Source organism: Strix uralensis, chromosome 5 (assembly GCF_047716275.1).
Source record: "Strix uralensis isolate ZFMK-TIS-50842 chromosome 5, bStrUra1, whole genome shotgun sequence".
NCBI lineage: Eukaryota > Metazoa > Chordata > Aves > Strigiformes > Strigidae > Strix > Strix uralensis.
The window spans coordinates 81,858,086-82,000,453 of record NC_133976.1 but is presented as its reverse complement, the minus strand read 5'-3'; the positions used below and the strand labels follow the sequence as shown (position 1 = coordinate 82,000,453).

The window sequence follows — 142,368 nt, the reverse complement described above, 5'->3', positions numbered from 1 at the left end:
CCTGTACTTTATGCCACTTCCAAGTGTGTTACCAGCAAGACATCCACACTCCCTGTTGCTTTACCAGTCTACCTACTTGTCTGCTTAGGTCACACCCATTCCTCTTATAAACCCCTACACATCAGTGCGCTCCTGTGCTTTTCTAGCCAGCCTTCCACTTACGTACCACTGGGCCTTCACCCTCTGTGCACTGACCCTAGTGTCATCCCTCAAACAGGGTTCATTACCTGGTGTGCAAAAGCCAGTCTTACACAGAGCCGAGATACCAGTTTATTCCATATTTGCGCAAAGACGGGTGCTAGGTGGTAATTCCACAAAGCTAGCACACCACACAAAAGAACTTCAAGGTATTTATAACTTCAGACTGCATGATCAGGTATTTGCTATAATGACAATTGGTGGTTAGTTACTTATCACTTCTATCTCTCATTGGTTAGTAGCATGCCTCGTCTCGATTTAAAGTTACAGTGGGTTTTAATTTTTCTGCACACCCTCAAAGGGTGAGGGTCTTTATTCAGGCAGGGGTCTTTGAAGCAGCAGGCTTGATTTTTACTACTGTAATGAGGATGGTTTTCCAAAGGACACTCTAATCTCTAATTAAACTGATTTACAGTAAACAATTTTTAACAAGCCTCCAAGTTCCAGGACGTTTCTCTTCTTCAAGGACAGTAGTTCCTGACTAGAAGTTCCTTACTAATTACTGTGGACGATTAAAGAACAGACTGACCTAACTGATGCATCCTATTTGTCCTCGTATTTGATGAGAAATGTGTATGGACAATAATATGTCCTTGTGTTTGATGAGAAACATTGGTACGGACTACACTAGGACCTACCGCCCACCTTGTTTCTCCTCCCCTCACACCCCACCCAGCTCACGCCTCCCTCCTCACCCCTCTTACACCTTGCTCCCTCCTCCCCACCTCACACCTTGCCCCTCTCCCTCTTTCACAAAGATGGGCTGTCACGTGGAGGTGCTCTTTCTGCGCTACATCTCAGCCTGGGACCTGGACCCGGGCCGCTGCTACCGTATCACCTGGTTCACCTCCTGGAGCCCCTGTTACGACTGTGCCCGGCACGTGGCCGACTTCCTGCGCGCCTACCCCAACCTAACCCTCCGCATCTTCACGGCCCGCCTCTACTTCTGCGAGGACCGAAAGGCAGAGCCTGAGGGGCTGAGGCGCCTGCACAAGGCAGGGGCTCAAATTGCCATCATGACCTTCAAAGGTGAGATATGCAGGCAAGAAAGGAATGACAGAAAGTTATGGGAGGAGGGTTAGGGAAACCCAGGAGGATGGGAGAAGCTAGGACAAGGAGCCAGAGAAGATGATGGCAGGATGTGATGATTTAGTGATCATAGAAGAGGTCAGTGTCCTCTCTAGGGCAGTCTTGAGCACTCTGTAACTCCCCTGTGCCTTGCACAGATTATTTCTACTGCTGGAACACGTTTGTGGAGAACAGGGAAAAGACATTCGAAGCCTGGGAAGGGCTGCATGAAAACTCTGTCCATCTGTCCAGGAAACTTCGACGGATACTCCTGGTGAGACCCAATTCTTCTCTCTCCAGTGCCTCTTCCCCTCAGCTTCTTCCTCTATTCCTCGTATAGTTCCTCTCTGCTCTTTCTGCCCATCCCTGTCATCTGCCATTTCATTCATTCCTGTGTCTTCACCTTTCACATCCCTCATGACTCTCTCCTCCAGCTTCCTTCATATCTCCTCATTCTCTTCCTCTTCTTCCACCTCTCATCCCATCTCCTGCCATTCCTTCCTCCTTCCCCATCTTCATAGGTGCCTGCTCACTTGACAACTAACCTACCATTTACATTTTGTCCTGCAGCCACTGTATGAAGTAGATGATTTACGAGATGCCTTTAAAACTCTGGGACTTTGATGTGAAAGTCATCAGCAATCAGAAGACTTCACAAACAGTTGTTCTTTGATTTCCAACTCTCTTCCTTACAACAGATCTTTCTCTTCTTCCCTCTCTACATCTCTCTTCCTTACAGCCCTGTGTCTAGAGATAAGACTATCCTTATTTTTTTCATTTCCAAGGAGAATTAGGCTGATCTTCTGAAGACACATTCCCCAGACTCACACCTCATCCATTGCTAGTTGGTAACATCCAGGACTGCAGTGACATTGCCAGAGAGCGATTTGCCCTCCGTCAGTCCCTGCAGAGCTAATTCAGGTGGTCCACTAAATGGAGTTCTGGGTTTAGCCTTGCCCAGGTGGGAGCAGACAGCCTGCAAAGTTGTTTGCAATGGTGTTCTCACTGGCACCGCACAGACCTGCACATTTCATGAGGGCTTTGGGGAGCATGTCTCTCGGCTCTTAGAACTGCACTACACTGAGATGCTCTGTGTCCTTCACTATGAAATGGTTTATTTGTCCTTCTGGATGTGGGTATGAAGTTGAAAACCATCACCATTTAGGTAGTATAGCCTATGTTCTAACAGCAAAATTGGCCAGTTATTGGAAAGCTTGACTGAGAGTATTGAAGTGAGTCTTGGACAGCCCAGCTAGCTTAGCTCGGAAACCTCACTTGAAGCCAGCAGGTCTTCTAAGTGCCTCCTACCCAGAAATGAGGGAGGTTCAGTAGCTATGGGTCCAGGTTTTGTGCCCTAGGACACGTTGAAACTAGACAATAAAAGCCTAAAATGTAAGCAGAAGACTTGCTGGCCAACATTTTCCAGTGTGAGCTGCAATTCTAGGTGTCCAACAAAACATTTCCCATGAAGAAGTAGGTCACTCAACTCTTATTAACTATGCTGAGAGCTGTGGCAGCTCAGGGTCAGTACTGATTGGTGTGTGGACTTCCCATCCAGCCAGGAAAAGAGACACCAAGGCACTTCACCTCTGCAATGTTTCTCCAGCACACATCTACTGGAAAACACAGTGCATTTCCACATTGTATTGTCCCGCTGACTTAATTTCTCATTCATGTAGGTTAAGGCTGTGCCATTTTAGATAGTGCTTTGGCATCTACATCAGTCACCATCTGTTTCTTCATATACCTGAGGGAGGAGCACCACAGTGCTCACTACTGGAGTACTTTTCATCCACTGAGCATTTCCTCCTAGATCAGACCTGCAGTATGCTCCCTCCCTAGCCAAATGTCTCTGTTGGAGGTACCTTAACAGTTCCACAGTCTTCTGCTTTTTCAGGCCTTTTACTGCCCATAATATGGCCAGATATGGCTAGTTGGTGACTGGACTGAGAGCTGACCAGAAAAAACACCCGGCATGAGAAAAGCTATGCAGCCTGTAGATAGATATCTTTACAGAAGATATCTGGGGGCAAAATCAAAGCATCCTCCTGCCTGGCAGTCACTGTGTTTCCACTGGGGGACCCCATTAGTACCTGATCTTGTGGACACAGTCTTTACCAAGTTGAAGACATGGGTTCATAGTGCGTGCCTACTCACCACCACCTTCCCACTACCCAAGTTACAGATAGATTCTCCTCTGCATTCTAACCTCTTGAGGCTTTGCCAAGGCTAAATGTGTCCCACATTCTAGGGGTGCTCTGTCATTTCCTTCATGATGGTTGGGAGTTCTCTGCTCCATCCTGTTCCTCTTTATGGCTAAGGCTGGAGGCTCCTGTGTTACTCCTCAAAACACCTCCCCTGGTGATAGACCAGCCACAGGAGGACAGCAGAGAGCCCTGCTCCCACAGTGACTCCTCCTGCTAGGAGAGGTCACAACTGGGTGCATCGAAAGCTTCCTACAACTTCAGGCTCCTGAGACACTCAGCTTGAGGCATTTCGTCTAGGAATAGCACTGAGAGTTCTTTGCAAAGCATTAATTTGCAAGCATGGTGTTGTATATTTGTTTGATATGGTGGATATTATTTATATAAATAAAGGTCTTGCAAATGAGCATCTGGTTTTGCCACTGTTTTGGTACCATGTGGGTGAGGGAAGTAGAAGTTGACACAGAGGTCTGACATGCCATCTATCCTTTCTGATTTCTGGAGAGATGACCTGGCACTATCCTATTAAACTGTCTTTATCCTTTTCACTTATAACTTTGAAATTGTTGACAGTGCCACCCAGCAGATCAAGGCAAATAAAGTATTCAGGCAGTAGATACTTTGGAAATACTATCAAAAATCTGTGATGTAAATGCTAAAGTTGTTCAAGATGCTTCCTTCATTGATTGCAAGCCTATTGTCCCCATTCATGACCCGTAATTAACCAAAGTGGACACAGAAGTGCTGAGTCAACATATTTCACAAAACAAGAAGAGAAGCAGAGACAGAAAAAGGATGTCTGTCTTCCAATTTTTTGGTATTGACCTGTACAACACCATTGTCCTTCTCAGTGAAATTGTTGGTGAGCTACTAGAAAAAGTAACATTTTCTAAAAAAGCAGTTGAGATACTCGCTTTTGCTCAAATGCTGACAAACATTGAGTTGAAGATACTTGTTGAAACATGACAGTTGGTGACATTATACAATGGGAGAATAAATGCAATGAGTAAATGCAAAGAAACATGCATTGCATTCAGAATACTTCCTAAGTTGCTTCTTCTGAGTTTAAAACAGATTAAATTCAGAGTGGACTGTTTAGCTAGTCTATGTGATTTAGCTACAAGAGTTTAGCTCTACTGTTACAGAGATTCTTTTAACTTTTTTCTGTTCTCAAATACCAATTCATATTATTTGTTACAAGGTGTTCTTTGAATTGGCATTATTAATTCATTCAACCTCAAATGCATTAGATGTCTCTGCCAAGAATAACTCCCTGGAGGATGACTGTTATGTAGTAACATTACTTTTTCAACCTAAGGTATTTTTTACTTGCTTTGTAGACTGTGTATATAGGGAGCATTTCACTACTGCTTGTATACTCTAGAGTACCACTTACACTTACAGCCTATCCCTTACGGAGATAGTGCCTGTGCTATTCTAGGTGTCTCCTTCCTTTATATGCACCTGGGAAAAGACTAACTCCTCAAGGGAACTGTGGTGAATATACCTCAGGCCCCATTGCCTGAGCTGTGGGAAATGGGGGCCTGGGATTCCTGGGAGAGTGTTTCCTCACGAGACTGTGGGGAACAGCCAGAGCAGGGGCCTATGGCTCTAGGTGAAAACCCCCCGTCTCACTTGGTCCAACATCCCACGGTTTGCAGTGCTGAACAAGGCACAAGCACATCTGAATAGCTTCTGCCTCAGTTCTTGCTTTCCATGAGCTTGTCCTCCTCCCCGTTCTCTTGTTACTCGCACCCTAAAGACTACGGCCGCCATTAATGACAGGATACAAAAGATTTCCCAGCAAATCTGTCACAAACATGAGCTTTTGCCAAGCCTGCCCCCATGACTGGGTGTGTAATGTTCTGGGTGCTTTTTTTGCATGCCCAAGCTGTGTTACAGTAAGCACACCTTCACAAGGCTCAGGGGGCTGCTGAAAAACCATCCTGCCCACAGGCTGGAGGTAGCTCCTTCATCCTCACTGAACCTCATCCTGCGTGTCTCTGCACACAGGCACCTGCGTGACCTTTTGGCAATCAGACCCTCGGGACGCATCCAGTCTTATGACAACTGGCATGTGCTTTATCACCCCAGGGGCTGGGATACAGAGACCTCCCCCTCAGTGAAATCTCCAACTCTGCAGCAGAGTGAGGTACAGGATCGGTCTTTGATGATGGAGGAAACAGGATAAACAGGGGATGGGATGGTTATTGGTACAGTGTGGAAAACCAGACATGGCTGCCATCTCCTGGTGCACGGGGGCGGGTCTGGCACCCTTTGCAAGGGTGTTGACTGGAGGGATGTTGTTCCTCACTGCAAACGGCTCCCAGAATCCGGCTCTCGACAACCCCCAGAACATGCCCATTGAAGAGCAGGACACTGACATCATTCCCACAGCTGCACACAGCATTACTCCAGGTCAGTACACAGCGTCCTTGGACATCACACTGCACTAATAAGAAACAGATTACCATTAAACAATGCAAAGACACGCTCCAGGCCCTTGCAAATACAAGGGGGATTTTCAAAGCATGCCTCCCCCCCTCCCCGCTTGCTCTCTCTCCCTTTCCCACATGCTGGTACTTGGAAACCAGGACAGAAAGGGACTTCAGGGTCATGGAGTCCAGACCCTGTTACTTGCCCCTTCAGGGGCTTTTAGCCTAGATGTATTTGTCCTCTAGCTTGACTAGTTTTATTCTCCACCCCTGGTGCTGACCCTTTGGTGTTTCTATGAGCAGAAATTTCATTATTTAATCACATATGTGTTAAATACTGGCAATGATGGAAATCAGATTTGGTTTGCAGAAGAAACATGGAGTGGTTTGGCACAGAAGAGACCATTTGTTCTGACAACGCCAGCAGTGATAAGCAGAGCCTCTGAAGGGGAAGGAGAAAGTGGGTTGCTGCAAGAGCAGCAGTCAGAGCAGAGGCAGAGGCGCCAAATTGTGGCAAGTATTTTGAAGGCTGCCTTTGGCTTTTAAATTTCTCATACACTTTTGTGAGAGGAAGGTTTCCCTTCAGGCTTCCAAACCCGCATCAGATATAGCTAAAACACCACTGTTGTTGCTGCTGTTGTCATTAATATTATTAAGCATACCAGCTGAAGGACTGATGTGACTTTTGAAGGTGTGGGGCTGATATTTGAGAGAGGTAATCTTCCTGCCTGCAAGGGGCCTGTCTCCTCACATGGGTGAGTGCACCCAAGTTCCAGGGCAGGGAGGATGTTGATGTCTCCATGCTATAACCCTGTTATTAAATGACAGTTAAGACCTATCCTACTCTACAAGCTGGAACAATTTTTTTACCAGTCCAGAAGGACAGAAGAAGATGAGAGTAGACCAGCTCTCTCCTGTGGTTACCTCTATAGGCTAGCAGTATGGTAGAACTATATCTAGTCCCTTACACACCAGTAGGAACACAGCAGATTGCAAGTTCACTTTGGCAGCTAAAACTGGTGTAAAAATCTTCACTGGGCTGAACTGGAACTGGCAAGCTTCCAAATGGACCACAGAAAGTTTGTCCTCCCACCTTCAATGGGAAAGGGCTGAGCCTTCCCTGAAGAATCATGCATGCTGGCTAATTCATAAAAATGAGTATGTGCACTTCAGTTAATCCAGGCACTTCTGTGCAGCTGAATGACTTGGTAATGCCCAGAGCTGACATCAGTGGTAGCAGAACTGTGACCCATGACAGGGGTGGGGATGCCAGAGACTTCTGCCTCATTACGCCCCGGTGCTCAGCTGTACCAAGAGACTATACCCATCCAGATGTGACTGGGGGTTGCGGGAGCACCAGCCTGTGACAGTGTTCACTTCAGAGTCCAGGCTCCACTAGGAGAATGGCACCATCTCTCACGCTGCCTTGTCCAATATTTCAGCTTTATGAGGTGACCTCTTGCTCCCTTAGAAATAGTCCTACACATTACAGGACCATCACCACTGCAAATTTCTTGCCTAATGGACTCGGATTTTTGCTAAGCAAATGGACACATCTCTGGTTCACCCTTCTGACCCAGAGTCACTTGTGCTGGGGCAGGGCCACAGGATCCTGATCACACTCCAGCTGGAGTTGTTACAGCCTCCATAAAATGCTGTCTCTGCTTTCAGCTGTCTCCAAGATCCTGCTTCATTTCCTCTCCCAGAACAGCAGTGTAGCCGCTTATGCTTCAGAAAGGGCTGTTGAATACTCAGAAACCACATTTGGCCTAGGAGGAACTGAAGAGAGCTGGAGCCTAAGAGTGTGTCAGACGAGAAGTATTACATCTTCTTACTTTGTTCTTCTTCTCTAGTATTTTATTATGGAAATACATTCCTAGTATTACACTTTCAGGAACACATTGTTGCTGTGTTTCTCTTTTGGGACTTCTAGCAAGACTGATTAGTCCTTCTGAGAATGAGGAACAAACAAGAAGTTGGACAGAAAACCAGGTAATTACAGGAGACAACAAATGAAAACATTTGTTTTGCGAGTAAGAGTCATAGAGTCAATACTATAAGTGTGGGGAGCTGAAAAGGGACATAAACCAGCACATCCCTGTGCAGGCACCCACTGCTTCCTGAAGAGCCAGTGGACACATGCCAATATTACTTTGAGATAAGACGATGGAAGAGGAACAGGCCCAACAGCTTCCAGGACCTGTGTCCAAAACTCATCAGGTTGCATACCCATCTCATATTCTTTCTAGTGTCGACCTACTGTTATTAATCCACACGGCATCCCTCACAACCTGAAGAGAATCACACCTACCACACCACCTGAGAGAAGCTGCACTGGATAATGCTGCAGACACCCATGTTAAATGAAATTGAAGAGCCTGGTGGGATCTCATTTTCTTCCTCCTTCATTGATCATTTTGTCCTCTGTTGTTCTGCTGTATATCCTGAATACTCCCTTGCTTTTCTCCCTTGGCGACCAGCCCACTCTCATCCAAGGCTCTCTGGCCTGGGCCTAAACAGTTGAGTATTATCTGAAGTTCAAAGCAAGAATAGGGTACCTCTTGGTGTGCCAGGAATAACCCCTCTGTCCTGCAGTCAAGGCACCGTCCTCTACCTTGCCTGCAGGAAATCTATTTCATGGCAATAGTTCACTGAGATGAGCCTTGGACTGTCAGGAACAAAGTTGGAGGATTCACAGCAGGGTCTGTACTCACCCTCAGATGATACTGCAGGAAAAAGCAATTAATTTGGAGCAGATCACCATGTTGCTGATTAAGATCAACTTTGGGCTGGTATATTCCTTACTGGACTACTGGTCCTATCTGATGTAGAACCACGTGGTTGACACAGCCCTCGCTTCTGGACCGTCTAATCCCCTTCACCTAGTAATACTTACAGAAGGCTCCTGTTCTTTCTTGGGTCTTCTCAAACAAATTCTCACCCATCAACCCACCTTCCCCTCCTAATTCAAGTTCACGTCTTGTTTAATGCCCAGGCAATGACATCACCCTACTCCAAAGATCTGGGCCATCCAACTGGCTGTCTTCCTCCAGAGACTTGGAGTTTTAGGTACACTGAGCTCTGACGTTTCCAAGGTCAAAGTTTGACTGCATATTTATTCTAAGGCACAGAACATAGTGACACCTGACAGCATTTTTAGATTATTTCATGTGAACTAGCAATGTGTCACCAATTTCCACACTGCTATGGGTAAAGCCTTCTCTGTGCTATGCTAAGCTGTGAGCAAGATTCTATGATGCTTACGTATTTCTGACAAGAGATCTTCAGGTCTCGTAGGTTTTCTTAAATCTTAGGGTTTCCATTTTGTTCTGGCCATGGACACTACATATTGTTGTATAGTTTGTGCTGTTGTACTTTCTAGATTCTCAGATGGTACTCAGCTAACTTCTGTAGCATAATAAAGTTTCAAATCAAGCCAGAAATGAAGGTGTTTGAAGATATATGTTGATTAGGCTCAAATTGAGTTGCCACATTCCACAGCAGACCAGTAACTTACAAGTTCTGTTGCTGAATGTTTATGGATCCTGGTGTACTCAACTACATGTTGATCAAGTGATTAGATCTCTCCTTAAGGAAGCAAAGAGTTAACACTAGAATGGCCAGAAGGAAGGCACGTGACATCCAGCCTGAGGTCCTGGACAGGGGGACAAAAGGTTTAGCCATGCTATACATTGCCTGGAGTAGTTTTACTTGGTTAATGTAGGAGACACTCCCCAGCCAGCTGCACTCATCTTTAGATACTCTGTCAGACAGCAGGGGCTGGAGCTGCTTCCTCAGCCTGCAGGTTTTCTGGCTGTCTTTATTGTCTGCTAAACATCTGGAAACTTGGCCTGGACAAACGATGCTATAAGCTTTAATCAACTAGAAGAGATAGGCATGGTTCCCATCAGCCCCTGCCTTATTCTTCAAATAGTGGTTTCCGCCTGCATGTTGCAGATCCCAGCAGCAGAACATTCCCCAGTCAGATCACACAGCGGGCCTCCTGCTTGGAGGGGTTGGGAACCATCAAACACGAAGCTCCCAACATGATTCATTCAGATGTTTTGCATTATTTGCAGTTCAAAGTGAAAACTGCTGAAAAGCCCAACACACCTGTATCTTCTTTTTGCCTTCTGCCTGTGGAGATAGCTCAGACCTTTCAATATCTCCTACCATACCATTCCACTCAGTGTTTACAGCTGGAAAAGCAGACTTTTTACTGTGTGCCCCCAATTAGCAATGAACAGCTGGGACTCCAGAGTGTGGAATTACAACGGAAGGATGTGCGCCCAGGAACTGAACAAGAAAAGCAAAGTCTCCACAGAGTTGACATTTTCCCTTTTATTCTGTTGTTTCTGCAGTCATAAAAATAGGGAGAATAAAACCTTAAAATGAAGTGATATAATCCTTAGTAATAAAAGCAGTAATCTAATAATAATATTACATAAAAACTATAAAAGCATGAAGTATTTTTCTGAAATATATGTAGCCATAAAAGTGATCTTCATAAAAAATTCTCAAAACCAGAATGCATTGCTCTTATTACTTCTTTGGAACAGATCAGATCATGAAAGATGTTACTCGCTGGCCTCTCAAGAGGGTACTCACAGGATCTGACTGCAGAATCAGCAGACATGGAAGTTCTGATCCTGGAGCACGGTCTTCATCCCCACTGGACTCTCAGGAAAGAGAGTCTTGTAAAAACCCAGAGCACTGTGTCCTGGATGCCCAGCTGCATCATCCAAGCTTCCTGATGGTTTCTCATGTACTCCTTCTGCTGTGTCTGATACTTAGCAATGCCCAGTCAGCAATAAGAGCCTTCTCTGGTGGCAGGATGAAGCTCATAGTTCAAGGCTGCAGTAGAAAAGATTGCCAGGGACTGGCTTTTCAGGTCTTGTAAATAACGTTATGATGCACAAATGCTTAAAACCGTGCTGCTGATGCCTGTTAGTATTCAGTTTTCCCGCAATGGAGGAAGACCCTAGCAGGAAGAAAGAAACATGAACATTAAAAATTAGATACCAAAAGCTTAAGTTATCTATTCAATGTGATCCAGAGTTTGAAAATACAGCATCTAGTCCAAGAAATCACTCTGATCCACCTTCAGCATGTTAGATAGTCTCCCCTGGGACATAGCTTTCCAGACAACAGGGTGGCATCTTGGAATTTACTGTGCCATGCAAACCCCTCCTAGAAAGACACTCAGGAACAAAAGCATTTAAAAGGTGGCAGATTACAAGCTGAATCCGGGGGAAGTGGAGCTAGATCCTGGGGAAAGGCAGAACTTTGGGGGTTAGAAAGGCCCTCTAGAGGTCTCTAGATCAACAACATGTTTGCAGCATAGCTAACCCCAAAGCTAGATCTGGCAGCTCAGAGGAAAGTTCTCGGTGTCTCCAGGCATGGGGGTCTGAGAGCCTCTCTGGGCACCCGTTCCAGTACAGCACCACTGTCAGGGGAGACTTTTTCCTTCTGTCCAGTTGGGATTTCCCAAATGCCTGTTGCCTCATTTTCCCTCTGTGTGGCTTTGAGGAGAGGCTGGCTCTGTCTTTGCTGCCTTTACATAGTGGAAAACTGCAGTTAGAGCCCACTTAGCTTTCTTTTCTTTAGGTCTAACAAAGCCAGTTCTCTCAGCCTCTCCCTGTAGACCAAGTACTCCAGGCTCCTGACCACTGCAGGGGTACTCCACCAAACCCTTTCCAGTCCCTCAGTGTCCTTCTTATGCCAGGCAGGCCAGGACTTGACACAACAGTCTGTATTTCTCTGGAGCATGTGCCTGGAACTCACTCTCCTCATTACAACTCTGCATAATTAATGCAATGGGGCTGGGTGTTCATAAGGGCTGAGCACATAGGCCTTCCCCTTCCTTCTGTGGAGGGTTGATGATTAGTCAGATCTACTGATAATGGGCCCTATTCGCCTTCATTTTAGGGGAGGCTTGAGTGTGGCTGAGACAGCAAAGACTCAGCATGAGTGTCCCAGTGCAAGCTTCCTAGCCACTGTGACTCTGCAGTAGTCAACAAGATTGCCAGGGGCACAGGGAAGAATAGGTCTTTGTTAGCTGGCTTTTTAAAACCAAGACCTAAAGGGCATATTCTTGCACTGCTGCCCAGGGAACTGTGCTGAGTTGGCTGTGGTTTGTCAGTACTCACAGACATTTAGCAGACAGCTCTGTTCAGCCCCCTGGTAGCACCGCTCTATGCATTTGATTGTGCGTAAGCTGCCATATTATTTAATCATCATCTCAGACATTAGGAGACTTGGGAAGGCTGAAAGCCAAGGGAAAAATATCTCCTGAACACTTACATTGCATTAACTACTTTGTTAGATCAGCTGACTGACTGGATAATGCCACTGACTGTGTATCCTGTCACCTGAACGTCTTATTCAGACATTAGAAAGGTCAGGTCCTGTGGTATTAAAAGACCTATGTAAAGTTTGGGGTCAAATGAAATCTAATGCGTACCTTTTCCTCAGTCAGAAATAAAACTAGGCATTTATAGCATCCTACAAACAGGTTAGTTTTTCTCCTTCTAGTCTGTCTGTATTATGTAGTTCTGTGCACCCCTTCCTCTATCTCCTGCCGTCCATTCTGCTAGCCCCCATTCTACATATGGGGACCAGTTCAAGCAAGAACTGGCCTGCCCCACAAAGGGTGGCTGAGCCAGGAAGTGAACTCCAGTCCTGTTCTTCTCTCCTGTTCAGTAGACCACCTTCTCTTTCTCATATAGCAGGATATCAGGCCGTAGAAATAACTTCTGCAGTTGTATGGATGGCAAGAAACAGGGAATTCAGGTCTCAGTCATATGATACTCATATGTGTAAGCTCTGCTGACCCTGATAGTGAATCCACCCATCTGGGCTTTTGAACTTAACTAAAACCAGTGGCCCTGTCCTGAGAGGCAAAAAGAGTGTACTTGAACCATGTTTACACAGCTGAAGGAGCTTTTGGGACCAAATAGCTCCAGTAAGCTGCGAGATAATGAACTTGTAGCTGATCCATGTAAAGGGTTGAAATGATTTACCCTTTCCTTAGTAAAAAAACCTGAGAGTATTGCTAAATCTCTTCTCTACTCCTGGCCACAAAAGCACAATGTAGCAGCATAGTCCCTGGCAATTTCTTGCCCGCTTGGCCCTCTGTTCATGCAGCATTGAGCCCATGCTTATTTTTCCTAATATCATTTCTGCTAACACCATTTCCAGGATCCTCCAAACCTCCTTTTCCTAGGCTTTTGCATTACTTTTCACTCTTAGTGTTTTCTTTAAGTGCCTACTAACTGAAAGGATATGAAAGAGCTCCACACAATTCAGAAAGATGTATGAAGCGAAGCTCCAGGGCCAATAATCATCTTCTCCATGTTGATACGCAACAAATCTTTTCCAGCAGTAACTGTAATCTGAGAAGAGAGATATCCAGTCACTCTTGATGAAAGGCATGCCCAGTTATTTCTGCATTAATATGTTAGTGAGTCACTTATTTCTCAGTAAGACAACGGTAAAGGGCAGGAGAAAGATATTCATCTGAGGGTATTCATGCAGGGGACCAACAATGACTTGCATCTACACAAATAAGTTAGTGGAAAGGGGAACCAAAACTCCTCAAATAGAAATATGTCTAAAAAGGGGAATTGCCAGAGAGAGAGATCACTACAGTGGCTTGGGTAACCCCTATCACCGGTAGCACATCAGGGCATAAAGCCAGAGCACGTTGGCCAAGGGAGAAGGAATCAGTGAGTGGTAGGCTCCTTCTTTGGGAGAGACTGAAAAGGGAAGTGGCACATGCAATCAGGGCTGTTCAGGCATACCTTTTGGCAGCCTTGTGCTTGATCTCAGCAGCATTGGTTAAGACAATAAACTCGTTGCTTCAATCATGAATCTGACTTATCTTGATGGTCAGGGAAAACATGGAGTGAACACCCTAACATTTAGCAGTTTCATATTGATCTTAGTGTTGATAGGATGGCCAGAGCTTCTGTCAATGCTCTGGTGGTGTAATCCCAGAGACAGGTTCCCCAACATAAACAATGTCCTTCAAGTTTACATTTGACCTGGTAGGTTTTGTAGCTGTACACTCTGGTAGTAAGTATCCAGACAGGTATGTGAGATTCATATCTTCAAATGTACATTCCTTCCTTTGAACTGCTTGTCTGTTTTGAGCCAGCAATGAATATGAGCCAGCAATATACGTTCGCAGCCCAGAAAGCCAACTGTATCCTGAGCTACGTCAAGAGCAGTGTGGCCAGCAGTCCAAGGGAGGGGATTCTCCCACTCTACTCCGCTCTAATGAGACCCCCCCTGAGTGCTGTGTCCAGCTCTGGGGCCTCCAACATCAGAAGGACATGGACCTGCTTGAGCGGGTCCAGAGGAGGCAACAAAGATGATCAGGGGCTGGAGCACCTCCCTTATGAGGACAGGCTGAGAGAGTTGGGGTTGTTCAGCCTGGAGAAGAGAAGGCTCTGGGAGACCTTATAGCAGCCTTCCAGTACTTAAAGGGGCTACAGGAAAAGCTGGGGGGGGACTCTTTATCAGGGAGTGTAGGGATAGGATGAGGGGTAACAATTTAAAACTGAAAGAGGGTAGATTTAGATTAGATATAAGGAAGAAATTCTTTACTGTGAGGGTGGTTGAGGCACTGGAACATGTTGCCCAGAGAAGCTGTGGCTGCCCCCTCCCTGGAAGGGTTCAAGGCCAGGTTGGACAGGGCTTTGGGCAACCTGGTCTAGTGGAAGGTGTCCCTGCCCATGGCAGGGGAGTGGGAACTAGATGATCTTTAAGATCCCTTCCAAACCAAACCATTCTGTGATTCTATGATTTTTACAGCCAAATGTCATCAGGCAAGCAAGACATACATGCAAAAAGACAGACATGCAAGAAATGTTCTCTGTAATGCATCATCTGAAAGTCTCCTTTAGATATGTGTCCTTCTCTTCCCCAGCTATCAAGTGAAACCAATTACTTGCTGCAGCTGGTAAGCTGATCTGCATACATATGCTAGGAGGGACAGGTTCTATCTTATGCTCAGGATTATTCACTGTATATAAAGGAAGTGTGGATGGTTACAGAAAGACATAACTCTCCTTGTTCAGATTTAACAAGAGGAAATGACCATGCTGGTCCTGCTGCTGTATGGGACTGGGGAAGAAATAAGGCAGAAGAGTGGCATTTTTGCACTCACTAGTCCTCCCCAATGCCAGTCATCACCGCTATTACAAAACACAACTGCTGAGAGTGCACATGATCCCAGACCTTTCAATTCACACCTAGACAAACCAAAGAGTAGTTGGGTTACCTGAAAGATTCATGATACGTATAATGACTCCATTTGTTGACAGGCTCCTGAGACCTTGCCGGTTACGGATATCCAAGTGCCTGAACAGCTTGGCTGCGTATATTTCCAAGGTCACATTGGGATGTACCCTCAGGAACTCCAGAATTCTTCTGGAGCATTTCCCACAGGGTGTAGTAGATAGGACCCAGGTGATGGAGCAAGACGCTGATGGCATGGCCTTGAAACAATTTTCCAAGAAGTTGACTTCAGCATGTTGGGTAGAATTGTTTGAGCACCAGTTCCTCCAGGTGGTACCTTTGCTCCACCTGATTTCATACAGCAGGTACACCACCTTTGGATGTTTGTCAGGCAAATAATTTCTTTTGAAGTCATTTGGCTGTATCTTCCACCTGCGACAAAAGTACCAGCAGTACTATGATCCCAACACTTCAATGATATTTGGTCCCATTGTGCATTGCCTGCTCTCAACATCAGCCAAGCCTCCCACTCTCAGCCTTTCCCATCACAAATGAGCAGCTTGAAGAAAGTTGCGATCTAACGATCTAAATCTGGAATTTGTTGAAGGCTCCAGAATTATTCCTCTAGAGTGGCCCTGGTGAAGCACGCAAAGCACCTCCTTGAGAGGTGCTGGGAGGGTAAGCAACAGCATCACCACTCTGAGATCAGCACTGATCAAAGCAGCAAGAGAACTGGAAAGGAAAATAGGGGAAAAGGATGGTAAGAAAACAAAGCACAAAGCTTCTTAACTTTGCCCATCTCTGGAAATTGCCATGGGGCCCAGGCAGCACACAGTGGTAGAACTCTTACCTTTGGTTGCTCTCTCTGGGTGCAGGACCTATATAGAAAAGATTTGTGAGTCATTGGGGATAGGAGATCAGAAAACAAAATTTCCTCTACACCTACTGTCCTGGCTCCTTTCAGACAATACACTCCCTGCCAAATCTCTTTTATCTAAAACGGCTTAATAAGTAGTCCCATCACAGCAGGATAGCCACTCTGGGATGCAGAACTCATAGATTTCTACCTGGGAGCTAAACTTGATGGTTGTTTAAACTATGCTGTACATGAACCCTTGCTCACTTTAACACATTAGGGTTGGCTGTGATCTCGCTCAAGTTTAACTTCGCTGATTTCAGCAGTACTGCACCTGCTTTTCCCTGACCAATTGAAGAGCAGAATCAAATCTCTTCTCCCTTTGTATTTTCTAAACCCCTTCTACTAGGCAAAACTTGAGCTGTTTTCCTGTTGGTACTCATAATGTCAGTCTAGACAAAAACATTTTCACACCCAATGGTTCTTTCTTTTCTTAGTATGAAACCATTTCAAAAGCTGAAAAAATATAAGGAAAATGCCAAGGAAAAAATATCAGTGCAGAAAGGAGGGTGATTTCTGACGAACACATACCTATGGGGTGGCACCACAGACCTGCCTGATTATGTATATTTTGTCTCTCGTGGTAGCAAATAAGTTTGACCCTATGACTCATTGATCCCTTCCCAGCTGACAGTCTAGATGAAGACACTTGCAGGTGAACAAGGCTAGTTATTTCTTTTGTAAAAGTCCATCCATAACAAACTTAAGGATTTAAGAGCCCTCATTTTATTGAAGAAAAGAATTAATTTACTTAGAATTAAGATTCTAAAGCCACAATTTTCCATATCTCTTAGCTCTTTAAGATAAGGAATTATGAAATATACACAGTGAAATTACATTTCAGCAAAAATAAAATAGTTTTCCATATCAACAGAGACCCATTCAGCTCTTTACACAGCCTTATTGCACTGATTCCTTCAGAGGCATTTCCTAGTTGTTGATTGCATCGAAAACAAAACAGGTGAAAAGATAAGTCAACAAATTTTCTCCATTCTTAATTGCCTTTGAGATCTCTTCCTACATTAAGAGGTCTTTTGGAATTTGAATACTTCCTGCCTAATGCCACATCACGGTTAAGAAAATTATATTAATATTTTGAAGCTGGACCTAATCTTCAAGGTACAGTAATGCATTCAAAGAGATGACACACACCAATCCACAAGTGTCTCCTGTGTATCTTCACATGCCGACATATGCATTTGTCTGTACTCACCAGTTCCTTACAACCACAGTAAACATCTACACTGAATATGGAGAAATAGACCTGCTTTTCACATATGTGTACTTACCTCTATCAGTGACAGCAGCCATGGATATTTCTGGATTTGTCTGTCGCCTCTTGGGTGATAGGTGTCCCTTTATTGATGGATGTTCCTTTATTAGTCTTACAGTTGTTTCAGTTTCGATTCCCGAAGACTGAAATTTAGACGTTAGTAATGTTACCCAGCTGAATATTTCTTCATGGTGACTTGTTCTTATGCAAATAAGCTACCTCACTGGATGAAACTGAAAGCAAATTCCTGGCAGCAAAAGACTGCAAAAGAGGGTGAGTCCCATGCAGAAGTGGATCTAGAGGTGTAGATAAGGTTGCCTGCCAGACGCTGGAATTAACAGAAGAGCCATTTTTTTGCAGTGCAAAACAGAAATGATATCTCTTTATTACCACTAGTCCCAGAATAGAAAAGCAACTCTTCTCTTGTCAACCCAACGCACCAAGAGAGAAAGAGCATCTACACAAATGGCATCAAGTCATAGCTGTGGCATGACAGGTAACTTTTCTGGCACCCAGATATCATCAGAAAATTGAGCAGAACTGGGTGGAGAGAGGAAAACAGATATCATTTGCAAAAGCTTGTGATTTTATGGATCTCCAACAGGTGGTAATGGCTACTGCCATTTTCCTTCATGGGACCATTCTGTGGAGTTCCAAGGACCACTCACACACCCTTGAACCCGGGTCCTCACATAAGCAAGGAACACCCTCAATGTGTGTGAGGACACATCTTTAGCTGTGGTCAACAACCGGGCAGACGCTCTCAGGCAAACTCTAAGCAAGCTGCCCAGCATCCAGGAGAACTATGGCAGTGGACAGTTTGTTGTGGGGGAACACCCAGATATTCATGAAACTTTACAGCTGAGAAGAGCTCTGTGCTCACGTGGGCACCCTGACAGCAAGACCTAAGCCAGCTGGTGAGTATCTGCAGAAGCTATTGGTCATGACAGATCAGTTCCCTGATGTAAAAAGAATAGACTTTTTCCAGTGCCCTGAGAAATCTGCTCAACATTATGAACTGGGCATCACCTTTCTGTGATCTGTTCTGTAACTCACACAAGATGCAGCAAAAAAATATTTCCCATTTAATCTGAAAAATGAGTGAAACAATGCTAGTTGCTAGTGAGAAGCTTTCCTCTGACTGACACACCCAAAACTGGCTTGCAGAGCGAAGACATTACAAAAGAATTCTTCATATGGCTTAGCTAGAGATGACTGTGCTGAGTCAGTCTCTATGACCTACGATTTCCTCTGGTTTTGTTATATTATTATTTCGTGGCTGCAGAAATGGATACACATTACTCCCTGAGGACAAAGCCATTCCTTCCTCAATGCCAAGTCTGACTTGGGATTGTAAAGCTCGGGGAGTAATTTATTTGTATTCTCCGAGGCCAGCCCTCAATATTCTATTGTCAAAAAAATACTCAGTTTCCTGCAGGGGCAGAACAAACAGAAGTAAACATGAATGGTGGAGTACAGAGGGAGGAGGGATTCAGGCACTGGCAAGGCCCTTGGTGAAGGAGAAGGATAGTCATGGCAGGTTATCGGGCAGCAGAGTGACAACACAGCATCTGCCTTTAGGGCCTTTGCTGCTGCAAGGTCACCACTCCACAGCACAGAATTGTTGCACAGTGGCTGCATTAGTTTATATCTTAGAAAGCGTGAGTGGGATCAACTAGACACTCAGAGACTTCTTGAAGCAAACAGAAAAGTGTTTGACTAATGTGTTTTTGAGTTCATGGACATGATGGACATGATACTCAGTAAGGCCAGAAGTGCATCAATACTACAGTATTCTCTTCACTTCTCTCTGCAGTAGATATTTACAAATATGCAGTTGTAAATTAGGCTTTGAGATGCTTAGTCTGATCTGCAAGAAATGGTTTGATCAGCAGCAGTGCTCAGTAACAGTAGTTCCTGGTATAAAACCAGCTGGTGTGCCACCAGCAGAGAAGAAAAAATGAGTCCAAGCAGGAGCAGGGAATTTGCAATGCAACATTTCCAGGTGTCTCCAAGAAGCTGAATGTGCTCTATGGGATGGTGGAAAACCAAAAGAAAAAAAGAAAAAAAAAAAAAGGAAATGTCATTCTGTTGTTCCTGTCAGCCTGATGTGAGGAGAGGAATCTCTTCTAAATCTGGCAGTTGCTTTAACCCTAACAAAATCAGAAAGACAAGGTCACCACACAAGTGAATTTTCATGCTTCTAGAAGAACTTGCACATTCTGTCTACGGGGACCAAACTTCAGTGCTTCAGAGTATGGTGATAACCTCTGGAAGGGTCATATATCTGGGTGGAAAAACTCTTTCTTGGCTTTTATGAGCAAACAGCAGTAATCCAGTATGCCTTTAAGATGCTACCTGTCTGTAGCAAGAGTCATGTATATGGGTGGGACCTCACGTTACTATGCTGCGACCAGAATTTTTTTTTCTATTCCTCATGCTGTCAATTATCTCCCCTTACAGAAGCTGCTTAAGATAGTGTTAGAGATAAATGTGAAGGTGGATTGTAATGCTGAGCTATCAGTAACATCTGAATATATCTCACCCACTCCAGCAAATGGATTTTTTTAAAAACAACCACCACCCTTATATGCACACCTCCTGAACATAAATGCATTTTGGAGGAACATACACTGCAAAGGGCACACAGAATGGTGGACATACACTCAGTCATGACTCCTTTAGCCATCAGGTTCCTTAGACCTTCACAACAATATTCTCTTTGGTGGTAGTGGAGCCATGCTGTATACATATGACCAGATTCACCAGTAATCATGTAGAAACTTCACAGTTTCTTCAGAACACTTTGCAGAGGGACTCCAGGATATATATTCAGAGGTGGACAGAGCAACAGGGAGCTAGCTCCCTGCAGATGTCTCCCAGGAAAGAGCTTTCAGAGTAACAGTCCTGCAGCATGACAGTATCACAGCAGTGGTGTCTACTAGATGGACCGCTCCGCTAATTTATCTCATTGAGCCAGCTGTGTCTCAAGAGAACAGGCACATAGTTTGCAATTCTTCTCAAACGTCTTTTGGATTATCTGACATTTGAAACCCAAGATGTACGTCTGGTAACAGCAACTCCAGCATCACACCGAACAATTTTATTCATCATAAAACACCAATAAGGACTGAGGTAGAAGTCATAGAAATGGAAACATATGGAAGAAATTAGGAAACACAGGCAGGTTAGAGAGAAGAAAGAGGAGCACAGAAGAAGGAAAGTTAGATCAGACCTCATAGAAGACAAAAAGAGACAAGGTTTGAATCAGCCAAGATCCCAATTTGCAATTCGCTGAGGATTTTACAGGTATCGATCTTTCTACTCTCTGGCTGAACGATCTATTGGAAAGAGGTAAGAATCACCCGGTGGGAATCTGGAAGCAAGGGGGAAGGCAAAACTTAAATGTGACTAAAAGCTTGGGGCTCATGCCACAGAGACTTAGGTCTCAATCTCCATTTACAAGCCTGGACTTAATTTGTAATGGTAAATTCTGTGTTAGTTCAAGTGCTCTGCTGCTGGCACATTTGACAGCAAAAGGAAAATCCAGTGTATGTTTGTTTGGATTTAATAGAGTTCTCTCAGTAGATATCTCCATTTTTATGGAAAGAAAAATCTCATAGCTTTTTGAGATTTACTCTGTGAACTTCAACCTTTAAAAAGGGCTAAAACATGTCTCTGTGTGCATTTGAATATGTATGTATGACTACACATTCACACAGATATTTACATATACATGTATGCATAATAATGCAATAATGCATGTAAAAAGAAGCTTGTAGATACACAAATGCACATCCTTAGACGCATATGAGTTTGCAGCTCTGACCAATAAGCATAGCTACCCATGGCCTCTTCATCCCTCCCCTCCCCTCCCCTCCCCTCCCCTCCCCTCCCCTCCCCTCCCCTCCCCTCCCCTCCCCTCCTCTCCTCCCCTCTCCTCTCCTCCCCTCCCCTCTCCTCCCCTCTCCTCTCCTCTCCTCTCCTCTCCTCTCCTCTCCTCTCCTCTCCTCTCCTCTCCTCTCCTCTCCTCTCCTCTCCTCTCCTCTCCTCTCCTCTCCTCTCCTCTCCTCTCCTCTCCTCTCCTCTCCTCTCCTCTCCTCTCCTCTCCTCTCCTCTCCTCTCCTCTCCTCTCCTCTCCTCTCCTCTCTCCTCTCCCTCTCCTCTAAGAGATTAAGGTAGCTGACATGCTGTCACGGTCCACTCGGTGGACTCGTGATGGTTCGTTTGCTACGATCTCGAAAGTGCAAAATTAAGGTGACCAACACCAAAGGGGATAGCAGTAATCAAACAGTGAAACTTTATTGGGTTGCCTGTGAAGAGGCACGCGATAGTTAGAGATGGGTGAAAGAAAGGAGAAAAGTAAAGTTAAGTTTAGAGAGAGGAGGGAGAGAGGTTATAGCTACCACCACTGATCTCACGACGTCCTAACGGTCCCAGGTCCAGCTGATGCTGCGTCGTCAATCGTCGTGGTCCTTGGTGGGGAAGCTTCCCATTTTCATTGTCCAGAAGTCATCTTTTATGCTTAGTAACACACCTTGCTCCACCTCTGCCTCAGGGGTCTCCGCCCTTCTCAGAATTCAATTATCATATCTCCAACCTTCTCGAGCAAGGCCATCGCGCGTGCGCAGGGGGGAGTGTCCGAGGTGTGGTCAGTCTTGGAGGCGGGTAACCTTTTGTTCAGTATCTAAACAAATATCTTGAGCCTCAATTGCGTTGCCTTCACAGATAAATCCTTGTTGTTCTTGCACAATGCAAGATTCCAAATTGACAGTTTGCCATTTTTCATCCACCTTTCGGGCCCATACTCTATGCTCAAAAGGATAGAGTATAGTTCCATCGTGGCTCAACCCTAATGCAATGACGGGATAAATTGGGTATATGGTAGCATTATATATAGTAAGCACAAAGGTTGTAGCTGTGTTTGCGATGGAGTCATAGTTAAAGCTTACCAGATTCCACCAGGACTGGAGTTTCTTCTCAAAATCAGTGGCACTGTCCCAAATTATTTTCCGAATTTCAGTGGGGAGAGTGCCTTCTTCACCTTCTCTTATAATTGAGGCGGCTACCGACTGCATCCATATTTGAGCCTGGATACAGCTGAGAGCCAAAGAGAGGTTATTCTGGATCACCCCAAGTGCATCTGCAATCAATTCATGATCCTGTACATTTACCTTTTCCCACTTTGGTAATATATTTGACAACAGCCACTGGTTAGTCCCCAGAGCCAATAAAGATGATCGCAAAGGCTGTTGTAAGTTAGCCAAATCACTAATTGAGGTAGCCAATTTGTTCATTATTACCTCTGAATCGATACTATTTAAAACTCCCAATCCTGTTCCCAAAACACCGGTTAGGTGTCTCCGTGTTCTTCTCATGGAAAGAGTTCGTTTTTGCAGCCAGGTTGTCCATCCCTCGTAAGAAGCCTTTAGGAAGGGTGAGCAAGCTGGCTGAATGTCCGAAACATTGTTTTGAATCAGCAATTCAACTCGTTTGAGAGACCATGCCGGATTAAACAACATTTGTTGTTGGCCCGTATTCCTGATTACATATGGTCCAATTCCAAAGGTTTTTGGGCTAAGCACAACAGTTGGTTGGGTAATAGGTATTACAACATCTATTTTGAGTTCTCCCCAGTATTTAGTGTTATTTTTACCACACATAACTTTATGGGCATGCTGTACAGCAGTCAAATTTAGCCAACAATCTAGGTTTTAATTTTTACACAACAAAATAGGGTCATGTGGTCCAGTTCCATAACTGTTTGTGGGTTCAATGTGGGATTCAGTGATCAATCTGCATCTTATTGCGATGTTATCCCCTTGTACCACCATACTACAGTGGCTAAGTTTGGGAGACGGTCTTTGGGATAGTGTCCTAGAGTGCTAGTATGCTTGATGGTAGCTTGGGACCATGGCCATTCTGTATTCTTTTGGTTACAGGTTAGTGGTAAGATGCAGAAAAGTACTACCAATCCAGTTAAGTGATTCATGTTATTCTTGGTGTCCCTCGGAGTTCTTCTGCAAGAATAAAACAGAACTTGCCTCTCTGAGGCAAAAATTAAAACCAGACAGAAAATTAGAATGATGGAATTATCCAGTGAGTATTTATCCAATGCTCCTTCCCTAGGGCATTGGAGGCTAACCTCCCACTCATTTTGCTCCCAGAAAGGGAGCCATTCAATACATCCCTTAAACACTGCATAGGAATCAGTGTATATGTGGAGAGGGGGAGTGGTTTGTGCTTCGTACTGGAAAACACTCCATACTGCAATTAATTCTCCTCTCTGGGCACTCCCTTCTCCCTCTGTTATTATCTGTTCATCAGTAGCAGTGTGGAGAGCTACTGTCCGGTATTGCCACACTTTTCCTTCTCGCTTTGCAGAAGCATCGGTAAACCAAACATTCACTGACTGATCGTGAAAGAAAGGAGGGGCCACCCGAATAACTGAGATAGGTTTGTCTTGGCTGCTGTCCAGGCTCTCTGTTTCTTGGACAGCTAAGTTTTTTAAAGCTCCTTCAGTCACTGGGAAAAGGTTACAATAGTGTTCAATCTGGGCATACCACTTTCATACTGAGGCTCTCTGGGCCACCCCGTCAGGAGGGGGGGTCCTGCTAGTGACTGCTTTAATAACTTTGAATGGGCCTCTTAGCACGATTGGTTGTTGACGTGTGATCATCTCCACTTCTTGTGAGGGCTTTTGGATCTTTTCTAGGGGAGTTTGCAAACCCAAGTTCTCCAAATGAGAGATTATGTTCTGTTGTGTTGCTATGCCTTCAGCTTTTGGCATTTTCTCCAGTTTTTGGGCCAAAGCGTGGTGAGATAGTGTAGGGGAATGTTTGTATCCCTGAGGCAGATGGATAAAGGTAAATTGTTGACCCTCCCACGTAAAAGCAAACGATCTCTGTCTTCTGGTCGCAAAGGTATCATGAAAAACATATCTTTAACATCTATGATTGCCATGATTGGATGAGCTTTCTCCTGAATTGTTATTACCAGTTCAGCCTTGTTAGGGACTGTGGCAGTTAGAGGGTCTGTGTCAGCATTCAGTCTCCTAAAATCTACTGTAAGCTTCCACTTCTCCTTAGGTTTCTTCACTGGCCACACCGGCGATTTGAAAGGAGAATGAGTATTTATCACCACTCCTTGCTCCTGAATTTCCTGCATAACTGGTTTGATACCTTCCTTTGTTTCCAGGGGGAGGGGATATTGTTTGACATTAGTTACTTTGCTAAGCAGAAGAGGGGCTGCAGTTTGAGGTAGCCTGATATTCAGCTGCGGTGTCCCGAGAGTCCACAACAATGCTTCTGAACCCTTCCATCCCTTTTCTTTAAGGGCATCTTTTAACAAGTGATTTTCTTCCTCTATCTCTTCCTTTTCTTCTATCTGCTGTTTTAACAAGCAAATTACTTTCTCCTTTTCTGCTAACTGCTCTTCTTTCTCTGCTAATTGCTCTTCCAGGTTGGAGATTGTTTTCTGCAAAAGTTGTGCCAAATTTTCAAGGGATTCTATGATTTGTTTTTCATGGCTACGCCGCTTAGAGCGGTCTTCAGTTGCTGCGACCAGGCTGGCTCCAAGGACTGCGCAGATTATCGCTCTGCCTTTACCTGACCGTAATCTAGCCTCATTATGTATGGAAATCACTCGGTCTGTTACACTCTGTAAATTTGCCCAATTGTCTCGAGCCCACTCTTCCCCAGGCGGGGAGGGTCGAGCTCCATACTTTGCCAAGAGTGCATAGAACGAGTCAAGATTTTTTACTAATGGAGGGTTTTGATAAACATCTTTTTCAGTCATTCTTATTACGAAGGGGCTGAACTCACTTCAGAGAGGAAAACTTAGTTACACCACAGACGCAACAGCTGCTGCGTCGCCCTTCTCTTCCCCGAGTGGCTGAAGGGACCAAAATCTACCATGGGGAGGTTAAACTTAGTTGCAGACTTTCTCGGCTTGTCCCTTTCACTTCGCCAGGTAGTCGACCTCATTTATTGAGGGCAGTTCCCCCTTTTTGCACTAAGAGATCCTTGCACTTGATCCTGATAGACAGAGCCCTCAATTCGAGTTTGGGGTGCAATACACCGAGGTGTGTGTGGTGTGTGGGAATCTCGAATCACCCCCCTTGCTTTCTGGACACCTCTCACCCTTTCGGGTGTAGGGCCAGGTGTGGCTGGAGCGAAAAGTTCTTCCCCTGTTACAGACCACACACAACCTGCACCCCCCTGTCTCTCAGGATCCTGTCCGTGACACCAGTTTAATGTCACGGTCCACTCGGTGGACTCGTGATGGTTCGTTTGCTACGATCTCGAAAGTGCAAAATTAAGGTGACCAACACCAAAGGGGATAGCAGTAATCAAACAGTGAAACTTTATTGTTTTGCCCGTGAAGAGGCACGCAATAGTTAGAGATGGATGCAATAGTTAGAGATGGGTGAAAGAAAGGAGAAAAGTAAAGTTAAGTTTAGAGAGAGGAGGGAGAGAGGTTATAGCTACCACCGCTGATCTCACGACGTCCTAACAGTCCCGGGTCCAGCTGACGCTGCGTCGTTGATCGTCGTGGTCCTTGGTGGGGAAGCTTCCCATTTTCGTTGTCCAGAAGTCATCTTTTATGCTTAGTAACACACCTTGCTCCACCTCTGCCTCAGTGGTCTCCGCCCTTCTCGAGCAAGGCCATCACGCGTGCGCAGGGGGGAGTGTCCGAGGTGTGGTCAATCTCGAAGGCGGGTAACCTTCAACCAGGAGGTGTGTTTTGGTATTATAATGAAGCAAAGTTCATCTGAGGTTCATGATTTCTTCATCGGTGTTATGGCAACAGTCGCGATCCATCTTTTTTGACAGTGGCTATGCAATTATCACTAACAGCTCTGGCTAGACCCAGGTACCGAACAATAGCACAACACTCTTTGTACTACACAGCTCAGGCACCAAAGAACAGCACTGCACTGCCTGCACCACATGGGTCAGTACTCAGGAGAACAGCACAGCACTGGCTGTGCCACACAGTTCTGCATTCAGGAGCCTTTGCACCACATTCCATTCCAGGGGTCGGCAACTGCGCTCCAAACAGGCCGTTGTCGGGTACCTCACTGTCCATGTCCCTGATGACAATGTTGAGACAATGCTGATCTTCTGACCGACTCTTACACATGCCCTGCTACTACTGGCTGAGCTTTATGAGTCTGACTCCAAACAACAAAGTGGAATGGCAACCAGCCCTAAGGGTCTGTGGGCAGAGCCCTGACCCAGGCAAGATGGCGAACAGGTGGTTAGGGGGGAAGGACTTACCTGTGTGCTTACTTCAGTATTGATTTTTCTTATGTAAACAAAACATCTCAATATCCTTGTAATATAATTCTTTCACATTAACTGGTGAGACTATAGAAATCAGAGTAGTGGATCGAATATATTTCATGAGGAGTTAGTGTGAAAAAAGAAAAGCTTCAAGTGAGCATACCTGTATTTTGGACTATGATTCTCTACTCTAAGCAGTTGTTCTACAGCCCTCTCACACTACTTTGCATCACAGAAGTTCTATATATTTACCTTTCTGATTTTGCCTCATTTCTACCTCTTCGTTTCAAGGCATGTGCTGTGTCAAAGCACTTGGCAGAACAATAAGTACTCCAAACCCAGTGGATATCAGCATGTCCGTACTCCCTTTGAGAGACTGAGTCTGGCATACAGTCATCACACAACTGGCAGGGTTTTAAATAGCGAGGGGGACAACAAAACCAGGTGGACTTCACTGGAGAGAAAGCAATGATTCATCTGTTCCTTTCCTATCAGTCATACCAGAGACAGTGTTCAGAGCAGCTCTAGGAACTTTCCACGCTGAGCTTTTTCTCCTCCAAGCACTCACAGATTGCTCAATGGTGACTATATGGTTAAACTCTCCCCAAAATTCACCTGTAAGCTGGAGCTCCCATGGGAGGTAAAACCTCCATCAGAAGCAGAAAACATCTGCCAGAACCAGGCATTACAACCATTTGGCACCATCAAGGATGGAGTTCATTTTCTTCATAGCAACCTGTATAGTGCTGTGGTTTAGCCTGGTGACCAAAACAGCTTTGATAACACAGCAACATTTTATCTATCACTGAACAATGCTTGCACAGTGTCAAGGCCTTCTCTGTTTCTGACTGCCCCCAAGTGAGTAGGCTGCAGGTGGGTAAGATTCTGCGAGGGAAGACAGCTGGGACAACTGACCCGAACTGACCACAGGGGTCTTTCTGATGCTCAACACTAAAACGTGGTGGGGGGACTTTTTCTGAAGCTGTTGCTTGGGGACTGGCTGGTCATCAGTCTGCTGGTGGTGCATGATTGCCTCTGCATCATTTGGGGTGTCTTTTCTTTTTTTCCCATTCACTTTGTAAACTGTCTTTATCTTGATGCATGAGTTTTCTTGCTTTTGCCCTTCCGATTCTCTTCCCCATCCCATGGGGTGGTGAGAGGAGAAGGCAAACAGCTGTGTGGTGCTTAGCTGTCTGCCAGGGTTAACCCACTTTACCATCTCATGTCCACAGGCAGGCTAGAAATCCACCCTACTTGGGTATCCACAGGTAAACTGCTAAAAAGGTCTTGTAAGAAATCTTCAGAAGACTCCAGAGATAGGGGGTTCCTCTGCCAGGATCTCATGATTCAGGCCCTATGTTACTATGTAAACATCACAGCTAACACTCCTCCTATCACTGGCATGGAGTGGGACTGTGAGACAGGAACCCATGTGTTTAAGCAACAGTAAGTGCTTTATGATATTCCTCATAGCAGAGGCAGGGCAATTTTCAGGGGACCATCTATCAGTAGTCTTGATAGCTTTGAACTTGAACAGTCATGGCATGTGGGGCAGGTCCAGGGGACATCTGGTACAGCTGTGAGATAACCCTTCCATTGAAGAGATTTAGGGAATGCAGCTGAAAAGGTGGGTCCCCGCTACCTTTTCCAAGGTTGAAGCCGTGTTGCTTAGGCCACTCAGCAGTACAAGGAGGAGCCACACCTGCCACAGTGATGGTTATGGATTGTGTTCATTGCATCTGAGTAGATGTTAAGAGAAGTGAGGGATTAAAAGGTGGATATGGGGCTAAGCAGTGTTTGTGAGCAGCAGATGGCAGAAGTGGAAAACAAATGAGATGGAAACCAAGATGTAGCAGGGAACTGTGAGGGTGGAAGGACAGACCGTATATCCAAAAATCCAGCTGAGCTGTCACAGTTCACTCAGATGAGTACACTCATTGAGGTCAACATAGCTCATCAGATCCAGCTATGGAAGCAGCCTGAAAATCATCTCCAACTACCCAAACAGTCTTGGCCCTGGTGCTATGGATTACGCATTTGCTGATCAGGATGCTGCTATAGAAAGACCTCACTATGGGCTAGACCAATAATCCAGATGGTAACTGGAAGCAGTGGGAATTATGATAACACGTCTCAGCAATCTGCCTTGTCACAATTTTCCTGTCTTAGAGAAGTCATGCATGATGCTGACAGGGAAGCCCTGCCAGATCTCACTACCATAGTTAACACAGATTGCAGATTTGGAGGATAACACAGTTACTGCATTTCTTGTAAGACAGGCAGGGCTGCAGGATGGGGAACATATCCATTTGCACCTCCTTTGCCACAGCCTACTGCCCACTCCACAATCCACTGTCATCAGAGACACTGAAACTGAGACACTCTGCCTCCCGCCACCATGTCTAAGCTTCAGGGCTGAACAGAGACTTCATTTGGCAGGAAAACTGCTATTGGTTTAACCAGATCCATGGTAGCAGTGCAAACAAGGCAATGCCAGTGCAAAGCACTGTGGCTCTGCATCACATCTCTGGTGCTGCAGAGCTGAGCCAGGCTCTCAAAGCTACTTTGGGGACATAAAGCTCTGGCTGCTCCCTGGGTCTGTTCAGAACTCTGGGATGCCACCAAGTGACCATCCACCTCAGGTAGGGTGGCACATACAGAGCATGCTGGCATAGGAGCTCTGATCTGCTGAAGGAAAAGTCCAGGACAAAACAGTGACAGAGCTCCAAGCCCTTCAATGCCTGAGAGATCTGAGCCTCAGCAGGGATGCTGCAGGGAGAGAGATAACAGCTAACAGCACCTTTGTCCCGTCAGGAAACAGACTGTGAGGAGAGCAGTCATGACACTGTGTGGCAGGACACAGTCTTGGGCCGGAGATGGAGGAGATGTGAACAGACCACATAGCCAGAATGGAGTGCTGGAGGAGGTCTTCCTCCACATATCATCCATAACCTCTAAATGACTGAGTTTAAGCACAAATTTCAGTCCATAGGAGACTAAAATATCACATGCCTCAAGCAGGGAACAGAAAGGCCACAGTACATGAGGGACTAGCAGTGACCATAGAGGTGCCACTTGGGACTGGATTGAGGCCCTTCTGTTTCTCTGTACATGAGAACTACAAGACATCCAAGTACATAACATCACTCCTCAGCTCCCAGATCTTTTTCCCAGCCTCATACACATGTGCCACATTGTTAATGGCAGCACTCCAGCCAGCTGTGGCAGCAACAAGAGTATTCTCCTGTTTCATGACTTGGTTTTTGTCTCTGCCAGTTCAAGAGAGGTGGCTTCTGATTTCTAAGTTACTACTGAGAAATATTGCTCAGCTGCATCATTGCTATTTGGCCTATCAGGTCTCATTTGGTATGTTTATTTTTACTATTATATTAGATACAGCATTCTGTATTTCATTTCCTTTTTCTCCCCTAACACACCCCGGGGAGAACTGAGCTGAATGTGAGGTCTCTTCTTGCTTACTGTTTGACCACAGGTTGATTTGCTAGGCAAATGTGACCCAAAATGAATGGCTTGGAACAAAAATTTCGTCATAGTGTTATAAATAAGCAGAATCTAGACAACTGACCAGGTGTCCAGAGCCACTGTTTTCTGTGATGAAGTCACAGCAGCTCTTGCCAGACACTGCCAGGGCACAGCAAGGGCCAGCTGCTCCCTAAGGGATGAGTAGAGTCAAGCAAGATAAAGCAGACAGCAAGGAAGGAGACTTGCTAGCCAGGGCCTATCTCAGTGTACCCAGAAAAGGAGAGCAGGGCAGACCCAGGGCTAGCAGCCAGGATCAACCAAGAGTCCAGATTTTTAAGTGGGTTCATGCTGATAAGGCAGGTTGTAGGTCCTAGGTCAAGCTGGGTAGTCAACCCTCAGGTCAGGATCGGGTCCTGTGATGGCAGCCAAGGTCACATACAGACACATTGATCACCAGGCTGGTCCACAGAGATGAGACAGGTCTGGGGTCAACACAGAAAATCAGTTAACAGGTCAGGAAACAGATCAACAGGATTCATACCTGGACATGGGCATGGACATAGGCATGGGTAGGCATGGACATAGGCATGGGTGTGAGAGATGGAGACAAGCACACCTACGCCATAGCTCAGTCTGGGACTAATAGCACAGACCTGAGCTTAAATGGAGCTCCTGGGCTATCTATGGCTAGTGTGTCAGTGGAAACCCCACGTGAGGGTGGTCAAGGCAACTAAGTTTTTTTTACTGCCCTCAGAGCCCTGAGAGACACAGACCATAAGAATTGCCTTCAGTTTTCATTGTGAAAACAATTTGGGGTTCTTGCTTGCTTGTGACAGGAATGTCACAGCCTTGCTTTGGCCAAGAGCTGGTTACAATGCAAACAGGGGTTGAGTGTGGTAAGACAAGGCCAACATGACAGTGTAAAGAAGAATGAAGCATAATGATCCTTGGCATGGATGGTGGATCAACAGGCGACAGAACCATCCCCAGAGCTGCTGGGAAGATACACTATAGTCTCATTTGACTGGCAGCCTGTGCCAACAACTAGCTACAAAGACCTTCAGCAGTAGAGATTGAGGGAGAACACTTGGTTCACTTCATAAATTGAGCTTAGCGGTTTCACATTGTCCGTGTTTCTCTTCCCCTCAAAAACTTGTGTGACCAATTTTCTCTGCCTCTTTAAGACCAGCTTGAAAGCATCAGCTCCTGAACTGGTAAGATGTAAAGACTCATATCTAAACAAGAGGACACATCTACCAAAGTGGCATTACTTAATTAGGAGTGCTGCCATTTTGTGAGTTACAGGTTGTCATCTCTTAGTTTCCACAAGCCAGATTCTCTTTAGGCTAGACTGGCCCAAAACTCCGAGTAATTCTACTGTGTTAAAACATTAGCAATACAAATGAGAGAAGAATCAGTCCCAGTCATAGCTTTAGAGTTTAATGACTAAAATGGGTATATCCTAGTCTTGCAAAAGTAATCTAACGTCAGGAATGGGGATGGAGAGAGGTTCTATTCCCAAGCAGTTGGTACCAACAGCTGGGCTTGTACTTTTGCACAGTACAGAGGAGCAAACAACTGAACAGAGGAGCAAACAACTCAGCTTGACTACTGCAAAGAATACAGCTGCATTCCTACAGTTCTTTGTGCAGCCTAATGTGCCTTGCTTTTCAAGGAGTTTCCAGTGAATACATCTAGTGGTCCAGTTCCAGGACGAACTGGCAGATAAAAATACTATCTCACTTCTTTTAGCCAGCTGAGTGGAGCTGCTGAAATGCAATGACCATGGGTACTGCAATTCTCATTCCACAGTCACACCATTTGGTGGATGGAGGATTTGCTTCTGTTCAATGGAGCATCTGTGGATTTTTTAAGTTGCTCTTTTAAGATCAAGTGCTGCTGTCAGTTACATGTTATAGCTCCCACTGAGCCAGTGGAAAATTCTCTAGGCTAGTGCAGTCTTTCAAATGCAGACAAGTGTTTCAGTGGTTAATGATGAGATATTAGTATAGCAAGAATGGCACTTATTGTGATTAGTTGATCAGTTTAAAGCAGAGACAAGTACTTATCTACATGGCAACCTGTGAACTTCTGGAATCTGCTGCCCTAGTAAACTGTGGACACAAATGGCAAGAGAGGGTCAAAAGAGATCTGAGAAATTCATGGTAACGAGTCCAAAAACAGACACTAAAGAGAAGATGCAGTGTTCCCAACCACAGTCATTGTGGGTATTGAGGTAGTGTGACTTGATCATAATGAACCACAGATAGCGGCCAGGCTTGTCTGCTCTCACTAAAAAGTATCTCCTCCTGCCACTACTAGATACAGTGCCTGGACTGTGCTCTCTGCCCTGATGGGGCATTTTTTGTGGTTTTTAGGTTCACTTTTGTTCCTCTTGCAGCATGAGGTAGGAGACAAAGCTAGCTGAGAGGACAGCAAGTCTCCAGAGATGTTCCTTTTGGCATCCTGACCTTCTCTTGCCAGAGATTCATTTTTCAAGAGTCAAGGAAATAGCCTGTTTTCATCAAAATGCCTCAGTTGAAGCAAGTTACAGTGAATTAATCAACTGTTCGGGTGCTAATTTTGCAGTCCTCTTTAAGTACGCTTTTCCCATCAGCCTGTGCACCACTGGGCCACATCAGAGGAAGAACAATGTTAGCAGTGTATTGGGCCTGGGGGGCACTGTTCCCCATTCTGGCTGCTACCTGACTTCATTTCCACATCCAGAAGTTTCTCATCGGGGATATTTAGCACTGTCCAATATACTCAGGACTCCCAGTGACAAGCTGTCTGTCCAAGATATTGGTAGCTTTTAGAAACTGGGGAATGTTAGCCACATTTTATGATCATTATCTTCCACATACAAGCAGTGAGGCAACTGGCCATCTTCTCTGGGTGAAATCTCTTAGTAGAGGATCAGAGATAATATCAGTCTGTTACTTGATGAGGTTGGTCACCTCACAAATAGGGATGTAGACAAAACAGAGATATTTAATACCTTCTTCACCTCTGTCTTTAACACCAGTGATGGACCCTGGGACCCCTGGAGCCCTGTGTTGGAAGACCATAAATGGGGGATCATAAACTCCCAGCCAACCCTGAACTTTTTCAAGACTTCCTGCTCCAGCTGGATAAATCTATGGAGCCTGATGGGATTTGCCCTAGAGTACTGAAAGAGCTGGCTGATGTTATCGTGGGACCTCTCTCCATTATTTTTCAATGGTCTTGGGACTCTGGAGAGGTCCCAGTTGACTGGGATCTGGCAAATGTTGTCCCGGTTTTCAAGAAAAGTAAAAAGGAAGACCCTGGTATTTACAGACCTGTCAGTCTCACTTCAATGCCTGGTAAAATTATAGAAAAGGTTATTCTAAGAGTTATTGAAAAACACTTGAGAGACAATGCAGTCATTGGTCATAGCCAGCACGGGTTCACAAGTGGAAGGTCCTGCTTAACCAACTTAATTTCTTTTTATGACAAGATCACTCATCGAGTTGACCAAGGGAAACCAGTAGATGTGGTGGGTTTGGATTTTATCAAAGCTTTTGATACTGTCTCTCACAGTGTCCTGGTTAAACTGTCCAGCACACACCTAGACAAGTCCATTAGACATTTGGTGACCAATGGGCTGATGGGTTGGGCTCAAAGGGTTATAGTACATGGGGTTACATCAGGCTGGAGGTCAGTCACCAGTGGGGTTCCCCAGGGAACACTGCTCTTTAATGTTTTTATAAATGATCTGGACAGAGGAATTCAGGGTACATTAAGTAAGTTTGCTGATGATACTAAACTAGGAGGAGTTGTGGACTCCCTCAAGGGTAGAGAGGCCTTGTACAGAGATCTGGATAGACGAGAGAGCTGAGCAATCACCGATGGTATGAAATTTAACAAAAGCAAGCGCCACATTCTCCACCTGGGATGGGGTAATCCTGGTACTGATCTCCTCTCTCTGGTGACCAGCAATAGGACAGAAGTGTTATAGAAATTATATATGTCAGCCACCATAACAGGGTTCGATTTCAGGTTTCTGCTGAATGGGTAAGTCAAAAGATAGATTCTTCTATAAAAGTATTTTTTATTAGTAGCGCTACAGTTTGAGCTTGATGTCTCTGAAGAGGGACCTAGAACAAAGAAATCCCTTACAATCTAAATTCCCCACCCCTCATGAGACAGTTTGGTCCAGTAGTAATATTAGGGTCTGGGGTCTTCCCGTTCTTCATTGGGTCCCTTCATTGTCTCTAGGCAAGCCATTTCTTATCTCTAAGGTTGCAGGTTCTGTTAATGAATGTAGCTTCCTTATCTTCTGTCTTGAACCGGCTCTGGGGCCTTCTTTTACTTGAGTAGCTAAAAGTTCAACATGTCTAGGTGAAAGTTCACATCTTGTGGCCTAATGCTTCAGCAAATTTGACCACTAGTGTTAAGCAAGATATGCTAAACGAGTTCTCTATAAGTAAGTAGGATACCAAATAGCACAACAAGAGGAAATGGAATGAAGCTGCATCAAGGAAAGTTCAGCTTAGACATTAAGAAAAGGTTCTTCACTGAGAGGGTGACTGTCACTGGAACAGGCTCCCCAGGGAAGTGGTCATGGCACCAAGCCTGTCAGAGTTCAAGAAGCATCTGGAAAATGCTTTTAATCATATGGTTCAGTTTTAAGTAGTCCTGCAAGGAGCAGGGAGTTGGACTCGATGATCCTTATGGGTCCCTTCCAACTTGAGATATTCTATACTTCTATGATTCTATGAATGGAAGATCCTGAAATGAAAATAAAAATATGACATTTAGATCTTTTAACAATTGCACTTCAGGCTTGCTGTGATTTGAAATGAACATAGCAGGAGAAGTCTATTACTTGTAATAGCCTAGAATATTTCTTTTCCACAGATGCCATATAAAATGGATTTCGCAGATGTTCGATGACCTACTTAGCTATAGATTTCTTTCACCCTGTTTCACTAAAAATAGCATTTGTCAGAAAACTCTAATACACTGAAATCAAAATGCTGCTGAACTTATATTAGTGTTGCTAGGTTTTTTTTGTACACAGTCCTTCCAGGCCAAGGATATGGACCTATTCATTCAAATAGAGTCTCTTGTCTCCAGGGGCACAAACTTTCAGCACCATTGGTGAACACATTCTCTCTTCTCTCTCCTGCCTTTCAGGAGGTCTGGCACAAAACAAAAACAAAGTTTGGATTTTCCCAGGGGACAGACATTCTCTTTTGAACAGCCTTTCTCACTTTGCAGAAACTGTACCCTTTGGACCAGTCAGGGAAGCTGCTGAATCAAATCTGGAAGGGACTTTAATGAAGTATATAGGGGCCCAGTGACTGGGAGGGCATGACCACTGCAGATATTGACAGAAAGCAGCTGAGTAGCATCACTTGGTGAACAGAAGCCCATGCTCAGATCCAGATTAGAAAGGAATCTGGTGGAGGATTTCTGGGATGAGACTGGAGTTTCAGCTGATAATCAAGGGATTTCCCACTCAAAGGAGAAAAGCCACACTCAGCCTTTGCTTCGTAATACGATGGGAGAAAATCCACAGTGCTTCTCTCCCAACGGGACAGGATATTTCCCATGATTTTACTGTATTACTTTTTCCAAAAGCATGCTGCAGCACTCTTTAAAATCCAGATAGATATGAACAGCTTCTTTCCTGCTCTTTACAGCTCAGTGAACCCAGACTGCAAATCATTTAGTGTGGTTCCCCCTCTCCCTCAGAGTCTACTAACCTCAAAGATGTTCTTGAACTTCAAACGAATCCTAGTAATCTGTGACTGAAAGTCCATAGTCCAGGAACCATCATCAGCATCTCCTTGGATAAAGGTTTTCCAACAGTAAATATAGTCTGGAGAAATGGAAGCAAAATGACTAACCTGAGTTTATTCAGATACCCGACAAGTTCAGGGAACAAGACTTTTTAACCTCTTCTTTGTGCCCATGACACAGAGACAGCTTGGCTGTGGACAGGCCGGCTGATGGATGTTGTCCACTCCATTTTTGGAACCAATACCATTCTCTCTGGGCAATTTTTTTCCCTCTCTCTTAGCAGAGGGCCCCTTCAGCCAGCCTTATCCTAGCAGCTGCATTTAGTCCCCTAGGACAAGGGAGAAGCACCCTATCCCCCATTCCCACAGGAGCAACAGAAAGAAAGTGTCTCTAAACAAGGGAGAATTTTCATACAGGTCTGGTTGCTAAGAGTCCTGTCCCCCTTCTCCTGCAATATCTGAACATCTGGTTTTGGATGTGACACTCAGTCACTGAACGGTGATGGATGTGCCCCCAGAGAAGCTGGGCAGGACACTGGGCACAGAAGCCAGCCCATACCAGATTCACCCATGCACAAAGTTCACCAGTTCACCCTTTCCCACTCCCACAAAGCACGAGAAACCTTGCCTTCCATTTTCATGACAGCAACAGTTACTCCCGCCAAGGTCATAAGGTTCCACAGACCTTGCCAGTTTCTCTCCTTTTGCGCATAATAAAGTCGTGCTACATATATCTTTATGTTCACATTTGAGTGCTTCATTAAGAAATACATTATTTTACGGCAGCAGTTCGCACAGGGGCTCCAGGACAAGTACCAGGTGATGGAACAGGTGACATAATTATTGGATCCTTTCATCTTAAAGATCTCCTCCAGGAAGTAGGCTTCAGCATGGCATCGGTCATTTTTGACCCAGTGTATCCAAGGCGTGCCGGTCTCACCCCACTGCAGTCTGCATAGTAGGTATGTGTCACGTGGAGCCTGACGGGGGTCAAAATGATACTTTAACACCTTCTTAGATACATACATGCTGAAACAGAAGAGAAAGTTCAAGGAATCACTGGTTACAACTGTTTTTTCAGTAGTTCTCCAGTACACAAAAAAGGCAGAGGTTGGAGGAAATGAGAGGAGAACTGAGAAGGGCAAAACATGAGAGCAATGCAGGGAAAATGGAGAGATAGGCACCATGGCAGGATAAAGGAACCAAATCCTGAGCCACCTAATCCTCCCTCTGTCTGCAACTGCATGCAGAGCTTTCACTTCCTCATCCCTCCCTATGGCCGTCCTCTTCCTCATCAGCGTGAGTATTTTTAAAAGTGTTCTATATCTTTTCATGTGTCAAACATTTTTCCAGGGCTCCTATGTAGCCCTTTTCAATGTAGAGAACCATTGTGAATTTTGTAAAAACTAAAAAAAATAAAAGAAAATAAAACCACTGATAAATTAGGAAGCTGAGTATTTGTCTTTATTGGATTCTCTTGCTGTTTGTATTTTCATAAGGATTAGCACAGTCAGCACAATCCCACATGAGGGACGGAAAAAGAAGCACTCTATACAAAAAGATGCAGCTCCCAAGAATGGCATTTTCTGACAGATAGTCCATCTCTTAGATCCAGATCTATTCAGTTCAGAACAGACCACTAAATATTGTCAATTAAGTAACTCTGCAAAGACTGCCAGTGTTGGTGTGAAAGTATCCTTTAAATCAGTAATTATCCATGACACATAAATAATATATGAAGTCACCATTGGCACTTTGTAGCCTTTGTACAATTGCTTTATAGAGAGATTTATATGAGAATGCACTTCAGATATATATTTTTCCACATTAGAATAATTCAGAATATATCTGGTAGACAACTGGACAGACTCTTAACAGAGGAGCAATAAGCCTGTAGATTGTTTTATAGATTAGCACACACAAGTAACAAAAAACCCCCATTATCTGAACTAAGGACAAATGAAATCTTGCACATCAAGCAATTGTCACATATTCTCTAGCTGCAGGACTCATCACCTACATAAAAAAGCATCTCATTTATCTGAGTCAGTCAGAAGTCTTTGTCTTCTTACCCTGACTCCTTTCTCATCCCAGCCTCCCACACATTAAAATACATATGTACATAAATCAGTTTATAAACCACAGAGTGTATCTCTGTTTATGTTCTCCATGTAAACTCCATGTGTATATAAACCACAGAAACTATGCATGCAAGATTTCTTTATCAGACTTCATATTGAATTTATGTAAATGTAGCAAAAGCAAATGTCACCAAATGTTTAATTCTGGTACAGGAGTAACTTTTTTTTATTATACTTGATTCCTTTAGTACGTCTTTAAAAAAAACAACAGAGAGAGACAAAACTGAAGCACAGGCTTAATTTTTTTCTCATTTGAGGTAGTAAAAGAGATGTAATTTTTCTATTTCTATCATGTTATTTGGAAGTGCCTATTAGCTTAAATTTATTTAAAAGTTGACGATTAGGGAACATACTATATATAAAATAAGTATATAATATGTATAAAATATATATATTCTCTGTGTGTGTGTGTGTATACATATATACAGGGAATATAGCGACAGTGGTTTAAGTTAACCATAGAAAACACATTGAACTCCCAATACTCAAGCGCAGTCAGTTCATCTAATTCTTACAGAAGGTATCTTTAAGGTTTTGGAAAGCAGCATTACAATAGATTACAGAGATCTGATTTGTTCAAAGGTATCTGTAGTTGCTGCCATCTCATTATAACATACAGGCAAGTTAAAATTTCCAGGTCTTACTTAAACTGGTCTTAAGCACTCTCTTGCATGTGTCTTGACCATAAAATATTGCACTTCGGATAAGCTATTGCAGTGGGTGTCCTGTGCATATTTTCAGGGCCATAAAGCCACTTCTTTAAAACAATCCTGCAATACACTAATCATCAAGATATAGCCACTTTAAAGATGTGTTATGCCAAATGAAATTTATTGTGTAATCAACTTAATGCAATATAAACAAAAGTCTGCATTCTTATAAATATCAGCTACAGATATAACTTGCTATTTTTAAAATAATGAATTAATGTAAATTTAAACAGCTCTAACAGAAGGGTAGACAAAAAATTTAAAAAACATCGTAAAACATTCTCACACTATAGAATATATATAGAATTCCAGCACCCATTCCCTTTTCTCCCCAAACCAGATAAGGAAATACTTAAAATAAGTTGTGAGTTTACAGATAAATTGCCTAAAGCCATGCAATCACTTTAATTTTTTATTTTTATAGCTATCACAAGAGTCCTTGCTGTTCAGCATTGTTATGTCTGGTACGCATATACACATGGAGCCTAACTCAAAAAAATGAAGCACTTAATAGCTGTTCCTTGATACAAATATTAGACAAAGAGTCAGCAAATCAAAAAAAAATCCTAAAACATTTTCAGTTTTCTTTCTAAATTTGTTTCATCAGTCTCATGGAGGTGAATTTGTAACCCTTTCAGAATTTAAGAGCTGGAAACAAATACACCAACTGTAAAGACTGACTGAGTATTTGAAAGGTGAATTGTACCCAAAAATATTTAGAGGAGTTAGAGGAGAAAATGGCAGAGAGATGACAGCCAACATAACTGTCTCCTAGGCTTTTTTTTCTTTTTCATTAATATGCAGCTGCTATGTAAATGTGCATTAAACCTTGAAAATGTATTGACTGATTACAAATATCTTTTAAAATGTGTTATGTAGATCTTTTCTATTGTCCCATCATCCATAACTTGAACAGAAATGCAATGAGTTTGTTTTAAAATGCACTAATTTTATGAAAACAGCTCCTAAAAATAATATCTCTTATTAAAACTTTGTGTAATAAACTGGACCATTATAGATATTTAATAATTTTCCTTCCTTCCTCTAACACTTTTTATTAGAAACTATTTAAAATTCTGCTCATTGCAAGATAATAGTAGTGATAATGATAATAACTAGAAATGTACGAGTATAGATGTGTCAAAATCTCTTTAATCCATATTTTTCCTCCATCGTTAATGCTTTGCACAACCAATGCACTTCTTTACTAAACTTTGCATTAAAACTTTTTTTACCCCCTCTATTGGACAGAAAATGTCTGGTCTGACACTTCCTGTTTATTTTGTGGCACAACAGCCGTTTCAAGACCTCGAAACAATCAAGTAGGGAAGAGGCACTTTTGGATTCTCTTGCTGCCCAGCATTGGGGTGAGCCAGCTCCTGCTTTAGCCCTTCCCCAACCCACCCCCATCTTTCATTCCTTTTTATCGGCACCTTTTGTTCCCCGCTGTTTTATGGCTCCCGTGACAGTTTTATGCTGGCAGGAACTTCCCCAACAGGCTCAGACTTCGGAGCAGCCCCTCGCCCACTGCGGTTACACCGCGGACCAGGGCTCCCACTCAGGTACGTGGGCACCAGTTCTCACCCTCGCCCTTCCCCAAGCAAGGCAGAGACTTTGCACAGACAGAAAGCACACCCCTGGGGCGACGAAGCGAGGGGTCCCCTTGGGTTGGAGCAACGACAACACAGAGCTGAAGCTGGGGTGGGGTTTTTTTGGGTCAGGAATTTTTTTTACCCTCTCAGCTTTGTCTTGAACATGGCTTCTCCTCTCCCCGTGAACCTTCCTTTGGTGCTGTCCTCCTTTCTGTTTCTGTTCCTGAAGACTGGGCTCGGCGGGCTGATGAGAGAGCACACCCCCAGGCTCTGCTGGCACAGGGTGATGTAAGAGGAAAGGGAAAAAAATGGTTTGACCGCGGTTGCTACCACATAATGACACGTCTTTACAAGCCTGCCCTTAGCAGTGCTCTTTCCTCATGCCTTAGCTGGGGAACGAGGGCTGATACATGTTCCTGGTTAAAAAAGTGATAACTAAACAATCTTTTCGAAGCCTGCTTGTAAGTTTGAAAGGGATGATAATGCTTCATTGGCAGAAAAATTAGATTTATTCTTCTGTGCAGGAAACTCCTCCCAGTAGTGCAGCTGTTCTGTGTGGCACGAAGGCCTTTCCTCCAAAGCACCTGAAGCTTGGTTCTGTGGAAAACACGGTGGTTCGGCTTCACCCATCGTGAGATCTTTCCATGCTGTCAGAGCTTTGTCAAGGACAAAGTGCTCACAAATACCTGTGATGAGACACTTGACTCACAAGGTATCAGCAAAGCTTACTCGCCTTCCCTGCCAAACCCAGAAGGTCGAGAGTTCCCCCTATGGAGGAATAGAGGGGGCTGTATATTGGGAGTCTTGCAGAAGATGTGGCGTTTGAGGAGCTGGTGATCTCACACGCTGGGTCTGATCTCTTGGACCTTGTGCTTAGAACTGAGAAGCCCATGTGTTACTAACGTAATCTGTAATTTATACACACAGGTCTGCGCTGTGCCGTGCTGCACAAACCCCCTGGCCACAGGACAAACTTCACTGGTAGATTGTAACAGAGGGGCCTGCAGGCAGCTCCCTCCCGGCACCAATGGTCACACCACTGGCCTGGCCCTGCCCTCCAGTGCAGCAGGAAGTTTGAACATCCTTTGGGAACAGAACTGTGTTCTGTTCATATAATAAAAACATATAATAGCTCAGATGACCAAAAAGGGGGTGCTTCCCTTCATGGACAGAATCTGCAGTGTGCTGCAGGGAAACCCATCCGGGGTCTGCCCGACACTGCGAACACGGGGTGCCCAGCGTCTGAAGGGATGCTAGATTTGCTTGCTGTCTGTATTCCTCTTCTTATTCTCTCTTATTAAAACAGCTGTTTTATTAAGCCATTTGTTGCCAGGCCTTTCTTACTGAGATTCAGTAAGCACCATCTGTCTTGTACATAAGTGATCTTGGCCAGGCCACTGCGATGCACACATCTTGGTGCTCATGAGTATGTGGATAAGAGTGCAAGGGGGAGAATCTATTTATTTTGAGATCTGTAAAATAAAATCACATTCCCCTTCCTTAAGGTCTTTTTGAGTTTTGTTATACTAATTTCCTATGGAGACATTTAGGAAAGATAGTAGCTCCCAACTCCCACAGAGTTATTACCATTCACCTAACCACTAAGCTAGAACACAGTGCAGCTCAGCAACTTTGCCAGCCCCCTTCTGAAAACGCAGCCAAGGCAAAACTAGTGAGACTGTCGATCCTAGGGTGACACTGAGGAGCAGCTACAATTACCAGTCAGTCGGGAGCTCATATTCTGCTTGCAGGTTAACTGCACCGTGGACACAGGGAGCTTAGCTGGCTCCACGCAGAGTCTGGCTGGGTTCATCAGCTGAGGCACAGCGCTGCCTGCTCAGGTCTGGAGACATTACAAATACTTTCCCAGGACACCAAGCCTAACCTAACAAGGACCAGATGTGTCTAGAGAGTGCTGCAGAGACTCTGCAGACATATTCCTGAGACTAGGAGCCCAGGGGAGCAGGGGGCAATGACACCCAAGTGACTCCTCACAGACCCATGAAGGGACCAGCTCTGCCTCACGGTGAGCTATGCCACACGCTGCGTGCTGGCAGCACTCTGTGGTCCAGGAGGGCAGGTTACCTCAGGATCAACACTGTTTGGGTGCACAGAGCCAGCTTTGGCCTAGTACAGTGCCAGAGCTATTTGGCACTCCAGGAACTGGCCTGGAGTTTTTTCCATTACCTGGGATATCCCAAAACTGCATGAGTTGACAGTATGAGGATTTCGGTTTCCATTTCTCTTTTTATGGAGTACCTGAAGAAAATTGCTAAGCCCAGTCTCTTCTGAGGGACAAGAAGATTCAGTGATTTCAGGGCTGATGCTGGAGTCAGTGCCAGGTGTTGACACCAGCTTGTCAAACTCTCTTGGCTTGAGTGCTGGCTGCCTCAGAAAACAGCCTCTCTCCATGAGGGACAAAGTGAGCACTGTGGGCTGTTGGCTAACCAGTGTACGCCATGCTAACCTGATGGGCAAGCTCTCTGTGTGGCTTGGAAGGGGATGTAAAGCCAATGACCAATGTGTCCATTTGACATGATTGTTTGTGCATGCATTGTATCTGTGGCAACAGTGCAACTTTCTGAAAGCTGAAAAAGATCACAGATACTACCAGGAAAGGTCTGCTATGAATGCATACATGTGAGGTATTAAATGTGCTACATCTGTCATAAAAAAAGTACAAATGGATGTTTGTGGTGGAAATCCATGGAGCTCAAGGTTGTGATAAACTCACCTACCTTTGACTAAAAACCTTACATCACTAAGGAATGGGCCTTTGGAGGTTTCAGCCTGAGACACAGAACACTTTTAAGATAAGATGGTGACACTCAGCCTGTAATGGACTGAGTGGAGATTTGATGGGAAAGTTTCCTGCAGGATAATGTGCAATGTGCATTTGTTTACATGATCCATTCCAGTGACCCTGCTCTGACAGTAATAAACATCACATGAGATGAAGTCAAGAGCTGGGATGGTGCTTTCCTAAACTGCAGCAGCTCTGTTCCCCAGAATGTGCCTGTCAACAACTTCCTCCAAAGATGTAAGCAGCATGTGACAGGCTGACACTAAGCAATGCCTATATCTCTTCTCCAGAAGCCATTTCCCATTTTATATATTATTTCTCCTCTAGCTCCACAAACCATATTGCTTGTATCCGTGACCCCTGAAAGCCCTTAGTGGATGGACACACACTCATTGCAACAGCTATAATTTCTTAGGATTAGTAAATTTACCTGTGATTCTCACTCACATACTCCCCATCATGTAACCAACGTTAGTGAATGACACAGGGGTATAAAACTAACACAGTTTGTGATACGAGAACACTTCCTAGGTCAGGTTCTCTTCCAGGCTTCATCATCTCCTGTGTACTGCAACAGCAACATTGCATGCTGATTTGGGTTGGCATCTGATCCCCACAGCTTGGGGACAGAGATGCTTTGGCTGTGCTGTAACAGCTTCATATGATAGTGTCAAGTCATGGGTTAACCTTCTCTGAGTGAGCTGGCAACAAAAGGCTGGATGTTGAGGGCTTCCAGTTTCCAAACACCCAGGGCTTGACCTGCCTCCTCCTGCTGCTGCAGTGTCCTAGGACTGGATGAAAATGTCATGCTGCACTGCTGAGATAACATGTTAGCCATCCCTCCACAGCATGGGATGTCTTTACTTAAGGTCATGTCATGGGATGGTGGTTGCCCTCAGAAACAGCCAGTCCCTTCCTGGGAAGCTGCCCAAACATCTGCTCTGTGCAACGGGAGCGCATCCTTGCAATGCACAGCACAAGCCATGCTCAATACCACCTGAAGCACAAGTTTCACAGATGCAGGGCATATGCTGGCACAAAATCACAGCTGGGGGGAGTCAGCAGAGTCCTGTCAGAATGTGGCTGTGGGCCCACACCTGAGCTAGAACAAAGCTGTGGCACCTACCAATGACCAACAGCACTGCCTGGGGCTGGCATTAATGGTCAGGGTCCACCAGGTAATTAATAAGTATTATTAACTACAGGGGCCTGACAGCATTGTAGAGAAAGCAGGTTAGGTAACTAGATTGGTAGACACCCAGTGAAGAGAAGAAGAAAACCGATGACTTTGACTGATGTGTCGACAGTCATTTTGCCTTTTGAGCACTCTGGCCATATTTGTTATTTCAGTGAAAGATTGGATACCACGATGAAAAACATGATGTGAGATCATCAGCAGGTAGGTAACTCAACCATGAATAGAAAACATCTTGCTCTGACAGCTCAGTCATGGAACATATGAGTCATAATGTTTTAGTTCAATTTATCTCATTCAATATGCTGCTCTTTATTACTCAATGAAATAGAAGCCATAACATAACTGTATTTTTTGTGATTCATTTTCCTCTTTTAAAAGCTTGCAGGGTATCAGGGAATATTTTCCATGCACATATTGGATGTTGGACCCCCAACAGATGAGCCTTTCTGTCCCCCACCTCTATTTGGGATCTTGTTAAGGAGCCTTTATCCCAGAGTTGAATAGGACAGGAGAATCTGTACAAACCAGGAGCTGTATAGGAAACAATTGTCACCAAATCCAGTGTATCACAAAACTACAGCGCTCCCCAGCACATCTCTCTGTAGCCTCTTGGATGTTGTTGACCTTTGCTGTCAGGTTCTGAAGTCTTTCCTTACACCTCAGTCCCTCTAGCCTCAGATGTGCATCACAGCCACTCATTTGATGTTATATATTTGTCCAGGCCCCTGGGACAAAGAACAGGGGGGACAGTTCAGAACTCAAAAAATGAGGCAAATAGATACCCCAGAAAAATTACTGATCCCTGTTATTAAGCTTGTTTCTTTGTTTTATAAGGCACATGCTGTTCTAATGATTTTCAAAGAGTTTGAATTGGATGATAACGGGGGCAGACAGTGAAATAGCTTCTGTTTTGAAAGCTGGTGTTTGAAGAAATGAAAAGGGAATGGGAAAAGTCTGTCTGAGCAGTGCAATAGCATAAAGGATTCCCCTCACTCTTTAAAGGAGATTTCTCTCTTCTGCATCATCCATGTGCCATCCGGATGCTTCTCTCCTTACTGCCAAGAGACTGCCCTGAACAGTGACACTGTCCTTTGGTTACTCCATCTCAATTAGCTGGTCAAGGAAATTCTTCCCATAAAGTGAGAACATGAGTCAGACAGAGGCAAAGAAAGCCAGGCTGGGGTACAACACATCTCTGTTCAGCTCCAGTTGTCCATTTGCAAGGCCCTTCCATTACCAGAGGAAGTTCTTGGAGGTATTTTTGGTAACAGAAGCCAGTCCACTCCTCAGCACTACGCAGCGTCCTTCATGCCACCCCAGAGGCAGCAGGCCTCTACCTACATATCCATGGCACGAGGGATGACCCAGCAAAGCTGAGTGGACACGAGCAGGATTGGCCCCTGTTATTGCCTGTAGGATAGCCTGCACTAAGCATGGCCAGCGGGGAATCTGTCTCTACGTGCTGGGGCCATCACTGCTCCTATCCCCAGCCTGCAAATGCCCCATCTCACACGTACAACCCTGCACCAGCACAAATAGCTCTGGGGAAACCCTGACTGCCTTGTGGTTCAACCCTAATGTCTGCAGGCTTCTTTTCAGACACAAACACACGCACATCGCAGAGGCAGTGTAGCTAAGGCAGTGGAATTTGTCTCTGATCTCTGTCCCCACGTCAGCCCGTGTGTCCACCTCCTCTCTTGAATCTGTGTATCTTCAGAAGAAAAATTCAAGCTGCAGCAGTGGGTAGTGAATGAGTAAAAGGAGAGATGGGGACCAAGGTTCTCTAAGGGCATGGTAGCTGTGCCCTTAGGGGGTGGTAGGGCCAAGGGTTTTGGCAAAAGCAAGGGAAAAAATACCAATTCAGGTGAAATCTACTGCAAGACAGGGAATGAGGAAAACTTCATTTTCTTCTCTCTGCCCCCAGTTTGTCCTATGTCTTTAGTCTTAGAAAGATACAATATGAGCCAGGACAGCTTTATCTTGACTTCAAGTAACAGACTGTGTCTATACTAGGATTTTGTAGTCATGCCTAAAGAAGGAGCAGGGTGAGCTGTGAAATGGGCTCAAGTCCAAATCCCAAAACAACAAAGTTGCTTTATTGGGCTTGCATCATATCTTTGCAGATGGTTTCAAGCAGGATAGCTCCACTTACTACAGCACAAATTGTTCATAGGGCTGCAGCAGAACTATCCCTGGCTGTTTGTTATTGCTTTCTGCTGTCAGTTACCACCCTTGCAGTTCTGTTATTGGGAAGGCCAGGATGAACGGTCTCCTCCGTAGATTTTTTAATGTTTAATTCTAATCTGGTCAGATCTGCAAGACGTAGTAAGAGAGCATGGAGAGCAGCTCTGCAAAGGAACAGACGTATTTTGGCTGAAAATAACCAGGCAGGCAAGCAAGCCAAAATGGAAAGCCACAGTGTGATATGAAACAAGGTATCACAAACTTGGGAAATTCCATTTTCCCAGAAATACCTTTCCTGACTGACTTCAGCCAAGCTTGAAGACAGCTGGCCAGAAATCAGCAGTTCTGTTTCCTGAAAAGCATCACCCTGATGAGATGTTTTTATTCTGACTCACACACAAACAGGGTCCCTCCTTTCCTTCCCTCCCAGTCTCACTGACTTCTCACTCACATTCTGTGTTGTCCTCTGAAACAGCTGATAGCCTGTGGCATGCAGCTGGGATGCCACAGAGCCAGGTTTAAAAAGGGGTATGGACTTGAGTCTCACCCGGGAGTGGCTACCCAATTAATCTCCTTCTTTTCAGCCTGGAGAACCCTTCCCCCCACCAAAAAAACAACTAACCAAACAAACAAAAATTTGAAACCCAGAACTTTCCACAGAATCCTTCTGGTTCTGTCCAAGCAACCTTTCCCTATGAAAGCCAAACAATCCCGACCAGCTCAGCTCTATTCCTGCTTGTGTCCCAAGAGAGAAACCAACTCAAATGGCTGCAGAAACAGACTGTCCTTAATTGAGGAGAATAAAAGCTACGACTAAACACATATGGACAGGATTTATGTATTGACAGCTTCATCCTCAGAAGGCTGAGGCTTTTCTTAAACATAGTATTGGACTCTGCTGCTGTAGCAAGTACAGCTCCCACTCTTTCTCCTGCTGTCCCCCACCCTTACTGTCTGTTGCTGCTACTGGGGCAGGATGGCACAGCTCCCTGAAGTGAGTCTCTGAGTTTTAAAGGAGGGGTGAGCACCGTCAAAGCCAAAGGGCCTGCCCAGCTGGTTAGTGTCCATGGCACACTGAAAATAGTATGGATATTCAACATGATAGCGTGGGAAAGTCATCCTGCCCTCAACAGTGAATGGCCACGAACTCTTAAACCTCACTGTGCTACAGCCACACAACCTTTGCTTTGTTGGTGCTAATAGATACTCTTATCTCCTCCAGTCTGGGACCCTGTCATCCTCACCATCAGGCAGGAAATGAGTGCCTGTGAGGCTGTGCAGCAGCACACTAGATAAGTGGATAGGGCTTTCTTCTAAGAGACGACATATTTTGAAACAAAAAAAGACCATCTGCACACATGCAAACATTAAAACAGCTGGAAGTTGGAGATTAAAAAAACTATTGTTACTTTGGCTCCTCTGAGCATGAAAAGAAGCCTGATGCAATCTGACTGTGATTTAGGAGGCAGTTGAAAAACAGATGGAGCTGCCAGGTTGCTATCATCCCCTGGTTTGCTTGGAGAGACTGTCATCATGCCAAAGAGGCTGTCACGGCAGCATGGTTGGTGGACAGTTCTCAGCACTGATGTCCTTGACAGTGCCCTCAGTGGTTCCAATACTATGAATGCTGAGAGCACCTAACTATCCCCACAATAGAAATGGACAATAATGAAGGAGGATGATAAAACAACAAGAGAATTCTCCCTCTCTATGAAAAAAATATTTTTTAAAAAAAGCATTAATTAAAAGAAAACAGAAAGGGGCAAAGCAAAGGTCTGGTCTACACTGGTATGGTGACTGCATTGTTGTAGTTGATGGCAGCTACTGTTGCAGTCGTATCGGTACAAGCAACAGGTACATCAAAATCAACTCTACCAGCAGCTATGTTGTCTTCAAATGAAGTTTGCTTTGGTTACTGGCCAGAGACCGCTGCATGTCACAGAGAAGTAAGGAATCAGAACTAGGAGATACAGAGTCATGAAGCAAAAAAATATAGGCAGATGAGAATTTAAAACGGCAGGCCATCTGGAGAACAAAATGAACAGAAAGAAAAATGCATCAGAAAAATAAAAGCAAGTAAGAGAGAGAACAAGAATAAGCAGAAAAACCTGAGGGGAGATCAGAGATGGGCCAGGCACAGGAGGGTCCCCTGGAATGCCACGTTTCCATCCTGTCTGTGCAAGGGGAAGAAAATGCTGGATACCCCATGCAATGAGGCTCATTCATCCCATGCACAGAGAATACAGACCAGAAGAGCATGACAGGTGGTGGAGGGGAAGGAAATCCTTCTCCTAGCTCAGCTGAGCCTTTAATCTCTGCCAGCCTGGCTTCTGACATAAGCCCCAGCCTGCCAGGAACTGCTAGCAATAACATCATCCTAATGCAGGGGCAGTTCAGCCTCATTACATAGAGCCTGACATACCCTTGCAGTTTATAACCTACAGATTAAGATCTTCAGAACCCATTTTAGCTGAAGGGTTTATTTGCACAGAAAACTTCCACCAGGTGTGGCTTTTATCATACAGGTATCTGTCGAGTGGGAACTCTAGTGCATGAGTCACTTACCTGAAGCACAGGTAGCAAAAACAGCACCCACAGAAAATTTGAATGGCCTGCAGCAAAGCCAGGAGCTGGCAACTGTGTCATGATGAAAGAAACCCAGGAGTAGTGAGTCTCAACTGCCACTGAGAACAGAACAGCTGAGTCAGCACCTCTGCAAGACTTCTAGTGGCACGTTCAGTCTTTGCTTTGCAAAAAGACAGTTGCAGTCTGGCATGTCACCTAGAAAGGATGCTAGTCCCCCTCTCTGTGCAAACAAGCAAAGATGTGCATTTTGCACCAATTAAGCAAGGCCCAGCTTGCAGCCAGTTAAGTTCATGCCAATGCAAATGCCAGTTTATAGAGGTTGTGTCTGGGACTTGCTGCCAGCAACAGAAATCATGTCCAAAACACAGGTGCAGGTGAGTGCTGTGAGCCCGGAGAAGTCAAGCAGGGGAAAAGCAGAAAGGCACAAGAACAGTTGTACACAGGGGGAAGCTATGTTTTCAAGCTTTTATTTTGGATGCAAAAAGAGTAAATAGAATTTCATGGATTTATGTGCTGTCACAGCTGATATCGCTCCATATCTTATTCAGGTTCACAACTCTCTCTGGATGTCTTGTGAAGGTACCTGAAATCGTCCTGAAGGAATAGACTTCAGAAGCCAATCCTGTTATAAATGAATAGGCAAAACAAGAGGAAAATAGAGGAAAAAAGCTCATGCCACTAAATTCCCCAAGATTTTCCTCATGTGATAGCAGTAGACAATGCTATGAGAGAAAATGCACAGCATTCCCCCTTCCAACCAGAGGGACTTCTTCATCTGGATGATGTTTCCCCATTTGTTGGGTCCCTCAGCTGCAGCTCAACTCTTGTTTGGAGGCCTGGAAACAGTTGTTTGTGTGGGGGAAGATAGGCCCGAGTTTGTAAAAGACCTCTGTATTCAAACCTGTCTCACCCTATGTATGGAGCAGCCATTGTGCAGATCTGCATCAGTGGTGCCTTGTTGAGGTGTTCATACCAAGCTGGTGACCAGGAGGAATTTCTCAGTCTCTGAGGCAGGGAGTAGTTTTCCTTCATGAAGCTGCCAGCTGGAGATCTCCTGGAGGCTGTCACTGAGAGATGGGAAGAAGGGAGGCAGGAAAGTGCTCCCTGGGTATCTCAGCCCTGTGTCTCAAAAGGCCCTGGGGCAGCCAGGACGAGCCCACTGTTGCTCTCTGCACCCACTCCCACCCAGTACCACCTTGACCTGCCCAGGAAGGGCAGTAGTTTGGGGTAACCTACCCCATCCCAGCTCACTGCCTCTGTCTTACCCCATCCTGCTCCCCCCACGGGAGACCTCCAGCTCCCAGCCCCCTCACTGGTTTTGCTTCCAGCCCACCCCACTTGCCATCTATTCAGCGAGGACGAGGGTGACAGCGACGGCACTACAGAGGCCCTCACCACCTTGGAGGCTCTGGGGGTGCCGGGGCAGCCCGGCGGGTCGACATCCCCCTCTCCGTTATCCGAAAAGTGGATTCGTGCCCAGTGTGCAATAAACTAATCTCAACATGCTCAGGGGAGATATTGTATTTATTCAGGCCTGGGTGCTTGGTGGACTTTTCCACAAATCAAACACACCAACAGCTGGTTTTCCTGCTGCTTTTATACACAAGAATCAGAGGTTAGTACTTTTCTGAACACGCCTATTAGATACTGATTGGTTAGTGATTAACATACAATTATAATATGGTTTACATAATGTTTCTACTACTACACATGCTTAGGGGAAGGACCTTAACCTGGGCAGGGGTCTCTGACCTGTGGGTGTGTTTTGAGTAGTTCACTTTCAGGACACTCAAAAGTTAGTTTCCTTGCCAAGTTAATTAATTGAATAGTCAGTTTGCCAGGTTGTCAAATAACTCATCCTCAACACAATCCCGGACAGTCTCTTGATGGTCCAGGATGTTCTGCTTATTCTCTAGGGTTTGGAGATCAAAGTCTATCCTTTATGAATTTCTTATCGCTAATCAAGGTCATCTTGACCACGCTTCAAAGTCTCACTCGACCCAGCTTCAAAACCTCGTAATTGTCGCCATATGTGCGGGAATTATAGCTACTAGCGCAATTTTTAACCATGGCTACTAGCAAAGGCGAAGTCTACCCTATCACACCTCGCTGCCCGCCGGGTCTCCGCCTTGGGGGGAGCAGAAGAAGGGGGCCGAGGTCCGGAGCCTCCCCCTCCGCTCCCGCGGCTGGCTGCTGCCCCTCGGTGGCCGCGGAGGGTGAAGCAGGGGAGAGAGAACCGGGGGGACCTCCCCATGTCCCGGCCCCCCGAGTTCAGCCTCCCCGTGACCTGTCCCAGAAATCTGCCGTCCCGGGCCGGAGGATGCTTTGGCTTCCCAGAAGCGACCTGTCTGTAAAGTGCTGATCTTGGGGGGACCTTCCTGAAAGGACGTGGTAGAGAGGCTGGTGCTGGTCTCTTCTCACAGGTAATTAGCGATAGAACAAGAGGGAATGGCTTGAAACTGCAACAGGGGAGGTTCACACTGGACATTAGGAAAAAACTTTTCACAGAAAGAGTGGTCAGAGAGTGGAATAGGCTGCCCAGGGAGGTGGTGGAGTCACCACCCCTGGATGTGTTTAAGGGTCATTTAGATGAGATGTTGGGGGATGTGGTGTAGGGGAGAACTTTGTAGAGTCGGGCTGATGGTTGGACTCGATGATCCCAAGGGTCTTTTCCAACCTGAATGATTCTGTGATTCTCCACCTGTTCCCCATCCCTGTGTCCCAGAACCTGCTCTCCCTCACTTTCGGGCCACAGTCACCATGTTGGGGTGGGCTCCCAGTCGTGGGGCTGGTCTGCGGACAGAGTTGCACCTTCTTCTTTTCAGGTGTGAGATGGAGCTGACTGCATACAGCAGAACCCCCTAAGGAGCAGCTTACTCGGGTCGATGCAGTTATTTAGACTAACGTTAAGTGACTCACTCTTTGCCTCCCTTGGAGGTTTGAAGGGATTCGGGCACAGCAGTGCCCCTCTCCCAGGGAAGGCCGGGCTGCCCCTCTCCCTGGGTCGCAGCGCACAAGGCAGGAGCACCCAAGGGAAGGGCCACAGCTCCCTGCAGCTCTGTTTTGGCATAGGGAGCAGCCAGCTTCCACACTGCCCTCCTGGCAGGGGGCATCCATCCCAGCAACCCAGCTAAGGTCTGTGGGAGAAGCTGTCTTAAGAGGTATGTGACAAACCCAAACAGCCTCCTGCCCCACTCTGCATGGTGCCTATGGCTGGGGCACAGAAATAGCAGTGTCACAGCCTGTATACTCTTTCCCTAATTACAAACAGCAATCTGGGCAGGAGGTGTAGCCAGCATGTGATCTGCAGGCCGGATCTCAGCCCAAGAATGCAAGGTGTCAAAGGCACGTGAACCACCTGGTGCTTGCTCCAAGCCTGGCAGGACAGCAGGTCCCCACAAAGCCTTGTGCCTCAGTTTCCTGGCATGTGGGGAAAACAAACTCCATCACTAGCCATAACCAAGCCACGGAGTTAAGTGTTGGCTTGGAGATGTACCCTAGAACAGCGGTCCCTGTGGTAAGGTCAGGTCTTTCCCTGATACGAAAAGCTGCTTGGAGCTGAGTCTGCTGATGAACATGGGTTTGTGATGGACCTAGCACAGCGGGATTGTAGAGATCCTTCAGTCAGCCTGGACATTTACTGTATTCTAAGTAGACCACTTCCTAAAATACTGGATCAGACCAGCTGGCCAGTTATCCCTCTGACAACTCCTACAAAGAGGAACTCCCCTGGCCTCCCAACATCAGTTAGCAGTGTTGGCAGCCTCCAAAGTGAATCGACTATAGCACAAGGACAGGGCTGGGGAGTGTTTCCCCCACTCCCAATGACCTGCTTTTCTCTGTACCTGACCCATGTTTTCTAACTGAAACTGCCCTCTACTTATCAAACTGCCCAGCGCACGGTCTCCTCGATGTACCCAGTGGCCTCAGACCAGCATACAGAGATTCCTTTAAGGCTCTGAAGCCAACAGCTGGCATCTACTGGTGTCAGCAGTTCCACTTTACTGGTACAGGGAAGCTCTTTAACCCTCTGAAAATCTAGTCTAAGCAGGAGGCAGAGCAGTCTCTGGGGTCACAGCAAAGCTGTGCTACAACATACCCCAATCTCACCACTTTGCTTTCCAAGTAAAAGGTGCACTTCTCCAACATACACCTCAAATACAAACAGCTGCAAGCATGTTATGAACAAGCCCTAAACCAAGCCAGCTAACCCAAAGTGAAATCCTCCACAACACGTGCATCCTGCGGAGAGGATGAGAAAGAGACAAAGAACCACATGTGGCAGATCTGAGTCAGGGCACCGAATACTCCGCCGGAAAATGCTCAGACACCATAACGATGAAGGCAATCTAGGAACCTAGACGGAATAGACTGGTTTTCTGTTCTCTTTTTCTCTTTCCTCCCCTCTACTTAATGTGGCCCACCTTTTTCTCACTGTGTTTAACTTCATTTATTTGTCCAGGAATGCACGTATCGCCACGTTTAAATAAAGGGTCTTTAAATATGCACTCAAGTACACTCTTACAAGCACAGAAAAATTTCAATCCTCAGTGCCACCCAGGCCAATGTGAAACTGTCTTTGTCGTGGGACCAGAATGCATCCCTGCTGAGGAATTCTCCCAGTTACACAGAGGGAACAGAAATCAGCACCCAGCCCACTGGACTAATTCCCTCTCTTTTGGCCTTAACTTCAGGAGATTGAAACCAGATGTTCATGTGTTTCACCATAGGGGAGGTTTTAAAGCTAGGAAGAGGATGTTACGTAGAACAGCCTGATTCTGAGCATTTTCTTCTCCTCCTGTTTCCTGGTGCTATAGCAGATTGCTGTTAAGCAGGCTGCCAGCAGCCCTTGGCACTTCCATGACTGCATCATTCAGCACTGCGTGGGGCAGGTCCAGGTGCCCCAGGTGGCTCTCTCAAGCCCCTGGAATGTCAGTACATGAAGGACACACACAGGCATTGAAACTCATGATGGTGTACACCTATTTTCTGGGGATCAAATCACAGAAGAGGAGTGCAACGGGCTGGCCTTCACCACTGAGCTGTGCTGGGGAACACGCTCTGGCTGCAGGGCCATGCTGCTGCCTTGTCCCCGTACTGGGTGCAGCAGGTGGACAGATCAGAGATCAGACCTCCAGCTGGGGCCAGCACATGGCTTCGCAGAGCAGATGGGTACTGACAGAAACCGAAATCCTCCGCGGTTTGTGTCAACGTGCTGTCTGTGACCTGCAGTGGCTGAGGAGAGATGAACTACGTCCAGCTTGACCATTTCTGTCGCAGAGGTGGGGAAGTCTGGTGGGTGCAGTAAGTGAAGAGAGACAGCAGAGGGGTTACCGTGTCAGAGGGCCCTGCTTGATCACGAGTCAACACCTGCATCTTTGCACCAAAGCCATGCAACACTGCAAGGTTACTTTGCATCTGCAGGCACTTTCACACTATTATTAGGCTGTTTACAACTAGAGTAAAGCAACTTAGTCGTGAGTGGCCTTAAGAGAAGGTGTTCTCAGGCCTGTCTTAGCCCCAGAGTTTGCATGGAGGACACAACTGGGGTTAGACCAGGAATTTTTAGCAAGATGTTGTTCCCAACGCAGTCATGGCTTCTCCTCCTCCTTCATGACTAAGCTGTGTTGGGCAAGAATTTTTATTTTTACACAGCAGAGTCTGGGGGTCTGGAGTTCTTTCACTGTGTGATTCTGTGGCTTTTTCTCACCTTGCAGACTGGGAAGAGATGCAGTTAATACAGACTCTTTTGGGTTTTAATTTGCTGCCCCAAGAGATGTGCTTTCGCAGACTAATATGAGCTGGTTCTCCATAGACAATCTAAAGAAGATGAAGTACAGATAATTTTTACCTTCATGTCACTAGCTGATATCAATACTGTATTCCCTTCCCCAGCTTCCACCCTTCACTGGGTTCAATTCCTACACAATGATACCCAGTTAAAAAAGCTACAGCCTCTCACTGTTTTTCTTTGTCTCTTTTTCTTTCTGTCTCAGCCAAGTCGGCCATCTAAATATTGTTAGACAAAAGCAGGTAAATCTTTTTCTTCCGTCAGTCCCAGGCAACATCCCCTTGCAGATCCCATTCCACAGCCCTGGGCTTCACCGGCCCCACCATTCAGATGTAGAGCAGGTGCCAGCCAGGGAGCCTCAAACTCTAACACTTGCTAATCGCTCATGAATGCATGTGCAAGAGTCGGTCTTAGAGAAAAGGAGAGGGTGTATAGGTGGGGGTAAGGGCCAGGCAGTGTGGGGATCCCTGTCTCAACCCCTGACAGAGTTGAAAAATGAGCACCCTTTTCCCTAATCCCAGCCTTCCCCGTAATTAGACACTCTCCTCACAGGTGATCTGATTCTGTGGGGGACTTTCTGCGCCTTAAAAAATCCAGATGGCACAGAATGGGCACAGTGACCTGCCTGAAAACTATGTGCTAATTTGGAAGATGCTGGTTAGTGGGATGTATTAGCAGCATTTGCAGACTGTGTGCCCACTTATGACCTGCACAAATGTAATTACAGCCATCCACTTAGCACATAATCCTCATTAGTTCTGTTCTGATATGCGTTATCAATAGTGAAATACATGGGATCAGCCTCAGATGAGAAACGTGGAAGAAAGCAGGTGCCACAACACACAGTGAACTCGAGAAAGCCTTCAACACACATGGAATCGAGCTACAAACCGAAGGTTCTGGCAGCGCTGGATTTTGCAGAGACTTTTCCCACTGGGTGAGTTGTAGGAAGCTGTCCCCATCGGAATGGGGAAGGCGAGCAAAGAAGCCTCGGGGAAAAAAAGAGTTTCTGTTTCATAAGCGGTGTGCGTTTGGGGAACAAAAGGCAAACTGCCTGATACAAAGCAAACTGTCGGAGGAGAGTGTGGGAGGTACGCAGAGAAACACAGGACTTGCTATTCCCCCCTGGTGATGGACACGGCAGAAAACATCTGAACACAGCTACCTCCGTGCCGTTTGCTTTTAATAAGAGGACGGCTAACGGAGCCTGTAGGAACCACAATATGGCTAAAGGGAATAAGGAAAAATTCGAGCAGAGAGGACGCTTGGAAGGTTTTTGCCCAATAGACACGATCTCTCCGTGTTCCCCAGGATTTTGCACAACCCTGGCTCCAAGCCGTGCTGCTCCCAAGTCTTCCCTTGGGGAGACTATTCCATATTCCAGCTGATGGGCACTGGTAGGGGATGCTTCCTGGGATGAGTGCTTACAGCTATAGCACTCCAGCATCATGTGAGTGGCACGCACGGATGAAAGGTTGGTAAAGAAAGAACAGACCCATCAAACCCGAGAAATTTGGGTTGGGTCACTCCCACCTGTGTTTTTTGCCACAGCTTTCCTGCCTTTTCAGGGAGTCTCTTGGTTATGTGCCATGGCTCTTCTGTCCCTGTCTGCCTCTCCGCTTCTAACAAAGGGCCACATCACCCAGTAATTCTCAGGTGATTGAGAGACTGGGGTGTTAATGGGAGGGAGGAGCTCTGGCCTTTCCTCGACCTGCTCCCCTAAAGAGTCAAGAGAAAGGAAAACTGTATTTTAATATGAATGAGGGTCTAATTTTTGTTATTCTTTCTTGACCCCCTTCCTTCCACAAACATGGCATCTTGGGTCCAGACTGTGAGCTGTGACGGCGCTGCAGGGGACAGGCTGTCTGGAGCCAAGTGCTGGGCGAAAAAATAACTTTTTTTTTTTTTTTTTAATTCCTACCTGCCTTCCCTGACAGAGGATGATGGCTCCCAGGGAAACCTCTGATGGTCAGTGGGGCTCAGTCCATGGTTCTCTGTTCACTAATACCAAGCCTGTACCCTGCCGCCTTGCTGAGCCCCATGCACATAAGCAGAGTGACACAGCGACACTCAGTGACACTTCACAGTATTCACCACAACACAGACGACCCAGGTTTGAGCCGGCTACGGGAGGGCAGGAGAGCACTTCAATCTACATAAAAATTGAGAAAACCTCCAGCGGTGTAACTTTAACCTGCTGATTAAAGAGTTTAGCAGTGCTCTTATTGTGCCTCAAACAGGGTTCATTACCTGGTGTGCAAAAGCCAATCTCACCCACAGAGCCGAGATACCAGTTTATTCCATATTTTCACAAAGATGGGTGCTAGGTAGTAATTCCACAAAGCTAGCACACCACACAAAAGAACTGCAAAATATTTATACACTCCAAACTACATGATTACGTATTTACTAAGATGATTATTGGTTAGTTATGTATCACTTCTATCCCTCACTGGTTAGTAACACGCTCACTTCGATCTAAAGTTACAATGAGTTTTTAATTTTCTGTGCACACTTAGAGGGTGAGGGTCTTTATTTGAGTAGGGGTCTTCGAAACAGTGTGTGATTTTTACTATTACAATGAGGGTAGTTCTTCCAAAGGACACTCTAATCTCCAGTTAAACTAATTTACATACAACTATTTTAACAAGCTTCCATGCACCAGGATGTTTCTCTTCTTCAAGGACAGTAGCTCCTGATTAGAAGTTCCTTACTAATGATTTGAGGAAAAACGGACTCTACAACTTGAATAGAGTAGTATAAGTAAATAAGTAAATATATAAGTAAATACTATACTTACTATAAGTAAATAAGTCTTAAAACAAGTAATCATTTCTCTGTATCACTAATTATTGTTGACAGTATGAAGAACACTCTGAGGTAGGAACCCATAGCATTGCTGACCCAGTGCTATGGGCTGCAGAGCTGGATTTACAGCATAAGCTAGCTGCTGCTTCCCCAGCTCCAGTCTATGTAAACTGGTGTGTTCACATCACTTCAGCACAAGGCTGAACTCCAGCCCTCTGAAGGTAGTGACCCTCCTGACACTCCTGTGGGATCCCTTGCAGGGGGAACTTGCTGAATGAAAATATCTTCCAGGCATGGCCCTGTCTTACCTGTGCTTAGGCCAAGAGGCCAAGACTGCTTTTAGACCTGAGCTCTATCTCTGCTGTTGAAGGACTGCAGAAAAGGCTTAAGGCGTGCTTCAGCCCAGTGAGTGGTGACGTTCACTTCCATACACTTCATGAGCAAGCTTATGCTTACTCACCTGACTAATGCTCCACACTATTAGGCACTGCAAAAGTGAGGGTGGCCACAGCATGAAGGGAGAGTGGGACACAAGCTTGGGCCAAAAAACCAAATTGTAGCTGCTGTTTGGCCCTGTTGAGAAGAACAGGACTTGACTAGATCTGAACTGCGTTGCTGTTCCAGCTGAAAATGGCTTCAAAAGAAACATGGGTGGATACTTGCATCTGCTCCATGAGTCACTCCCAACACGTATTTTTTAAAAATAACATCATCTCTGAACATTCACAGGTTCCAGTTTTCAGTCTGATGGTACCACAGGGCAGATGTCCCACTCCTAGCACCCTGGGGAGGTTCTCCAACATCTACATCTTGCTTCCCATAGCATTCTCTGTGCCTATATGACTTCTGGATTTACCTTCCCAAGATATTTTTATATAATTTATTTGGGGGTGAAATAACTGGATTTCTTTTCTTAAATAAATTCTGGCTTTAGATGGTATGGTTTTATACACTCACACAAGTCTTGTTTCTCTCACAGAAGCATTAAAAAATATATGTTTGGTCATCTGATCAGAGGTATGGTTGGGGAGAGGGAGCAAAGTATCCTCACTGGAAGGGGATATATGGAAAAGAAGAGATTTGGTGGTTAAAGCATAAAAACAAAGGGAATGGAAGACGAGTGGGATGAGAAAATCAAAATATGAACAAAATAAAAAAAGAAGCGAGGGGAAATGAAATCAGTTTCATGCACACTACAAAGCAGGTCTGTCTTTGAGAGGCAATCTGATCTATATGTGAAAACTGATCCATATATGAAAATTGCAAACTATGAGCAGTTCTGCTGCGTTTCCACACACACAAAACTCCCCGAGGGAGGATTTGCTGGCGGAGGTGGTGTTACTCCAGCTGTAAAATGCAAATCCCTCTGCCGCGGGTGTCCCACGACGCTGTGTCCCCTCTGATGACAGGCGTTCCTGCAGGCTGGGAGAGGGCCAGCAGAGCCCCCCGGAGCCCCCAGCACCAGGCAGCAGGGCTTCCAGCCGGGTGCCCTTGCCTATGGTATGGTATGAGTACAGAAAATTATTTTGCCAGCTGCACACTGCAGCGGCAGACACAGGGCACCCCTTAAGCTGTCATGCCGAGAGATGACCAAATGCAAGGGCTTTGGTTTGTAGACACAGCACCCCCCCTGCCCCCGAACCCTGCAACACTGCTTTTTCCTCTGTCTTTGCAACAAGCTGGTCTTTCCAACTTTTCCTCTGTCTTTGCAACTTCGAGGTCTTTGGTGACCTTGAAGAGTCCCCACAGGGAGCACGTGTGTCCCGGGGCAGCCCTGTCCGCAGGGAACTGTGGGGACCAGCAGCTCTCACCCCCAAAACAGACAGCACAGTGGCTTTGCATCCGAGGGGGAACCACTTTCTACGTGTGCATCAGCAGGGCTGATGGCAACAAGCAAGCCACCTGCCTGAAACCCACAGCCTGGGGCTGTGAGGGCAGGGGGAGCACCCCAGGGTGGTGGGCAGCACCCCAGGGTGGCACCGCTTGCTTTGGGGTGAGAAGTGGGCTGTAGCTCTGTATTTTATCCCTCTCACCCGATTATAATCACTTTCCTGCCGTGTTCCAAACCACCCCTCCATCTGGATCCTGCCCGGATTCTAACTGAGAAACGAAATCACTGTTAATTAGGAGGTGATCAAAGGTGGGCCCGCCAAGGAGCCCTCCGGGGGAGAAGCACCCTAGTGTTACCCTGCAGCGGTGGGCCCGGGGGCACCAGCTGGGGCTCGTTTCTCATCATGACTCAAGAGGGGAGGAGGATATATATGGAAGTCAGGGGAGGACCCTCTCCATCATCTCCAACAAAGATTTTTACCAGTGTACCAGGTTAGTAGCTATTCCTCTGCCTTTGCATACAGGTAGGTGCCTATGTCCTGTTTCCTTGCACTGGGGGAGGTGAGGAATTTGCTTGATGTGTCACATGCCCTCATTTCTACTTCTTCCAGGTGGTTTTCCAGATTTTGTAACTCCCGGGCTGTGAGATCCTCCCAGTAAGTTTTTAATTTCCTTAAAGGAAGTGGCAATAGATGGGAGGTGGAGGAGGGGTTGATCTTCCCCAAACAGATTGTAGCCCCTGGCTTCAAATCCTTAAGACCTATAAGGCTGTTTTAGAGCTGCACTGCTCTCATTCCCTTTGGAATCTGACTGGGTGACTCCCAACCCCCGCCCCGGCGTGTAGCAAAACTAAACTTTTTTTTTTAAGCTATCAAAGAAAAAAAAAAAAGAAGTGTCAAATGGCCGAGGAGAGAAGCTTCAAAAAGCTGAAATGCCATGTCTCTGTGCCCCTGCAGAGCAGGGCTGCCGGTCCCAGCCTTGGGCTTGCTGCTGGAGAAGCAGCTTGTCGTTCTCTGAGCCCTCTGCCCTGCACTACAGACACCGCTCTGCAGCGCGGCCCCCCCCGCCCCGTCTGTGCTCACTTTCGGGGAGCTTATCTGTTTGCCGTGGTGGTTGCGATCTGCAATGCAGACACGCAGCGCCCCGCATGCCCCGGGGCAGGCTCCGGGTTCCCCCCCCCCCCCCCCCCCCGTCCATTCTTTGTATTTGGGTGGGGACCGGTGAGGAGGCGGAGGGGGGGAGAAAGAGTGTTAAACGTGGGGGTGGGGGGTGTCTGCCAAGCCCCCGCCGACTCACCAGGCGGCTCTGCGCCGGCCCTCTGGCCCCGAGGGGGAATCAAGGCTCTTCCCCCCCCACACACAACACCCCCCACCAGGGAAGGGTGAGCTGGCAGCGACGACCCGACTCCCGCCGCGGCACTGAGGAGCCAAAAAGCGAGGCCTGGTGTCCCAGCCCTCCCCCACTCCCTGAATCCCCCCCCCAAAGCCCCTCCCCTCCAATCAACTGACTTTTAACATGACAATGGCCATGGCAATCCCTTCTAGCCGAGGCCAGGCTGGGGAGGACATAAAGCATCCCCCCACCTCCGCCTAATGGGGTCCCTGCCCGCCGCCAGCTCGCCGCCTGCTCGGGGCTGGGGGGCCCGGCCATGAGCGCCCACCTGGCCATGTCGCCCTACCTGCCCTACTCCGGCGCGGTTCGCTATGGCGACTACTACTGGCTCTCCCCAGGGAGCATGGACAGCGTGCCCGCCGAGGAGGCCCCGGCGGCGGACGGCCTCCCCTTCCCCGCGGCGGAGAAGACGCCCGGCCACCCAGGTACGCGCCCCCGGGGGACCCATCGGGCTGCCCTCGGCTGGGGGGGTGGTGGCTGTGTCCCTTGTGTCCCTCCTGCCCCGGGGGGGGCGCGGGGGGCGCGACCGGGGCTGTCCCACTGGAAGCGGCGGTGGAGCCGGGCGCGGTGCCGCCGTCCGGGCGGGCACGGAGGGCTCCGGGTTCCGCTGCCCCCGGGGTGCCGGCGCCCCCTTCTCCGCGCTGCGGAGCCGCTGCAAGTCCCCAGGGCACCCGCAACCGTAAATTCTCCCGAGAAGCCGGACTTAGGTCTTCGAGTCTTCTCCAGCTGACCCCGCTCACCCCAGTTCTCCCCTTTTTTTCTCCTCAGATGTCTCTCCGGCTTCCTCCAGCTCTGGGACACTCATCCAGTACACCCCCGACTCTGCCACTAGCCCCACCGCCGAGCGCCCATCTCCCCATCCCTCTTTCCAGAAGGTCAAGGAACAAGTCGAGGGTGTGGTGAGGAAGGCCAAGAGCCGCACGGCCTTCTCCCAGGAGCAGCTGCAAATCCTGCACCAGCGGTTCCAGTGCCAGAAGTACCTCAGCCCCCAGCAGATCCGGGAGCTGGCTGCTGCCCTGGGGCTCACCTACAAGCAGGTGAACATCTTGCTCTGAGCAGCTGAGTCGCATCCCTGGGGTGAAGTGATCTGGCAAGCAGGGTTTTTGGGGGTTTTTGGTTTTTGGGGGTGTTTTTTCTTTTTTCTTAGACCCCAGAGATGAGTTTCTTTCGTGGTCTTGTTAATGTCATTGGTTATGTGAGAGAGCAGAGGGTGTGAAAACTTATGACTCAGTCTTCCTCTTACATTTGGTTCCAGCATTACCCACCCACTCCGTGCAGGTGTTTGAAAGCACGTACAGAGCAGGGTTGTGCAGAGTCAGGTTACTGTTCTGTGTGGACACGTGTTGTCTCTGAACGTGAAAAGTCAGATACTTGCACCGCTCTGCAAGTTGGATTTCTTAGTCAGAGTGGCACCTGGGTCTGTCCCTAGAGAGAAGGTCCTTGTCCCACCAGCTACTGGTGTCTGACCGAAGGAGTGACTCGCTCCTGAGTCGAGCACTGATCTTGGCACAGCAGTGAGATGCTGCTGCTGTACAAGCTGCGTTTCTGCAGTGGTCTTGGCCTGCCTTTCAGATAGGGTTTTTGATGCCGTGAGAGATCCCACGGTGATCTGAGGAGTGAGAGTGTTTTCATGTCTCAGCTCTGTGATTCTGTGGCTACCCGGGTCTGCTGCATGTTGCTAAACTGCTGAAATTATGTCCAGTATTAGAAGCCAAGCAGAAACTGGATAATGCCCTATGTCTTTTCCCCATCGCTTCTAGGTGAAAACATGGTTTCAGAATCAACGGATGAAATTTAAACGTTGCCAGAAGGAGAGCCAGTGGGTGGAAAAAAGAGTGTATCTACCACAGGTGAGAGAATTCCCCCTTGCCCCACAACCACCAGTCACTGTTCCTCCAGTCTGTGGGCAGAAGTGCACCATGTCTAACCTGCTAATTCGAATCATGCACAATTATCAAGCCAGTTGTATTTCTTGTAATAAGGCCTACAGGGGCATCTATTTTAAGCCTGCCCTTGCACTGAAAGAGCTTTGTTTCCAGTCCGCTTATCTCCCACTTGAGACTAGATAGAAAACAAAATAGCCAAAGAGGGCCAGCAAAGCTACTCGTGCTGGTTTACTCCCCAGCATGGTGCTCCTAGACATGATGGAGATAAGTTAGTCATCTCCAAGTCAACAGTTAAGATCATCATCTCTGGTATTATTAGTCTATAGTGAGGACAGTGAGTGTGAAAAAGACGCTATTGTTTGGCTTGGGGGATGGGATGGGAAGAAAGGAGGACCCATCCAAAAGAATGGGCACAGTTGCTGTGGCACTCTGCGTTACTGAACAGCCTTCTCTGTCTCTCCTAGAATGGGTTTCATCAGGCTGCATACCTGGATATAACCCCCACACTTCACCAGAGCTTCCCTGCCAGTGCCAGCAGAAACCTCCAGGCTGTGACCAACGTGCACCAGGCTTACACCAACGGCCAGACTTATGGGAATGGGCAGAGCCTGTACTCGATCGTGGCTGTGGAGGATGAGGGGCTCTTTGGAAAAGGTGGGACAAGCTGCAATACTCATCAAGCCATGGATTTATTAAACCAGCAGATGAACTTCTATCACAGCTGCTCTGGCGATGTGGATTACATCAGCCTGGAGTCAGAAGACACCTACAGCTTTCAGAGCACCTCTGACAGTGCCACACTGTTCTCAAGCTCTTCTGTACGGCATCAATGCCAGGCCCCTTGGCATCACCTGGGGACCCAGAGTGGTTATGAGTCTTAGGTCTATTTTTTTTCTCCCTTCTGTTTTCTCTCATGAGGCTTCTGGGGTCTTGACTCAGGGATCCAGTTTCTATTCCTTTCTCTTGCCCTTCCTCCCCATCTCCTGTTTTAACCATTGGTGGGGCTCAGCACCCTGCTGCCTTGGGCTAGTTTTCTGTTTAAAGGCACCTGTCAGTTCGTAGCTAACCCTTGGCAAGGGTGTTTTGTGTGCGGATAGATGAAACTTCATTCATGGAGGGGAATGTGCAATGCCACAGCCAGAAGCAGCAGAGGCAGTAAAGGTCTATGTTTGCTGTCCAGGTCTCACCTTCCTCTGCTGCCTCTATTAGGAGGTGATCTCTGATTCTTGCCCTGTGTGTCTTGCAGCAGAGCTTTGCTGGAGAAGAAAACGCTGTACTTCAGCATATTTCTGCTAGAACTACCTTGTTGTAGCCCAGAATCTTTCCTGCTGTCTTGCCTATTGCTACCTCAGTCAGCTAACTGCTAATAGATTCTTCATCTGCATCCTCTCCTCCCTCACCAAAAAGCTACATGCGATCATCTGATTTCAGATGATTTGGTCCAGTTACTTTCAGCAGCTCCTCCTGGAGGGGTCAGCACCTGCCTACCCCATTGCTGCCCTCCTGTGTACATGGGGCAGTTCAGAGGAGAGAAGGTGCAGTAGAGTATTGCCCATATCTCACATGGAAACTTTGGTTTTCAAAGCTGCTAACCTACTTGTGCCTGTCAGCTTATTCAGGATGGTGTCTCTGGGACTCTCCCCACCCACTTTAGATCTTGCCTTTCTGCATCTATCTGCTGAGAGACTGTTGGCTTGTCCCAACCTGCAGATTGCAGCAGAGGGTAGCCCAAAGTGCCATTGTTGAAGAGCGAGGAGGGGCTGTGTGTAGTCATCTTTGGAGTGGTGAGAACAGTCTGCTTATCTGTACATGATGGTCCCCTAGCACTTCACAAACACAGCACCACTACAGTGCAGCTTTCTCTGGGGTAGAAGCACGCAACTATGTTTTAAAGGACTCTTGTTATTTTACAGGTGATGTTTGATGTCACTTATCCTGGAACCTGGATGTTGAGGATGGGGACTCCTGTTGGGTCCTGGTGGAGTTGTCATCCAAGGGGCTAGAGCGGGATGCTTCCCCAAGCTCTTGTCTAATCACAGTTTTAAGAGTGTAAGCTAGTAGGATTTTTGTCCCTTCCCCAGGGCTTAGTTGGATCTTTTCTGTATTATTCTGCTGAAAAGGGCACTGGCTGCCTCATCTGACTAAAGTACCCAGGCTCTGGGGGAGGTGAAAAGTTTAGAGAAACCTAGTTTGACAAAATGATGAAAATGCTAATTGAAATTTTCAGTTCCTTTTTTTGGGAATAACTGAATCATTCTTTCCAGTATGGAGAAACTGGAAGTCAGCTCTAACCTATGCAAAACTGACCTTTTTTACAAGATATGGAATTGCAGAGTCAGTGTCTGCCACTCACTGCCCAAGAATACAAAATGGCATGAGCTGGCAGGAGGAAATGAGACAGTAAAACCATAAATATTTCTATGGTAGAGGTTTTTTGTGGTTAATCCACAATTTTTACTGCAACCCTGTCTTGAAATGTCTGCAGAAGGGTTGTATGTTGTAGTTAAACTTCACTGCAAAGGAGGAAAATTATTGTTCCAGAATAATTTTTCTTAAAGCATATTTTCTTGCAGTGATCTCAAGCATGTTTTTTACTGTGTGCATGTTGTGTTTTATGACTGTTTCTGTTTAATGTTCTTAGAAACTGTTTGAATTGAAATAAATTACTTTTATTTTAATGTTGAAACTGTCACCAGCTTACATCCAAACAGCCTGCTACCAGAATGGTTATTCTGCACAGGTTAGTCCAGCTGAGGAAAAGAGGAAAAAAAGTAACTCCTACTGCATTTCTCCCAGAGGTAGGATCAAGCAACTGTTTAAAAGGATTAGGTCACAGAAGTCCATTGGCCTGGTTTTTGTCATGCAGGTGTGTTGCTGAGCACATGGTGGGGCTCCAGGAGTAGGCAACTGGACTGCTAGCTACTGGCTTGCAGTAATGTGCAGCCCTGTAACATGCTTGTATTAGCCCTTAAACTGCTGTGCTTCAGAATAACTAATCACGTATGAGGGTAGGAGCAAAGAAAGTGTCTTTTGAGACTGTGTGGCCACCTGCTGTTGCTCCAGAAGTTCACAGTTAGAGGTCTGGGAGTCCTGCCTCACTGAGGCTGCAGATCTCTTGGGGTTCTTGTGCTAACCTCAAATGGCAGCAGAAGTTTGTGTGTAGGTCACTGAATCCTGCCTCTAGCACTGAAACAAAAACTTACTACTTTCTCTACTTTGCCCCAAGACTGCATTTATCTCCTCTTAGCAGCTGGGAACAACATTTAAAAGGTACTGAAACACATGAGACAGGCACATTGAGACTGAAGCAGTGCATCAGCACCCACAAATTTAAAGACTATGAACCTTTTCCTGCCCAGTGAGCTTTGGTTTGTCAGAGCCTTGCTTTCCTTATATACCTCATAGTTTGGACACCTGTGCAGCCAAGGGCTGCAGTGTCCATGGGCAGCAGCACTGATGGAATAAGGCAGCTGATGCTACTGCACTGTCAGCAGAATCAAGCTTCTATTAGTAGCCATAGTTTAAACTAGCAAAAATGATCTGTTTGGGTTTAATCCCAGATTCCATAAACTACAGTACACAAACCAAAGCTTTTCATCTGTTTGAAAGGGATGGTTCAGTAGGTATTCCCACTGAGCACAATTAGCTAAACTGGCAGCTGACTGCTCAGGCTCAAACTGCCATGGGTCCTTTGACCAGAACCTGCTTGTGTGGGTGCCAAAGCATGTCTGCTTTCCTTTTGCAATACTGTACTGCTTTGCTTCCAAGGGCAAGGTGGAATATGGGCAGGAAGGTAAGGGAGTGGAGGTTTGAGCCTGTAGGGGAGGCAGAAAGGCTGAGTGTGTGCTGCCAACCTTCAATAGTAGAAAAAAGGCAAATCTGGCCTGGAAGAGGGGGAAACTCCAGGTTCATGTGACTTCCTATATTACAGAACAGAGATCCTTTCTCATCCTGACCTAAGACTCATGTCCCAACATCAGTTTGGATGAATTCTAGGTAATGCTCTAGCAGTAGTGTTAATTTCAACAATTCTCTTGGGGGGGGGGGGGGGGGGGGAGCTGAACCATATACCTATAAAAGTCATAGATACTAAAGCCTTGCCTTTCAGCTTTTAAATTAGCTCCTTCCATTTTAAATTTTTGAGACGCAAACTTAAGCTCTAAAGAAATACACAAGGTGCACAGGTCTTTGCAGAATGATTGCAGAGGATGCTTGCTACAGATTACCTGTATTGCTTGGGTGTGTTTCCCTTCCATGTTTCTGCTACAAAGGTAAGGAGGTAGCCAGAGCTCTGTTGGCCTATCTCCTCCTGTGGAAACAGATATTGTTGCTAAAATAGCCCTGGGGCTGGGCTCTGCATGCTCAGATTTTGTTCCTGCGTTTACCATAGGAGCATTCTGCAGAAATGGACATTCCTTTACGGGTGTGTTATTCCCCTGGTTGCTCAGGCTGGGTTGCACGCAGGTTTGGCAAGCACACCTAGTTGTAGGGCTGGAGGGAACATGCAGAGTGGCTGCTGGAATTTTGGCAGGTGGGCTGGAACGGACTGCTAGTTAGTGGCCCAGGAAGAGTTTCTACAAGCTGTGGTATTAAGCAGGACTCTGTCCTTCCGCAGTGCTGGAGATCTCTGTTACCTTGACATACCTGAGTCGCATAACCATGTGAAACAGATGCACAGGTGATTGCAGCACTACTACCAAAACGGGTGCAACTAATCCCTCCAGGCTCATACTTCCAAAAGGGCTTATATCAGTTCTTCAGAGGAAGTAAGTGCATGTCAGTAAAAGCCCTTTCTGTTGGGGTATGTTACATCTCTGTCAGGACTGCTGCTTCTTGTGACTGTGCTGTGTAACAGTGATTGCTGCACACTGCAAACATGATTTGCCTTGCCAGCAAATCTTTTTAGGATCAAGCTGTAAGCCCATATGGAGCTCTTTATATGTATTATAGCTTGTGGGAATACACTGCACTTTCACGGTATCTCTGCAGGGTCAACACTCCAGTTTGTCAACACTGCAGATACTGCTCCAGTGATGTGGAGAATCCCACCCAAACAGGAGAAATCAGATCTAGTACAGACTATGTAGACCACGCTTTATTCTCTAGTTAACTGGATCCCAGCCTTTACTGTCCCATAGGCAAAATACCAAGCAAGTACAGTGGTGCAAGCGACCTCATTCTTCGCTCTCTGTGTCAACATGGCCCATGACAATGTTTTACAAGCTACATGTTTCTTCTGAGGGGCCCGTGAGCAAGGGCTCACAGCTCCAGTTGTCTCTCCAGTGCAAATAAAAGGCATGATCTTTGCTTTAATAGGTTCTTCCCTACAGGCATGTGTAAACACTGTATTTAGTTATCTAACTACACTGCATGACTCAAATGCTGATCTAACAGGGTTTTGGAAATTTTCAGTAAAGCATTGCCACATATCTTTTGCTCAGCCCATCATCAGAGGCCAACAGCACCTTGGCTGATACTGAGCAGTCAAGAGGCATGAAGAACGCAAATTCATGGAACTGATTTTAGACCAAAAAAAAAAAAAAAGGTTTTTCCTTTCCTGTGAGGGCCATGTTGTCTTCATGCTGTCCAAAGTGAATCTTTTTTGTAACCAGGCTAGAATTAATTTCTCATGTTTAATGGAAGCCCATCTGCTCACAGACAGGGTGTGTCTGTAGCAGCTGGGCTGTGTCTGAATCACTCTATCTTTTACAAATTACAACATCAGGACTGCTGCCTTGGGTGAGCCCCGAGATCCATCCAAGTCATTGCTTAAATACAAGGGAAAGACCAGAAGAGAAAGCAAGTCCCCAGTGTCCCTCTCTGTCTGGCGGTGGCTGAGGGACTGCCTGTAACAGGAGCTGCATTCCTGCTGTTGTTACACAGGGCGTTGGGAATGCAGCCCCTGATGCAGATGACATCAGTGAACTCCCTTCCTGGAAGTTGCTTACTTGCCTGTTGGAATTGCTGCAGGCTTTCAGTTTCCAGAACCACCTGTGGCGATAAGCTCTGTCTTTGAATGATGGCCTCTGAAAAATTTTAGGGGTGTCTTGAGGAAACTGCAAGATTTGGTAGTGTTTGTTAGCCCAGTTTTGCTGGGAAGGTCAGTGGTGGGGAGATCACAACTGACAACTGTTGCTCTTATAGCTAGCATCCTTCTGCAAGCCAGTCCCAAGGGCTTCACAGCAAGATCCTGCTTGTCCTAAAGCATTCCTGAAGGAACAGGGCATGACAGGTGACTCCTGTTCCAGAGAACTATTCGTCACAAGCTCAACATTTTCACCTACAGCAGCCTTTGATGGGGAGGTATGGAAAGGTTTCAGACGATATTCAGCTTAGTATCAGCACTGTTGGTTCCAAAGGGGCTGAAAAAGCTCCCGGCACTCACGTGAGAGCCCTGATAATTGCTGCTGTTGCAGGCCACCTTCAGATGTTACCCAGCACCTTTTCGGCTAAGCTAACTCAACTGGTGCCCACCCCTCTGATGGTGCAGTGGCTGCAAGAACGTGTCTTTCCCCAGCTTAGGCACTTGCTGGCTGTAGGATGGATGTTTGTGGGGCTGTGCTTTTAAAATGGATATCCAAAATTGTATGACTTAGAAATTTGCTCTCCAGAAGGCCTTATTTTTCCCCAAATCATGCTGGCCATACCATTTACAGTACAGTTTTATAAAGTGTAGCTGAACAACCAAAAGGTCAAAGAGTGGCTGCATGAAGGAATGGGGGTGGGAACAAACAGCTGTGAGGCACAGGGACATAAACCAGCTTTGCCAACAGAAGACCATGCCTCGTATTACTCCAGTCACAGGTATCAATTGCCTTCATTTTATGCTTTCTTTTTTTTTTTTTTTAACCATGACAGTTACTGCATTGCATTAAGATAAAGTCATTGTCATCATCAAAGAGTGATAGAAAACCTGTGACTCAGGGAACTGGGACTCTGTTATTAAATATACCTTGATACACACATGTGGTTTTAGGTACTTAGACACTTATATTGTATTAAGTTTAGAAATGATGGTACCTCTGTGTTTTAGCCAGTCCCAGTATTAAATATTGCTGGGTAGGGGAAATTCTTAAGGTGCGTGGTAGTTACCTTGTCCTTTGACTCTAGATATCTGGCATTGCCAAGGGTCATGAAGCTCATCCCCTACAACACAGAAAAATCTCTGTTTATAGTTTCAGAGTCAAATCAGTAATAACAATGGCATACAGTTGCTATGACTATTTATGCTCCATCTGGATTTTATATTGCAGTGCTCTATTACAGTGGAAAAAAGCTACAGAAAAAATACATAATCCATCTTACAAAATATTTTATTATTTGCCAAATTGAATGCACTGTTTGGTTTTCTTGAGAGGAAGCACAGAAAGATACAGATTAGAACGAAGGGCTTGTTTATAATTTTGATGGTTATAAGATCACCTTGCCAGCCTTTCTGTAAGCCACTTGTCACATCTCTCTTCATAAGACACTTCATCAATTCTGTACTTGTGGCTGACCTACAGAACTGGTGCTCTAACCATCAGATGGATGCCTGGCGTGTGACAGTAACTTCTCCAACTTCAGTGGAAGGTATGTGACCAGCAGCTCTCCACACAGCTCATGGCTTCATGGGTTATGTACACGCAACTGTAAAGTGATATGTGTAAATGAAAGCCCCAAAGGAATCTGTGCCTCCTCCGAGACAAGTTACAAGATCCATAATTTAGAAGATCCAGGGGATAATCTAGGTAATCAGATCTTGGGTCTTGCTATAAGGAAACTTGGTTGTCTGTGCCAACAAAGGAGGGGAGAGGTGTGCACGTGTAAGGGCATACGTATGAAGGACTGTATGTAGATATATGAGCAGACAGGTATCTGCATGTCTGTGCATGTTTGTAGGCATATATTTGGATGACAAAACAGTTTCTAGCTACATGATGCCCCTGAGTTGAAGAGCACATGAATAACAAAGGGAAAGATGAGAATAAGATTTGATTCCCGGCTGCCCCAGTACCCCACATCCACAGTGCTTAGGAGTGATAGAGATGGTGACCAGCAGTGGTGGGGCAAGGAGCCCCCACGGTGGTCGAGTGGTGAAAGTTACAGCCATCACCTGTCTTTGTGCCTGGGTATTCCACACTGCCGGGACAGCTGTGGTAAAAGTCTACTTTGTGCTGGGCAATGAAGCCCACTGTCTGCTGGACGCTGCAGGTGCCCCCGCCTTTGCCAAAGACTCCTCCATCCTCGCTGGTCATGATTGTGTAAGCGTTCTGCCCGGCTCCGTAGTGCTGACGGGGGGGAGGCACAGTTTGGATGTTGCTGGCTGCAGTGATCGGGTAACCCTGGTGGAATTTGGGGTGCACATCCAGGTAAGTACTTGGCTGGAAGCCACTCTGAAAGGGAGAGACAAGAGAGTCAGAACACAAAAGCTTCTCCACGTGTGTCCGCAGGCCTGACATGTACTGGGGCTCTTCTGTCCCTTCACATTTCATGTTGTCTCTTGATCAGCAGCAGTAGCATGGGAGGACAAGAAGAACCATATCCATCCCCATAGCTCAGGGATGGATACACAGTTGTGTATGTATATATATGAGGAAAACAGCTTTTCCCTGGAAGCATTTCCAGGGGAGGAAAAAAAGCATTGCAGAGGAGGGCAATGAAGCTGGTGAAGGGCCTGGAGAATAAATCCTGTGAGGAGAGATTGAAGAATCTGGGACTTTTAGTGTGAGGAGGAGAAGGCTGAGGGGAGACCTCATCACTCTCTACACCTACCTGAAAGGACATGGTAGGAGGTTGGTGCTGGTCTCTTCTCACAGGTGATTAGTGACAGAACAAGAGGGAATGGCTTTAAACTGCAACAGGGGAGGTTCACACTGGACATTAGGAAAAAATTTTTCAGAAAGAGTGGTCAGACAGTGGAATAGGCTGCCCAGGGAGGGGGTGGAGTCCCCATCCCTGGATGTGTTTAAGGGTCATTTAGATGAGATGTTGGGGGATGTGGTGTAGGGGAGAACTTTGTAGAGTAGGGCTGATGGTTGGACTCCATGATCCCAAGGGTCTTTTCCAACCTGAATGATTCTGTGATTCTGTGATTTCAGTGCTATCATCAGCACATTGCCAGGCTACCTACAGAACATGGAGAGTCATGCTAAGTCTGTGCCTCTGTGCTGAACAAACCAGAAGGCAGGGTACTCTGATACCTGTATGCTTAAGTTGTCCCCATGGAGGAAATACATTACAGGACTTATCTGCCCAGACAGAAGGCCCATGCTGAGCTATGTGCTGTGTTCTTACTTGCATGAGGCACTGAGCCCGTTCAGTCCACAGGCTATGCTTCTGGCACCTTTTCAGCTTCATCCTCCGGTTCTGGAACCAAGTCTTCACCTGGTTGGGGAAGGGAGAGCAGAGAAAACATCAGCAAAGGAGAGGGAAGAGCAAATGTTATCAGAATCGCAAGCAGGAAGAAGCAGGGGGAGAGTCACCAGATGGCATAGATATATTGGGCAGCAGCAGATAAAGGCCCTTAAGAGCTCCCTGGGGTTGTTGCCAAGGGATGTCTGTCTAGCAGCCTCAGCAGGTGGCTAGTGCATCTGCATGGTAGGGGGAGGGGGCGGCATTATGTCCACGGGACAGTTATAGATGTGACAAATTGACTCATTTCAATCACGGAGATGAATGAGTGGTGCAAATCAGACCCACCCAGCTCTCTACAAGCCCCCTGCGCTACAGGCAAACCTCTAAGACACTGCTTCTGCATGCTCATGAGCAGAGAAGGGAGAGGCTTGCTCTTTGAACCCAGCAGTTCCCAAATTCAAAGCTCCTTGCTAGGATGAATTCCAGAGCTGTTTGCCCCCAGGGCTGTGTCTGCCCTATGACAGCAGCCTTTTCAGAGATGTGGACTGAAGGAAAGGGCAGATTGTCCCACCTGCTTTGTTCCTGACAGAATCAGTTCAATGTGTGCAAGCATATGTGTGTACCTAAAATGCATTTATAACTTTTTTTAGTCCTGGGGCATCCAGCCCACTGTGCCCAGCTCTGAGATCCAAATTCCAGGCAGATTTTGGACTTGTAACTGCAAGTGCTTGTGCTCCATTGCCCAGCCCCCTCTGCTTTCCGAAGGCATCATTTGAGCCATCACCAGTTCACTACACACAACCTGCCTGGAGACCAGCAGAGGCCCTGAAGAGCTGCGATGGATGGACCTCGCAGCACCCACATGGAGAGGGGAGCACATGTCAAGCAGTCGGGCAGTGCTGAGTGGGGGATGTTATTAGATATTGGACAAGATCAGCCCTAGGAAACATGAGCAATAGCTTTCAGCATGTTGCAGCCCTGGGATTCAGAGAACAGAAGCATGCCAGGGTTTCTGTTAAGTTCACCAGCACAGAGGTAGAGGCTGTTTGAGGCAAACAACATATTCATCACTGTGTTTCTACTACAAAGTGTTGGCATTCTACTACATTCTACTAAGAGTGTTGGCAACAGTACCCTTAACTGACCCCTCACTGGGGAGGCCCCAGTGAGGTGCCACTGGCTCTCCTCTCCCCCAGAAGTGCCTCTGATCTCCGGGTGTGAATAGGCAGGGGAGCAACTGCTAGCTGGCACCTTTGCCTCTACTCTCTGCTGGGGACTCATCCTTCCATCCTGTCACTGCCTTATGTGACCATTCAGCTGCTGTGTGACATATACACCATAGGTCAAAGTCTCCATGTTTACCTGCTTGTAGGTGAGCCCCAGGAAAACAGCCAGGTCCCGGATCTGCTGGGGGCTGAGATACTTCTGGCTCTGGAACCGCTGGTGCAGGATTTGCAGCTGCTCCTTGGAGAAAGCTGTGCGGCTCTTGGCCTTCCTCACCCCCTCCATGACATCTCCTCCACCCTTCTGAGATTTAGCTGCACGCTGTGGGGATGAGGATGCCGAATGTGGACTGGTGGCTGAATCTGGTGTGAATTGGCTGAAATTCCCAGAACTGGATGAAGCTGGGGATACTTCTAGAAATGATAAGACAGTGGGAAAAGGTATACGAGACATCACGCACAGCTATAGGGGTATGAGCATATTCCTTGCCTGTTGCAGAGCTCCTTGCCCATCAGACAGGAGTTCTCTTGAAGTAAAGGCTTGTGTCACCATTCTTCCTTCATGGATCTGTGAGCACAGACAAGCCCACTGACAGTGAGCAGCGTCCCAGCTCACCCCTCTGGGATTGCCTGTGGCTCCCTTTCACCAGGTGGAAAAGTCAGGGCAGAGAGGGAAGAATGCTGGCTCACAGTGTTAGTATCCTCCTCAAAAAGGACCCAGTAATATTTTGGTCTCAGTGAGGTGTAAAAAGGCCTAGTCATGACTGCAAGCATAGCTTTAGGTTGGTGACTGAGCTGCCCAAAACTGCCTGCCAAGCAATCTCAAGACAATGGCAAAGCAACCTCTGACCAGGGTGTATGGTGAGGCAGAGCAGTCAGTGCTCACAAGGATGGGGCGGCAGGTGGAGAGCATCAGTCAGGCCTTGGATATTGGCTCACTCCTGTTTGCCTGTGGCTCCCACCACAGACCATCCCACTGCTGGAAACACTGGTATAGATGGAGGGACCTATTTGGCTGAGGGGTCTTCTGGTGAGAGAAGAATGAAGAGAAATTTGATGTGGAAATGAGGAGGAATAGAGGAAAGGTGGATGTGTGGGACAGGTGAGAAGAGACAGTAATCCTGTACCAGGGACATGGGGGACAAAATTCAAAAGTGCAGAAGGTGTCCAAGCCCCTTCTCATTTGTCCTGAGGTACATGTCTTAAGGGGTTTCTGTTGAGGACAAAGATCTAAATGAAAAGCTTCCTAAACAATCTGGGCTGCTAGTCCAGACAAAAGCCGCCAAGATGCAAAGTCATTCAGGCTGCCTGAATAGGAAAATGCTAACAAGAGAGATTACCCCAGTCCCTTTTGTCAGGTGCCTGGCTGCTGGGATCTGTGAAAGTCTGAGATCTTCTCAGGCCAGCCCTGACTTAAGGACTGCGATGCCAGCCTGCCCCCTTCCCCGTAACTGCAATGATAAATCTGTTCATCCCTCCTTCCTCCAGCTACTCCTCTGCAAACCTTTCTGCATCGGCCATCCCCTCTCCTCTGGACATTTCAGGGGAGAGAGTGTGCAGTGAATGGGGTAGCTCCTGATCTCCTTCCTAGTCACCCTGAGAGCTGTGACTCTGCAGCCCACTGAGTCACCCTCCTCAACCTCCCGAATGTACTTCCAACGCAAAGTACTGATGCCCTCCTGAGGAATGGGCTCCCCGTCCACTCTACCAAACCCCTCCTTCTGTCCTATGCTGAGAGGCTACTAAGCAGTTCCTCAAAGCAAGAAACACAAACAGCAGTCCAACAGACATAAACACGAAAACCTACGACAGACCTGCTCCCACAAGCCCTTGACACCTGTAGGCCTTTGCTTCCATGGCCGGGCTCTCTCTGTAGAGAAATGCACCAGAGGAGAGCGTTTGAAGATGGGTTTTAAGTCTATATGCCAAGCCTACTGGGGGCATGAATGAGTCAATCTGCCCGCTGGCTTTGTGGAGCAAGCAGCATGCAGAGAACTTAAGCCTTTCTCCAAACTACCCACTGGTCCCTCTGCCCAAGCCTGTAGCTCTCTACAGCATCTGACAGCTTGGAACCTGCACTCCAAAAGATCAAGCGTGTAGCCTTGCTGACCATAAAATGGGGCTGGGCAAAAACCTGCTTTCATCAGCTATTCTATTGCCACTCACTGGAGTGGGAGAGGAATGGCAGGGACAGAAAATGCCACCACGGTGGGGCCTTGGACTTTTTTTTGCAAAGAGGGAAAGGCAAGGCAACAAGAGCACGGAAAGGAGAGGGAAATAGAGGAAAATGGCAAACTAAAAGAAGCAGAGATCTAAAGGGAGCAGATTTCCCAGCACAGTGATTCAGAGCATGCCTCGGCTCAAGTTTAAATGAGCACATGAAGGGCGCGAGGGGTTTGTAAGGGGATAAGCGATGCCATGAGCAGAATTACCTTCAGGATTTGTTTCTCTCCGTAGCACACATGGCAGCATTTGACTAAAAGGAGGCCCAGACATTTCTGCCCCAAGAGCTATGAACTTCCATGAGACCATGTTGTCACACTGCCCTTCAGCCTGGATCACAGACTTGCCAGTGCCTGGACTCTCGCAGGCTGTGTTGGGGTTTAGGAAACCGGTTCACAGTCACCAAAGAAAAGTAGCATGGAAGGGTGGTGTGACTGACTGCCCAAGGTCACCCATCCTCCTTGCCTACCACATCACACTTTGCCCAGATCACACATTAGGAAACCAAGGTAGGGAGAGAGAAAAATTTGCTCAAGGTCATTAAGCCGACTGGCTGGCCTGGGACCACAGGTATCCTGAGGACTAGCTCTAGGACTTAGCTGAAATGCCTTACCTGCCATCCGCCTCTTCCCTCCTGCCTCCGGAGACTGACCGGCTCCCCCTGGCCCAGCCGAAGCGGGGGGATGTCCTGCCTCCCCCGCCGAGTTCCAGTAAAACTCCAGGTACCCCATGCCAGCCCCGCTGGGGTAAGCCTGGTAGGGGGGCAGAGCCAAGTGTGCACACATGGCGGGCTGATGAAGGGGGGGGGGTCCCCCACCTTCTAATAGATGCTATCTGCACCTGGGGGGTAGGTCTCACCAGCAAGCTGAGGTAGACAGGCAGTTACCTTTATAGCTGGCTGTCCCCTGCCTGGGACTGCAATATTCACCATCCTCGAGGCTCTTTGTCATGTTAAAGAGGATGATTGGTGGGGTGGGGACAGAGCGGAGGTGGGGGGGGGGGGGGGGGAGTGGTGAGGTGGTGGGGTGGGGGTAGAAAGCCACACATGGCATCAGGGCTAAAATATGTCCCCTCTGAATTCTTCCCATTCTGCAGGTTCCTCAGTCACACCTGAGCAGGATCTCATCCAGACCCCCAGGAAACCTTCTCCCGCCTGCTTCTTTGGGCTCAGCTCAAATTGTCCTGTCACAAAATAATCCCATGAGTGCAGATGTCCTGTAGAAGACAGATGTATACTGCGTTGGGAGAACAAATCCCAACCAATGTCCACCACATGGGAGTGGGCAGGAGGTAGATCTGGTGCTGAGCTGCTCAGTACCATGCTGGGCAAACCCAAACCCTGGCTCCAGGTTACGGGGAGGGTTCTGAGACCTTTGCTTTGTGGTTTGTGTCACATTGACATCCCCACAACACCCACTCACACATGCACACACCCTTCCGATCTGGCAGCACTTCCCACACTTGGTGAGATGGAGCAAGAGGGAAAAACAATAAAGGATCAGACCTGGGGGCTAGAACCTACTTTTTTTTTTTTTTTTAACTGAGGAGGAATTTCCTTTACACAGTCATTTGAGGGAGCCAGCTGAGAATGTGTCTGGCCCATCTTCCACATGTCTGTTCCAGAGCAAAGTCAGAAACACTGGACAAGTCACATCCAACACCAGATCTCATTTTGCAGAGCAGACTCAGAAATCTCAGCTGTCTGGTCTACAGAGGGACAATCAGCAGAGACATTTTCACTATGGAGGTAGGAAAAGATTTAGTGCAGGTAAGGTCCACAGCTAACAGATTTGCTCCCCCATGGCCTTTCAAAGGCACATCCTTTCATTTGCGTAGACTTGGCTGTGGCCTTTGCCAGGCCTTCACAGGCTGGTTGGAATAAAGATGAAGTTTCCTTTAATGCAGGGTTAGCTGATGTTTGCTGACATATGGCCCCCCCAAGGGGGACAGGCACCTGCAGAGCTGTTCATTAAATAACTAGAGGTGAGCGAGTGAGCCACAGGATTCAGCTATGGGCCTGCAGGTTGGTCTGCTCTATGGGCTTACGCCAGTCCCTTCCCCTCAGGAGGTTTTGCTCTGCCTGTGTTTAGGAAGATTTTATTAGCTTCATCTCCAAAGACATTGTGAGTTTCTAGCTAATGTCTGTATTTCTCAATGCAGACAGAAGTCCCAGAGTTAATTCAACTATTTCTTGCTAGAACCAGCCCTACTTTGGCACCAGGACATGCGCATGCCTCATGTCAGCAGCTCAGAGCTGAGGGTGCAGATCCACAGAAGTGTAAAATTATTTAACCTGGACTGTCCCTGCATCCCTCTGCGCCTCATTGCTCCACAGGTGCTTGTCACTGACTTCTTCCCAAGCCTGTGCTAGCACCCAATACCTTCTCAACAGACCAGAAAGGGGAACCTGCTTGCTGTGAAAGCTTTCTAATATCAGCAGGGAGAAGAAACACACAAGTGGGGGTGAGCAAAACCATGGGAAATGAGATTTAGATCAGTTTAAAAGGATGTAGAACACCACTTCTACCAGCACTTCTGCTGCTGCTCTGTGTCCCATGGCAGGTTACTAGTCCCGGCTTCCCTGTCTGTAGAGCAGGGGCAAGTTGGAGCCTTCTGAGATCCCTGCATGGGAAACCACAAGGAACTGCAGGACTGGCCTGTAAGTGAACCTGAAAATCAGTGCAGCTGCTCTTGAGCCATGAGGGGCAGATCATTCATCTCCCTTGCCACATCACAGCATGATTCTGCTGCCTTGGGACCATCCACTTTCCCATGAGGTGCAGACCGGAGGGAAATGAGGGCCTGGTTAGGGTCTCCTTAACTTGGCACTCAGTATTATGTTTTCTGTTTGCATGAAACTCTTTTCTATGACTACAAACTTCAGGGACTGACATCTCTCTGCACAAGAAATGCAGTTTTAAATATGAAATTAACTTGAAAAAGTTACAGCAAAAAAGGGCTTTTGAGCACATCTGTCCTGATAGAATCACAAGAACATCCTGAATATGGCAATTACTCTGCAACAGCTTCTACATGGTGGTTTTGGCTCATGCCTCGTTTCTAAATCATTCCACATTTCAGAGCTACAGTGCCACCAGAGCTTAGGTCACTGTCCCTCATATCTGCCCTCAGGCTTTAGCTGATTAAGCAAAGGGAGAGACACCAATGAGATGAGCTGCACAGAGCTCAGGACCCTGCTGGGCAGCTCCAGTGCCACAGGTCAAGGAGAATGCCATGTGCTCCTTCATATTCAATGTCTGGCCTGTTACTGTATGTTGATGTTTGAGTTTTCATGGCCTGAGGTGCAGTTAGAAAATGAAAACAAGGAAGCAGACCTGAAGGATATCAATGCATCTTCTAAAACTCTTTAATCTGAAGACCTGGCAGAAAACACGGCATGGGGTGCTGACATGGGTGGCAGTGGGTATCTCTGTACTTACTGGGAGTATCACTGGTTGAGCACTTCACACTTGATCTCCTTGATTTCAGCTACTTCTGAAGGTGTCTGGGATCTTTCTTGCAAAGTGCCCAGAGGCATAATAAACTAGCATAGTCACCTGCACTACAAATTCCCGCTGGGCAGAAGCAAGGGAGGAGGATGGTGCTGCCCCTGGGAGCAGAGCCACCTGCCCGACTGGATCAGTGAGTGGGGCAGCACAGAGAGAGTCACCTCCCCAGGCGTGGGAGGGGGACCCAGAGGCGGAGGAGCTGAAGGAACCTTAGGGCCTTACACACACCCACAGTCTCCCACACCTCCGTGGTTTCAGAGCAGCACCACCTCTCAAGGAGCAGCTTATCTCCCCTGCACAGCATGTGACACAGCCTGTGGCGCAGACAGCAGCTCCCTCAAACCTGTACTGCAGGCAGCTGACAGATGTGGCCTGGCATCAGAACCAGACTCTGGTACTGTGTTATTCCATGCTGGGCCCAGATACTCACTATTTCTCACAATGATCTCCACGAAAGCCTTCCCAGGCTCATGCTCTTGGCTCAGAGGGCTTTCTAGTATCTTAAACAACCTTTATCTGCTCTTCTGTACCATGAAGCTGAAAGCACACTCCCATAAAAAGCGGGTAAATTTTTCACAGGCATGTTAGTAACATGATCTTTCATCAACAGCTAAGTCTCTTGCTTTCCCTAGGTGGCACTGAACTCCGCAACAGAACGACCAGGTTTCTTCCATAAAAGCAGTGAGGTAGAAAGACTAGTAGTTAGAAAGACCAGGAAGAAAGAGGAGAAGTCCTCATTCTCCATCCCCGTGCCCTCCACAATGTGGTTGTAGCTCATGCTGACTTGGCCAAGATAGCCACAAAGTAGTGAATGCAGGTGCTACTGACAGGGTAACTCCAATGACATGGAAGAACAGAAGAGGCAGAAAAAACAACCTTGAAAACTGGTCTGGGATTATGGAGATCATTCAGAAGATGCTCAAGCAGAGCAGAAGGTGGAGAACATGCTCATGGAGACGTTTTCTGTAACTAGGTCCTTTCACTGACACAGGCTGTATGGTTGTACAACCTGATTTTCTTATAACCATCCCTGCCTAGCCGTGTTTGGTCGCTGCACTAGTGCCTTCTACACCTTTCACAGGTGACCTCAGCAAAATGATCCTTACAGGCAGCAGATTTTGATTTGTTTGGATGGGGTTTTTTCTTCTGCTTTTCACTGGGGTTTTAGGTAATAAATTACCTTTCAGACCTCTTAATTTGTCAGTTGCTGCTCTTTTCTCCTAAGAGGAATCAGTCAGGGTCAAATGGGAAAGATCATATGTGGATAAAGACACTGGATGGACCTGACTCTGAGATGTCTGTGTTCTGGCAAAGGGTCCCATGACAGCTAACACGCAAACGAGGCTTGATGTGTACAGAATGGACATAACAGAGCAAGAACTGAAAGTTAAAGCTGACAGCATCCTGTATAGACTTAGATGTTCAGTCACAGCTTGAGCCCTTGTGGCTCAGCCCTTCTTGGTGTAGCTCTGCCCAACAGACTCTTCAGTGAAGGTGTAGCTGATGCTGTCAACAGGAATATCGCTGCATCTGCATTCCTGCTTGGCTGGCAAAACTCTGGGAGTTTGGGCTGCAACAGTCTAGAATTCCTTATTGGTACCCCTATAGCAGGAAAACACCAAGTTTCTCCGAGGCTTGGCCTCACCAGACCCCTCTCTGGAGGTGTGTGGGGAGCTGCAGACTCACGTGCTGCTAGCAGCAGGAGAGCACCTGCAACCCTCCAGAGGCTTTCTGGGCCATACAGTCTCCTTCTGAGATTACAAATATTGGCAAACAAACATTTTTTTTGTCCAAGCTGGCTTTTAAAAAAAGTATGCTTTTCAGTCCTTGAACCTGCTGAGTGTAGTTTTGGTTAAGTATTCAAAGATAGTAAATGCAGTTGTTTTTAAAAAAAGGCTTTGTCAGTATTTCTCCTTTCTTTAAAGCCTTAAACAAATGCCCTGCTTTGTTTAAACATTTGCAGGGGTTTTGTGATTGACATTGATAGTAATGGCTTAATCTAAAGACATTTTTAAAAGAAAAAAGTGAAGAAGTAAGTAGCTAAAACATTTCAACATTGCAACATTCCCACTCTGCTCCCCTTTTAACCACTTAGTTCAGCGTCTTAATTCTTTAATTGTAACTTGAACTTAAACTTACTTCTCTTAAAGCACCATATTTTTCTCCGAAGACTTTTCTTTTTTTGGTGATTGATCACCTTCTACATTTTTTCTTTGCTTTGTGTGAGACTGCACTGTAATCTAGTCAGATCCATTTGTTTGCCTGTTCTCACAATGGCCTTGTCCTCCTTGCAAATACTGTTAATGAGTCTGTACCAGGAAGGGAGGTTTTTTTCCCTCTAACATATACAGTCTTGCTGTACTGAGGATAAGCAGTGGAAAGGAAAATTTATCCCAAAAAATCATTAACATTCTGCTGCTTTTTTTGTTTTTTTAGGTGTGTCATGATGGGCTGAAAAATTCTGAAAGGGCTAAAATATATTCCCGGTGAGGTAATACAACCAAGTTTCTGTTGGGTGATCAAAAAGAAAAAGGAAAAGGATTTCCTTTTTCTTCTTAGGCTATTCTGTGCCTAAAGTTAAATAAAGTCAGAGCTGGTACTTCACTGTACATAGCAGCCATCCAGAGCCACAAAACAGTAAGTTAAGACCTCTCAGGGCTGGAAGATGTAAGGAGAGCTATGGTAACACCTACCTAAAAAAGCCAGGGGGAGGGGCTAGGAAGTCTGCAAACTTTAAATAACATTCATCACTATTTCCTAACTGCCTTCCATTTCTCCTTCTGTAAATGTAATTTAGGAGTCAACTTCCCATGTTAAGTGGGTTTGGTTCATGAAGGAAGGGAACAGTCTGCAGAGGCCCTTTCTCTTAAATTATTCGGAGTAACAAAAGCCCAACTTATTTTGCTGTGCAAAATTTCTCAGTAAAATCAGCAAAAGGTAAAAGTGAAAATCTGTGCCACACCCGCAGATATTTAAATATATCTGATGTTTAAATATATCGGATATTTAAATACATACATATATATTTAAATCCTCTCCTTCTCTCTCTCTCTTTTTTTTTTTTTTTTTTTGTTTAATCTGCCCAATGCAAAAAATGTAAGGGCCAAGAAATGAATGGACTTAATTTCCAACAAAGCAGTTTAGGACAAGCTGTCGATCATTATCATGAGATGGATTTTTCTGCTCATAAATCCTTCCTGAAGTCCTGCATACAGTGAGGCCTCTAAGAGAAACGTAATTTGGCCCTGATGCCAAGAAGATGAAACTGGAAGAAAAGAGCTCTGACAGTGTTGCCATCACTCCCAGTCTCCTGGGTCTCACCTTCAGGATTTTACTTCCCTGATCTGCTAAAAAAAATGTGATCAGAGTAGGCAGAGGAGAAGTCCCTGAACAGTGTCTCCACATCTACCACTTTTAGCTTCTCTTCTTGAAATGTAGTGAGTGGATGATTCCTCTGCTCTCACCCATCCCTCACAAAGCTTTTTCAGTCCACCTTCTGTCTCTTGACCTCATGTTTAAAAGGCATCTGCGGTTACTGGCCAAAGCACTTTCTCTGGCTGTATGGCTACAAGCTGATGGGCTGTGTGCAAGTACAGCAAGTTTTTGGCCAGCCTGATGCTGCTGTGTGTTTCCCACTTCCCAAAGTTCCTGTCTGTACCATATGTGTGCCACCAGCAGAAAGTAGTGTGAGAGTCCAGCATCAGAAATGGAAGGTGCACTTTCCTCCTTCATTGGTCTTCCTTTCCCTACTCAATGCATGTTTTGTCTTTGAAAAAAGAAGTTTGTATATAAAGTAACAGCAAGGCTATGCTCCAGGTCCGTCATGACTAACTCCCCTAGAATAATGGATCTTAACTGTTGTTAATCTTATCTGTAGTATATTTTCTCCCTAAAAAGAAAGGGGATGAGCCATTTTCTAATGCTTACATTTTTTCTGTACTTGAACATCTTCCCCCCTCTTTAACAAAAGCTATGAAGATTTTTAATGGTGGTTATTGCCATGGCACCAAGCTGTCTGAGATCTTGAAATCTCAAATCATGTTTAACTTTTTTGTGTGATACAGAACATTTTAATCAACACATATACCTAGAGAAAACACTCCCCCACCACTGGAAAACCCACTTGGTCCTACAGTGATGTGGTCCCTGGGTGAACCCACCCCAACTTGTTCCTAGGTAAATCTTCCAAAGAATTCCTACTTAAGCCCAGTTTGCAAAACTGTGGGTCTCCATGGCCCCTCTCCCAGCTCAGCTGTCAATATTTGGGAATCCATCCCACTCATCCAGCACTTTGATATTAGGCTTTTGACCAAGACATTTGAGGTAGGCTAGGTTCAAGCTAGGCTTTCCATGCTTGGTTTTCATGCTTGCTTTTCTTGGTTTTCACTCATTTATGACCACCCTGCTTCATGATCAGTGCCCAGCCTCACAAGGGAATGGTGAAAGGGTCCTCAATATCTTGTGAGCATGTGGCACACAAGGAGAGGATGAGCTGGTAGGGAAATCTGCCCACAGAACAAGGCAAGAGGAAGAGGAAGCTGTGTTGGGACACCTCTGCGGGGGTATAAGATACAGAGAGAGCAGGTGATGTATTTTTTCAGGTGGAAGAAAGTTAGAGGTTTCTCAGTTGCATTAAATGCAGACAGAGGCTGTCTTAAGGGGCTTGTAGGCCCTGGAGCATCAAACCTTACAGACTCTTTGACATCTCAAACTGGGAGAAGAATGCAGTGTGCTCCTTTTCCAGTCACTGACTCTGGTATCTGGGATTCCACCAGCCCAAATGTGCCAGGAATTAAGTCTCCCCAGACAAACAGAGATAACATAGCAGAGCTCTGATCAAGGGACTGATATCAAAGGACCAAATCTCTCAGCCCCGGGGATGAATCATCAGAGCAGTTTATTCCAACCTTTTCTCCTCCTTTCAAGTATCAGGTTCAATTGCAGCAACAGCAGCACAAAAGGCTTCGTCATTCTAGGTGCTGCAAAGACAGGGAAAACACAACCAGAGGAATGGAATTCACAGGTGATACAAGGCTGGGAGGGTGCTGAAAATACCACAGAGAACAAAGAAGTAATGCAAAAGAAACCTATCTTGCTTGGGCAGGGAGGAAGAAGGAAAGATGGGGGCTAGTCATGCAGTCATGCACCTGGGGAGAAAGTATCCCAAAGGTAAGTAATCAAAGGGAGATGTCTAGAAAGCACAGCATGAAAAAAAAAAAAAAAAAAAGGGAAAAACAAAAGAGATGAAGAGATGCATGTTTGTCAGCTGAGGTGTATCAAATTCAAGCAACAGCAATACTATTTTGTAGTCATGAAAGCGTTTGACAGAGATCCATATAATCTCATTTTCATGGACGGGGAAACTGAGGCACCACGTGGGTTCAGTAAAGGGCCTGCTATTGTGCAGCCAAATCTTGGCTAGACAGAAACACCAGGTTGTCAATGCAGAAAACTTTTGTCTTAGAGCTAAAGGGCAGTATTATGCACAGTTATGGTGAGATTATGCAAAGAAGGTTACATTCTGGTTTGTGTGCCCTGCAAAACGAGGGGGACGAGGAGGAGAGGGAGGCCCCAGGGAAGAGCAGCAAGCACAGAAGTGTTATAAAACAGTTTCTCTCTGCCAACTGAGTATGAAACCAGAATTGCAGCATCTCATCCTCTGCTTCTCAGCAATCTGTGGACCTAATCTCTGTTTACACACAGGGGGATATCTGTCTTGTCTGAAGGCATTCCCAGTGCCAGCCTCACTCAGGTTGCCCTTCCCACAAAGCAAGTGAGGACAGGTGTAAAGGGGCCAGAGACAGGGCTTGGATGAAAGAAAATAAAGTTGTGTGTCACTTTAGCTCTGCTAGTTCTTCACAGTCATCTCACCTGTGTACCAGCCCACTCTGGAACAAAGACGAGCCAGAGGGCCAAGCCAGTCTGGTCCTCTGCGTCATCACCATCAATAACAGCTATGTTGGGTGATCCTCCTGCAGGCTTTATGGTGGCATCAGTCACATCATTGCTGGATCTTAATGAACAGCAGAAAAAAATCAAGGTTTTTGTCCAGCTCCAGAGATGACCTAGCCCCCCACACTGGGTGTGTGGTTGGATTGTGGTTTGGAGTTGGGGTTGTGGTTTGGAGTTTGTGGGTTTGGGGGGGAGGCGGGAGGGAAGGGATTGCATGTTTTCTGGGGTGGTGGCATGACATTCATGTTTCAGAATAGGCCTGTGCTTTAGCATGTCAGGATTTACCTCTATGAGCTATCAGTTGCTTTATGAAATTGTTACTTATAATGACATTGCAGATGAATCTCAGCTTTGCAAGGTGAATTGGGGGGTGGGAGAGGGTGACAACCATCTATATGGACTATTTGCTAAGGGTGAGGCGCCTGGAAAACAGACATGCTGCTAGTGTGCTGCCACATAACCAGGCATGTCTCCACGCTACAGACAGGGTAACACAGAGTCAGCACCCTCCAGTGAAGCTGCACTTGGTGTTTTGTGTTCCCCTCTGGGCGCTGGGCTCTATGGGAGACCTCAGGAGCAAGGAAGCAGTTCATGGCCCAAAGGTAATCAGTTTTGGGGAGGTAATGTTAACTCATTGGGAAGACAACAGAGAGAGTGGGAGGCTGGTGGCCTGTGGAACTCTGAGCATGAAAAAAAGTAGGAGAGCGTTTTTAAAAGGTTGTAATATATTTTTAGAACCCAGGTGAAGAAATATCTTTTGCTCTCAGCAGAGGAGATGTGTAGTGAAAGTTCCCTGGGCTCACCACAGAAAGCAGAGCCCCCTGGTGACTCCCAGCCCCAGGCTTGGAGGTTTTACTGGATCGGTGCCCGAGGAGCTGCAGGCTGCAGAGCCACTGGGGTGGCACAGCCACGCAATGAGCTGTGAGGCCACCACAGCACAAACCTTCACCTGCAGCCGCATCCCTGCTGGGCATTTCCCTCTCCAGCACAGCAGAAGCCATCATAAGGTGACCTTGCACTAGGGCAGGACTTGAAGTATGCAAGGATGGCTGTAGGAACATCCACTGGGCCACGGTCCCTGTGAGACAAGGTTTTGGCTTGAATTTAAGCTCAGCAGGTCCCCTGTGTCATGCAGAGTTTGGTATGGGATTAATGCAAGTTTAGTCACTGCCCAGGATAACGTGCCTCAAACCTCCACACCCTCCCCCAAAGTTTTGTCCACAGCGCTGTAAGTCTTGAAGAAAACCTGAGGCGGGGGAAGGATAGCAGTATGAAATGGGGCTTAAATATTGGCTTTTTAATGGGAGATGGGGAAGAGGAAAGGGGAAGCAGAGAAGTGGGGAAGAGCAGGAGGAATGCATTGAAACATCAGAGAAAATGCAGAGAGAATCCCAAAAGTGTGAGGAACACGCCAGGTCACCCCCAGCTCTGTATACAAGCAGACCCTGCAACACCCAACATGAGGCAGAAGGGGCTGCAGGAGAAATGTGGCCATCAGAAAGCAGTGGGAAAATGTCATGTTGTAGAAGAAAGGACCCAGAGAGGTTTGGGGGCACAAGAAAGGCAGTGAGGTATGAGAGAGAGCCCAGAGTTGGCCAGATTGATGCAAGCCTGTCTTCATTCACACTGTCAGTCTGCCCATCTCTGCCCTTCCTAAGGCTGAGAGGAGATGTCAGCCTGGTGAAAGTGGGCAGTGATCACCCCAAAGGTGTATTGGTCCTTAGTTCTGGGCATGCACAAGTAGGTTCAGAGACAGCTATATTAGAGAGCCTGTGAGGAGCAAAGGCTACTATGAGATGGAAAGAGGAGAGGAGTTTAATGGTTGGACTAGAAAATCTTCAAGGTCTTTTCCAACCTAAATGATTCTGTGAGTTCAGTGAAATTTTAGCTACTTCCAAGGCCCTGGGAGATAATGGAAAGAAGAGGAAGGGCTCTGTTGGTGCCAGGAAGAATGCATCATGCTCATCTTATAGTGACTCTGGTGGTGCTTGTGGGGTTGGAGAAAAGACCCTGCTCCGCTGAATGGAAGGAGAGCCTCCACCATCCTCCCTGTGCCATTTCACCCCCTTTTTCGCAGTAGCTGGGCCCCTGATGGAGACAAATCACTTAAGACAGTGTTAGCAAGGAACACGTGGTCTTTTCAACTCTAGTAATAGAGGCTTCCACATGGAAAGACACAATCTCAGGTCTCTGGCTGCTGCTGGAAGAGAGCTTGGCACTGCATTGAATTCTTCCTGAAAGCCACCATGTATGTCAGAGGTGAACTGCAGGCTCAGCAGCAATTTTGTGGTCCCCTTGCCACAGAGACCCCCCCCAAGGTGTGGTGTGGGGGCCTAGGTCATCACTGGAGCTGGGCAAAAGCCTTGATTCTTTCTGCTGCAAAGCTGGGCATATGTATGTGGCTGTATGATTGCAGTGATTGAGGCTTTGCCTTACTTTCCTCTGTGGGAGCAAGGAGGATGCAGATCTGCAAGCTGTTTTCAAGGCTCTCAGAAGGCCTCCCTAGAGCTGGCTGGTGTGGGGCCACTTCATACCTTTTCATTACACTGCTGGGGAGAATCAAGCATACTGTATCTGTGCAACCAAAGTGTTCACACCCACAGACCACACAGCAGATACACGGTCATCATGGCTACACTCTAAAATCTGCCTGTAAGCACCCAGTTCTGAGAGCCTGGGAGCAGGGGACACATCACCTTTGGGTCCCAGATCTTCCCAGTCACCCAGCACCACCTGCAGCCCTTTGCACTGGCACCTGGGACAGTACAACCCCCTTCCTTAGTGCCCCTCTTTCATCACCTTGCCCTCCCATGCCAGAAGGGGATAATGAACCACAAGCCATGGTTTGCCTCCACAGTGTCCTTCATGTCAGGGCACCACACAAGCAAACACAGCCAGTGTCTGCACATCTGGTGCACATCACTCCATCAAGACTTCCCACGAGCTTTGTATTTTCTCAGTCTCTACTTTTGAAGTGTTACTAACTCATCTGGACCCTTCCGTCAGCAGGAGAAAACATGCTCTCTCAGCTCAGTTTAGTTAACAAAACGTTAAGTCCCAGCCAAGGGAAAAAAAAATCTATCTTTTCATGAGCCACCACTGTGCACTAAATCTTTGCTGGAGCTTTATTTCTAACCAGCCCTAGCATCTGTGCTTTGGCTGCTCTGTCCTCACACACACAGCCAGTCAGGAGGTAGACTTCCCATACCCAAGGAAAAATGTATCTCTCTCTTTACTTCTTTTTTTTTTTTTCCCTTTTTTTTTCCTTTTTATTTTTGGTTTCAATCACACTTGGAAAAAGAAATCAGACTTGCTCACACAGCAAAATTGCCCTAGACGATGTGTTTGGAAACACTGAAGCCTTCCACTAATACAATGCTTTTAATGTTTGTGTGTGTGTGACCAAAGCATTACGACATACACAATTACCTGTGAGCTATGTATGATCAGTGTGAGTATTCTTGCCTCAGAATGAGAAAAAAGTATGAGAAAGAAGTCAGACAGTAAAGGCAGTGTGATGCTGCTCCATCACTCACAAAAAGTTTTGTCTGTGGCATGAAATAAGGAAGCTGGAAGCATTTTTTCCAACGCTTCTGCATTGGCAGTTTCTCTGAGCTGGATGAGCCACTGCAGGTTTCAGTGCAGTGGTGGTATCTGTCCGAACCGAGCTTTGCTGACCTTGGTCTTGACCAGTTCTGTTTGTCAAGACATTGTCTTGCATTACCTAACACAGTTAGGAATACACCCTTTCTTCGTGTTCATGGAAAGGCTGCTTCTGATATGCCAGTCTGCTGACTTTAGTCTAGCTGAGCCAACTGTATTTTGCATGCCCATCAGTTCTTCCTGGCTGTGGCACTCAAAAGGTCCTAAGCATTTATCAGTTTGCCCTGAGCCCTTATGCAGGTAGCTCTGAATGGCAGCTGACAATAAATTCCAGCAGTTGATGCTCTGTAGAAAGTGTGTGTTTTGGTGATGCTTCTCTTTGGGCTCATGTGAAAAATCTCATTCTGCAGATAACTGGGCATCCTAATTTCTAGCCTGCAGGATATGAGTAACGTTCTGCAGAGGCTGATTGCTCATATCCTGTGGGGCAGTTGTAATCTAGCTTCCATGGATGGTAAGATACAGTCCTGAAGGTGTTGTTTTCATAACCCAGTGAAAATATAGCTATTGTGTGCTTAGGGGAAATTTTCAAAGGCCACCCGTCAGCTCCCTTATTGGTGGTGGCTGTTAAAACTTGGCAGTGCTGAATTTATCAAATCAAGTACAATTTTTGTGGGAACATGATGCAACTACATGGCTGAAAAACTGCTGTGGTGTAGCTGGAGATAGGATCAGGACAGGTCCTTTAGGAAGTCTCCGGTTAAAAAGAACCACAGCCAAGAAGTATGTCATGCCGGTGTGCAGAAACTCAGTGAGAAAGATGTGGAAAGACCCAGAGAGTATCTGTCCTCCTTCCTCTCCCTCCAGCAGCGACTGTCAACCCAAGTGTAGCTCTGCCCTTTTATTTGATGATGTCAAGAATTCATTTAGATGAGCATGAACTTTGCTCACTGGCCTCCCTAGGGCCATCACTTTGTTCATGAAAATATCCAAGTGCAAGGAAGGGAGGTGTTTTGCTCAAGATCACTCAGCCGGTCAACAGGAGGACAAAATTGAGCTTCTCGACCCAAAGCCCCTGCTCTGACCAGGAGATGGCACTGCCAGCTTTTCTGCCTGAAGCTGGTGAGTTTTTTTGCGCAACCACACAGCGCGGCCAGCAGTTCCAGTTCGACCCCTGCATGCCAAGCACCACCCCATGATAAGACCTGGTTGATCTGCCTTGTTCTGTTTGCTAAACTTTCACCCTGATTGTCCTTTCTTCCAATGAAGTTGCTCAGGCCGAAAGCCCACAGAAGAAATCGCACATTGGCACAACGTTTTGCTGCACCCAAAATACCCAGCCAGCACTCCTCTCCCTATCTACATCAGCCCCCTCCCTGTCCCTGTTTTCCCCTGCCTCTCATCTCAGACCTGTCAGACGTGCGTAGACGCTCCAGACAAATGCTGTGTCATGTAGTATTGCTGTCTGCTTGTAACCAGCAGGCTCAGCACTGCACTTGCATATCCAACATATTTGTAATCACACTGATGTTTTCCCTACCCTCTCATCAAATGCTGTCAAGCTTTGCTTTATCCACAGGATAAAGAGGCCCAGAGCACACCAAGTCCTGTTTCTAGCTGCTGAAACAAGATAAGCCTTCAGTATACCCCTCACTCCAAAGCTGGCTGCATTTTTTTGTTCATTCCCATGACCCCAGTATGCTTGGCAGCCATCTCTTTGTACCCACAAAGCACTGTTGGATGGGCATGAAAGAACTGGTTTGGATGGAACATGGTCACAAAAAGACAAAGACTGCTGAGCAACAGCGACTCCTGAGCTACACATTCTTGGAGGATATAAGCTCGAGTTTATTTATCTCCTCTGCCTCGCAGCTGCCTGGTCCCACCACCTTGGAGTCATGATCCCATGACTAGAAATTGGGGTCTCCTACTGAGACACCTAACAGCTAGCTAACGCTACCTGGTAGCCACTCCACTGCACTTCAGCTTCCCTCACAGCCACACTGCTTTCAAGGTTTGTCCCATACAAGGTGTTTTCGATCACTTTTGCCTTCAGAGCCGTGACCACTCTTCACTGCATACTTGTTCCATCCCCTTATCACACACAGCTTCCTCCTGCCTCCTGGTTTAACTGCTAGACACACTACCAGCAAGTGACATGCTCTGGGTGTATGATAATCCTCCTGGCTAGTTCACTAGAGTGACCACCTCCTGCCTGCTCTAGGACACCCTTCTGGAGTCACTCACTGACTCTGCCAGGCCTTCTGCTGCATCATCTCTCAGCATTTCACTCCATCCCATCCTTCCTTGGCTTCCTCTTGTTCTGTTCCCTAAACATCACCTTCAATTTCAGTTCAACCTTGCCCCTGCTCCACCCGCTCCGTGCTGCCTCTCTAAGCCTGACATATTCTTTTGACTGCTTTGAGACAGTGGGAAGTGTTCACTGGACTTTGGGAATGCACTGTCCTTCAGCACGGACAGCCTCCCTTTTGTCTGCATTCACGTAACACTAGGGAAGGAAGGTAGGCAACTGTTTGTGTCCCAGAAATCCGTAGTTCCAGTTGTGCCATCATTGCACTGCTTTGCAACATCAGAGAGTTGTAAAAAGACAGTGACATAACATGAGCGACTGTTTGCCCTGGCCTAACATCTTGGTGGGTACAAGATGAGGATTGAAAGAGCATCTTCAAATTATTTTGTTGTGCGGGGAGTCTGGGAATTTTGGACAAAAGCTCTCCAGGCTAAGGAAGGATTTCACAATTAATTCAAATGCAAAAAGCATGTATGCAAGAGGTGGAAAAGAGGAATAGGTTATGGAGAAGGAGGACAGAAACACTGTTTGTATACTGAAGGACAAAATCAGAAAGGCCTCTCAGAGCCCAGGTGGAAAAAAAACTTGTATGGGATAGGAGGGATCCTGTAATTATCCCAGTAGCCAGTCCAGGGAAAATACAAGTCTGCTAAGGAATGGGAACAAACTAGTGATGGATGTCTCAGCCTTAGAAGAAGCTGAAGTACTGAAAGCCTTCCTTGCAACAGTCCATAGAAGCAAAGCCTGCTCCCAGATGTCCAGACGTATCACAATGGTTTGGAAAGTTGAGGGACAGCCAGGAGGGGGACAGCAATAGTCTTGATATTACTTAGAGAGGCTGGATATATCACAATGCATGGGACTGGCACTTCAAGGGTGCTGGGATACATCCAAAGCTGCTGAAAGAGTTGCCTGATGTGATTATGAGCCTTCAGTCTTTCATCTGTCATCCCTGACAGCTGGAAAAAGGGTAACAGTGTGCTCAACTGTATGGAAAGCAAGCAGGATGACTCAGGGAACTCCAGACCAGCCATCCTTGCCTCAGTAGTACACGCTGCAGGCACCCAGCGCCAAATGTGCAAAGGACAAGAATGTAATCAGGAAAGGTTGATACTGGTCTATTAAGGGCAAACTGACTGCCTTTTAATATGAGAGGACTGACTATATGGATTAGGGGAGAGTGGCTGATATAATATACTTTGGCATGAGTTATATGGTAGGTACTGTCTCGCACAGCATACTCCTGTGGAAGGAGGGGGAGAGATGACAGCAAACCATTACTCAGCATACTGGGAAATTGGAAGATGTAAAATATCCCAGTGGAGGTGAATGACACCACCAGTAGACTAGCTCTTCCTAATTCCATGCTGGTGTCCTGGCAACGTGACATTGCCAAAGAGTGCCCTGGGCAACCCATCACACTCTTGAACACCCTGACACAGGGTAGAATATATCAGAAACACTAAGCATAGCACCTACACCAGCTGATTGTGCATTAAAATCTTCTGTAGCACTGAAGGTTGAACTGGAGGCAGAGGAAAAGCTAGATAGACTGTACAAAGCCATAACCAACTGACCAAATATTAGCAGATTTCCCCCAACCTTTTCATGAGCAATAACTGGAAAAGGAAGAAGCAGCCACATCTATTGTCATCACATACTTCTGATGTTCTGCTGATGTACATTCACTAAATGTTGTTTTTCTTGAGCATGTAATTGGTAGAGATGCATTTGTCCACGAAACATTTGGCAGCTCCATGAGGCCAAAGGATATGTCAGTGGAGAACTCATAACCAGGGAGACAGTGTGAAGAAGAAAGGCTTCACACTAGCTTCACCTCACACATAATGGTCATGGGCTATTCCTTAAGAAAAATCCAACAGATGCAAGCTGCTGGGCCACTAACCTGTTCTGGTACAGTGATGGCCATGGTGGGACAGCCAGCAGAATGCTTCGATGTTGAAGGCAGGAACTAAGATAGCAGGCCACGCAGGTTGACTATCATTTTTCTGTGTACTGGGGTGTGAAATAGGCTAGAGCAATACTAGAAGAGGTGGGTCGGACACTGTGCCAAGGGCAAAGTGCAGCATGCCAATATCTGCAGGTTGGTATGGATCTGGAATGGTTGGAGGTGGGACCCCATAGTAGCTACTGGTCCATTTTTTGACCCATGTGACAGGGTGCTTCAGAGAATAAGACATTCTTGTCTCCTTACAGCAAAGCAGCTTTATGTTCAGTCCACTGAGAATGAGGAGCTGGCATTAAAGGCACAGACAGGAAATATGGAGAGGCGGAAGCTTATGGTTCCCAGTTCTAGGGTGATCAAGGTAGAATGGAAAACCCCAGGTAGCAGGACTATTTTGGAAGAACACTTAATTTTAAAAGACAAATCAGGAGAAGGAGACAGAGCACGGTGATGAGAAAGTCTTCTCCAGTGTCAATACCTCCCCACAATTTACCCATAAAAACGCACCACATGACCCTCTTAAGCTTCACTTTCAGAGACGCCATTTTCCTCCACGATCAGCACAGACCTAGCTGATAAGAACTCATGTCCAGTCCCTCCTCACCCCCTGAGACACTGCTCCCTCTCTGCCCATGAACAACTGGTCACACCACAGCCACCTACAGCATTGAACCCTAACAGTGCAGTGTTGGCACTAAGGCTGAGAGGGATGGTAACGGGCTACATACAGCTTGTCTTTATGTCTTTCAGTGTGATTGATTCTTCTGTTGTTGCATTTACCTCCTCCAAGAGAACATCGGCAGCTCTCAGTCTCCGGAGTTCTGTAAGAAAAGAGATAAAAACCATTCTGAGGGTTTCATACCCATCTGTCAAGGTTTCAATGTGAACCAAGGGGGCAGACAGGGGGACATCATTTCAGAGGATGCTATTTCAAAAACTGGGAGAGAGGAAGTCTGGTTTAAACACAGAAACATCTTCTATCTCAACTCCATTGACCTGCACTTTTAATGCCCTGCCTTGATCAAGTAATCAAGCACACTGTATGTGTGCAACCAAAGTGTTCACACCCACAAACCACACATCAGATATTTTTTTATCTCAGAAGAACTGGCCTCTAATATGAGTCTTAGCTGGGTTTTGCAGTGTTGGTGCAAAGCCACTTCAAACATGGTTTTCATGGCTGTGCTCCAAAACCTGCCTGGGAGCACCCAGTTCTGAGAGCCTGGGAGCAGCTTTGGCTCCCAGATCTTCACAGTTACCCAGCACCTCCTGCAGCCCTTTGTACTGGCACGTGGGACAGTACAACCCCCTTCCTTTGTGCCCCTCTTTCATCACCTTGCCCTCCTATGCCAGGCAACATTGAGAAGATGTCAAACCACATGCCATACTATGCCTCTGCATCTCCTTCGTGTCGGGGCGCTGCACAAGCAAATACACCCGGCATCCACACATCCAGTGCAAAGTGGGTGCATTTGGGTGTGACCATTCCTGTGTCCCTTTTGGCCTCCAGTCCAACGAGGGCTTCCAGGAAACTGAGGTGTGTCCTGCCTGCTCTCCTGCCCCAGCTGAGGTTGCAGTGACTGCTTCTGGATCCCAAGAGCTATCAGCATTTTCAGGCATGAATTCCACCTTTCCCTCCCTCCCACTCCTCTCAGCACAGTTCACTCCTTCAAGGCTTCCCACAGATTTATATTTTCTCAGTCTCTACTTTTGAAGTGTTACTAACTCATCTGGACCCTTCCGTCAGCAGGAGAAAACATGCTCTCTCAGCTCAGTTTAGTTAACAAAAGATTAAGTCCCAGCCAAGGAAAAAAACCAAAACTATCTTTTCATGAGCCACCACTGTGCACTAAATCTTTGCTGGAGCTTTATTTCTAACCAGCCCTAGCATCTGTGCTTTGGCTGCTCTGTCCTCACACACACAGCCAGTCAGTCAGTCAGGAGGTAGACTTCCCATAACCAAGGAAAAATGTATCTCTCTCTTTACTTCTACTTATTTTTTCTTTTTTTTTTTTTTTCTTTTTTTTTTGTTGTTGTGGGTTTTTTGTTTCAGTTACACTTGGAAAAAGAAATCATATTTGCTCACGCAGCGAAGTTGCCCTAGACGATGTGTTTGGAAATACTGAAGCCTTCCACTAATACAATGCTTTTAATGTTTTTCTGCATGTGTCCAAAGCATTACAACATACACAATTACCTGTGAGCTACACATGATTAGTGTGAGTATTATTCTTGCATCAGCATGAGAAAGAAGTCAGACAGTAAAGGCAGTGTGATGCTGCTCCATCACTCACAAAAAGTTTTGTTTGTGGCATGAAATAAGGAAGCTGGAAGCATTTTTTCCAATGCTTCTGCATTGGCAGTTTCTCTGAGCTGGATGAGCCACTGCAGGTTTCAGTGCAGTGGTGGTATCTGTCCGAACCGGGCTTTGCTGACATTAGCAAAGTGAGTCATAAGCTACCAGAATCCTATGAGGCTTCATGTTATTTTGCATGCAGCTCAAGGGCCTGTACTTTGGTGCTGTGGCTGTTGGCTTTCTACTGCACATGGCCTTCTGTCTTTCTCTTCCTCACTCTCTCACCTGCTTCTGTCAAAGTTCATACTCCTCTCTCGCAGGCCCTCTTCCACCTTCTCACACTTATGAATGCCTCACCTTCCTTCCAGATCTCAGGGATGTTTAGTTTGCATCCGCTTCCTCCTTTCCTCAGAGGTCAGCAACCCACCATTCTCTTCTTACTGATTGCTTCAGTACATATTCATAATCTTCACCATTTCCCTTCTCTGTTCAGCCTCCTACGGGCTCTTCCATGCATTGTAAACCTCACACTGCTGCATCCATATTCCTCCACACCTTCACCACCGCTCCCAGCCTTCATCTTCTCCTGGTTGTGCATCCCTATGCCTTCCTCAGTGGAAGAGTATTCTGGTGACTCTGTCCTAAACCTTGTGGACTCTTTAGGTCATAGACTTGTGTCATAGGCTAGACTCAAAGCAGAGCTATGAGGTTAAGACATGTCACTGAGAGCTTTGATCCGTGTCAGAGAGAACACTTTCAAAGAAATAAGCAAAGCAAAGGGAAACAAAAATAGTCCAGATCCTAAAGTATTTAATGTATGAATATAAGTTTAAAACAAGATAATGTGCAGTCTGGGTGACAATAGCAGTTGGCGACAAGAATATAAAGGAAGAAATAAACATCTGAGTTTGTTCATGATGGAGAAGCAAATTTGTTGATGGAAGGCAAATTTGTTCATGATGGAGAAAAGAATAAAACAGGATGAAACAGAGACCAGAGCAGAGGTGAAAGATTGGGTGATGTTTGATGAGGTTGATCATTGCATGGATGACCTTGTTCAGTACATGATCTGCAACGGTCCCACACTTCATGCCACAGTGACTGGTGTGCCAATGTGACTGCCTCACACAAACCCATGTGACCATTTGCAAAGCAGAAAATGGTTGTGCAATGCAAGAAGTAAACAGACTTTCCAGGTCAGTCATGTGTCTATCAGGCATGCTGAAGCTGTGTCTTACAGAGAAGGAAAAGACAGTTCTTGTAAACACTGTGTATTTTAGTGGAGTATAGCATAGAAACAAGGATTAGCACAGCAAGTGAATTGTTTTAAAAGTTACACAGCCTGCCTCCACTAGATACTGCATACTTTTAAGGAGCACCAATTAAATTGTCTTATCAATATATATATATTAGGAAACAAAACAGTTTTCTTTCCTCGTCTAAGAAGCCTTATTTCCCTCAGTGCTGTCTCTTCCCAGCAGCATACTATGAAGACAACTGTCTCTTGCCTGCTAACTCACATTGTAAAGACAGAGCCAGGTTAAAGTGTAAACATGACAGACCAGAGCCACCAGAGCTTACTTGAAAACCCAAGGTTTTCCAGTAAGCATCTCACACATCTTCAGAGAGTCCTTCTCAAAGTGAAGAAAACCTTGCAACTGTGTCCTTAGTCTGGTCTGCAGAAAGCCTGAAAAAACCCAGAGAGGTGTAAATATTCTGTGCAACTCAGTATGTGTTTGATCTACCTGCTGGCAGGACCTTTCTCATTATGTGTAGAGCAGGAGAAAAGGTTGTAGTGAGTCACCTCCTGCTGCTGCTCCATGGTGGCCCCACCACAATGGCATTAGCAGAGTGTCCACACCTTCCTTCCTCTCAAATGAAACAGATGATGACACAGTCCCCCACCAAACCAGCAAATGTCCTTTTTTTGAGTAGCCCTCAAAGAAGGGCTTAGCAGCTCTGCTGGGAGGTAAGACTGCAGCACTGTTTGGGCTCTTCCCAAAGGAGAAGCATCCCCATGGTCTCCCCAGCTACTGAGATGCCTGGAACTTTAAAAGAGCACAAAATCAGATACAAAGATTTGTGCACAGGGCATGCAGCAGAAAAATCTACCTTCAATAAAATGTTTTTTCACGTTTCTTCTCACAGAAATTAACCGCTTTTCTTGTCTGGTACACAAACATGTTCATTAGAAATAACACATGAAAAAATCAACAAATGTTGGCAGTGATGCTGTGACACTCTTTATCATGCTTCAGCCTGTAAAATGGTACTGAAACCTTTGATGTGGCTGATGTCACTTGTGACCCTTGGGGATCTCCTCTTGTCCACTCAGCAGTGGTTCCTCTCCTAGAAGGATTCTCCAGTGATCCAGTTACTCATACACATCTTAGGGCCTTCTGGTTCCACAGACATATCAAAACTTTCCATGTCATTTGGGATTTTCCTAGTCGTAACACCTCTACCAACCGCTGCTCAGATGGGGAATGCACTGGAACAGAGAGAATTCAGAACGGTCCTGACCTGGCATGAACTCCATCTCTGCCAACAGTGTGGCATCTGAGAATCTCACGGTTTTGTAATGTGGGCTGTTGGGCAAAGAGAAGGGAAGTGACAAAGGGAGGAGGTTTCCTCCAAGACTTATTCTCTGATTACATTATCACATTCTTCTTTCGTTGCTTCCTTCCTTCCTCCCTTCCATTGCAGGTCCAGTTAGGGAGTGGGGTGCAGAGACTTGGAGTATTCTGCTTCCTATCAGAGGTGATACTTCACCAGTTCTGAGTACACCCAAGAGGTAACGTGGGGATATTAGCAGGAAAAAAGCCTGCTGCAGCTAAACCTTGATCTCACACACAGCTCTGGGGACTAGCTTGATTTTCAGAGGCCTATGCAATGATTTGAAGGTTTCTGCAGTGGCACTTGCACCCAACAACCCAGAACAAAGTTCTGTGGATAGTCTCAAAGACACACCTGTCCAAGGTAACTCCGCCACTCCTGTCAGAGTTGAATGACATTTTTGGGGGGGATTGTGGTGGCTGTGAGAACTCCCTACACACTCACTTTAATGTGAACTGTTTCAACAACCCATCTTCAAGCATTCAAATCATGTAATTGAAAACAGCTTTTTGTTTTGAAGCTTCCTTACAACTTTCAGAAATAAAATAACCACATCTAAAACAAAGACTCATTCCCCAACAAAAAGCTTATCACAAAAATGACATAAAGCATTAATTTAGGGCTCAGCGAATCATGTGTTTTGGCCCTGAGTGATTTTGCTCTCTCTTTCCCCTTCTGAGAAGAAAAGGGAGATGTTAGAGTTAAGTTTGACGTAGATATATATGCTTGTAAGTTTGGATGGGTGGTTTGGTTTGGGTGGTTTTTTTTTTTTTTCAGCTCAGCCACAGAGCTGAAAAACAATCATGCACAGCTTAGCCCAGAGCAGGCCCCAGCTCTGAGGCTGTTGCATAGCAAACCCTGAAAAATACGGGCATGAGCTAGGAGCTAGAAACACATAGCGGTCAGTAACGTCAGGTTTTCGAAAGGTTTCTGTACGGGCTCTGTTAAGCTGAGCTTTTTCAGACTTTACATTATACCCTACTGTTTCCTGGTTGCTTTGTGCAGTCTGCTGACTCTGGAGGTGTATCCACCTGAGTCTTCCTCTAGGGTACTTTGGGTTCTGTCATCTCTTCCTTCCTCTCACTTCCATCCATCCTCTTCCTCTGAAGGATATTTTATCTCCTTACTTTTTGATGAACTGTTCTCATAGTTTCTGCCTGTGAAACACAGACTCCTTGGGCTTGTAAGATGGCTGTAGGACAGGGAAGGAAAAGAGTGCACTGGAACAAGAGCTTGTTGCCTCATGGCAATAGGTGGGTGCTCAGCACTCCCTAGGCAGGAGATCCACGGGTGGGTGAGAGCAGCCCACAGCCCCTGGGTAAGGGAGCAGCTCACAGGCACTGACCTCTCTCCAGGCAGTGGGGTTTCTTCTTCACCAACCTGCTCCTTTCAGGCAGCTAGTACTGAGAGGACACAGGCAAGATTTCCAGGGAGGGCAGTAAGGTCACCTGCCAGACAGAGGGAGCAAAGCATCATTTACAGGGGGAAGGGCTCCCTCTTCACCCCTGTGGCAGAGAAGTTGAGGACCATGCTCAGAAGGAGGCAGGAGCAGAAGTCTCAGGCATTTTAGCCCTGGGCAGAACTCCTAACCTCCTGCTGCTTCCCTTCTGTTACTGAGAAATACTACAAAAGGATTTGGGCAAACAAGAGCCAGAGAAGCACATTTTTAGTTTAAAAACTGCTAAGGAATAGTAGTAAGGGAATTTATTAAGGTAATATTCATGGAGGCTGAGAGAAATAGTAATTTCCACTGTAATAAAACAGTATATCTAGGGTGCTGGGCTAGTCAGAAAGGTTGCAGCACAGAAGTTGAGGACATTCCAGGATGTGATAAAGGAGTAAGAAACAGAAGACCTACAGGATAAAGGTAAAATCCAAAATAGATACTTGGTTCTATAGTTTTTATTTTAAAAACGGGAAACAACCACATTAATAAGCATATAAAACCCATCCGAAATATTCACAATGCTGTTACAGAAAAAGAAAATAACAAAGAGATACCATGTGAGAAAGACCTACACATTTCGGTCCAAGCCAACACACATCTCTGATGCAAAGTATGGAATGCTCTTATGCACAGCTGTAGGGGGAATTTCCTAACATATAGGTGCCCATAGAGAAATATAATGTCTGCAAGTGCCGGAGGGTCAAAGGGCAGGCACAGGAATCTCTGTAACTGAGCCAAAATATTAAAGTTGGAAGAATACATATTTGGCATGGAAGCCTGATAGAGAGCTAGGGAAAACTGGATGTAGTAGGACTGCGTTGTGCAAAGCCGGAGTATTTCAAGTGAAGTCACAGGAAGTATTTCACAGCAGCAGATTTTACTAATCTTTGCAACTGTTTCTCGTTAGGGAAGGTAGAAATGTCATCACTCTAGTTACTCTAAGTACCAGATACATGCCCCCAGAATATACATCTATTGAGAACTTCTGACCTGCTCTGAAGCAGTATGTTGTCAAGAAAGCTTGAGCTATCCACACTATGACAAATTTGCTGTCATTCCGACCTTTCTGAGGCTTTCTTCTTTTTACCCACCTTGGAAGCTGAGGGCCTGCCTCTCCTCTAGGCTCTCCAGCGATGAACTCCAGCATGAGTTTACAGGTAGACTCAAGTTTGATTGAGTCCAAAACCACAGATGATCTTAACAGGGATTTTAAACTGGACCTACCTCTATGCTACCTTTAGACAGCTTGTGCGGGTCTGGACAAACACAGGCCTGGAGTCTCTCAACAGGGTCAGTGAAGCAAAGTCCCCACCCCCCCTTAATTGCAAGGATACCATATGTGCTACTTTTTTGCCTTCCTGAACTGAACTGCACTAGCTTGGCAGCAAGGGTAGGTGCATACATACTCTCAATTGACAAGCGGGGAGACTGATATTTACTGATGTACAATTGCTGTCTGCCATATCCTTTTTAACAGAGGCACTATTACAGAGCTGTACACATCTACACAGCATGCTGCACACTGGTGAGCATCACAACGTCATGCAGATCTTCCAGAGAGGACACACAGGGCAAAGACATCTGGCCTCCAACCAACCAGTGGACTGAGCCCTACAGACCTTTCACACTGCTAAGCCAGCAAGTTCCAGTAGCTCTGGTCTCTACTCCAGCATCTCTACACCTTTATGAACTTACACATGCCATAACAAACCATGCCTGTGTCCAGAAGGGTCATGCTACATGCCTCTGTTTAATATTTATAAGAGCAATTTCTAAGAAAATACAGCTTTGGAAAATAATTTATATCCTCGCACACCCTTAAGTAACAATTGCAAATTTCAGACTTTCTGACCTACTAGAATACCTCAGAGAAGCCAAAAAGTAAAATGAAGAGAAGGCAGGAAGTTACCTTCTGGTTTGCCATCACCACACTCAATCATCCCATACAATACTTAACCATGACTGAAAATACAAACCAACAACACCCATTTGCTGCAATACCACCTTCCAATCAACACTTGGGAACAATACTTAAAATTGCCACCCAAAAAATCCCCAAACAACAGAGATTTTGGTGGACAAACATACTTCTCACTAGTACACAATTCTTTGAATTTCTTTCCAGAGGGTACAAATAACTTAAAGGTGATGTGCATAATTGGCTCTGTTGTACGTACCGTCCAAAATGCCCAATCTCCTGCTTAGTACCACATTTCTCCTTTACAGTCTTATTGCACCTCAAGTCTACAGCATCTTTTGTTAGAATAGCTATTTCTCTTAAACAACTTCAATTTCATTATCTGTACATTTTTGTACACCATTAAAAAAATAAATATTTACAAAGTGACATACAAATAAATAAACTCAAGTAAAATTATGCTTTCAGTCTGTCTATACAAAAAATAAAAGAGCAGGAAAAAATATGCATGTAACTTGGTCCCCTTTTTCCTGAGGCTGAAAAAAGTGTACACTGGATGGGAAAAAGCAAGGAGATGGCTTTTTGGTAGGCTCGTTAAATTCCAGTGTAACACTGCACACACGCACACAGACTCGACTCAAAGGGCCGGGGACTTGTTTAGTGGGTCACTTCAACTCACTACAAAAATAGTAATTAGATTCAAATGTGTAATGGTCGTTGCGTGCATAAGTATGTTAACCCCAAATAGCAATTATAGGTGAGAAAAGCAAAAATATTGCCAGCTCTTCTCTGTTCTCCTGATGTTTGTGACAGGGAAGATGAGACTATTTTTGCAAGTGCCAGGTGCCTTCCAGTATTTGAAAATGGGATCACCCATATCAGATTTGCTTAACACTGGTAAGCCTGGCAGAATGGTTATGTGGGTGCAAAGAAGAAAATAGCAGCAATTGAAGGGGGGAAAAAATGTCCCAGTTCTCATGGTTTTCTTTGCTCATTCCTTTAATGACTCTTTAAGCATTTAAGAGTCGAAGAAGGGGCGTGTCACGAATCTTAGGCAACTTCTTTGTCAGGTTGTATGCTGTTCAGCTCCACCATGGGGTTCTTCTCTACAGGTGATGTGGGGCTGGCTTCCGCTCGTCCTTCAAAGCCCCTGGAGATGTCTTCAAAAGTCCTGCCCTTGGTCTCTGGCACTTTGAAGAACGTGAAGACAAAGAAGATGACCAGGAAAACAAGGAATATCAGGAAGACATAGGAGCCACACAGTTTCTGCAGGGAGGAAAAAGAGCAAGAGGTTTTAGTTTGACAAGCTCATAAACCTAAATGCAAGGTCATTTGCAGTTGACAGGTCAAAATCCTAACACCTTTCTCCAACAATGCCCTTACTGACTTTCTCAACACAGCATTTTAAGATGAAATCAGGTTGCTGTGGGCTTCTGAAATGCTTTAATATTCCTGGAGGTGACCAAAATTGTGGCTTTTAAATGGAAAGCCTTGATGTGCTATTTAAGATGGCTCTTCCAACTATCTGTGAGCTACAAGCACTTCAGACACCAGAATATAAGCTGAGCCACAACACTCTTAACCTTCAGTAACAATCAGAACACAGGATCAGGGACCTCTGGAAGACTGACCAGCCCTCTGCTCAAAGCAGGGACAACTTCAAGGACAGATCAGTTTGTGAAGCGTCATACAGTCATGTTTTGAAGTCTCCAAGATGGAGACACCCATTTCAATGCTGAAGCACTCCCACAGTACTTTGCAAACTGGGTCCTTACCTCTGCATACGGGAAGAGCATTCCAACCAAGAAATTTGAGGTCCAATTGGAACAGCCAGCCACTGCCATGGCTGCCGGCCGTGGGCCCTGGCTGAAGAGTTCTGCCACAATGAACCATGGAATAGGGCCAGGGCCAATCTCAAAAAGCGCCACAAAGCCAAAAGTGGCAACAATGCTGATGTATTTGATCCACTCCACAACATCCTGCAAGGAAAACAAAACATGATCAGCTGCAATTTGAGGCAAACATGGCACAGCACAAATACCATCTCCAGTGTCACAACTTTCTCAGCTGCACTGTGAACACTGTGGCAGTTTCCACAGTTTGGAAGCTGCACTCAGCTCTAGCCCCAGCTGTAACTGCCTGAAGGGCAGAACTGCAGGACAAGGCACATGCACAGTATTATAGGTTCCCTGCTGGGGTCAGCCTCGACAAGAACACTAATTACTCACCTTCAGAGCTAAAGCAACTGTCATAAGAACAGCACACACAGCCATGCCACCCAAACCAACTAAATGGAGGGTCCTGCGTCCAGCACGCTCCACCAGGAACAGCTGGAAAATGGAAGGAGAAGAAAAAAAAAAAATCAGTGACTTTGGTAGCAAGCGCAGAAGAGACTCCCTTGCTCGGTGTGCCCTGCACCTCTTATCTGCCTGTAGTCCTCAGTGCCAGTGGTGATCTCAGTGCAGGTCACCAGGCTGCTCCATCCTTGGCACAAGTTTTCCTCTCTGGTTCTTGCTACTGCCTTCTCATCATTATTTTCCCCCATGCACTCCTTGTCACTCTCCCTTTCTTCTGAAAGGATTACAATAACCCTTTCTCCCCTCCTCTCCTCCCATAATGCTTTTATTAATGCATTCTTTGCTTTCATCGGACATTCCCTCTCTCGATGCTGTGCTACAGCCTGGCTACTTGTCTTCAGTCAAACCTCTCAAAAAAGCCCAGACAGACAAGTTACTTCTCACCATAAGGCCCCATTCCACTTACCGACACAACAGTGAAGACGGTGTTTACCACGCCAGCTCCAATAGTGGCATACACAGGCTGTGTGATACCAGCTCTTTCAAAAATCCCCGTAGAATAATAGAATACCTGGGAAACAAAAATTAGACACCATCATGATTTCAGTGTTTGAGAGCATGTCCCTCATTCTCTGCCTAATGGCTTGCAGGCCCAACGGAGAGGTTTTAAGAAGCACTCAACAGTATAAAACAGCGTCCTTCCAGTCAAGGTTCATTCACTTGGTGCAAGGCTGCAGTGCCTTGCCACGGTGGGGTGGGAGGGTGGGGGAAGTGAAAGCCAATATAATCTCCACCTTCCATTTTAGCAATCTCTGCGGTATCACAAAACAGCAATGGCCAGACAAGGCACAAAGAGGTTTTTTGGAAGCACAGTTCTCAACGTTAGTGGCAAGTGCAAGTGTAACCAGAGATAAGGGAGGCCCAGCAGTTGGGACAGGAAGATAACTCACAGCATTGATGCCCGAGAGCTGTTGGGAAAGCTGCAGCATGATGGCAATGATAATGGCTTGACGGTAGTTTGGAGAACGGAAGAGCTCTGGCACAGTTGCTTTCTTTTCCTGGGACATTTTAGCACTCTCTTCTTTCATCTCCAGGATGTCTTGAGACACATCTTGTGTACCACGAAGTTTCTGGAGAACTGGAGGGAGGAATCCAAAAAAATGCCAGGTATAATATACCCACAGCCAGTAGGCTCCCCCCACCCTGGCCCTGATATTTCAGGGAGGCACACTGGGAAGACTGGACCATCTGCCAGTTGGTGTTCAGGTCTGCTACATGGGAAAGAGAGCCTCCACATGCAACCTTGCTCATCTTTTAAACCCAGAGGTTGGGGTGCTGCGAACAAGCCCAGGTTCTGGTCCTGTTGCTTGAGCTCCAAACTTACATTTCATCCCTAATCCTATTCACATGCTTGTCAGAGCTGTCTCCAGCTCTCTGCAATAGGAGAGGGAAACACCCTCCAAGCTCCTTGTTAAATGTCAGCTTATTTCCTGCCTTCCAGGAGGAGCCGAAAGAGCTACAGCAGCTGGCCCTGCTACATCCCACCAGGCCAGGTGCCACTTCTCACATCTTAATCCCACCTGGATTCTCTGTTAGGATGCCAGGTTTCTCACAGTTCCTGGCACTGGTGCAATCTAAGGATGGGAGGGTAGGCCTGGTGCCCTCCGGGAGTCACACCCTGATCCACCCACAGGCTCCAGAGTCAGTCCTGACCTCCCACTCAAGTTCAGTACAAGCTGTGAGCCAGAATACAGCCCTGCCCTTTCAGAGATAAGTTCTTACCTGCTTGTGCTTTCTCTTCCTCCATCTTGTTGATCAATAGGAAACGGGGGCTCTCAGGGCAGAAAAGAAGAGCCACGCACTGCAAGATTGCTGGGAGGACTGTGAAGCCCAAAAGCAGTGGCCAAAGTGTTTCAGTCCCCATGATTCCCTCTAGGCCAAAGATCTAGAAATAGAAAGAAATAGAGTGATTTAGAAGTGAGTGATTTAAATACTCCAATACCCCACACCAGTGGGTATGACAGGATGACATACCACACCTGATGGAAAGTGCAGATTAGCTCACCCTCCCCCAGCCCTCCCTTCTCGCCCCGAGGGCAGGATCGGGTTGTGTCAAGCTTACCTGGGCCACCAGGATGCCCACAACAATGCCCAGCTGGTTGAGGGTGCCAAAGGCTCCACGGACGCTGGTGGGCGAGACCTCACTGATGTACATGGGCACAAAACCAGTGCAGAGACCGCAGAAAAGACCAATAATGAAGCGGCCAATAATCAGCATCTCTACTGCCTTTGCCATCTTAGAGAAGCCCATGAGAGTGCCACCAGCAAAGGCCAAGATGTTCACCAGTAGCATGGAGTTCCTCCTGCCAGGATAAAGATGTCAAGACTGAGCTTAAACTGGCAATACAGTGGGAAAATCATTGGGAGAAGGATAAACCTACCCATGACCCCCCACCTCAGGGGGACAGAGGAATTCCGTTCAGCTCCTGCCTTAGCCTACAAACCTTTCTTTCTTTTTGCTTCCTCCTCCTCCCCTCCTCTCACCTGTGCCCTCTTCCTCCCAACATTCACTGTAGAAAGGGAAAATTTCCTAATGGCTTGGATCCCTCTTCCCAACTTACCTGCCAAATCTGTTGACAAACAAGCTGACTGAGAAGGAGCCGATCATCCCTCCCACTGAGAAGATGGCTACAGAAAGGGACCAGAGAGAGGTGAGGAGCTCTGGGGAGACAGCCTCCCCAGTCCGTTCTGACAGGGTTTTGTTGAAGAACCTCTTGATGATCTGCAAGAGAAACCAGGTGGGGACAGAGTTACAATCCAGCAGGAGGCATTCTGCACTGGGAAGAGGGGAGATCACTTCTGAGGTCTGCCTTCTGTTTTCATAGAGTCAAGAAGCAAGGATAGACCCTAAAAATTCAGTAAGCAGCAACAAGTCACACAAGGGGAAGATGAGGGTGCAGAAAGAGGAACTTTCGAGAAGTTCAGTAGACGGGTAGCAGGATGATAAGGGGTAGATCACCGAATGTTGGGGGGTGGGACAGTGCTTATTAAGGAAAACAGGCTTATCTTCTGAATGTTTCTGGATGATGTGAGTCACTGGTGGTGCTTGGGAGGGGGTGCGAGACAGTTGAGAGTGAGAGAGCGCGCGCAATAAAACATGACCAGAGAATGCAAGGGAACATTTGTGGCAATACCAGAACTCTGGTAGCAGGGACAGACTTTCTGAGATGGAAACAGTTTAAGAGACACAGAAAGTTTCACTGAGGTAAGCCTGAAAAACTGCATTATGTAAAACAATCCTTTGCTGCCCCATGGGGATGTGACAGGGCTGTCTTGCTGATTTCCAAGGCATCCTCTTTGATAATGAGGACAATTCTGCAAGGGCTGAGGGGGACATGGCCTCAGTGTCTGCCCCAGCAGATGGCAGCAGGACATTAGCTAGGGAGAACCACACACCCCCCCACCCCGCCTCCCACCACCAGCAATGTGACATCTATTTCCGGAGACAGGGTGGATGTGGTATTGGTGACTCAGTTCCTGAGAGAGAGGAACCATCTTATAGTTAGAAGAAGAAAAAAAAAAAAACAACACCACATTTCTCACGTTCATCTCTTCTTTCTTAGGCGACAGTCATGAGATGATTTGATCAGAGCACCCCAGTCACAACCCTTTTACAAGCACTCAATCTACACTTAACATAAGGAATGAATAAACAAATAAAATAAAGAAACTGAGATGGTCCCTGAGATAAACTAAACTTAAGCAACTGTAATACCTATCAACCCTCAACTGTTTTCTGTACGCTGCTTTCTACATTCCTTCTGCTATGGCTGGTTTATTCTGACTCAAAACTGAAGTGGGTCACATTCCTCCACACACCAAATATAGACCTATCAGGACATGGCAGATGTAGCCCTCCTGTCCCCCCTGCACTCCTAACTAAGAGAATTAACCTCTTTGCTTGCTCTCTCCCCTCCCCAAAACTTTGCCCTTCCTGTTCATTGTTGTAGTCGAAAGGGGGTTTCAACATCTTCTTGACTTCATAAACCAGAACCAAATTATTAGCTGCTTGTGAGACAGGTCCTCTCCTTTCTACACCTTCATTTTCCCATCAGCCTCTCACTCATACTATCTCCCCAACTCATTCTCTCTCTCACCTTCTCAGGAGCATTGATGACACCAGTGTTGTACCCAAACTGAAGAGATCCAATGGCAGCAATGGAAACAGCATAGATAAGGGGTGCTGTGATTTTCTGTGGAAAAAGAGAAAAAAACAACTATTTAGTTAATTTTTTAGTCATGCTTTCTACACAAGTTTCTCTTTGGCATAAACAGCAACTGAAGCTCATAGGCGCCATGTGCAAGTGCGCCAAGGACAGGGGATGGGCTTTTATCCAGCAAGGGTGGGTACCAGTAACGGAGACCCTGGAAAGGGAGATGTAGTTGCAGAACAGGAAAAGTTCTGTGATTAGGAGGGTCTACCAGGACCTCCCCTTTATTATCTCCTGACCTTCATCATCAAATATTCTCAGCTCATTAGTGATGAATACACTGGCTGCATTAGTGGCTGTTATTTTGGGTTGATCTGCTTTACAGAAAAGCTTTTGCTGATCTCTGGCATGTCATGAAACAAGGGTCTAATTCTTCCCCGAGCCAACTGACAAGTTCCCATAAATTGAGTCTCAGCTCTGCTATACTGGCAGTCACTCCTAACAGTTAAAACATGCACTCTTCAGCAACAGGCCCACTTTTCCCAGGCTAGAGCTTTCCAACCCTGCCCCAGGGCACCTGGCAGGGCTGCCTACCTCACAGAGGCGGCAGCAGTGCTGCCAACCTTCCCGTTTATTTTTCTTGAAGCTGTGGCAATACTTGGTATTTTAAATGAAGCATAGTCCCTGGAATTTGAGTATATGTGAATCTCTATTACAATAAAATAACAAACTGTTGAGCCCTCGGAAGCACAGAGGAAGCTTGAAGGTCCAACCTCAGAAGTTCCACAGACTGAGAAATTTAAGTGGCAGTGAAAAGCATCTGACATTTTCTTTGTTTTTAAAGCTTGTGGCATTTAAGCCAGCTCTGTGTTAGGGAGGCGTGGGGGAGCAGGTGACTCAGGAGTTGGCAGTTAGACTGCCAGTGCTTGAGTTGGCACAATTTGGAAAGATCATGTTTCTGTCTCAGGCGGGACTGAAAGATTTTCCAAAAATATTAACAGTCCCTTTTCCAAGGCTTTCCAATTATTGTCCTAAGGCTGGCAGAGGAGAGAAAAGTACTCTGTGGGGCCTACTGTCACAGCTCTTCCAGCCTCTCACTTTTCAGCTCAGCTCCAGGAGAAGTGACTCCCAAGACTGCCCAAAATTTTTGCCAATAACCTTCTGTCAGTGCTCATGACACCTTTACCAATCTTTCAAGCCAAGTATGTAGGTGCTTCTGTCCTGCACAATCCTCACAGCGCTATCAGTTAGGCCCCAGTAAACAGAAACTGGGGAAATTACTCTCAAGCGTGGTTTCCCCCACCTACATCATTTAAGTGTCTCAGGCTGAGCTCTCTTCCTGATGAGGTTAGTGATGGAGACAAAGGGGACAAGGTCCTTTTCTTGCAGGGGGCAGATGATTCCCAAGGTAGCATTCACACCTGAACACACCCTAAGCGGTCTAGGCCTTCTCCCTGCCACTGTGACCGCTCCCCCTGATCTTTGTCGCAACAAAATTTATCACAGAACCACAAGGACACATCTCTTTCAAAGCACCTGGATGCCTGTGAAATGGCATTAAGACATCTGAGCACTTACAGGACTCCAGGCCAGGTCATCCCTAGTTAGCAGGTATAGCAAAGCTGGGGACAAAACCCAGTTCTCCACATTTTCAACACGGTGACTCAACACAAGAGCATCTCTCCCCCCAGGCCTCTGCTTTGTCATGGCTTGCAGTGGTCACAGCTGGCCTATTTCTTCTGGGTGCACAGGGACCCTAGAGTACCTGCATGGTGGGTAACCTCTTACCGACATGCTACATACATAAGCTATAACGAGCTTAGTTCTTCTACCCTCTTTCATACTCCCTCCTCCTGGCTCTTGCCAGCTATTCATCTCCTACCACCTAGACATCACATGGCCTGACCCATCCCCTCCAGCGAGCCAGACCGTGATCTAATGTATGGATCACTTGTTACTGCTGGAAGGGCCTCACTTCCCAAAAGGCCACCAGGGAGCTCAGAAATAGTACAGCTACACCCGCCCTATCCAAAGGCTCAAGGCTGAGGTCTATACACCAGCAAGGAATTCAAATCACTACCCCTCCCTCCAACCACAGGCATCAGCAGCGTTCATCAGCCGGGAGATGCTTCTCTCCTTCACCGACTGGAACCTCAGAGCCGTACGACTCGTTCAACCCAGCTAAGGCGGCCTCCCAGCCCTCCTCCGACCGACCTTGACCAGATGCTTTCCTCCTCTGCCTCATCTCCCACTACCCCCATCTCCCATCAACATGGCGGGGAGGGTCCCGGGCTTCCCCGATTCTGCTGTTCCCGTGTAACCGTAATCCCCCGGCATCCTGCAGCGGGTTCGGTGGGGACTTGCTGCCTCTCCCCCTCACGCCTGCCCGCTCCTCTCCCTCGATGCACTCCCCACACACGCAGTCATTAGCTCACGCCACCGCCGCACGCCTCGCTCGTAGCTGCGGATGAATTATGATGCCGACAAACGCTCGGGCCCCGCTCTCCAAAGGAGCAAGGGGCTTTGCCTTCTTGAAATTTTAAAATAGCTTTATTATAAGCCATACAACAAAAAGAAAAGAAAAATCATTTAGGAATAATCCCCCTTTTAGCACCACGAACCCCGGGACAAACGAGTGCTGCCCTGCCAGCAAAATAAGCCTCGCGATCAATAAAAATACCAATAGCATCATGCGGATCATCAGGCCACACGCACGAAAACAAATCAATCCTGCGATCCGCCACAACCCCTCCCAAACACCGCGCTGCCCCCGTGTGTCCCCCCCCCCCCCGCCGCAGACGGGGCTTTTCCCACTAACGGACGGCGGCGGCGGCCTGCCGGCACCTCCACCGCATCCATCTTCCCTCCGACCGACGACGAGGCGGCGATAAACCCCGACCACCCGCCAGTCGCGACATCCCCCCGCCCCGCGGGGACCCGAGCGGCGGCCGCCGGCCGGTAACCACCTCGCACCGGCCGCGGCGCTGCCGGGGGAGCATGGTGGGGGATAAGGAATAAATCCGGGGTCTCTCCGTACCTTTTTGTCATCCATCCTGGTCGGTGAGCGGCACACGACTGACCGGCGGCCAACGGCTCCCGGCGAACGGCTCCCGGCCAACGGCTGCCGCGCCCCCACCTAACGGAACCCGCGAGGAGGCGGCGGCCCCGCCCACGCGCCCCGACCGCACAAGCCCCACGCGAACCCACACCCCCTCGCGCCGCTGCCCGCGCTTTTATGGCCTCTGTGAGGGGAGGGGCCGGGGAGGAGCTCCCCCGCATCCCGTAATTACAAAAAAAAAAAAAAAAACCAAACCAGAAAACCACCAGTCCTCTGAGCTCACACCGCTTTCTGACTTAGGAGTGACATCAGCACCGGCCTTCCGCCAGCGTGCGTGCCGGGCCGCCGGGCCGCCATGGTGCGCCGGGCCGCGGCGGGCAGGGCCCGGGCAAGGGCAGCCCCGGCCCAGCTCCCGACAGAAAAGCCCCAAGCCCGTAGGAGAAGTTTTGCCCCGTTTTCGAGGCCACGCAGATGTTAGCTAACGGTTAGATGAGCGGTGGTTTGTGTGAGAGGAGCAGCGCGACGTAAAGCGGTTGGCAATCTGTGGTTAAAACGGCAAGGCCGGCAGTGACGGGCACAAATTGTCCGTCCTTCAGGTCAAACAGCTGCCGAACTTCAGGGGAGGAGTGAAGCTCAGGCAAAACCCTGTCAAACAAAGTCTCCACCGAATGCAGAATCTGCCAAGCTTTTTTTGAGTCCAGAAAACGGCAATAGCTGAGAGCTGGGACTGAGGGCAAGAGCGGGGGGGGGCGGGGAGGAGCCGTTTTTTACGCCGTTTTTAGGAAAATGACCAACCATCACTTTTATCACCAGATTCTGGAGAACTAGAACGATCATATTTTAACTTCTGTTGATTTGGTGTGGTCAACGGGGTGACACTTTCCCTCACTCCCTTCATGCGTATTTCTATGTTGTTAAAATATTATTCCCAGCAGAAAAAGAGTTGTGTAAAAGGGCAGGGGCAGCCTGCAGAGTCCCCTTTTTTAGGCTACGTGATAAAAGCTCGTCCGCACTCTCACAAAGGAGCACAGAGAGACAATGGCAGGAGGAGGACCCCAAATAACACCCTGGCCCATCACAGGAGCCATCAGCACATCAAAGGCCCCATTTTCACACGCCCAGAGGAGCACAGGGGCACAATGCCAGGTGGCAACCCAAATTAAAGACTCAGAGGAAGGGACCCCCCGCCTGGGCCCGCCCCTCCCAGAGCTGGCCCAGAAAAGCCATCAGCCCCATTGTCCAAGTGTGAAAACCCATCACGAGGAGCCAAGGGTGGGGGCACCTTTGAGAGGGGGGGTGCTGCCCACAGGGGCACCGGACACGACACAGGTTGCCGGGGAAAAGCATTTTGGGATTGCACAGGACTTACTATGGGATGTTTAGGGGAGGAATCAAAGAGGGGAAAGGGAGGGATGAGGGGAAAACCAGTTGCACGTAAACTGTTGGCTGGCTAGCGCACGTGTTCAGCCTTGCCCTGCACTTGATTAGCACAGTTTGCCCTATCTCGTTATTAAATTCTATTTCTAACTCTTTTCCTGGGTGAGGTACTCTCTATTGGGGTGGGGTGATGTGGTGTGTATGGGAGTCTGAGTGCCAGGTCACAGGGCCCCATGTGCCCGTGGTGCAGCCAGTGTGGGCGTGCAGGTGAGGGTGGGAGTGCTACTAAAGATCCAGCTGGACCAGCTGGCAAGCAGGTGAAGTGGTCTCAGAGCCGGGGAGTGCCTGTAAGGGAGCAGCTGCCCATCCCAGCGACAGGGCAGTCCCAGCCAGCAGCCAGAGAGACCGTGGGGTCTGGGGGTCTCTCACCAGGGGTGAGACCCACTGGTGTCTGTGTCTCTAAGGGTGAGGCCATGGCAGTTGGCTACTGGAGGGACCAGGGTGAGCCCTGGCCAGCTGTGCACGTGCACGCACTTGTGTATGTCTGTGAGTGATGGGGTCTGCACCGGCCACAGGAGTCGGGCTGCAGCCTTGGGGTCTCATATACCCAGGTGCCAGCAACTGGGGAGACTGGGATCTGGGAGCAAGCCGCGTGTCTGAGCCCAGCTCCTGGAAGGATCCACACGTGTATATATGTGTATATAGAGAGATATATTTCCTGCTATTGGACCTCCATCCTGCTCAGTCTGGGAGGGGAACAGGATGAGGCCATTGGTGCTGTTTGTGTACATGCTCTGTGTAGATCTGTGTGGCAGCCATGTGTACATATGTGGTGTGTATGTGTGTTTTTATGCATATGCCTACAGGAAATACATGCTCAGCCTTGCTACTGGTTGTACCTGGGAGCAAGAAGCTGTGGCAGCCTTGCTCCTTCTATCAGGCTGCCAGATCCTGCCCTAACTCCCTAACACTTTGTGTTTGACTTATCTTGGCTCACATTTTTCTTTTTCCTAGCTTACTTTCCATTTGTTTGCAAGCATAGCAAACTCCACCTTGAATCTGATCACCCAGCTGTCTCTGGCATTAGCTCTGGAAATACTCATTTACTGGTTAGTGTGGGAACTTGCCATATTTGGGGAGGCTCTTAAGCATATCCAAATTTCAGAGGCAATCTTCAGACCGCGCAAAGCATTCTTCTGAAATGGCCTCATTCCTTGTTTATTCTCGACCCGCACTGCAAGTGCGGCACAATCGAAACTTCAACAGTAGATTAAATACATACGTTAACTACCAGTCCAACTTAGAAGCAATAAGAGTTTAGCTGAAAATTAAATCTCTAACACATGATGCAGAACACAGTGGGTGGCACTTCTTTATCTACGGAGCTGATGGAGTAAACAGCAGAAAGAAAGAGACACAAGCTCAAAATGCATCACCAAAACCCAAATTTCCCTATGGAATGTGGGAAAAATACTCCACCCTCCCATTTCAGTGAATTTTGCCCCAGTCTGAATTCATCTGCTGATGCTCAAATATTTAGATTTGAAGTTTGCATCACAGCCTGTTCCTCCTAAATATCAGGTTTGTTTCTGTCCTAGGACACACACCTACTCCCCATATCACAGATAATTCTTCTGAAGATCAGCTGTTGGGGGAAGTACCTTATTAGCAGAGCAATTTGATACTGCACCAAGTAAAACCATCCACCTAGTCTGTTTGTGAATATAATAGACGTGTATTATGCAATGTGCATTAACTGCACTAGCATGGAGGCCCACTGCAGGTTGCCAGTGGCCAGCCAGACACAAGATTTCTAAGGGAAGGGCCAGGCAGAACCGGCCGCAGGTAGAACTTGATGCTGGCTGCCCCACATTAAAAAACAGTATCCTAACCATGGAGGTATGGGGATTGGGAAAAGATCATCTCCTGCTTAACAATCTTTTTTCTTTTTAGCTTTGAGTATGTCCAAACTAGTGATGCCAACTAACGTTTCATTTCCAGGGAACTCACATTGTCTGAGGAAAGCTGTTTTAGTCAGAGAATGTCTATTTAGCATTAAGCAAGAGCCCAAACAATGAGCAAGCCTGTTCTTAATTTATCTCAGAGACTGGAGCTGGCAAGTGACCCCACAGAAGCACCTTGCTGTGGCTTTTTGAGAACATCAGTGGAGCTCCAACAGGTACAGTTCTCTGGCAAACTCATTTCATATACACAAGGTCTTGGCTCAAGGGACAGATGTGGAGACAGCACAGGAAATTGTGTGTTAACAAAAAAAAAATAATTTTTTATCTTGTCCATGCCTCCACAACCTAATGGGAACAGAGACTGGTCAACAGGGTCATCACTCTGCTATCCAAGCTCCTGGCAAGCTGTATTTCACCTTACACTGGCTGCTTGGTCATATCTGCCTAACTTTCAGTTCAGCAGTACTGCCCCATATGATGAAGCTCTTTCCAGACTCTCCCCTCCAAGTTTAGTGAATCCTTTCTCGTGCTTCTTATTATTTTGCCTGGAGAACAAATTCTTCAGAGATAAGAGGAGAGCAGGGACAAGGAGGATTATTATGCAGTGTTTGCCCTGAGAGATGATTTTGTGCTTTTCTGTTTGTTGTGTTTACAACAAAAGAGCATTCAGAACAAAGGAGAGACAATGAGAGCCAGCATGGGCCAGATGCTTCCCCCACAAGCCATGAGCAACTCTTATTGTTGAGAGAAGCTGAGAAGGAGTGGGGAAAAAGAGAAACAAGAGGATGGGTGGGGAGTAGGCTGGCCTGTAGACAACAGGATGTTAAGAGAGTGAGAAGAGAGCCAATGGAGAGACAGAAGGCAAAAACAAAAAGAAAGGAAAAGGCATAACGAGGTGAAGAAAGAAAGCACTAAAACACATTAGAAAGGCAGGGCAGAGGAATAAAAGAGAAAAGGAAGGAAAAAGCAGCAGCAAAGTACCAGAGGAAAAGAGAACAGGTGAGTACATGAAAAAGATGGACACAGACAGAGAGAGGTACAGGAGGAAATTGCAGAATTTCTCAACCAGGAGAGCACAGACACAGCACTGGAGAGATCATGGCATTAAACCAAAGTCTCCTTTAACTTCTGCCCTCTCTACCATGGTGAAACGTAGGCTGGAGCTAATGTCTCTGAAAACTTTCCTAATTAACCTAGTTGATTAATCAAATCACTGTAGTCAAAAGTTTTTAATACTTTAGCAATCGTTTGCAAAGGGGAAGTAAGCTTTGTAAAGAAAGTAAATAGTTCTGTAGAAACCAACACACCGGCGAGTAAACCACGAGCAGTAGCATCATATTGAAAATTCTGTTTCCTGTACCTCAGTGCTACGCGAGAGACGTGACATCCCCCAGAAAGTCGTCTATGGTTTCCTAGTCCTACTTCCTATAACACTTCAGGCCTTTTCCTCTTTTGCTCTGATTGGTAAAAGACTCCTGCCCAGCATCTAGGCCACAAGCCTACTTTTTTTCTGATTGATATTGCCTGGGCAACCAGGCTTTCTAGCAAAGAGAGGAGCTATAGATCTGTGCATTTGCCTTTTTCTTGTGCTGTCTATTTATCTTGTTTTATTCTAACATTGGTCCACATCTAAGAATAGTAATAATGAAGTATGTGCATGTGACTCACAGAGAATGCTGTAAATATATTGTTTCCATAAGCAACTGCTCTTCTTACAGTCTCTCTCAGTTTCCGCCTCCTTTTCTCTGGAATGTACTGGCAACAGGTCAACTACATCCGAAATTGCCCCAAAGCCCACCTCCCCGTCCTGGAGTGGGATGCTGCAGCAGCTGGGGTGGTGGGGGCAGCAGCAGAGCTGTGGGGAGCTCAGGGGTGAGCTAGCTGGAGGCTGCAGGGGAGGAGCAAGAGGCTTTGGCCAAAATATCTGTGGTGAGGGTTTTTTTAATATATGAGCCACTGCATCTCACCATGGTTTCCTCCACCCTAAGCAAGAAACTGAATTTGAAGGGCAACGTAAGAAAACAACCTAATGAAGTTCACTTAAAAACCATCATCATAAGGAAATAAAAAAAATTGTACTGAGGAATAGAATTACAAAGAGAATTTCCTAGGAAAGTCCTGAGCAGCAGCATAGCAATAGGAAAATACACCCAGTTCAGGAGAGTGGTTGGGCTGGGAATCGGTTCATGAAGAGGCCTGCAGAGGAACAGAAGGTATGGGATAGAGAGAATTAGGGTTTCCATTCAGCTGAGACCTCAGATGACCCTTCTCTCCTTTTCCCAAAGGCCGAACAGCACATATATGAGTAGGTTGTTTTTGATGAATCTTCACAAAACTAATCTTTACTTCATATTTCTCAAGAAAATACTACATTCAGGTGGAAAAATGTTACTTCTTAAGGAGCGGAAACAATTTTTTTCTGGAAGACATAAAAAGAATCCTCTCTGGTACGTGCAGGGCACCACGCCAGCCCGATGAAAGGATGATGGGAAGTTTGACGAATTCAGCTAGACAATGTTCTCTAGCTGCTTAACCAGCTGCAGTGTTTCAGTCACACAGATACCGATCAGAAAGCATAGGCTTCCTCACAGCAGCATTTTAAGCCTAGCCTGGTCAATCCAGCACCAGTGCAATAGGTGCTAGGGCATGCTGCCTGCTGGCACATGGAGCCAGTTTGGGCCTGCACACCATGGCATGGGGTGGAGGCATTTCAGCAGCGGAGGCTACCTTATCTCCTGTCCCCACTTAGGCATACTTCTCACACCCCAGCATTAGTAAGAGAGAACTACGCACACAGCCAGCACATACACATACAGCATGCAGTCAAAACCACCCACTATACATACACACTCCCCAGCAAATACACATGTATGTTGACACAGCAGCTCAGACACAGAAACACGCTGGCAGACACACAACTAGGCACAAGCGGAGCTCCGGATTCACAAACACCACTTCTGGAGGCATTTCTCATCGAGCCACGTTCTGCTCCCAGGTACCTGGCCCGAATCACACTATATTTTCCAGCAATGGCATGAAGGGTTGTAGCCTGGGGGGTGGGGGGGAACAGAGGCTGTGAAGATGGCTCACTGAGATCACATGTGATTACAGCAGCAGGATTCACAGGAAAGAAACAAAGCCCCTGGCTGACCCATCTCCGTTCTCCTTGCTGTTGTAATCTAAAAATAGCTCCTGTTGAGCTGGAAACACTCAGGCATCACGATCTGAGCCTCCCCCTCTCCCTGTGTGGGCTTGTTTCACCTCGTGGGCTAACAATGGCTAAGCCAGTCTAGCGCACAGGGGTTTATCACTCCTCTCCCAGCAGGAGATGCTCTGATCTGCCCTGTGGCAGTGCTTCCCTCATCCCCACAAGCACAGCACCCCACACTTGCTGCTTAGTAGCCAGGAGCACAAGGAGCTGCCGCTGTAGAACAAGAAAGAGGGTTATGTGAAGAGTGCTCTAAAGCACCACGCACCACTCCCGTGCTGAGATCCAGGCAGAGCAGATGAGAAAAGACGAGATTAAACCCATCTTTAGGAAGAGCTGCCTTATGCAACCAGTCACGCTCTACATTGCCAGCAGGGTCAGCCACCAGAAAGGGGCAGGAGGGATCCCCACATGCAAGCCTCATCATCCCATCCCGGCAGTCCTGCCCCACTCCCCCTTGGAAATGGAGTGCCAGCAAGCCAGGGTGGGCATCTCCCCTAATCTGCCTCCTCGTTTTATACAGACACTTTCCAGAGGAAGACCACACATTTCCTGATTCATGCTCTCTGTCTCTTCCCCAGCCTCCCTCCTCACCCTCCAAGCCTCCTTCCTCACCCTCCAGTGATGCCACTCCGCTTATGCAAACCCATCTGGCTCTTGCATTGCTCCCTCTGGGTGCTCCACACACCCTTCGTCCTCCCCCAGCATCATTCCTGCACCCTGTCGCGGCTCACTCCCACTCCTACACACACGTGTATCTGCTTGCCTGTTGCCCTCCTCATCTTTATGAAAACTAGCGTGGTTACATTCAGCTAGCCTAGTTGTGCAAGGGTGCTGTGTACACAAATGATCAGGGGTGCTTCTATGGGCAGGTGGAGGATACTCTGGGGCCCGTATTACGCTTGCATTTCTATATAAAATGTTCATATCTGAGTAACTTTATGTTCTGCTACATAAACAGATAAGTAATGTGTGCTATTGCATGCCTGTACAAATACTAGCATGTCTGAGATTACCAGTGCATGAATTCATAATATTAAAATGTCTACATGTGTATTACTTTATGTCCATATATGTATGCACATGCTTTTATTTGAGCATACATTTAACATCTAAAGATATTTGCACACGTGCTACTTCATACATACAAAGGTATGTACATATGCACTTGTTCATACAAATGTTACATAATATATAGCTGTATTTTTGCTTGTGTTTGCATATCTGTGCTTGCTTGCATTCATGTATCTACTACATTTCTTTATACGTACGCATTTCTGTGTACCAGTATTCACCTGTTCCCTATCTGAAAGCCTATATTTTTATTGTTTATTCCTACTGAACACAGTTTGTCCAAAACCAAACATTAACTTTCACATTCACATTAGCATTCACATTAACAAAAATAAAAGTAAAATAAAATCCTACACGGAAACTTTTGTAGGTAATGAAGGAGGTTTTTTTCTTAGTATTTTGTTGTGCGAAAAATATTGCTCTTTACAGTGGTAAGGTTTCAAAACCCGGAAAAAGAGAGAGCTTGAGCAGTAGAGATAAGAGTTTTGATGAAAGCATTAAGAAACTTAACACTACCGACCAAATCCTCAAAAGAAATCTGTACTTTTCCAACAAGATGTGAAGGGCAACACTTTTAATATTATACATCACCATTTGCCACAGGGTAGGCCACAACTGCTGTTCTGCACAGCTACTCTTTGTCTTGCACTTAAGTGTAAGGAGAGGACCTTGGTACTTCCCAGTGGCAACTCCCAGCAGAGGTTGCTGTGGGAATCGCCCATGGTTGCTCTGGCCAAGGCCTCTCCTAGGGAAAGCTTTGGAAACTGGAGAGGTCAGAGACCTGGCTGCACGGCTCCCTCCTTCCTATCCATATTACTCCAGCACGAGAGTAATACAAAATATTTTGTTTGCTCTGAAACAGCTCTGACTGTGTCCCTGCTTCTCAGTATGGAACAGGCCAGCTGCTGAGAGGTCAGGGATTCCTTCAAGAATAGGCTTAGAGGCAGAGATGGTTTAAATATTTTCAGTACTGAGAAGCTTCAGCTCTGAGTTCCCCAGAGATAACATGCATTGTGGGACAGCTGGGAGGAAACAGCCTCAGCACAGCTCTGTGGCTTTTGGTCTATGATAGCAACAGCTTCATAAAGCATCTACATCACTTGTTCCAACAGGGGCTTCTCTCTTGGAGTCATTCCTTCAAGGGATTGGGGTGGATTGTACAGGTGTGTATCGCACAGACACCATCATCACGGCTGGCTCCAACTCTGCTGTGGTCTGCCTGAGCAGACAGGCAGTGGACAGTGGGGATGAGCTCTCCATCCCGCAGCTCCAGGTAGGGCTGAGGTGGTGTTCACAGGGGAAGCCATCTCACATCTTTCCAGGAGGGAAAGTGCTTGGCCTCAGGTCAGTGCTTCTGCACAGATTTGTTCCAGTTTAATTGACCAGGTGGGAACAGGGTGCACTTTGTTTGAAAGAGATTATACTCCTGAATTAGCTCTCCTGCCAAGTCTGTTATCGCTCTGCAAACAATGTGAGTATGGGGAAATGGACCTGGGAAAGCAGAGACTGGATGCATGAGGAAGAGCGTAGATTCCTCAGTTGATGACACAGATAAGTAGAGCTGGCCATTCCCCAGCTCAGAAACTAAAGAAACGAGATGGCAGATCTAGGATAGCAAGGAGCCATAGTGCAGGGACTACATGCTGGCTGGGGGAGCCTACTGACAGAGCTCAAGAGTGCTACAAGGGGACATACAGAAGGGAAACCACCCACAGGGAAAGACTGAGGAATCCATCCAGTCTTTAAACCTGGTCTCCAGCTAGTGGTCTTCTCCTCACTAAGCAACATTTTTAAACATCAGTAGTTCCCCTTCTACAAAACTCTCCCCAGGCGGGGCCAGATGCCATGTTTGTACCCGTTGGCTCGATGACTCGCTTTCTGCATGTCCATAACTTTCCTCCAGTCATCTCTTGCCACCTCCTGCATTAGTACCTTCTCCCGGTCAGGCCATCTCTCTTCTTTTTCCCTTCTTTCTTTCTTCAGGTGTCCTTCCATCCCTTTGTAGTTTCTCTGTCTGTCCTTTTACCTACTGCTGTATCTGCTTCTGACCAGTGTACATCTTTCTGTACGCTCCCTGCCTTGACATGTGTTGCTTTTTCACTCCGCTACTCATCAGTGGCTCCTCCTTTCCGCATCCGCACTTCCTCTCATCACTCCTTCCCTCATAATTTTTCACTGCCTGTGCCTCCCCATTCCTCTCCCAGCCTCTCTGCAGCTGTACTTCCCTCACTTCTGTCCCGGAATCCCTTTGGAAAGGATGCTATGGTCACCACAGGGTTAAAAGCATGAGTGGGGGTGGGGAGCTGCCCTTCTCTGCCCTTGATTAATGCCATCAGTCTTTTGGGAGACAGAAGGTGGCTGGAGGGAGCTGGACTGCATCCGTGGGGTCTCTCACGTCCTCAGCCCACAGGCTGAGCACAGCAGCCCTGCTACCAGCTGCACCAGTGCCAGGCAGGAGGGAGGGAGGGAGGGAGGGAGGCCAGGTAAAGCAGGCTTTTTGGCAGACACAGCCAGTACCAACATGTGGAAGCCTCAGAAACATGAGGATTGAAGGGGATTGATATGGTGAGTGACTGCTGCTTTTTTAGACAGATGGAACATATTCAGTGTCATTGTCCTTGTGCTCAGTCGCTCTGCAGAGGTCCCTCGGTCCCGCACGCTGCTCATGGGTTCCTCTAGGCTGCAGTGGGGCTCCTTGTCTTTGCCTTCCCACAGCATACCACAGAGTCCCTCTTGGTAATCCTCCCTTCTGACCCACCTACTCACACATACATATGTGCATTTCTCAGCCCTGCAATCCCCAAGCAGTTGAATTTCTAAAGAAGTGAATACCTCGCAGCAGTCAGTCTGACAGACATCCTCCCTGGAAGACTGAATCTCCTTGGCAATGGAGAGAGTGAAGGGACAGACGGAACAGAATGAGATTTTTCAGAAGAGCAAGGAGCAGACATCTCCTGTTGAGACATCCACACACCCTCCACTCAGAAATACAGTAGGAGAATTTCGTGGGTAGAAATAAAAGAAATGCCAAAATCGAATAGGACCTGGCTGAGTAAGACTGAGCACAGGAATTTAGGTGTGATGTCAGGTACTGTGCCTTTCAGCCAAATGTCCCCAGCTGAAGGACTGTTGGGTTATTCCTGCTTCTGGTACAGCCAGTTGGAACCTGACATAGAATAGAGCAGTATCTTGCCAGATCCTCAGTCTTCAGGGGATCGCAGAACAATATGTCAGATGCTTCAAAATATGTCAGTAATTGCACACACACACACACACCCCCCATCCATGAGGCATGTATGCAGATACACCATGTCTGCAGCACTGCAGGATCTGGACACGTCACAGTTTTGATTTTTCACAGCACCCCACTGAAAGGAGGAAAGAGCCTTTTTCAGATGCAGAACTGAGACAAAGAAAGACTAAAAGTAGATCCCAGACTGAGACGCCACAATGCTGAGCACTGCAGTGTAAGCACTTTCTCAGTCCCTTAAATGGAAACCAAAGCCCGGAAGGAGAGATGAATATTGCTACTATGGATCCAAAAAGCCAGCACTCGGGGAGCTGTAATACAAAATGGCACAGAGGAAAACAGTAAAGCCCAGCATTCTCCAGGCTATGTTGCTGTACTCAGCACTGCTGGGAGGTGTCTCCCTCCCTTGCAGCCTCTGCCTTTCTGAACCTGCACTCACGCCTCTACTTCTAAAAAAGCATCTACTACTAAAGAATCGGCTGTTTCTCTCCATCAACAGAGTATCTCTACGGTTAGTGCAATACCCCAGAAGATGAGACCCATGTTCATCTTCTGCATTAAGGGACCCTTTTTCTACATTCCTAGACATGGTGTTCATGGATCCACAAGTTGCTGTTGGAGGACAAACCCACTCACCATGCTGCTCTGAATGCCTGATTAGGTCTCATAGCTACTTGTGGTAGTCCTTAAAATATACATATGCTCTGCCTAATAAATTCAAACATGCTTATGGTGAAAAAATGACTGGAGCAAAGACTAGAAGCCAAGATTCTCCATACCTATGCCAGGTAGGGTAGGAATCAGGCTGCTGCATGCCTCATACCCAATACATCCTTAATTATTCCTTTTATGGGGATGTGTCCCACTGCCTGAGCCAGAATTTGCAGTTGGTAACTTCTTAGGGCCTCCACCACTCCAGTTGCTTCCAGTGGTGAGAAGGGCTTTCCAAGGAGGCTTTTTGACAAAAACACCCTAATCACCACTGCATTTCATGTCATGTCTGATCTAGGAGGGATGCATATAGTATTTTCAGAAATTTGCCTCTATGTGACACCCACCGAGCGTGGGTTTTTTGGGAACATGTTTTTTAGGTGTAGTCGCCTAAATGCTGCCTATATCCCCCTTCGGATTCATAAGACCCTGTGTTGAAGTCTATCTTAAATAACAAGCACTGCACTACCTGTTTGTAGAACAAGCAGCTGAACAAAGGGTGGGTGAACTACAACAGACATTGATGTGGGCCTGGGAACCTCTCTCAAGGGAGGAGGTTGTGTGCATAGGTGGTGGTGGGGTACAGCCTGTTTAGACCTACTCCTTAACTCCAGCCACTGTCCTGGCACTACAGCCACTGTAGCACTCCTCCAATTTTAACTCTCATCTGTTTTTCTAGATCTTCTCATGGTAGCACAGACAGTGACTGAGAAAGAGAAATGGAAAAAGGGATGAAGAATTATTGAAACAAAAAATAAGGGAAGGAAATATGTCTTACAGAAAATGAAGGAAGGAAGGGAAAAAAAGAGATAAAAACAAGATGCAGGTTAAAACAATGTAAGAAAGGAACAGCTGTGCAAAAGAAATATTTGTGAAAGGACAATGTAAAAAAAATTAAGACAAGGAGACAGAGAAACAGACAGCTGATATAGAAACATATCTCTTTCTAGTAGATGATATCCTTCTGAATTTCAGAAAGTTACTGGGTACAAGTTGCATGACAGTGTAAGGGAAGGAGGTTCTTGTAGCATTTTTATGTGAAGTGAAGCAATTAGTGCAGCACTGAGCAGTGGGGACAGAACACGTGCAGGATTCCCCCATGGCCTGCAGAAGGATATTCTTTCTCAGTTGAAAGCCCAGTACTTCAGTGACTCAATAATTTTCAGGTCTTCAAAGTTTCTCTTGGTCAAGAAATATCCCCTGCACTCTCCCTGATGTTAGGTGCAGGGTCTGTGCAGCTCTTTGTGTCATAAAGGTGCAGGGCACTGCAACCATTCAGCCTAACCTATGCCAAGAGTTCAGGTTCCCCTGGGAATTTGGGACCCTGAGCCAAACCACCTTTAACAGGTCCAAAGACTTATCAGATAACACATTCTTCAGCCTTTCAGAAGAATCACTGGATCAGAGACAGAGAGGACAATGTGCCAGTCACATGAGACCCTAAATCCTGAACTGACCTAAAAATGCAGTGAAGCTCAAAACTGCATAAATAACATATTTATCTGCAACTGATTCCTAATCAAATGTTGATGCAAGATTTATGGGAACACCCGAAACTATGGGGTGAATGTAGTAGTAAAATACATGTCTGACCACTGTTACCATTATCTGAGACAAACAGATGTTTGTGCAGCAGACCCAAGCCTCCCTGAATCCCATCCCATTCTGTGCCAGGCTCAGTGTAAGGTCTGGAATTACTTCCCCATGGCAGCCACTCCCCAGATTGTTCCAGAGTTTACCCCACAGAGCTCAGAATATTGCAGAAACGAACAAATGAAACTACTGATGACATGATCTTCAGAGCCTGGAGCCTGCTAGGGATGGATTATTAATAGGATTTAGTTAGTCCTCCTAAAGGGTTCAGCTTAAATCAAGATGACACTGTAGAAAACACTGTATGTATACAAACAGTAAGAGATAGCTGTGTCCTCAAGATCTATCTCAAGACCTACATACATAAGGGAAAAAAATTAGTATTAACTCCATTTTGCTGATATGGGAACCAGGCATGTAGTGATTATATGGTTTGGCCCAAGAGAAAAATCTGTGATGGAGCCGTAAATCAAACTCCAATATCCAGAGACCCAGACCAGTGTTTCACCAGCTACACAATCCATGATCTTCCTCTGGACGAAAAGCAGACACCACGACACAGGTGGCTGCTAGGTCCGCTAAACAGAGCCACTACAAATGCTGTATTTTCAGTGTGTGGTTCATGTTCATTCTAGATTTCATGCTCCTTTACTTACTTGAAGCCTCCGGCACCAAATAATAATTTGCCGGGAAGCAAGAAAGTGTAGTTATGGATCATAAACCCTCCCTTGCCTGCTGGGAATGTGCACAGCCGATGCTATCGGGGAACCTACACATGTCAGATTCTGTCCATCTAGCCCAGACCAGAAACAAGAAAATGACCTTTAGAGTTGCACTCCAAATTTCTGTGCTTAGATGGCTGGGAAACTGATGTTCCAGTAGGACACTCTTCCTAAACTAGGAAGAAAACTAAAGCCACTCCCTGGTTGGTGTTATGCACCAAAAGAAGCTGGAGTACAGCTCTTGGGATATTGCTGCCCAGAACATGAAAGTATTGTCATGACCCCCTATATGAGCTCAAGCATATTCTTACTTTCTACTGAGAGGAATAAGAGCTGCTCGGTACTGTGACATTGTTCCTAAACTGTTGTTGGCAGGAGACAATCTGGTCAAAGAGAGGACCAAAGTAACACTGAAGAATACATACTAAAAAATGCAACCTACTCTTGCAGCCCTATGGCCTGTTCTCCCCACTGGGACCTTCAAAAGGCTAAACCAAACCTAACTAAACCAGTGACAGACCTGCCTTGACCCCAGTCACAGAGAATCGACATGACATGCTCAAATACCGTACATCTTTTTCTGTCTCTAATTTTGGCTCCTTAATCACCTAATATCTGGACCTGATGTAAACTGCTGTGCTGAAGCAGGTTTCTGCAAGTTCAGCATGTTCTGCGGAGATCAGCTGTGTCCTCCTGCCAGGCAGCACGTGTGGACATTGAACCTGCCCAGCTCCTTCTGTCGGTCCATTTTCAAGGTGCCCAGAAGTCAGCAGGGAGGTCAGCCTGGGTCCTGTGTTTTCTAGTGCAAAAAAGGCTACAGAGATCTAGAGAGAGATCTGGCTGACAAGCATGCATGGCTCTCAGGCAATAAACCATGCCCACATTCCCCAGCAGATACCAGCCTTTCCAGTTCTACTCTGTTTTTCTTCCCCTGTCACAGGCTCAGCTGGTGGGCACTCATGTCTCAGCTCCCACCAAAGCAATGAAGGTGTCCGATATACCTCAGGGGGATAACTCTACAGTCAAAATCCCTGAAATGGGGACATCTTCTCTTCCAAATTCCCATTTGAGGTTGGTTTGTAAGGCGGATAAGTTCCTAGCTGCACTGCAAGTTTTCATAATGAAACAGCTTACCCTCCTCTTCTGTTGCCTCTGTACCCCTTTCTGCCATCCTTTAAGCAGTGAGGCACAATCAGAATAGGAGCAAGTGCTTATGTACACAAGAGTTGGGGGCACGTTAAGCAGTGGGAGTAGGACACATTTTGCAGATACGGATTTTGTCCATGGCAGGGAGGATCGTACAATTGCCCCGACTTCACTCTGGCTCTGCACCAGCTGGAAAGACGCTGCAACATCTGGCAGCAATCAATGGCATTCAAGTATAGTGTTCCCCCCGCTCTGTGTTCCCTGTATCCCCACCTTGCCTGCAGCTTTGGAGCCCCACAAGAGCTGCCCCACTTTGTGACCCACCACTGGGAATCTGTCAGCCTGCACCAGTGGGAAATTAAGATGGACCCACAGCAGTTTAAGTGACAATAAATTTAACTCCCTTTAAAAGGGAACAAGAAAATGTATGTCACCTATCCCACCCACTGCACAAATCATGTGAACACAAGTTATTACAACCTGAAAAACTGGATGGAGTCTGAACACAGCAATCCAACACAGACAAGCCTGCATCTGCTCACCTCAGACACCACCTCTGCCATTTCTACCTTACAACAGCTCTCCCACAAGCCTCTTTTCCTTGGGGCCCCTCTGCCTGCAGCATCCCTCTGTTATGCACCCAGGTAATCCTCGTGGAGGAGCTCTGTTACTGCTTGAAATCTTTGCCCTCCTCCCTGCCCTATGACATTTTCTTCAGCTGCTTTCCTAACTCCCTGACCTGCAATAACTCTCCCACTTTCTAAGCACTTTCCTCAGGGCAACACCTCCTGACCTGCTCTGGAGACTGTGATACTCGTGTCCCCCCAGGCTTCCAGCCTTAGCTGACCTGGCTTGATCTCCAGCCTCCGCACAGCCTGCCAGCCTCACCTGCCTTCACCCAGGAAAACAAGAAGGTGAAAGGCAGCACAGCAGAAGGAGGAGCTACATCTGGGTCACCGTGTTAGTTGTGCCATCTGCAAGACTTCACAGCTCTCTGCTTCCAGGAGATCTTCTCCCATTCTGAAGAACAGAGGGGCTGATGTCTTTATACTTGTCCCCTAAGAAAGCCACTGTTTGCTGCCCAGCCACAAGCACTGACCAAACAGGACTGCTTGTCCTGGTGAATAAAAGGCCAAGGGAACCAGGATACGGCTGCACTGGAGACAATAAACCAGATTCCAGCACTGCTGGGTCTCAGACTCGATCCACGATCAGGTCTTTAGGACCTCCTCTCCTTTAGCCCTTTCACTTGCTCCTTATTTCCTTTCCCCTCACCTATGTTCTCCTCCCACTCTCATCGCCAAAAGTCTGGGGTAGAGATGTTGCAGAGGGGATCTCCCTGTCACAGCGACACAGCCATCATGCCAGTGCTGACCCCAGACCAGCGATCCCAGACAGACGCAGGGTCCACAAGGTCCCTTGGCTCTGCTGTCCCTTCCCCGCTCCCACAGAGGGGCGGGAGGGACAAAGACACAGACCCTGCAGGGCCAGGCTGTTTCCTGAGGGGCAAGCAGGCTGCCAGGCATGCAGCAGCTCCCTGGTGCCTCTGGGCCTGCCAGAGGACATGGTACAATCTGTCTCACCTCCACCAGGAAAACCTAGAAGCACCACAAGCCACTTCCTCCCCTTTAAAGCTTGCCAGTTGTCTTCCATTCACAGCTGCAGCAATCGGGTGGCCTCGCTTGTTCCACCTGGGACAAAGACTCTGCCTTTAGGTCTACAACAATTATGACTACTTCAGAGTTACTCTGGCTCATGAATTTTGTAAAAGTCTGACATCTTTCCTTCTTTCAGACAAGGAGTGCCAGTATTTGTGACCATGCTAACACATTCTGAGTTCTCCCAGCGATGCTTCCTTCTACACCATCATGTGCCAAAAGCTCCAAAATGAGTCTTACAGAGCTCCTCTGCCAGCTTTTATGGTAACAAAATAAGCACTGACATGTTTACGATTCTTCTGTTGTGCATTGGATCATTTGAGGCTTTTTATCTGCATTTGTTAAAGTGTAGGTCACAAATGGGCAGCTTTTGAGAAGTGTAAACAAATTCCTCTTGTAGTTCTTTGTGTGAGTCATTTTGTCTTAGATCTGTTATAAAAATCTCTTATCAGCCTGTTTCACAATGAATGGTTATTTTGATAGTTACATGATCTGTTTCTGATGTGCATGTTGTTTCAAAGTTCTATGCTTTTTTCCAGACTAGAAATGGCTTTGGAAGCAAGGTACTTATTACTGATTGAGGTAATTTTTATTTTCTATAAAAACAGATGTAGGGATAGCCATAGCAGAATAATTATCCCACTGAGATGAACACCAGTTTATTACCCCCATAAGTAAGTATGGCTAGATTCAATGACAACATGAGCCACGGTAGCCAGTAAGGCCTTAGAACAAGGGGATCTTCTTGGGCATATTAATATCTCTCCAGACAAAGTCAGCCTTGATTTGTCATTAAGTCCTTTACTCAGAACATCGTGCTAAGGACTGCACAGAGAAGAAACTACCACAACAGCAGCAACTAATATTCCCAGTAGTTTACAAAGGTCAGAGTTATTTAATGCCCTTGCCATATGACAAGGGTCAGTCATGCCAGACCTAGAAATAGACTTCAAGACTTCTAATTTTGTAATTCCATTATTCCCTGTTCCCCACCTCCACAGCAACTGGAATTCCTGGCCCTTCTGCTCTCTTCCACCTTGGCACCTCTGCAGCCAAAGCTCCAAGACGGGTAATGTGATGAGAATGTGCAACTGTATCCCCAAGCCTCCCCTTCTCACCTCCTGCTCATGCATCTGCCCCGTGCTCACTCTCCTGTAGCAGGTCCCCTCTCACCCCCAAGCTTCTGTGCTGTGCCCTGTACCCAGCACTGCCCATCTCCTGCATCCCCTCTCTTGCACATTACACGCCCCCCTTGCCTTTGCAACAGTTATCTTCTGCAGTATCTCTTCTCCATCATCTTTCTTCTCCCCAGCCTCCTTTTTTCTAACATCTATCTCCTCCTCTCTTTCTCAGGCTTAATCTAGACTGAGGTTAAGGTGTGGTGTTAGCCACAAAGGATAATCTGGTCATTTAACCAGTCTAATATGGACACAGCAGACTGGCAGTCATGTTAACTAGATCAAGTTAGAATCTAAGACATGTACTTTAAATCCTAATTGAGTCAAGAAATCAGTGTTTCTTTGCATATCTCTCAGTTTTTATCAGTTTCTGACATCCTTTCCAAGAGTCTCTCCTCATTTTTTTTTCTGGTCATCATTTGTCCCTTTTTCCTCCCTTTCTGCCCCAAAGAGGCTCCTTTACACAACTTCTTCATCACAGGATTAAACAGGACTCAAGTCTTGGTTTTCCCCTTCAGACTCAGCTACCCACAAGGTGGTTTTTAACCCACTCTCAGGTGAATCACATGGCTTTTTTCATTTAGCTGCTTGCTCTTTGCATGTGTTTATGTTAATATGTGCCAGCTTCTCATTCCAAGTTTATCGCTCCTGCCTCAAAGTCAAAGATGATTTTTTTTTAGAACAAAGAACTTCTTTTCCATCTTAGATACGGATAAGGTGAGGTCAGGATCCGGGAGGACTGTTGCTAATCATACAGGGAGGCAGAGAGGGAACAAAAGAGAGTCTAGAAAATAAGGCTGGAGTGAAAGCATCAAGACAAAAGGTTACCGATAGGGCTGACTAACAGCTAACATCAAGAACAACGGAGGAGGCCTGATTCCACCTTCCCAGCGGTGCCTTTGGTACCCAGGAGAGGGCAGGTGGTAGCAAAAACCGGATTGTATAACAGGAGCCAACCCGTTCCAGCACTCCCCTCTGCTGGCCTGTGCCCGGGGCCACGGGACAGGGCGAGGTCTGCGGGGGACTGGGTGCTCCGGATTGCTCCCCTCTGCCCTGCGAGCCAACGGGACCCCGATGAGTGCCAAAACCGTCTCTGTTAGCTGAACCACAGCGTTCTTGGCTGAGGATGGCTGAATTATTGGGGGAACTTTAAATACTCGATATTTATTTATTTTGTGTTACTCATTCAACTTTAAGGTCAATTAGTAGGTCTTCTATGTTTTTAAATGCACACTAATATACTGCAACACTCTTGTCCTTACAGCACATAACTCTTTCCCCCAGTGGCCTGGATTTTCTTTCCTTGCTGCTGTTACAAGAGGGTAGAAGCTACAAGAAAATGATAAACAGGAAGCCCTAAAAGGCCAGATCATTTACAAAAGAGCACGTAGGCGCATAAATCCATAATGTATTGTGGATAGTGCTAAATAGCATGAAAAAGAGTTATTTGTTTTGCTTTTATACGTAAAGAAATACTGATGTATGATCTTGGTTTAACAGGCATAAAGAGCTTCTTGGCCTGCTCCCCAGATGTGCACAGATCTGTAAAATTTCCTAGAGCTTTTCTGTTGACAGTGCATATAGAAGGCACTATTATTTGGCTACAGCAGAGCTCTTGCTGTTTTGTTGCAGGGGATCTGCAATGTACATCATGTCTGTTGCATGTGTAATGAAGAGAGTTTCCGGATTTCCTTCCTGTGCCGTCGGACTGCAGACTTACAGCCAAGACCCATTTTTCCTAAGGTTCCCAGCTCTAGATCTTTTTGCAACTTAAAATTTCCTTTATCTTGCTTTTAGCTACAGGTTTTAGACAGGTTTTCTGGGGTATTTAAATCTTGGTAAGCATTCATTTCAATACACGCTCACTCCCCAAACCTCCCACCCGTGGTTGCGTCCCACTCTCCTCTCTGGCGCCCATCACGCAGCTTCCCGTCTGCACTCCCAGTCATTCCACCCCGCTGCTTCTTCTCACCTCAGCTCTCCCACCCACTCTCTTTTTCTTTCCCTGTTTCCCTCACCAGTCTCTCCTCTCCTTCCTTCCTCCCCTTCTCTTCCTTTCTGCTTTCTCTGAATGACTGTAACGCTGCCAGGACTTGGCAGATGAGACACCCCCATCTCCGAATTAGCTAAATTAGCTATATTAGCTACATTAGTTGTGTGTGATACAGGGAAACCCTCTTTCACAAGCTCACCTCTGCCAATCCCAGACAAGAGAGCGGCATTTTTAGGGATTCAGTATCCTGCGGTGATTCAGCTGTTTGATGCTGGTTGCTTCTGAACCGAGCCCAGGCGCCTAGCCAGGGCACGCGGTGAAGTGTGGGGTGATGTACCCAAACAGTTATTTATGATGTCAAAATGTGCCCGTTGCCCCTGGAAACCGGCTCTCCAGCTCATCTCAGGCAGGGGTTGCTAAGCAATGCGCTTGTGCTTGGGGGTAGGGGGAAGCAGGGCTAAGATCTGGCAGTGCTTCTCTTAGGAGTGACCTGTTGCAAAACAGGAGGGCAGGGACAGGCAGGACCACCTGCCACTTAGCGGCAGAGGCCACAGAAGGGATGGCTGATTTATTGTGATGTTTGACCGACAGCTAGTTGCTTGCCAGAGACAGTAAGTGGATGGGATGGAGGGAAGAGCAAACCGGTCCCCATGGCAACTGTGCTCAAGTCATCTGAGGTCAAAATGATGACTGAGGCTGCCAGAGAAAACGAATTTTGATGTGAGGATAAATCCCACAGCAGTGACTGCGTGGCTCAGTCTGCCAGCTCTGGGTGCCTGAGCAGCCCTGTACCCCTATGCCCCCTCGCCCCCCAGACTGGATTGCATTGCTCCCTGCTACGGTGCTCCTCGGGGCTCTCCCAAAGCCTGATCATCTATCTCAATGACTGTCCTGAATTCACCCCTAGCTATTTTGGTTTCTGGGTCACCCAGAACACATCTGCACAGCCGGCAGCGGTTGATTGCAGTGCGGGCTGGCACATCCACGCTCCTCTCAGTCACCAGGGCTGCCCACGGCGGCCAGCCCACGGCCGGCTCTCAGGGAAGGCTCAGCTTGCCAGTCACCGCTCCTTCGCTGTCCTCAAGTACCCGGCTTCATCGAAAGCCAACGTACACGTGCCTAGTGACGATAAAATCACGTCGGCTAGTTTCTTTTTCCTTTTTTTTTTTTTTTTTTTTTTGGTAGGCTGGCAGCCTTTGCAGCCCTCCTGCAAACCTTTCAGCCAGGAAGGCAGCTGGAAGTGAGCAGTCGCTGCAGAATCCTGCTGCGCTGAAACGGATGTCTGTTGCCATCTGGTGGCAACTGAAGGGCACCTGGAAATGTAGAATAAATACCAAGATCCACCCCCACACCGCCCCCCCCCCCCCCCCCCCCCCCCATTCTCTGAGCGAGACTTGTTCTCCTCCATTTATTCCACAGGCCTTTACTCCAGCCACATCACAACTTCCTCAGTCTAGAGAGGAGGCGGAGAGAATGTTAATGCTATTATTTATTTATTATTTAATCTAATGTTATTAGAATCCAGGTTATACCCATCGTTGCAAGCCTTCCCCACAGTTCTCAATTCAACACTAGCAATTTTCTAGACTACTCCACGTGCTGTAGTCAGGACTCTCTCCTAACCTCTGAAGCGTGTGGTTTAGCTCAGCCTAAATTAGAAATCTTTACTCTAGCCTGAGAGTTGCTGAATGAGTCATCCACAGTGGGTCAGTTAATGAACGTAAAATTGCCAACCCCATCTGCCTGGTGCAGAAATCTCTTTATAGGACTGCACCCCTGCTTAGCAAGGAACATACAAACCACCAGCCAGCCTCAGACTCCCTCTCTATCTAGCCCAGGGCCCCACTGCTGGCTTAGGGGCAGAGGCCTCATGGAAGGCAGAGATCTCACATCAGGTGGTTTGCCTTGACACGTTCCTTCTGTGGGCTGTGGGCGCTGTTCCAGCTTCTGCCGGAGCCTGGCTTAAACTGCAGCACAAGAGTTGCTGCAGGTAGCCACATATTCACCCTCTTGTCATCTCATTATTTCCTGGTGGAGAATAATCCCCTTCCCATTTAAGGAGGGTGCCAAACCTGAAGACTGCATGAACAACTCAGAAGCAGGGCACACTGATGACATTTGATTGTAGTCGTCCTTTGGTTTTTGCTCCCACCTATGCTTAGCTCCTTGTTGGAGCCCTGCCTTTGTACCTCCGCCTGTGCCAGCCGTGTTCTTGCAGCTGTTCCCTGCTCCAGCCCAGCCATGTCTGCCTGCTGGAACCACCCAATCTCATTTGTGACCATCTTGCCTAAACTCCAACAAACTGACTTTACCATTCAGGCACAGAGTCCCCCTGTGAATTTCCCACTCCGGTGTTCCCAGAGGCAGGAATGACTCATGACATCTTGTCACCCCCAGTAACTCAGCTGATGAAATCCCAGGAGCAGCCAGTCCATTCCCTGCACCAGCTTCTGCCCCATGTGACACTATCTGTGGAAAGGCAGCAGCTCCTTCACTAGCCCTATCTCAGAGCTGAACCTTCCCTTGCCACACAAAACTAATGCTGGTTTTTGTACTGTTCACCTATGTCATCGGTTGTTTTTGCCCCAGTCTCCTGTGTGTGCTGTAGATGGTTTTCATGAGGGCCCAAACAAGCCCTCCACTGCAGAAGGTTAGGCATTTCTTTTCATGGTTTATGTAGACCCCAGGAGAGGGCAATCAGCAGAAGCTGCATTCACAACATTAAAGCAAAGGCAGCGGGACTGAGTGGGAATGTTTGGCAGTACTGGGATGCTCAGCGTGGTCCCAGGAAGGAGCCCTGCAATGCAGCACCCTCACTTCCAATGGGCCAACTGGAAAAGTCCTGGTGCCACTGTAAACATCCTTTGCTTTAGGTAATTTATTTTTTATTCTCTACATCAGTACTGACATCCACTGGCAAGACAGGAAGGCTGAGTGTTTGAGGGGCTCATAACTGGCAGTGGTTCTCTCACCCAGCTCTCCACAGCTTCATGTTTCAGCTTCAGGCTCAGTCCATGTTGCATTCACAACTGTTCCCTCAGGCCACAGAGCAGAGAGAGACAGGCACTAAAGAGTTGCTTGCCACCACGCTGCTGGAAGGTGGGGGGGGACAGATGGCAGTTCTCAGCCGTTTTGAGTTAAACACCTGATTCCATAGACATCACAAACCGAGGCAGTCCAAGGCACCCTGCCGACCTGTCAGCCCACTGCTCTGCTCCAAAATGAGGTAACCTCAGCCCACCACAATACGATGGCAATGGGTCACACAGGTCTGAAAGGCACAGGCCTCTCTAGAAACTTCATAGACACAGGATTTTATTAAGAATATTAATGTTTTTTTACAACTTAGGCCTGGAGTGGATCTTCATTCACTCCAAACTATTTTGTGACAGAGATTATTTGGTTATACAGCCACACTAGTAAATGAAACGGTGGCTGGGGGTGTTCCCCAGCACTAAAATTTTATGTTTAAACTTTTGGTAGCAGCCAACTAGCAATCTTCCAAACGGTTCTGTTCATGGTTTAGGAGCCAGCACATGGCAAGGAATGGTCCAGAAGGAAGTCTGTATGCAGCAAACCTGTTAGGGAGGGTAAGAGAGTCTAACAGTATGGCCACTCCATGTCCATTAGCCTCAGAGCCAGAGAAGTCTTGTTTAATTTACTACCACAGAGTCAGCCTTTCTTTCTGAGTGGGCACTGAGCCAATTTATAGACACTTTGTTCACTGTTCATATTTCCCAATTACTCTAGGCTTTCTGCATGGTGCCAAAATCATTTGGGGCAAGGGACTAATGCAGTTTAGGTCCAAAGTCATCTTTCAATAGCCTGTCTCTACACAGAATGCTTGATTCACTATGATGACAGAGCCAAGTTTATTGTTTGTTTGTTGCTGGTTTTTTTTTTTTAAGCTGCATTGCCTTTAGAAAATTAGAGCTTGTTGCTGGTTTTCAGGTTACTGGAAACACTGGTTAATGGGTCAGGTGCATTCTCTACCACAGAGTCGTGCTCTACCACATGACTCCCATTGATTTGATCCCAGACACCAAGACTCCCTATCAGAGCCAAAGCCAATGCTGCTTTGAAACAAAGCCAGGTTACTCTAAATACTCAACATAGGGTTCATGTGTTCCCAGAGCTTTGTCTACAGATCTCCACGTTCTTTCTGAGCTGGAAAGAAGAGCTTCCTTGAACCTTGTGCTCCCTATCAAGCACTGAAGAAGAGTACTGGGAAATACAAGTACCTCTTTAATTGCATCCCTGAGCTACTAGCTTGCACGTGGCAAAAACCACTATTAAAACTAGAGCTGCGGAAGCACAGAAGTTCTAAATCTAATAGGAAACAATTGGTAAATAAGTCTTCCAGGCCAGAACTGGTCATTTCGAGTATATGGTTACTTATCTTGCTGACAGTAATTCTTCCAGAGGCTGCAGGCTAACTTAGCTCTGAATATTTTATGTCATCTCTGAGTGCATGTCATAACTTCAGCAATGCCATTTTAAGCAATCCAGAGCAGAACTGCTGGCTCATAGCAATTCTTAAGGGCTAGGGACGATTCATGTTAAGATTTCAAAGCTCAGAGGTTGAACCAAGCCTAACTGGTGTTTAGGGACTCTGCAAATGTTTACTACCGATTTGTTACTAAGTTATCAAGTAATCTCTCTCCCTGACACAGACTCCTTAAGCAGACGGCAGTATTTTGGGGACAGCAGCCATTCAAAAATCCTTTGAAAACCGTACACAAGCCTTTGTAAATACTTCTTCCTCCTATTTACCCTGTGTCTCCTCAAATGTTTGAGACAAAAATCATCTGATTATGCACATGAACACAGTTATCCCTGTTCCTCATTCCTTGGCCAGAAGGGCATCTGATGCTGACTATTCCTCTAAACCAACAACTTCAGAACATAATTAGCAATATTGTCAAAAAATCCTGCAAGTAATTAGGACCATGTCTGGCCAATGGTAACACCACTTGAAGAAGTATATTGTGCTTTCAAATGTGGACTGATCAGAAAGCTTTAATAGTTCAGAGAAGAAACTGAATTAAGATCAAGTTAAATGGCTGTTTCCACTCTAACACCTCAGGCTGAGTGGAAGAGTAGGACAGCAGATGCCTGTCCACAAAAGGAAACGTTAGTCACCCCCCTTCTCGAGCTCTGTGTCTTCATTTAAAATTCAGTCAAGTTTCAGTGTGACTCATAGACCTTTGGGACATCCCTCACTACAGTCTCTCCTGGGCATCAGTTACCTACCAGATAATTCAGCATCCTCGGCCAGGATGTTCCCCCTCACAACCTCTCAACAGCTCATGGGGACATCACCCTAACAAATAAACCCATCCTAAGTGTGTTGTCATTGATAGCGCTAGACACTCATGAGAGCTACAGAAATGTCCAGTTCTTTCTGAAAGCTAGTGAAATATTTGGCTCAACTACTTCCTTTGGCAATGAATTCACCAGTGTGATCTCATGACATGGAAAAGTGTTTCCCCATCTTCACTCCCCAGCTTCATTGAATGGTCCCTCTGTTCTCATATTATGATACAGGAAGAACAGAAGCTCTCAAGTCTACTTTTCCTACTCTAGTAATTATTTTATATTCATCCACTTTTATATCCCTCCTAAAATAGCGACCTCAATTTTTCTAATATCAGAGTTGTTACATGTCACCATTTCCTGAAATCTCCTCTTTAAGGGCAGACTTCTGTGTCCTCCCCAGACCACCCAGACAAGATTGTCCACACTGGTGCTGGAATCTCATGCCTGTGATTATTATAATTTAAATCCCAGAACGGGTAACATCAGCCTAAATGTTTCCCTTGCCATTGCACTGTTGACACTGAATTTCAATTACTGTTGCGCTGCCCAGTCACCTTCCTTGTTTAGGTCTGACTGAAGTCTTCCAGAGACCTCTCTAATACAGCTATTCTAAATTACTTTGTCTTCTGCAGAGGTTGTTGCTTCACTGTACTCTTTTCCCTCCTCTTTCCAGATGAACAATAAATAAACACAAGACAGGGCACAGGATAAATCCATAACATTTTGCTTTTAGCCTTTTGCCATGATGAAAATTAATTGTTCAACTCCACCCTTTGCTTGCTGCTTATAGGACAGTTCTTATTCAACGACAATTAGTCGCGTCTAACACTGTAATGCTTAAAATTTTTTAACAGTTTTTGTTTGCGCAATTTAGGGAAGGCCATTTTGGAAAGTCCCTACTTAATTCTGGAATTTTTTCTTCCTACTGGTCAGCCTAACTTTGTCCACTCTATACCTATTTGTACTAAACTAGCAATATTCTTCCAATTAAAAGCTCCTTTCCCTACCTGTTGCTTACTGTCAGGTATGTTTCTGGCCAGCCATCAGATCCCTTCCCAGTCTCAATTTTACTAGGCAAGGTTTTTAAGCCCCCAAACCTCTGGTGATAGGATCTTCATTCTCCAGAGAATCCTAGAACCCATTCTTGCACCTGCTTTAGTTTGAATTAATATTTATTGAGAATGACTGATCAGAATTATTCACAATATTCTATATGAGATTTTTTTAATAGAAAATTCTCTTGATACTTTCCTGGATCCCATTTACCTTTTAGCAGTTCATGGTGTGTGACCAGCTAATACTCAAAGATCCTTTTCCTCCTTCTCTCTCATTTCCAGTTGGTGAGTTCCCAAGAAAAAAAAAAAAAAAGTTATTAGTCCCTATATTCATGGCACTAAATTTTGTATACCTGAATCTCATCCAAGATTTCATTTCATCCAAATCTCAGAGGTCTTTCAGTATTCATATATAACATCCTGATCATTCTGTCCTTGTGCCATCAGCAAATTTCATCCAAATGCTCTTTTTGATTTATGCCAAGGCCATGAATTCAAATATGAAAAAAGATAAGGCCCCAAAGTGACCTACATTAGTAATCCCTTTTCCCTATCAAGATTTGTCTTTGTGGCGCAGTCTCAAAGGCCTTTTAAAAATCTAAATATATCAGATTAAATGTTTCTCTTTTATTAACTTCTTTATTGACACATGCAGAAAACTGAGAAGGGGATTTATGAGATATTCTTTGCTTAAAGAATTCATCTTGGTTATCATAGTCCTCCAGGTGCTTTGACGTATTTTTAATTACCATTCCGACCAGCTTTCAAGAAACAGATAAAAGTTTCACTATTCTACTTCCCTGCTTCATCCCTAGCACCTTTTTTTTTTAAATTGTGGGTACAGTCTGTATTGTCTCCCCTGATGCTCTGGTACCATGGCAGCTTTCTATGAGAGACCACATATTCTCCTTACCCAAGAAGTCAATGTGCCCAACTACTTCTCACTTGAAGTTCTCTGAAATTCTTGGAGGTATGCCATATTATGTTTTAAAATTATTAGTTGGGTCTACCATTTCTTCTTATGAGATCCTAATCTCCTGAAGTTGCTTCATTGTAAAAAATAGAATGGATGGACGACAAGTATATAAAAGCCTCCTGCATCCTCAAAACTGAAGGTGGATATGAAAAAGCAAAGTTTTTCTTGATTGTTCTCTTTAACCTCCCTTGATCCAACACATCCACTAATTCTTTCACAGGCTTCCTGGTTCTCACACCCTGGAAGACTCTCGTTTATACTTTTCATTCATTTCATTGTTTGCTCTGCAACTCCCTGTTCTAGCTTCCCTCCTAATTATGACATGCTGCAAATTCAAGCTTCTCCCTGCTGTAAATTTTGAAGAACCTCTTGCATGACTCCCAGTTTCTCAGAAATTATAACTTAAGTCACACAGGTATCCTATTTTCCTTTTGATCCACAGGGATGCTTGTCATCCGAGACTATTATTATTGCTGATATCATAGGTATCCGCAGCACTTCTAAGGATTTTAATCTTTGACTATTAACTCTGATGGCTGCTTCTCAGTCAGATCGCAACGGCATGAACTGCTCATTAGTTTGAGCTATTGCGATCAAACTTTATATCCTGTCTGCATTTTCACACCATCTGCTTTTGAAGTGGTAGACAGACTGTTAATCAGACTTACTCTGCTTCAGTGTCTGTGAAGTGTAGTGGCTCTTTGAAATGTGACTTGAGGTGGTTCTACATTTACTGTTTCACAGCAACTTCTGTCCGCACTTACAGGCAGACAGAGCTTTCCTAGATGACAGTCCTGGGATGTGAAGGCCCTGGCACCATTGCCTAAGATGAAGACCCAAACTTTGAGGCACAAAAGAGGATTTTATGGACAGCTACTAATTGATCTTTTGGTTTGCTCACTATAGCTACCTGAAACTTAGAATACTATTTTGTCAGTTCAGTACAGGAAGGAGCAGTATCCAGCTTCTTCTCTCGGAGCTATTTTAATTCTGCAGGGCTAACAAGCAAGAAAAACAGTAAAAATTATTTCAATCGGTCAAGTCAGAAGATTAGTCAGAACACACCTAAGCACCCTAACTGCTGAGTAAGAAAGTACCTTTTCATGTACAGCTTCTTAGCAGAGAATCACTTTATAACTTTGCTGCATTTTCCTTTGTATTCACTGAGCCTATAGTAACATAACATGTGTAACAGCACCTCTGTGAGCTTTTGCGCCCTAGAATCTTACTCATTATCAATATGTCTGTCTGTCTAACTACTGAAATGTCTCACTTGTGAGTATTTCATAATCTTTAACGTAGTAACACTACGTAAACCTTCTGAGCCGGGAAAGTGCAATTATCACGGAAATATTTTCTCATGGAAAGCTTTTAAGATGTTTTACACCGAAGGAAAAACAACATGAATTGAAAATGTACGTCAAACAAATTCACTGCATTCACTGACAACCCCTTCTCTTCCTGGGAAAGCTCCTTTGTCTCACGCAAGTTGGCTAGAACAGAGCACAGCAGACCCTAGGCCACTAAAAGCACTTCAGAAGACCCCAACACCCTGGTCTGCCAGGCCGTGACAATGAGGAATCTCATCTCCAGCAGTTCCCTACTCTCTAGCCGAAATTGTGCGGGAGTCTGCATTTAAGTATTACTTATTCTCATGTAAGCACTTGCTGACTCTGTCAGCTCTGACTTCACCCTCCAAGCTTTTCAGGTTGAGTGGAAGCTCCAGAACGACTCCTATGTACGATTTCCCCCTGCCGATCTCTCTAGAAGATGGCACTCCTAGAGGCCCATTCAGAGCACATCTCAGCCACAGGGAACCCGTAAGGAAGGGCTGGGGCAGACCAAGCACATCACTGTTAAAACATTTTTCCCCGCTTGCGGGAGATCTGGATCTCAACTCCTGCCTCCCCGCGTTGCTTTCTGTCAGAGGTATCACAGTCTGAACACACAATTAAGTATTTTGCAGTAAGTATTTGTCATTTTGTATGATGTCTCTGGTATCTTCCATATACTGACTGAATGTCCTGAAGACTAGGGTTTGTAATACATCTATTTTTGTCTCCGTGAATATTTAATCATTCACACAGAGGGGAAGAGCTTCAAGAGAAAAAGCGTTTAAAAAGGCAACCAACTCCAATTACCCAAAGCTGGGTAATAAGAGCCTTTACCTAAGATTTGCTGGTACATGTCTCTTTCAAACAGGGCGTTTGACCTCAGGCAGACACAGAAGTCGTCTCCTTCTGCTCATGATTCTTGGGAATGAACCCTGCTCTGCTCGGTTACCTACCTACAGTCACTATGCCTGTCTGAAAGATTGAGGGAAAAGCAGGTGACCCAAGTTTAAACCTTTGCTAAAAAGCTTTGAGAAGAATGAAAACCCCTTGCAGAGATCTAAAAAACCAAGAACTCCTGTAGGATTCATGACAATAAGAGACCAAATACAGGAGAAATGCTTTATTTTTGTCCTTGCAGAGGGAAAGGTCACGATACGAACTAAAGATTTAAAAGGCATAAGAGAACCAGAATGAAAAGAAACATTACAGACGCACCAATTAGGGGAAAAGCTTCAGTTAGAATTTGTGCCTTATTGGATGTCAAAGAATCCAATTATGAGACCAAAACTGATAAGAAACCAGGCTTTGTTAGTTCTGCAATTCACAGAACTGCCTTCTTCAAAGCACATTAAAGTGCAGCTGTAGCCTGAAAAATGACTATCACAACCATGTGTGATGGCATGGAGCCTGCACAGAGTCTGGCCTGGAGGAAAATAAAGAGCAAACCATCAGTCACTAGGAAATGAAGGCTGGGACTTTCTTTTGAAAAAGGCTTTCTGCATTGAAAGCACAGCCAATGGCCCTGTCTTGGACTTCCGAGGGGTTCAGGGAAGGGCTCACCTAGTTGCAGGTCCTGTTTGAAAGCAGGGGGTAAGCCCATGGTGGAGACAGGGTAGTCCATGTAGAAACTGTACTTCTGTGGGTGGTGAGAGACAGCAGGGCTTCTGTCCACCCAAAATATTCCATTATCTTTCCCAGTGACTAAAACCTCTGGAGCAGGATTTATTTGATGTTTTATGTAACCTGGCAGGGTTACGCTGGCAGTTCTTCAGCAGGCAGATTAAATAAGTGCTGAGTGGAGTTTAAGTAGGAAAAGGATACACTTCACCCTGTGAATTGTCATACCTGCCGAGCAAGCGAGTAGATTAAATTTAACGGCTTCTTTTACTCCCATCTACGGCGGCATGAACACAACTATGAGAGCAAGGGGGATCCGCCGCTCCCCGCTGTCTCCCCACCGTTACCCGCCCGAGCGCCCACGGAGCCTGAGGAGCCCGGCGTGCGTCCACTCGCAAACGTAACAGCCCCAGCGTGGGTGCTGCTGCGAGAGACAACATGGAGCCCCTTGCTGCCATTTTACGGCGCCGCTCCCCACGCGGAGGCGGGGGGGAGGGATTCCCGGCGCCAGCCGCGGGGAGGCTGCGGAGGGGACAGCGCGGCCGCAGCCCGGGTGTCACTGCACGGCGACAGGGCTGCAGCTTCCCGCGGGAGGGGCGGGGCCGGGGCGGAGCGCGGCCTCCCCCGGGCCGCCCACAGTCGCCAGCCGCGCCGCGGGCCCCGCGCCGCCCGGCCACCGCTCGCGACGTGACGTGACGTGACGTGCCGTGCCGTGCGCAGCGGCAGGAGCGGGGACCAGTGCCGCCGCGCATGCGCCGGCCATCGGCCGAGGGACGACGACACCCGCCTCAGGCCGCGGGTTAACCGGAAGTGACCCCTGCGCGGCCCGGAAGTGACCCCCGCGCACTGTGACCAGCTGCCCCGCCGCTGGGGCCCGCTGCCCGCGCCCCGCTCCGGCCGGCCGCCCGGCCCTTTGTGACTCATTTGACTGACACGCGGCGGGGGACCAATGGGAGCTACGTCTCGCTTCCCGTCTGGCCCGCCTTCTCTCGGGCCACAGCCAATCGGAAGGGCAAACTCTTCTCCGTCGCCGTCGCCCTTTGATGGATGGATGCAGCAGCCAACCGGGCAGTGCGCTGCGGGCTAGCCCTGCCTCCGTCTCCGACCAATGGGCGCTGTGGAATGAAGGCGCTAGCGGGACCGGGGAGGGGGGGGGAAGGGAGGGCCGCGCCAGCCGTCCCCGCCCCAACGGACCCGCCGCGCGCCTGTGCCCGGGGGAGCCGCCCTCCCTCCCTCCCTCCCTCCCCCCCCCCTCCGCCGTGGGGTCCTCTCGCCGCCCCCGGGCCGGGGCAGCCCCGGCGGCGCGTCCCCGCGGCGGCTCCACTCCCCGCCACACGTTCCCAGGCTGGATGCGACACGGGGCGGGGAGGAGCCGCCCGGGCCGCTGCGTGCGGGGGCTCCTGGCGCTCTTAAGGTGGCCCGGCGCGGCGG

The 142,368-nt window shown here is 46.7% G+C and overlaps 6 protein-coding genes across 6 annotated transcripts in view; 2 read left to right on the top strand and 4 right to left on the bottom strand.

Moving 5' to 3' along the window:
- The window catches only part of AICDA (activation induced cytidine deaminase), a 5,607-nt gene extending 3,717 nt beyond the window's left edge, over positions 1-1,890 (top strand). Inside the window, exons 4-6 of the mRNA XM_074870275.1 lie at positions 957-1,227; positions 1,425-1,540; positions 1,837-1,890. Coding sequence (XP_074726376.1) covers positions 957-1,227; positions 1,425-1,540; positions 1,837-1,890 — 441 coding nt within the window. The remainder of the gene's footprint in view (positions 1-956; positions 1,228-1,424; positions 1,541-1,836) is intronic.
- An 11,683-nt stretch (positions 1,891-13,573) lies between these two features.
- On the bottom strand, positions 13,574-21,752 carry LOC141944169 (C->U-editing enzyme APOBEC-1-like). Its single transcript, XM_074870274.1, has 6 exons — positions 21,744-21,752; positions 17,354-17,480; positions 15,999-16,026; positions 15,192-15,580; positions 14,859-14,933; positions 13,574-13,662 (listed from the first exon to the last, which is right to left on the bottom strand). Exons 2-6 carry the CDS (start codon positions 17,373-17,375, stop codon positions 13,574-13,576), a joined length of 603 nt encoding a protein of 200 aa, XP_074726375.1. The 5' UTR covers positions 17,376-17,480; positions 21,744-21,752.
- A 12,407-nt stretch (positions 21,753-34,159) lies between these two features.
- Positions 34,160-40,568, bottom strand: LOC141943835 (C->U-editing enzyme APOBEC-1-like). Its single transcript, XM_074869496.1, has 4 exons — positions 40,461-40,568; positions 36,504-36,904; positions 35,840-35,955; positions 34,160-34,859 (listed from the first exon to the last, which is right to left on the bottom strand). The coding sequence occupies exons 1-4, from the start codon at positions 40,481-40,483 to the stop codon at positions 34,836-34,838; spliced, it is 564 nt and encodes a 187-aa protein (XP_074725597.1). The 5' UTR covers positions 40,484-40,568; the 3' UTR covers positions 34,160-34,835.
- A 20,595-nt stretch (positions 40,569-61,163) lies between these two features.
- Positions 61,164-63,677, top strand: LOC141943834 (homeobox protein NANOG-like). The gene is made up of 4 exons (XM_074869495.1): positions 61,164-61,335; positions 61,679-61,947; positions 62,671-62,760; positions 63,261-63,677. The coding sequence occupies exons 1-4, from the start codon at positions 61,167-61,169 to the stop codon at positions 63,675-63,677; spliced, it is 945 nt and encodes a 314-aa protein (XP_074725596.1). The 5' UTR covers positions 61,164-61,166.
- A 7,131-nt stretch (positions 63,678-70,808) lies between these two features.
- Positions 70,809-76,363, bottom strand: LOC141943833 (homeobox protein NANOG-like). The gene is made up of 4 exons (XM_074869494.1): positions 76,192-76,363; positions 73,495-73,769; positions 72,073-72,162; positions 70,809-71,171 (listed from the first exon to the last, which is right to left on the bottom strand). Exons 1-4 carry the CDS (start codon positions 76,361-76,363, stop codon positions 70,809-70,811), a joined length of 900 nt encoding a protein of 299 aa, XP_074725595.1.
- Positions 76,364-99,718: 23,355 nt separating this feature from the next.
- LOC141944797 (solute carrier family 2, facilitated glucose transporter member 3) lies at positions 99,719-110,905 on the bottom strand. Its single transcript, XM_074871976.1, has 10 exons — positions 110,742-110,905; positions 107,651-107,746; positions 106,115-106,275; positions 105,616-105,856; positions 105,276-105,438; positions 104,444-104,631; positions 103,960-104,064; positions 103,425-103,526; positions 102,972-103,175; positions 99,719-102,462 (listed from the first exon to the last, which is right to left on the bottom strand). The coding sequence occupies exons 1-10, from the start codon at positions 110,754-110,756 to the stop codon at positions 102,247-102,249; spliced, it is 1,491 nt and encodes a 496-aa protein (XP_074728077.1). The 5' UTR covers positions 110,757-110,905; the 3' UTR covers positions 99,719-102,246.
- Positions 110,906-142,368: the final 31,463 nt, after the last annotated feature.

Bases quoted from the DNA above. Each gene is read 5' to 3' on its own strand.
- LOC141943833 (XM_074869494.1), bottom strand. From the start codon at position 76,363: ATGTGTGCACACTTGGCTCTGCCCCCCTACCAGGCTTACCCCAGCGGG. The intron at 72,163-73,494 runs GTAAACATGGAG...TTCCCCAACCAG, and splicing joins TGGGGCTCACCTACAAGCAG to GTGAAGACTTGGTTCCAGAA. The intron at 71,172-72,072 runs GTAAGAACACAG...TCTCCCTTTCAG, and splicing joins GGGCTCAGTGCCTCATGCAA to AGTGGCTTCCAGCCAAGTAC.
- LOC141944797 (XM_074871976.1), bottom strand. The intron at 106,276-107,650 runs GTGAGAGAGAGA...TTTCTCTTGCAG, and splicing joins TCATCAATGCTCCTGAGAAG to ATCATCAAGAGGTTCTTCAA. The intron at 104,632-105,275 runs GTAAGAACTTAT...TCCTCCCTCCAG, and splicing joins GGAAGAGAAAGCACAAGCAG to TTCTCCAGAAACTTCGTGGT.
- LOC141944169 (XM_074870274.1), bottom strand. From the start codon at position 17,375: ATGGCTGCTGTCACTGATAGAG. The intron at 14,934-15,191 runs GTAACCCAACTA...CTTTATATACAG, and splicing joins ACGTATCATGAATCTTTCAG to TGAATAATCCTGAGCATAAG. The intron at 13,663-14,858 runs GTAATTGGTTTC...TTCCCTTTTCAG, and splicing joins CAGCTTACCAGCTGCAGCAA to TCTCTCCCAAAGAAGGAGCC.
- LOC141943834 (XM_074869495.1), top strand. From the start codon at position 61,167: ATGAGCGCCCACCTGGCCATGTCGCCCTACCTGCCCTACTCCGGCGCG. The intron at 61,336-61,678 runs GTACGCGCCCCC...TTTTCTCCTCAG, and splicing joins GAAGACGCCCGGCCACCCAG to ATGTCTCTCCGGCTTCCTCC. The intron at 62,761-63,260 runs GTGAGAGAATTC...TGTCTCTCCTAG, and splicing joins AAAGAGTGTATCTACCACAG to AATGGGTTTCATCAGGCTGC.
- LOC141943835 (XM_074869496.1), bottom strand. From the start codon at position 40,483: ATGTTCAAGACAAAGCTGAGAGG. The intron at 36,905-40,460 runs GTAAAAAAAATT...CTTCTGTTTCAG, and splicing joins TTCAAGACAAAGCTGAGAGG to CATGTATGTATCTAAGAAGG. The intron at 34,860-35,839 runs GTTAGTAGACTC...TTTTCATTTCAG, and splicing joins AGTTCAAGAACATCTTTGAG to GATCTTCCATTCATAGAATC.